The 132,802-nt window shown below is 34.3% G+C and overlaps 8 protein-coding genes across 18 annotated transcripts; 5 read left to right on the top strand and 3 right to left on the bottom strand.

Annotated features, from left to right (window-relative positions):
- Nucleotides 1–18,120: 18,120 nt before the first annotated feature.
- LOC119639883 (myosin-G heavy chain) lies at nt 18,121–24,075 on the top strand. 5 transcript variants are annotated; one of them, XM_038037572.1, is made up of 4 exons: nt 18,121–18,159; nt 18,877–19,776; nt 22,246–22,413; nt 22,849–24,075. In XM_038037572.1, exons 2-4 carry the CDS (start codon nt 18,962–18,964, stop codon nt 23,897–23,899), a joined length of 2,034 nt encoding a protein of 677 aa, XP_037893500.1. In that variant the 5' UTR covers nt 18,121–18,159; nt 18,877–18,961; the 3' UTR covers nt 23,900–24,075. The 5 variants fall into 5 exon arrangements, with proteins under 5 accessions (XP_037893500.1, XP_037893499.1, XP_037893502.1 ...); XM_038037571.1 differs by having other exon boundaries at nt 18,135–18,159; nt 18,784–19,776; XM_038037574.1 differs by lacking the exon at nt 18,121–18,159 and adding an exon at nt 18,303–18,321.
- Nucleotides 24,076–32,959: 8,884 nt separating this feature from the next.
- On the bottom strand, nt 32,960–36,348 carry LOC119639988 (Bardet-Biedl syndrome 5 protein homolog). Its single transcript, XM_038037747.1, has 5 exons — nt 36,193–36,348; nt 35,990–36,138; nt 35,725–35,920; nt 35,417–35,654; nt 32,960–33,439 (listed from the first exon to the last, which is right to left on the bottom strand). The coding sequence occupies exons 1-5, from the start codon at nt 36,258–36,260 to the stop codon at nt 32,960–32,962; spliced, it is 1,131 nt and encodes a 376-aa protein (XP_037893675.1). The 5' UTR covers nt 36,261–36,348.
- A 3,916-nt stretch (nt 36,349–40,264) lies between these two features.
- LOC119639897 (mannose-1-phosphate guanyltransferase beta) lies at nt 40,265–42,577 on the bottom strand. The gene is made up of 3 exons (XM_038037602.1): nt 42,327–42,577; nt 41,700–42,234; nt 40,265–41,129 (listed from the first exon to the last, which is right to left on the bottom strand). The coding sequence occupies exons 1-3, from the start codon at nt 42,501–42,503 to the stop codon at nt 40,729–40,731; spliced, it is 1,113 nt and encodes a 370-aa protein (XP_037893530.1). The 5' UTR covers nt 42,504–42,577; the 3' UTR covers nt 40,265–40,728.
- Nucleotides 42,578–43,153: 576 nt separating this feature from the next.
- LOC119639887 (E3 ubiquitin-protein ligase TRIP12) lies at nt 43,154–108,794 on the top strand. Of its 6 annotated transcripts, none has more exons than XM_038037586.1 (13): nt 43,154–44,015; nt 74,248–74,525; nt 74,876–75,271; nt 81,140–82,852; nt 89,592–91,529; nt 92,524–92,661; nt 101,159–105,018; nt 105,070–105,409; nt 105,472–106,277; nt 106,344–107,033; nt 107,102–107,290; nt 107,367–107,568; nt 108,229–108,794. In XM_038037586.1, the coding sequence occupies exons 3-13, from the start codon at nt 74,926–74,928 to the stop codon at nt 108,684–108,686; spliced, it is 10,680 nt and encodes a 3,559-aa protein (XP_037893514.1). In that variant the 5' UTR covers nt 43,154–44,015; nt 74,248–74,525; nt 74,876–74,925; the 3' UTR covers nt 108,687–108,794. The 6 variants fall into 6 exon arrangements, with proteins under 6 accessions (XP_037893514.1, XP_037893513.1, XP_037893515.1 ...); XM_038037585.1 differs by lacking the exon at nt 43,154–44,015 and adding an exon at nt 57,571–57,611; XM_038037587.1 differs by lacking the exon at nt 43,154–44,015 and adding an exon at nt 71,602–71,901.
- On the top strand, nt 46,097–51,069 carry LOC119639888 (checkpoint protein HUS1). 2 transcript variants are annotated; one of them, XM_038037591.1, is made up of 2 exons: nt 46,097–46,306; nt 48,853–51,069. In XM_038037591.1, exon 2 carries the CDS (start codon nt 48,961–48,963, stop codon nt 49,807–49,809), a length of 849 nt encoding a protein of 282 aa, XP_037893519.1. In that variant the 5' UTR covers nt 46,097–46,306; nt 48,853–48,960; the 3' UTR covers nt 49,810–51,069. The 2 variants fall into 2 exon arrangements, with proteins under 2 accessions (XP_037893519.1, XP_037893520.1); XM_038037592.1 differs by lacking the exon at nt 46,097–46,306 and adding an exon at nt 46,319–46,816.
- A 4,940-nt stretch (nt 108,795–113,734) lies between the features above and the next one.
- Nucleotides 113,735–118,554, top strand: LOC119639964 (zinc finger protein 2). The gene is made up of 3 exons (XM_038037713.1): nt 113,735–115,007; nt 115,083–115,280; nt 116,009–118,554. Exons 1-3 carry the CDS (start codon nt 113,819–113,821, stop codon nt 116,608–116,610), a joined length of 1,989 nt encoding a protein of 662 aa, XP_037893641.1. The 5' UTR covers nt 113,735–113,818; the 3' UTR covers nt 116,611–118,554.
- Nucleotides 118,555–121,004: 2,450 nt separating this feature from the next.
- On the top strand, nt 121,005–127,215 carry LOC119639977 (coiled-coil domain-containing protein 39). Its single transcript, XM_038037733.1, has 8 exons — nt 121,005–121,241; nt 121,315–121,462; nt 121,588–122,159; nt 123,796–124,125; nt 124,196–124,297; nt 124,399–125,197; nt 126,484–126,649; nt 126,730–127,215. The coding sequence occupies exons 1-8, from the start codon at nt 121,005–121,007 to the stop codon at nt 127,205–127,207; spliced, it is 2,832 nt and encodes a 943-aa protein (XP_037893661.1). The 3' UTR covers nt 127,208–127,215.
- Nucleotides 127,216–127,281: 66 nt separating this feature from the next.
- On the bottom strand, nt 127,282–129,261 carry LOC119639976 (RNA polymerase II-associated factor 1 homolog). Its single transcript, XM_038037732.1, has 2 exons — nt 129,065–129,261; nt 127,282–128,984 (listed from the first exon to the last, which is right to left on the bottom strand). The coding sequence occupies exons 1-2, from the start codon at nt 129,130–129,132 to the stop codon at nt 127,349–127,351; spliced, it is 1,704 nt and encodes a 567-aa protein (XP_037893660.1). The 5' UTR covers nt 129,133–129,261; the 3' UTR covers nt 127,282–127,348.
- Nucleotides 129,262–132,802: the final 3,541 nt, after the last annotated feature.

The following is a 132,802-nucleotide window of genomic DNA, read 5'->3' as shown; positions in this document are numbered from 1 at the left end:
TTGCAGTGCAGGGAATGATAAGTTTGTAAGTGACACACGGAAGCGCTGTAGATAGACCCATCTTTTATTATACCGATCGATTCAAAACCATTTTCTAAACCAATCTAAGCCTGTCTGTCCGCCTGATGTCTGCCCAGGTAAATTTTTGTGCAAGCTACAAGTCGCAATGTCTAAGATATTTTGATGCAATTTGGTACACTAACGTTTTTTGGCCTAAGGACAAACGCCGTTGAAAGTACTTTACATCGGCCCACTTTTTCGACCACATCCCCTATAATGCCTCACTCTGAAAAGTCGTTCCAGGGAAAAAAATTGAAATTTTCAAAAATTTCTTGGCATAAGTAGTTAAGCAGCAGCATTTCGGAATCCGAAATTGTTATGGATCGGCTGTGGCAATTTTTCAACACCCTCATATAACGTATATAGAAGTTCAGATGACAAAAAGTTCCAATTTTCAATGCTTTATAATGAAAATCACAATCACAGTAGTAATTGAAGATAAAAAAATTAATGGCCCCACTTCTTGCCATTTCGATCTACTTTTTTGATGCTGCCCTATATATAGATTTCACGAAAATTGGTCTTTTGTAGAGTAGAAAAATCTGTACTGTAATGATGAAACTTAACCCCCACAGTAGTAGTTTAAGATAAAAAATTCAATGTACCAAATTTGGACCATAATAGCAATTTAATATAAAAATTAGCATTGCTGAATTTTGAACACATACCAGAAACCATTCTTACGGAAAGTAACCCTTTATTTGCAAAGAGATCTAAATTTTAATATACAGTCCCCCATAATAGTAAGTTCCTATAAAAATAGGATATAATTTTTGTGTTCTACAGCAAAAATAAAAATTGTCTTAGACAATGTGGTGGAGAGTATTTAATAGTCGACCTAGCTCCAATATAATGTATCCACTTGTTATTTCTTTAATGACCAATCACTTAGGGTATGTTTCCTGGAAGTCTAAAAAGGGAATAGTTAGAAAGAAGGGGTAGAAGAGAGACAAATATCTGGCCAAATACGCTTAGTTCGTCTTCCTTCAACACTAGAATTTTCAACCTTGTACATATATCTCTTTCTACCAAAGCCAAACCCAATATTATAGTGTATCAAAATTTTATTTTCTTTCCAACACCCTTATAAGGCACAAATACAAGCCTCAAAAACCCTATGAAATATATGAATTCTTGGCCAACTTCGAACTGGAATGCATCTAAACATCTCCGTCTGTCTCTCTGTCCGTGTGCCCAACAGTGTTGTATCTGTGGTAAACATTTCCAACTGGTGGTGATTTAAACTTTTCCAAGGACACGCCTAGAGACAAAAACTTCAATTTTGAAAATAGAAAAAGTCAGCCGCGCCCACTCCATATTGTAGAGCATGAAAATTTAATCCAGTATTCCTTTTTGATCTTTTTGAGGATAACGGTGATCGGTATAAAAGATTCGATTACGACCGAATATAATATTCTTCCTTGTACGGTTTAACCTCTTTTTTCCTCATCTTTTCTCTCCATTTCTATTTTAACGATGTATTTTCATTCCGCTTACTAAGAATACTAGATAAAGCTTTTCGAAAAATATTAAATCAACTCAGAGTTACGGGGCAACGTTTATAATCGCTAAAGATATTTCCGTACCTTCCAAACGCAAACAAAATTTAAAAAAAAAAGAAGCAGTGATTAGTTATCAACTTTGATTCCACTGTTTTCGTTGCTAAAGGAACATATGGTCACCTTAACTCAACTCTATGGGTCTTCTTTATTCTCTTCCTGACTTTCTCCCTCTCTCCATCTCTTTTTTGCAATATATATAGCGAGACAAGCGGTAATGGAAAACAAAGCACAAAAAATTTTACTTAAATTTGTTTCTCCTATAAATACAAGTTTCAGATCTACTCAAGCTTGCTTGGCTTTTTCAACGCGATAGGTACCTTGTATTTTCCTTAATTAAATTCATAATTATTACACAATAAATTACATAAGTTAAATGTTTGAAGAAACGATTAATAAAATATGTTCTTCAAAATTGCAAAACCCCTTCCAAGCTCTGACTAGTCATTTGTCTGCAGTACTAACTTAACACTAGATAAAATAGATAAACGTACGTGTTATTCCTGCTTATGCCCTTACATCATTTCTGGTACAAGGGTATCTTATGTTTTTGAGGATGCATGTAACATACAGAAGGACAGGAAATAGACCCATCTTTCATTATGCCGGTCGATTCAAACTCTTTACCTTTTAGGCTTCGAACCATGGTTTTTCTTACTTCTATTCTATGATCTTTGCTTTCGCTCATCTTCTTGCAACCCTTGTCCTTTAATTTAAAGCTCTATCCATTTGTATTTCGTTTTACATCGTTAGCGAAGTTTCATACGGAATGTACCCCAAAAAAAAAACTAGAAGAACTAACGCTATTGACAATAGTTTACTTTCAAATCGATCTAAGCTTGTCTGTCCGTCCATCTGTTTTATTTTCTTGCCTTCAATCTACAATTCAATCGCAATTTTTGAAATATTTTGATGAAATTTTTTACACTGACATGGTTTGATGCAAGAACAATTGCTATTGCAAATGGTTCGGATCTGTCTACTTTTTTGGCCATTATCCACCTAAAGCCTACCTTTAGAAAAATCGTTGCATGGAAAAGATTGCAATTTTCAAAATTTTCAATAAAACTCACTGAGCAATAGTACTTCGACATTCTAAGTTAGTATGAAAAACCTGGTTCAGCTGGAAGAAAGTTTTGAACCTTTTCTCATATAACCTTTCCAATGAAAACTGAATCTTGATATACAACAACGTCGAACTTTTAAATATTTTAGGGTGAAAATTAGTTCATAAAAACAAATTGAGGCGGAACTTAAGCTTGCCGAATTGGAATCACTTAGACCTATTTTTTGGATACAAAGGTGTTCAGGGAACGTAAACCCCTGTATGCTAAAAAAGACAAATTTTTAATTGTTTCGTGCTGAAAATTTGCTCACGATAGTAATTAAAGAAAATAATTAAGAGTTCCCACTTTAAGCCACATGGGTCTATTTCGTGACCCCATTCTATGTAAAGTATCTCATGAGTACTAAGCCTTTCGGTAAGGGCGCTGAAAATTAATTACATAGAAGCGTTTCAGTAAAAAAAAAAAATGAACGGTAGGGAATTTGGACTCAACAGGTCTATTTCTTAGACCACAAGAAAATATAGTGGTTGTCTTGAAAATATTAATTCATAGTCGCATTTCAGCAAAAAAATGAACGGTCGAGAGTTTGGATTACAAAGGCCTATATTTGTTTTTTTTATTTTTTTGATTTCAACATATGTAGGTGCTACCTAACCTTCCGAAATGCGGTCTTTCATGAAAATAATGCCTAATTTTTGGTATATTGCTACCAAAAGGAGCGAATAACTGTTCGAGGCGAAGTAGCCTAGGGTATCTAAAGGTCGGCCATGCCGGACTATAAGTTCTTACTTATGCTAAATGAAACTTTTTTTTGTTTGCATTTCCGACGATTCTGAATTTCTTATATAAACCAACGATTTATTCCGAATATGATATTTAATATTTTGTTTTTTTATTTTTATTTTTTTTTATTAACATGTATATAATTTTTGTAGTAAAACAAAAATCCCGAAACCTAAAGCTAAGCAATTATTTGTAATTAGGATTAAAACAAAAAAAAAAAAACAAAAAAACAAAACAAAAAATTAGAAAAAGTAGAGCGAAAAAGTGGTAAACGCAGCACGAGTGAAAACTTAATTTAGCGCAAATAATATGTTTAGCAAACTCGATGGGTGATCGCGCTGACGCATGAATAGAACAAAAAGTGAATAAGCGAAAAAAAACAAAAAGTCCAAAATGCAAAATGCAAATTATAAAAAATAAAATAAAATAATAATCGTAAGAATGTGAAGACTACTGTACAATCAATCATCATTTTACATTGGGCTCCGGAAGGAAACTCACAAGGTGGTAGACGTGTAAGAACCGTTAATGAGTACTCGTACTGTGATATTAAGGCACGAGTGACAGTTGACACCGCATTGACAGCAGTAAGCCATTTTGAATACAATTTTTTTGTTGTTTTCTTTTCCCTCAAAAAATTTATTATAATTTTATTGTTGCTATGTAATTGAAAAAAAAAGAAGTAAAATAAAAATAAAAAGGTTAAACTAATACCAACAAAATAAATTTGAAATTCGGAATTCAACCGCTTTTTCATATTTACATTTTTTTTTTTTTGGATTAAAATCACTTCAGCGCATTGCCCCGCATACTACGTAATCGCCAAATAGTTTACATAGTGAAAAGAAATTGATGACAAGAGTTGTGGTTGGTTAAGTGGATGGATGTGTTTGCGTGTGTGTGTGTGTGTGTGTGTGTGTGTGTGCAAGTACAGAAGAGAACATGTGCTTCGGTTACGGCGCGTGCTGCGGTGCCACAATAGGTGGCCTATATAGCACCGAAAGTACGCACTCCAATAATCATGTACAACCAGCCGCAATTCTATTGATATCCAACCGTGTTGCGCTTCTGGTGAAAACCAAAAATAAACTTATGCAACCAACTAAAAAAAAAATTTTTGCATTTTTTTTTTTTTTTGGTCTGACATGACTTTACGCAGCTCAAGAATTTATTAAAATCAAAAATTTTTAAAATTCTACACAACTCGCTTATAGTGTTAGATTTGTAATAGTATTGTGATTTTTCTTCCGGAGAAATAATAAAACAAAGAAAACGAGAGTGAATGAGAGAGAGAGAGAGTGAGTGAGAGAAAAAGGATGTCAAATGCATTGGATTTATGTTATTACGTTATTAAGGTCAAATGATGTAAGGATTCGTGTTTTTTTTTTTTTTTTTTTTGTTTTTGATCAACGCATGTCATAGCCTAACAGAAGATGGATGCAAAAAACGCCCCCTGGAGATTAATAATGTTCATGCACTTATATCACGAATCAAACTCTCTTATCAAGCCAATGAGTTGGATTAATTTGAATTAAGTGTAAGAGAGGACTTACACTCAGTTGAGATCTAACTTTTTATGCATCATATCCAAGATAATGCAAAACTCTATTCATTGATCATCCATTATTCATATAGCAGATATATATGTCCACATGTTCATATATGTTTTGTATATAAACATACAAAGCATGGATTTAAAGGTTGCCGGATTATATGCTCGCCTGTGTAATGAAAACTATACCTCGCTTAAGATTTGGATTCACGATCGTGGATTGTATATATTTTTTCGTTTTACTTCCTACACAACTTTTGGCACAAGGGTACAGTAATTTCTGCAGTATTTCGGCGGATAAGTGCAGCGCCCAAGAGACCCACTTTTTAAGTTCAGCTAAGCTTGTCTGTCCGTCTGTCCTCCTGTTCGCCTGTTTGTTTTTTTTCTCTTGTTCAACCTACGTGTCAAATTTGGTACAGTTACGTGTTTTCAGCCCAAGAATGAAAGCTATTGATATAACATTTTTATGCGTCACGTCGCCTGTGTATGTTAAGTGTCTGGGGTCTAAACTTGTCCTTTCTTATGTTGCATCAACAGGCTGCAATTTTTGTGATATTATGATGAAAATTGATACACTAATGTAAACTGAACATGATTCGGATCGGACCACTTTCCCGACCTACGTCAATTCTGTGACAAGGATGCATAAAGTTTGTGCGGACATATGCAACACCTCGAGAGACTTGAAATAGTCCGAACTTTCACCATACCGATCGATTCGGAAACGCTTTTAGAAGCTTGTCAATCCATCCGGCCGTCCTGTTTTCTTGCGTTCAATCCATAGACAGCATATTTTAAGATATTTTAATGCAATTTGGTACAATGATGTGAAATGAGACCGATTCAGATTGAATCACACCACTTGTGGCACAGGGCTACATTAAATATGTGAATATGTATTAAACCGATCGTTTAAGAATCACTTGCTGAGTTGATTTAAGCCTCTCTGACCGTCCGTTAAAACCAACTGTTCGCTATTTTTAGAATCTCTTGATGAAATGTGGTACACTGATGTATTTTGGTCTAAGGACGATTTCTTTAATCATTTTCCATATACCGCCTTATTTTAAGAACTTGCAATGTAGATGAGTATAGAGTAATGTAAGGTGTTCAATGACTTTGACACTCAGCCACTCAGCGAATTGCTCCTATATCTGTAAAACGCGATTATGGCGAAGAAGGCTTATAAGCATAGAAACAAAGAAGGAAGGAGGGAATAACTTTAGTGTGGGTTTAACTTGAAAGTGGAAAAATCTATAAGTGTTGGAAAGACCATTGCTAGTAAGTTGTCCGAAGGGCGGGCATTGCGGAGGGCAACTCCTGGCCAACTAGGTAAGAACGATGAGAAAACCGGAGAGTCCAGTTACTACGCTTGATTGGTGGACAAATCGTCTTTTTCTCTTCTTGCCCTGAATGTATGTATACGTAAGCATAACATAGTCCACATTTTGCCGACGCCCTCCCCGGGGAGGGAGAATTTCGGACGCGGTTCCGTTACCAACTGTGGAACTGTGCTTCTCGCTCTATGCGAAATCGAGAATCCCCAGGCAAAATTTACAGGCTTCCAGTCGCATACACGTACGGTACTCTAATTCTGTTCGATACATTAGTAAATAGTAACAGTAAATGAGATTTGTCCTACTTTTTGGACATAATAGTAAGCGCTATAAAGAATTTTGAATGAATGAAGAATTTTTTGCACTGCTTAAAAAAAATCTTGCATCCATAACCGTATCTTTCAGCACTTCCAAGTGCGTATACTGTCCAACGAATATCATTTTGTAAGAGGAGATTTTCTTTCATCACCTCACCCCCCTCCTAAGCGACAGTCCTGGTTTTTGGCGGAGTTAAAATTTACCCTATTTGCCCGGCCCAGTTTAATCGAAATCTTGCAAAAATATTTATATATATCAGATATATTTGTGAGGTCTTGATAAAATTTGTCACCCATCATACATTTATCTATAGATCGGTCGGGAGAACGAGTGATTCAAGTTGCTGTGATCTGCAAATAAATAAACAGGGAGTAGATCTCAGGCATATGGGATAGTCAATGAACATCAAAAAGCCCAGGAAGAGAGAAGAAAAAAGAAACCTGACGCTTCTTGCTGGAAGTAGGCTCATCCTACGTCAAATGCAATCAGCTTGGGGTTAAAAGATTATATTATCTATATGCCGTAAAATGCCTTAGGTATATCCAGCGTAACGATCGAAATGGGAAGTAACTCAGTTTTACTTTTAGTAAGAGAGGACCTATCACATATATCTTACACATCGTCAGTTAAGGAGTTAAAATGTTTTTAATTCCAAAGGCACCGAAAGTTCTTCTTGGACCAAAAAAAAAAAAAAGAAGATCAATACACCAAATTTCTTCAAAAAAGTTCAAAAATTGCTATCTATAAGCTGAATACAAACATAAGCGGACCGATATTGGATAGACGGCCGAGCTAAGTTTAAATCAATTCAGAAAATGATTTTGAATGGATCGTCATAATAAAACGTGGGTTTAATTGAACGCCTTGTAGGTGTTATATACATCTGCAGAAACTTAACAACATATTTTGGTACCACAAGTGACGTAGGGTATAAAAAATTTAATATACATATATATCAATATATATTATGATATATGATACACATTGTACAGGCAATGAGTGCAAATATATGAATTGAATGCAACTTCGCTGCATGTTGCAGTTAAGCCGGAGGGTATAAATATATTCTCGACTTACTTGCAACTAGAACAATGAACAATAATTCTATAACCATAACGGCGAGCTAAGAAGGCAACCTGAAAAAAAACATTAAAAAAAATTGTAATAAAAAAAGTGAGTTAAAAAAGAAGAAGAAAAACAAAAAATAAGATAATTATATTCGTTTGTAACCGACCCATGTAAAAGACCCATCACCGTTATACGAAAAAAGGCTACAAAAAACTAAGAGAACTAATGTTTCATTCACTGTAATATGGTAGGGACGCAACTGGTTCTTTATATTTTTGGAACAAAAGTTTTTGTCGCCTATGCATGCGGGAAGTGTTGTAGGCGTGTCCTTTGAAAAGTTTAGGCCACGTCCAAATTCTTAATATTTGCGAACCGGACAATGTTTATCATAGATACTAGAGAGATGCATAGACGGACAGATGGACATTTTTAGATGCATTCCACATTTGAAACTAGCCAAGGATTTATATACGTTATGCAGTTTTTCAAGCTTTTTTTGTGCGCGTTACAAACTAAAATTAAAGTTTTAATACACTATAACATTCGGGTAGGCGTGGTTATCCTTATACATCTACCACATCATTGCCCATAGAATATACGTTCAATTTTTCATCTACTAAGTAATGAAAAAAAAATCAATTTTTTATTCCTTTTAAAAGACAAAAGTGTTGTCAGCTCACGTGGTACTGTGGACTTGTACTTTGACCAATTTGCCCTATTTTCAATAGGAGCCTGCATGCAGGAACTTCCAATGTTTCTACGAAATTTCAAGGCGATAGCTTTATTTTTGCGGCCAGGAAACTCTTTATAATACTCATTCGGACAGACGGACATGTTTATATCGATTCAGAATTTGGTATTGATCAATAATATATACATTTTGTGGGATCTTGTCTTTGCTTTTCGCACGTCGTACAGGATTTAACAAAACGAATGTACCTCTGCAACCTTCGGTGATGGATATAAAAAAAGAAAACAAATGATTTTTCCATAAACTATTTGTTACTTTCCTATCATTTATTTTTTTAAAATTCTCATAGCCAATCATTAATAGCCTTCATTAGGCATAGACGCTCTTTCCAACATAATAAAAAAGTTTTTGGCTATTAGTTCAATTAATCATTAATGATAGAAAGAGAAAGAGAGAGAGAGAGAAATTCTTTTAAAAATCATAAACGACTTTACCGCAAAAATCAATTTAAACGACTTTTCTTTCACACAAAATGATTTATGATTTTTTTTGTTTTTTTTTTTTTTGAATAGATTTCACTTTTCAACACAAACTTATTCACGCAATACAAATTTCCATCGCTATGCTTAAAATTGAAAATATTATCTAAAGTTCATTAAAATTCTAATACAATTAATCTAAGAAAAGGTGTGAAAGAAAGAAGCAAAGCAAACAATGATTTTGTTTTCATATTTTCATAATGATTCCACTCTAACATATTACCTGTCCATCTGGCCAATAATAAAAGGAACAAATGTCCATAAGTTAGAAAATATTTAAACCAGGTTTCATTGTTATATTAGATGTTTATACTCATCATCGAAGAATGAAGACTTGATCAAAACATTTGCAACGCCCAGAAGGAAACCTTGGAGATATCGCAAAGTACATACTGTAAAGATGATTTTATCTGTTTTCAAATTGTTTACTTGGTGTCAGAAAAGATTCCTTACAAACTTGTCTTCATATCTGATCAGAATGTTGTTGTGGAAAACTTTCCTATACTGGTTCGTATATAGGATTTGAATTTAATATGGACTTGTATGGCAATTATCCGTATATCAGTTCGAAAGGGCTAAACTGTCTTTCTATCTGAGGGGTAATATTATACGCGAAAGTGTAGTATAGTATCCATTTATCCCAATCATGTGTTTGTTGCAAAGGTTGAAAAATTTTCGTCAAGAAGTCTGTGATTTCTTTCGAGTGTCATAGTGATGAGGGCTTGAGAACTTTTGTTCGATATTTAGTAAAAGGCAGATTTCTTTTTTATTAATTCATTGTTGAACTCTGTTCCTCTGTCCGATTTTAACGTTTTGAATTGGCCATGTTTAGCTATTACTTCTTCTCTCAATATTTTTGGCCAATGGATTTTGCGCCTTTATCTTCAATGGGATGGGCGATTATATATATTTTGTTAATTCGCATTGCATTGTTAAAATGTATCGGAAATTATTAGAAGATTTTATTAGTCCTACCTACCTACTGTACCTATATATAGCATTTCAAAAGATGTGAACAGTGTTGTATCCATTATTGTCAGAGATTACTTTGTACATTTGATTTGTTTTTTTATTGCGCAAACAGGCAGATGGTCAGACGAACAGGCAGATATGTTTAGGTGTATTTGAAATATGAAATTTGCCAAGAATTTGTATATTTTATGGGGTTTCTTGAAGCTTGTTTCTGCGCTTTATAAAGGTATCGAAAAAACAATTAAAAGTTTGTTGCACTATAATATTGGGTAGGTGGGGTCAATTTTTTCTATTTTTGAACATGAATGCTACCATAAAATAAACTTTCAAATTTTTGTACATTTATTTGCTGTGGTTTATGAGCAATGAGAAGAAAACAAACTTTCCATTCCTTTGGATAAACAGAGGTGTTCTCAGTTGACATAATGCTATGGGTGTGTGCTTCGCCCGTTTAACCCATTTTCGATACCAACCTGCGTGCAACAGCTTTCAATGTTTGTGGCAAACTTGCAGTCGATACGAGGCCAGGAGAATATTTACAATACATATTATGCAAACGGACAATCATGCAGACGGATAGACGGACATACTTAAATTCATTTAGAACTTGATGCCGATAGTAAATATGTATATACTTGGTGGAGTCGCTGATGCTTCCCTCTTGGGCGTTGCGAAAGTTTTGGCAAAATGACTCGTCCTTCGGCGGTGGATATGAAATTATGAAAACTAAAATATTTTCAGAGATTTGCTTTAAAAAGATATCGTCACAATCCCTTATTAAAATTTAATCATAATTTCAAAGTAAATGACATGAGAATATTGATAATAATAATAATAATAATAATGCAAACACACACATACAACAATAACCCACAAATGTAATTTTCGGAGAAATACATTAACAAGGATATGATTTCATTTGATTGTCCGATACAACATCAATATGCCTATGGAAATATACTCCTATGCCTGATGTGCTGACCACAAATTCAAATTATTTGATATCAAAACCATTTTTGCAATAAATGATAATGAAAATGATGATAATTAATAATGGTTGAAATGAAATGCGCACACAACCATTCTGACGGAAAACCGCAACCATACTCTCTATCAATCATTGGGCATAAATATCTGTTTAATTATTATTACGGTTTCTGTTCAACTTGATAAGAGCGGGACGGAACAGCGAGACCTGAAAATAATAAAAAAACTAATTGAAAAGTTCGTAGAGATAAAAATTTGCTTCTAACAAGACTCAAAATGGATTTGCATTTTTTTTTTAATGAGCATAAGATGCTCTTATTAATTACTTAAGTGATTTTCTCAAATCGTATCACAATCTGCTTGCCAAGGTCTGCTAAAAGCTCCATACATATATACAACTTTACTGACATCTTTATAGACAGCAAAAGTGCTTGCAAAATGCTTGTTAATAACTCTTCCGATAAATATCTCTTATCGGAGAGTCATAGATATATGATGAAAGAATTTTTTGAGCAGAAAATTTCTCAACTCCGTTGAACTCCATTTTCATATCCTCCACTATTTGTTAAGCAAGATGTATTAAATTTGTGCGTATGTATGTAGCACTTAGAAATGCTTAAGAAAAATCTCATTTCATTATATCAATTAATTTAAAAACCGGTTTGTCCTTCTGTCCGTGCGTCCGATATCTTTCCATGTAACTTCCTGTTCATTTTTACAAGTCGCAATTTTTTTCCGATATTTTGACGACCTTTGGTTCATCAGTGTATATTGGGCCAAAGACTTGGCCCATTAAAAATGGGCTAAATGGGACTACTCTTTCGACCTTAATTTGAAAAGTCATTATGTGAAAAATTTGCATCGGATGGGGCAATTACTTGAACCCATTCTCACAAAAGCGTTTCCGAAACCAAAAGCTGAATCTTCATATGATAAGTAGAACTCATTTTTAAGATTTAATGGGTGAAAATATAGGCCAGGTCTAATTTGTTCGATACCACCGCAAACGAGGATTCCTTTAATATGCGTACCTTCACGAAAAGTATGCCTTTGCCTGGAAATAATGTGTAACTTTTGGTGCATAATTACGGGTGAATTACAGTATTAGGCCCGCATATAATATTCTTACTTGTTTATTTTTATACCCTACACCACCTGTCGTACATGTGGATGTATGCAAAACCCAAAAGGACTTGAGATCGATCGAGATAGATCTACATTTTATTTACTCAGTATTATTTTCTGAATCGATCTAAACTTGTCCGTCCGTATCTATCACCGCATATAATTGTTCTCATGCAAAATAAGTCTTAGATGGTGAAAATGTTCAGTTTATCATATGTATTTTATGATAAAAATTATTTTTTAAAAGCAATTTAATCTAAAACTTAACCGCATCAAATTTGGATCAAGTAAGTCAGTTCTTTGGATAATACCACTTGAAAGGATTCTCATGAAAAATAAATAACGGGTAACCGGATAGGTAAGAATCGTGACTGAGTAAGAAACCGAGAGTCATGGCCCACGGATTCAAGTCTCAGTTCGGTAGAGTTTACTTTGGTCATAGCTATGGCAAGTGCTTAGACAGTAAAGCCATAACTCTTGTCGATTGGCCATACATCCACTGGGCTGCGGTCACACTTATTCTCCTTTACCTATTTCTTCCTTGCGGCCACTCCTATTCTCCTTTACCCATTTCTTTCTTTCTTTCTCTTTCCCCACATCTTTCTGACCGTCACCGGCTTACATGAATAGGGGACATCCCCACTGTGTGTACGATTGATCATACCCTTACTGACAACTATCTAAGCTTTACTATTTCGCCATGAAAACTAGTTCACAATAGCAATTTGTTACAGCAGTAACCATAGGAAATTTGAATCCCCTAAGCGACATCTTATTGAAGGTTTCCATTGAAAATAAAGCCTTGATATGGCGACAAAGTTTAGTTGACAGCTTTTTTGTAACCAAACAACGATAAAGAGTAATAAAAGAGTAATCTTAAAAAAAGAATATTAAATTTGCTAAATTTGGATAAGGTCAACAAAGGTTTCCGTTTCCATCCGATATAAGGGTTTCCAAGAATAGTGCATCTTCATATGACAACAAAATATAGCTTTTGATGTATTATCAGAAAAATCATTAAATATTGTCATTAGACGAAGTATTGTAGAGTATTTAATGGTCGGCCTTGTCCGACCATAAGACAAAATTATCACCGATTTTCAGAGATTCTCTAGAACAAGTCACAATAATACTTGAAAGTTGTGTATCTGAACAGTACGCGTTACGCCTTTACCATAGCTGTGATCACATAGCATTCGTCATTAAAGTAATGCTCTGAGTATTGAAACCAAGTATGCCGTTTTGAAGATCGATGAAACAAACCTAATTGTTCAAATTGCTTTTTATATTGCTCCTGTCCTCGCTGTACGTTACAAGTGTTGATAAAAACTTGTTCAGTTTCATCAAAAAAAATGAACGGAGACGTCGTCTTCAAGATTGAACATCTTTCACCTGAAAATGGACCTCCAACGTCTAAGCACGTTTATTAAAACACTTGGTGGTGAAAACGTTTAGTATAGTAGTACATGAATATAGTGATCCATAAAATCCCCTCCTTGAACTTTTCAACTACCAGAATATAAGATTCAGCTCAGATTGAAAAATAATGTTAAATTCGCTATTGGATTTGTAATGTGTAGTACCTGCTCCCTAAAGCTAATCCACTGGTCGAGAGAGATGTCTCGCATCATAGACTTTTTTTTTGTAATTTTCACTAAACCGTATATCTGATCGATCTGTGGAAGGAATTCGTAACTTTCTCTCCTTTTGCTAGTCTTTCCGTTCTTTGCCATTAGTCTCTTCTTTCTACCATTGCTGCAGGCATTGATTCTTGCATTCTTTTGATAATGATATAGATTTGATAAAAAATCACATATCAGAGAATCCAATACGTATTTCTTACGTGTTTTTGTTGCTGTTGTTGTTCTTGTTGTTGTTGTTGTTTATCTACGTGCGTTGATATCCCGACCGAGATACCGTGACAGACCATATACACAAACTGCACTGACAAAGTTTAGAGAAAAAGATGGCGCCCGCTGTGTAGAAAATTGATCGAAGGATTCCCTGCCGTTTGAACTATGATGCGATATGTCATCATATATCGCATGAGCTGCTTGATGTTCGTTCATTTGTTAGTTACGCTATGGCCATAAGCTTTCGTATGTGAAGGTGGATATAAGCATTGTGCGGTTACACTGTTACTATATGACTGCTCATGTGGTTACTATTGGCAGTTGCAATGTCGATATTTGGCCATCCTTGTAATGCTAACATTTTATTAGCGCCATGTGTGTACTACTTGCACCGCTACATGCATAAACGTACACTTCATTCCATTTAATTTACTTAAGTTAACCGAATTTTCTTTCTCAAATTTATCTTGTATGTTATTTTACACTTTGCTCGTTAATGATTCCATTAAATATGCGATGTACAAGCACAGTCGGCAATATCGGGAAATATATTCTCTCTTTTTTTTTTACTACAAAAATTTTATTATGGTTTTTAATATATATATTTATTTTAATCTTGAGAAAAAAAGATACAAAATTGGAAATATTTTCTTGAATTGAAAACTTGCAACCGTTCTTTGTATACTAACTTTGTACAAAAACTTTGTAAACAACATATTTTTGCATTGTTAAATTCATTTTAATCTTGAAAACAAAAAAAAGAAACAAAATTGAAAATATTTTCTTTAATTGAAAACTTGCAACCGTGCCTGGTGTGCCAACTCTACAATGCCCTCCACAAACCTGTCATGTCCACACTAATGCCCTCCACAAACCTGTCATATTCACACTAATGCCCTCCACAAACCTGTCATATCCACGCTAATACCTTCCACATGCCTGTCAATTATATACACCTTCAAGCCAATTTCTTATTGTCAAGCGAAAAATGGGTCTTTGAAAAAATTTATTCTCTCACCCACGCTTGCAATAAAACTACCCTTTCCCTGAATCCATGCTTACGTAAGAGTTACACATATTTCGTAGGCTGATGCGGTATATATGTTTCCACTATTTCGGCTAATTTCCTTTTACGCCTTCAATTATTTTCATAAGAACTTTTGTTTACTTTTTATTTGAAAGAGTAAGCAATACAATGTTTTACATTAAAAAGATCATTTTGATCATAACTCATGCAAGTGCGCCGTTTGTGAATGGAATTTGATCATAATTTATGCAAGTGCGCCGTTTGTAGAGGTGACATCTGAGGAACATTAAATAAAATTAACTAAAACTTTTTAGTTGAATCAATCATTGGTTTGGGTTTATATGCCGTAGTAAAATTAAAATTCAAGTTTATTCATCAATAATTATTCATTAACTAATTATTTATAAAATATAAAAAATAAAATTATATATATATATAATTATTATATATATATAATTATTATTATTATATATATATATATATAATTATATATATATATGCTACACTGTCTTTTGTATTAGTATGCATATTTAAAGCAGTTCAGTTCTCTTCTCACTAAGTCTTCTTATTGTGTACGTGAATTTATTCGTCGATGTGAAATTTAACGATTTTAGTCTGACTTAACGATTATTTTGTGGTTCCAAGCTTTGATTTTATATTTCGTTCCCTGTTTCATAAATTATAGCACTTTTTATGGAATGAGCGCATGTTAAGCATAAAATTAAAGCTTTGGCAACCCTTATTTAAAAACATTAACTATAATCGAAATATCTTCTGCTTCTTCTTCTTGATTGCTCATCAAAAACTACAAAAAATGATTTCGTTCGAAATAAGTATTCTTCTCCAGTATTAAGTTTGAAATAAGTATTCTTTTCCGGTATCAAGTTCGAAATTCTTTGTTGAGCGTTAAGGCGAGGGTAGATTTAGGCTCGGATAGACTATTGGTATTTGATTCTTTTATTTACTTATTTATGTTAGCCGTTAGTGTTAATCATAGCATGTCCGCCATATTTGAAATCGAAACATGCGGGGTTTTCTGAGCTTAAGGATGAAAACACAATGAAACCTTGAGTGCTTTTCAAGCGTGGAAATGAAAATTATATAAATTCAAAGCTTTCCAAACTAATGTGTTATGTGGTAACGGATCAAAAAAGTGGTCCGATCAGAGCTTTTTTGATAGTGTTCGTTCTTAGGCTAAGACATGTCAGCGTACCAATTTCCAACAAAATATCCCAAAAGTTCCCGCCTGTAGTTTGAACACGGAAAAACAAGATGAACGGACGGACGGACGAACAAGCTGATCGATTCAGAAGCGATCGGTATAATAAACGGTGGGTCTATTTCAAGTCCATACGGCCGCATAAACATAATAAACCTTTGTGCTATAACTGGTGTAGCGTATAACGAAAACAGACATAAATAAGACGAATAGGGCTTTCGAAGACTTAGAAAAACATCTTTCTTTCAAGACATTTCGACCGTTTTGAGGCGAATTAAATTTATGGGACATTTTCTTTCTTTATGTACGTCTAAGCACAGGGTTTTCATAAAAAGTAATGCAAACAATGAGCATATTCCATATTCCATGTAAATTTCGAATTTTGTGTGGCAAATAATACAAAAATAACAGTTATTGTATTTTCCTTTGAAAAGAATGCTTTTGACATATGTTTGACATTATTGTGAATGAACTTTTTATTTGATTACAATTGCGACTCTGCATTTGGAAGCTTTTGAGAGTAATTAAATAATGCTTTCACAGACTTGAAGAGGATAATGAAAATGTTAACTCGTAAAAACAGAGGTGTTAAGGTATTTTGAATACGAACGCAAGGCGTAACACATGATGGACATGAGGTAGCCTTCATTGGCGGAGTTAAATAAAGCAAAATAATTTCTTAAGTATCTTGAGTTAGAAACCATATTTTAAAATAAAAATACGTAACATTTGCTGCTCGTTTTTCATACCTTATAAAATAATATTGAGTATAAACCAAAATTTCAAAACGAATAACATAAAGAAAACTTAAATTAATGTAAAAGAAACGAATGTTTGATAAATAACTTCCAAATGTAAAGTAATTCTGATTTGTTTCTTCTTTTATGTTTTTTTTTCTTTTTACATATAAAACCATATGATTTATTCATTCTGACATAGTCTTTTAAAAATTCGACAAAGCTGAGGTCCCATCCCGAAAATGAGAATAGCCCATCGTTGTGTTAGCTCCCCGAAAAACCGACATTTCAAATGCAACCCTAAAGTGATTTTTAACATAAATCAAGCAGAAATGAAATGATGAAATGGAACAATATACTTGCTACTATGTTACAATTTTGATTTGATGCCAAATATATTTTTGACAACGCTTTGTCAATGGGACAAACGAAAACAATTTGATAACTAAGCAGTCCATATGAGGAGTTTTCTTGGTTAGAAGATTTTTTACTATGTTTGTCAGACATCCGGATCTCCTAACTTGGAAAAGTGACATTTTTTTCAAAATTCGATATGTATAATAACTAGCTAATTATTTAGAATGCTGAAAAGTGTGTATTTTTCGAATTATGTACATATTGAATTCTATCCAGATGTTTCGTTTCCCGTTTTCTCTTCTTCGCCTATTTGACACTAAAGTGTTTACATTTCTTTCGCTTAATAAATGAACTATCATTCATTCTTTCATAAGAGGTTTGCGCGTAAAATTTCAAGTCACATAAATAAAATTTATTTTATTCTTTTATGTGTTCATTTCTATCTACTTTATATTAGAAAAATTTTTCTTTTGGAAACAATTTAACATTTTTTGTTTTGCTGTTAATGGTTGCATTAAAACGTTCTCACTTAACGTGACATATGATTATAAAAAAAAAAAATCACAATAGTATGACAGCTGAGAGGACAGTTTAGTAAAGAAGAGCAAAGAAAGAAGAAAAAGAAACATAAAACGCAAGGAATATTAAAATAGCAGAAAATCACAGTAGCAGAAAGAAAAAGAAAAAAAAGTTTTTGTTTTACAATATTTAACAACGTTTTGAAAATTCAATGAACTGAAGCGTTATAAAGAGCAACTTAGTAATTAATTTAAGAAAGTTTAATTATATATAAAATATTGAGCAAGCTGATAATGAAATGAATTAACAAGCAACGAAAAAATGTTATTAAAAGAAGAAAAATCTTTCTTTCTTTAATGAAAACAAAGAAGAAGAAGAAGAAGATTAACGTAAGTAATCAAGATATAGTGTACGTCGTTCGTTGTAGTATTAATAGTGTAGTGTAGTGGTAGTAATAAAAGAATACGAACACTATACCAATGAGAAAGAGTATTTCGAGTGGTGTGCAAGGAGTAGTCAAGAAAAGTGCAGTAGGAATAGTATTTATATATGTACGTATTGTGTGTGTTTGTGTGTATGCATGTGCATGTTTTAGATGCAGAAGAAAACACGAACTCTTTTTTTTTTTCCCCTTCCTTTTTTGAAGTGAATGAAAATTTCAAGAATTGATGAAAATAAAACTCATATATAGAAGATAAATGTGTCTTTAGTATTATGAATATTTGAAAAATATCTTTTTAAGAAATAAATTAAGACAAAAAGTGAAAACAAAAAGAAAATAATTTTGCGAAAAACCGGTTCCGGCTTTTTGTGCCGAGAAACTATTGCACTTTAATTGGATGGGGGTAATAAAAGAGTGCGAATGTAAAAAGTGTATGTACATATGTAAGTGCGTATTCATATACAAACCGTGGGAGTCTGTCAATATTTTTGCAAAGAGGACAGCTATTCAAGAAAAGTATGCTTACTTTCTGTAACGAATGAAAAAATTGATCTTTCACAAAATTTTTCAGGTTTACACTAACAAAAAAAAATACACAAATGTAAAAGACAAAATAATAAAAAGGATTGCGCTGACTAATATTGGGTTGGTGTGTTATTTTCAGGGTCAAAAATATGGATCATAACACACTTTACGATTGCAAATAAATCCATATATAAATCCATACGTTTCCTACGTTGGCTAACATCATGTTGGTTGCGACACCAGGACAAACAGCGACCTATGCAACGGGTCCGACTGCTAAAAAGGTAACAACATTGTCATCCTCGGCCAATGCTAATAATTTAGCGGGCACTTCGAAAGCATTAAATTCTGCCGGGACTACGTCGATCAATTCAAGCAGTGCGAATGCGAACAACAATAAAAACCTCAATAACAGTAATTCATCTACTGGTCACAATAACTCTTTTACCTTTAATACTCTTAAAAATGTCTTCATTACAAATTCCAATGTAAGGGAAAACATTCCGACTACAATAACCAAAACGCCAATGGTGGCTGCAGCGAGCAGCATTGATAATTCCTCTTCAGAAGTCATACCTGTAAACAGTAACAGTAGTAAAACTACTGCTTCAAGTTTAATGAAATCTTTAACGGTGCGTTTAAATCGTGGCACCGAAACACTTAAAGCAACCGTACATAAAGCCCTTATAACGGCTACGGCCGTTTCAAGTATAGTAGAACGTAAAACGATTACCGAAGCGATAACAACAAAATTAGCAACAACAACAACAACAACAAACATTACAAATATCGCCTCATTGAAAACTTCAAATGTTATTAATACGTCAGCATCCACCTCAGCAAGCTGTTCGGCAGCCACTTTATTAGCCACAGCACATAAATATCCATCAGCCACATTTCTCAAGTTATACGCTGTACCACCCACCATTATACATCGTTTGCCTAGCGAACGAGAACAAACGAGCAGTACTGATAGTCTCAACAAGGAAATGTGCCATTTTAAACCAATACGTACAGTGCCGACTACACCATGGAAAAGGTATTTGTAGATCAAATTTCACAAAACAAAATTTTATACGTCTTTTAAACCAAACTTTTTATTACTCATTTTTTTAATAAGAATTTCTCTAAACCAAAGCAAATGTTTTTGATGCTCCACACAGAATTTCTAAAAACTGCAGCTTGTTCTTGATCGAAAACGGTTTTACAGTGGCACGGAATTAAATAGCTATGGATGTGGATATATATTTACATCAATATTTGTTACGGATAGAGAGTAACAACTTTTCGTTTACTCTCAAGATATTTGTAGGCAAAAACGGACGTATTTGCCAGGACTTTAGTTAGTCCCAGCAAAACCATTCAGATCGATATCTGCTTTAAATTATTCGTATCGTGGGGAGGATGGCCCTCAACTTTCAATCTTGCTTTTGGCAATTGTCAGCTTTTAACTAGTTTTACAGTTTCCTCTTCTTCTTCTTCTTCTTTCATTCAGCAAGTCAACAACAGTGAAAACCGAGTTCTTTGTTTGACCCTTTTATCAGTTTCCGGTTTTGGATAGTATATAACAGGCATAAAATCTTGTGCTGTCCAGGTATATATATATATATACCTCTCGAGGAGTTTTACTTACATTTTTTAATCATTTATTTAATTTTCTTTTCTTTTTGACATCTTTTTCCGAACAATTTATTTTAAATTTATGACGACTTTCATCATCTAGATCAACTCGTTATCGAAAACTTATTTGTAGGCATTGCATATATAAAAAATTCAAGCATACAAATTTTTATAATTGGGTTTTGTTCAAAAAGAAAATTTAAAAGTCATAGAAGAAAGAAAGTAAACAGTTATGACATTTTTTACTAGACCAAAGTGATATTCATAACTTTTCAATACCTTCTCAGGATGACTAGTAATATCTGCTTATAGGTCTGTTTGCTAAAAAAAAAACGATCATCCTGTCAGAGAAAAACAAAGTTGATTTCAAAAGTTTTTTTTAATTGGATTCGAAAATCATCTAAATCGATCCAAAGATTCATCCACTTTAAACTGGAGGCCGGTTTATGAAACCCTTCTAATATATATATACATATATATGTATATAACTTTTCAACACCTTCCTTAAAAGAATTATCGGATTTCTAAAATGCCAGCAACTCAACCAGGATGAATATCAATAGGTCTGTTTTGCTAAAAAGGCCTCATCTCAATCCTATTTTGCGTTTAGAAAAAGAAAGTCGATATCAAATTTTTTCTTTTTTAGTTCGTTGCATAGGAATTTATTTCATAAAGACATAGTTTAACTTTATTTTTATTAAAGCTTTTCTTTGGGCAAACCTGTTGAGACCCGTTTTTATGTTTTCAAAGGCATAGTTTTCTCTGCTTCGTCGAATGCTGCTTGAAAATGTTTTCGGACACCTAATTTTAAAAGGCGCGTAGAGCCATTATTATTATCATTAATTGCGTGGGCAATCCTTACCCCGACCTAGAAAATCTGTTGTACCCGCATATCCTTAGCTCTTTAGTTTTGGTATTCATTTGAATCTCTTCACCTTCTATGGTATAAAGCACTATATCGTGCCCGGTGTTATGAAGTGCTCGCTAAACATACCCTGTCTAATTCGGCGGACAGTGTCACATTCACATAGAATATGATATGTCGCTGTCCGCTGTATGAATTTGAAGTACATATACCTGATATACATAATAAGGTCTTCACACTTAATGAATGCATTTTCGGCGAACTGTTTGATCGAATCTATAAAGCAAACAAGCTACAAGTGCAAGTAAATGTAGTCGACTCTAGCCGAATACAAAGCTATTGAAATATATATAAATATCTGCAAAATGCTGCCAAATCATATGAAAATATGAGTGAGATGTGTTGTAGATTAGGTACAGTACGACAAGTGAAGCTTATTTCGATCAAATGAATTTCGATTTTGTCGATTTGTAATCAATAATGATTCCCTAGCTAATCAGGGATATTACAAACTTCATGTTGGATGAGCTTCTCTCTTATCGTATAAATCGACTTTCTTTTTATATAATTTGCGACTTTCTTATCATATAATATATTGCGACTACCAACTAAGCGTTCGCGGGACGGTTCCCTACCTAATGGTGAATCACCTATAATACTTTTTGCCTTTCTTGTATTATAACCTAACGTTCTTTCTTATAATATATAACCTAACGTTCTTCACGAAGACGCGTTGAGATGAAAATAATTTCATTTATAAATGTCCGTTAATACGCAAGAATTGCGACTACCAAGCCAGTCTTTTGCGCGTTCCACGAATACAGGACAATCTCTGAGTGAATGGTCCATATTAAAAACGAAAACCAATCTTGGGAGGGAAAAGTTAAAATAAAAAAGAAAAGAAACTTAATATAAAACGGACATTCGAATCGGAATAGGTTGGGAAGGAATGTAAATATAAACGTTGAAGCACCTAAAAATACTTTTATATAAGTTTTATTTGTATTTTTCTTCACATTTCAGCGGTAGCAAATCTCGTGGCGTTTCGTTACGTTTTCCCAAAGCAAATGTAGCAACAAATCCAGAATTTAGTAAAAAATCGAACTGTGATGTTATTAATAGGAAGGAGGATAAAAATCGGGATATGAATCATGACAGAAATCCTAATGAGAATCTCAAACCAAAGCCCAGGTAAACTAATCCCACATATATATATATATAAAAGAAGAGAAAAACAAAATCAAGCTACCTAAAGGAGCAACTGTGTGCGTTGCTTAAGCAATTGTCAAGTGCGTCAAGTTCTTTTTTTTTTTTTTATTTTTTTTTATTTTTTTATTTTATCCGGACACATTCGAACGTAGTAGTCTGTGAGATATCTGTCCAATGATTTAAAGAGTTTGAACGGTTTTCGTTTTTCAAAAAAATTCTAAATTCATTAATTTTTGTTGAAAGTGTCCTTTTTTCTTTTATTTTTTTAATTTTTGATATATATGTATATAACCGTTTTTATGATTGATTTGGGGAACGAGTAAAATATTTACAGAACAGTTCAGCGAAAGCAAAAGTAATTTTCAGTATCATGATAATAATGATGATTATTGATTGATGTGTTAAATATTTTTATAGCTCATCCACCTTATTGTTGACCCGTCTATTAGCTACACCCAATCATCAGTCGGCCTTTGTTTGTTTGGTGGCACAAATGGAACAATTAACCAAAAAGCGTACTAACTTGGATAACCATAGCCCACAGAATAACGTGAAAAATGTTAGTGATTTACGTAAGACACCAACAGATTTTAAACGTCCAAGAGATGTGCCATCAAGGGTGACTAGAATTCAAAAAAGGCGTTCGAATTCGATTTTTACGAATGCAAATGTGATGAACGAAATGTTAATAAATAAATTTAAGCATAGGCCAGCAACGGCAGAAGTCGCGAAAGAATCTATTAAGAGTCCACATAATGCACGCATACATAATACACGTACTTTAAGTCGAAGACGGGGTGGTAGTAGCGGAATTTCAAATATGATCACTAATGCTGATACTTCCGCCGCCATTGCGGCTGCTACAGCCGCTCTAAATAATGCCGGCATTAAAACGAGAACTACGGTTAAGATTACACCAAGTGCGTCGAGAGCAGCAGCTAAGGATGTGAACGCCACTACCACAACAGCTACGCTTAGCATTATACAAAAACCTAAACCGAAAATACTTGATCTTGTTAAATTGGCGCAACACTCTCGATTTCAATCTAAACCTCCTCCAGTCGCGACCGCTAAGCATATAAAGAGTGCAACAGTAAGTCCATCTGATTCACAAACATCGTCTAAGAGACGCCGAACACGTAAACGAAAATCATTAAATGATGATCCCGAGCCTGTCACGGCGGTTAAAATAAAAGTAATGCCTACAAGGAGCAATGCAGGAGTGAAAACTAATGCACGTAGAAATACAAGCGTCGCTAAAGTTTCAAAAGATCGTAGTGCGAAAAATGTCAAAGCGAATAGTGATGTAATGTTTAAAAAGTTAAAAGAGAAAGAAGCAGAAAGGAGAGCAGTTATCGGGAAAACGAATCCTATACAAAAAAAATCAGTTACTAGCCAGCGCCCATCGCCACCACTCACAAGGTCACGTCTGAAGGAAATGCAACTAACCGAAGCAAAAAGAACGTAAATCGCATTTCCCGTCAATCCCTCCGGCAGCTTCCTATGTCCTGTGTTTTTATATATATATATATATATATATATATATATATGTATATATGTATGCATATGTATATATATGTACTTTGCCTTTCTCCTCATGCGTTTTAAGTAAACACAGACAAAATGATTTAAATTCTAAGAACGGGGAAAACTTGTATCTTAATATCCTACAATCGCCTAATAAGGCTTAGAAAAGTTTAAAAATTCAAAAAATAATGTCAAGAACTTTTTCTATATGTATATATATATATGTATATACGTATATTTATATGTATATATATATATATTATTTTTTTTATTTATATATATTTTTTATCCAAATTTTCCCAATTACGTTAACAAATTCCAATAAACGTAAAGCCTATATCCTTATCAAAAATGACATATTCAAAGGGAAACGTTTTAATTGCATCAGATAACAACTTTTCTTTTCACTTATTAATTACTTTATGGATAATGAAAACAATTTTTGGCAATCGTCATATACAGAGGAGGAGATGCAGCTTTTTTACACGTATTTCGAGTCTAACATCTTTGCGTGGAAGGTGTTATATATAAGTTACCCATAAATTAGGTCCACATCTCTTTTTGTTTGCTATTGTTTCTAAATTGTTGTTTAATTCCAGTGACCGAGTTTGTTCATTTCATTGTAAGCATACTCATCTCGACGGTGATCGCCTCTACAAAGCTAAATTCTCCGAATTAATTTAATTAAGAATTTTTTTTTCTCCATTTTGTGATTTTTAAATCGTTTTACATACGTCATCCTAATGAAGTTTACGACCAAATTCCATATGCCATGTTCGGTATTATATTTTCTCTCGCATATGAGTCAAGCATATATGAGAGAAAGTTGAAACTTGAACCGATGAACCCAATGCATTTGTATGCATTGACATTCCGGAAACAATAAAAGTTTTCATTACTTTTTTGGGTATTGAAGAAAAAACTATAATTTTCAATGTTTCCTCATTTCCAACTGCTGGGAACTCTTGTAAGTTTGCAAGAACCCATAAGGAGCTATCTGCCTTTCGTTAGGAAGAATAGCATAAGCGAAAGCTTTAGTCGAACATCGCTTAACTAATTTTTTTACGAATACTTCTGTGTCCTTTTCCTCACTTGTCTTCACTGTCGTCGGTCCAATAATATTTTAAGTCGATCCTATTTGCCATTCAGCGACTACCGGTATTGTACTTAATCTCAGTGTTGCCCAATCAATTGTCTTAAAAACCATTTTTCTTTCTCCGTCAATACTGATGTTAATCAAGTCAATTAAACTCTGAGACCAATTTCGCAATTATAAAAATCAAGCATAATCTCACCACTGAAAGATCTATAGTTTTATAAGCGCTTCGGCGAAAGTTCTTTGACAATCTCGATCATGTCGAACAAATCAAAACCTTATGAAACTCTGACGGCCCTTTCGCAATTAAAAAAATTGGACATAACCTCAACCTTAATCAAGCAATTGTTTAATAAACCGTTTGTCTTTTCCAGCCATTATTGATGTTGATCAAGTCAAGGTTTAATTAAAGAGCGAGACCGATTTTGCAATTCCAGCAGTTGGACATAACCTCAATATTAAACAATTAGTTAGTTCGGAAGCAGTTTGCTGAAATTCATCACCAATCGCCATTGATATCGATTTAACCAAACTCAACTTGATCCAAACGAGTATTTGTGACACATATCAAAATTTGACATAATTTCAGTATTAAATGATTCCACTGTTTCAAAGCATTTACAGCAAATTCTGGTTTGAATTTTGCTAGAAACTTTCATTGTGGAAAGCGATATTCTTTAGATCTCCTGTGGCGATTGTCTACTGAAGAAAACTGCACAAGTATTTCGATTGCAACAGTTCACTATGTTTCGTCCTTACAGAGGGGTATCTAAGACAGACAATATATCGCCTTTTCATCCATCTCATGCGTTCGTCCCTTTTCATGTCTTTTTTTATTGCTGGGACTGCTACGATTGTCCACAAAATTCGTATAGAACACTGAAACTTGTCCTTTATTTGTAATTGAATGCACCATAAGAAGCTTGAAATTGAACATTGTATGTCTGCAACGAGAATAAAAGCCGAACTTATATCCCCTTATATAGAGATATATGTAAAAATGCACAGAGACTTTTAACAATTCAGTGCTAAAGTAGTCGTAATTAGATCATGAACATGTCTGTTAAAATCGAGAAATTTAGAACACCTCTTAATATCTGGAAAATTGGTTCCAATACACAGAATACTTAGGCACATACTATAGAGTATGCATCGACTGTCGTGTTGAATATTCAGTCCATGAAGACCACAACTTCGTTAGGTGATTTTCGAAAAATTTTCCCAAACAAACGATATGCGTTTTTGAGTACAATGCACTATGCAATAATTGTCAATATTGTGTTAGCATATTGGTTATCGTATTAAAGATTCCAGTCCACGACGAGTTCAATTTTTTTACATGATTTTCGAAAAAGTGGCTCCCATCGGCCAGTTAACATGCGGGTTCTTAGTTACTTTTCTTTTCGATTTTTGAAATTTCACTTGTGTACCATTATAATTTTCGTGCGAGATAGGCGTGGTTCGAGTTAGACTCCGATAAATGAATTTTAGTTTCTTAGCTGTGTGGGTATCGAGGTCTTTTATTTATTTTAGGAAAAGTTGGAAAGTTTAATTGAAAATACGCGATTTAGTTACGCATTCTCTCTGTTCAATAAAAGCTTGCATTATTTTCAAACAAAATTTATGTATATTAAGTTCGTTAGGTCTTTATGAAATAATTATGAAATTTGAGATTTTGATCTTAAAAAGAATAGAAACGTTTTTAATTCCTGATATAGATTTGCATTATAATGAATATAATTTTCATGGAATAGGTAGATTATAAGAATTACGGTGAAACTCTTTTTTTCTTTTTTTTTTTTTTATTGTTTAGGCGAAATTGTCGTTATTTTATAATTCATTTTATATATAATCTGCTATAAGTGAATTAAATGCATTTCATTTTTTAACTAAATTTTTTATTTCATTTTCATTGTCACTTTATATAATGTGTGAATAATGTGTGCTAAAACCAATTAATTATCCAAGTTTAAATTTAAACTAAACAAAAAGAATTTTTTTCAAAATATTTCCAAAAGAAAACATTTAGTAAACACTTTCCTATCGACTTTAAGGCAACATTTTTCTAAAGAAATTTTCATTTAAAAACACTGACGAGTTTTTTAACCAAAAAGAAAAAAAACTTGATCTGCCCTTCTTTAATATGAAATATCAGTAATTATATTCAAGAAAGTTCCCTTCACCTTTATCCGAATTCCCGTTTTCCTTACCATTCGTTATTTATAGTTTATCAATATAATACTTTCTCACTTTTAGACTGGATTGTCACATATTGGATATATTTATGACCCGAAGCATTAAAGTTGAAGATGTATAATTTTTTTTTTTTTTTTTTTTTATTGAGAAACTTTATCCAGATCTACGCCTAATACTTTTTTTGCACGATGAATACGTTCCTTGGGAAATCGTGCAAAAAAACACATTCTACATTTGATAAGTTTGGAAATATTTTCCATAACTTTAAAAATCGTGTAAGATGAAGAAACTCTAAATATTTTCCCTAAAAACCGTGCAAAAAAAGTTACATTGAAATTTATATTACTTGCTTAGAAAACAAAAACAATTCATTTTCATTACAGAGGGAAGATTAAAACTAGTAAAAAATTCAGTTCACTGGTATAATTAATCCGACTGAGTAGATGGGTGGATAAAAACCGTGACTTCCAAGCCAAATTTCGATGATGCAGCGTCCCTAAACAGTCAGTTGTCAAAGTGTTTTTCTTTCCCTTCTTTTTTGTTGGTTGTTAACAATTTGCCGCACACATGGCGACAAACTCAAATCATGCTTAGATTTTGGGATCCGCTATAGTAAGAGCACAGTCCTCCGCTTTAGAAAATTGTGTAGAAAATCGCATCATATTGTCTTTCTGGCTTTTAAAATATTAGGTAACTCTTTTTCTATTTGCGAGTAACATTTTCGAAAGTGAAAGATAAAAATAAAGATAAACAATTTTTTTTTAAAAAAAACAATTTTTTTTTAAAAAAAAAAAGAAAAAAAATTGTTTGTAGCAATATTTCGTCTACAACCTGAATATGCTTAGGTGATTTTATATATGACACATTCCCCAAAGGGAATAATCGCACCGTTGGCTTTATTCTTGCTCTTATAGAGAAAATAATTTCACAATAAATGCACTCAAGGGAATATTTGATCCGTTGGCTTCACTCTTGCTCACATGGGGTAAATCATTTAGAAGATACTTCCTGACAGGCAGACGCCAAATTTATCTGATTTATTCGTCATTAATTATCAATTAATCGCTTATCGCCTATTGTGTCCACGTCTGGTTTATAACAACTCTGGTTTTTCTCAATTAAATTTTTATTTAATTTATAAGTAATAAAGAATGGGGAAGAGAAGCATTTGCATGCATGCAAGATCATGTATTGGTTTTTAATAAAATTATTTTAGGTTTTCCATATATGTATATACAATTGTAAAATCGTGATTGCGTTGTATTGACTCGATCTGGCAATCTAATGCTAAGAGATTTTCGTTTTAAGCAATTTGCGTAACTTCTTTTTCATTTTTAACCGATCGAGTTTTACGTTATTAGACGATCTTTGTCGCCTTTTTCTCACGCTTTCTATCTTTAATCCATTTGTGGCCTTAATCAAATATCTTTTATCCTTAATTAGAATTCATTTTTATATTTATCTTATACACGTTCATGCCTTAGAATTTTCACCGGATCGGTTCACTTTTCCCGCTACTACCCACATAAAACCTTTTTTCAGAAAATTCCTTGAATGGAAAAGATTGCAATTTTCAAAATTATTCAATAAAACTCGCTGAGCAATAGTACTTCGACATTCTAAATTGATATGAAAAAGTTGGTTTATCTGCAGCAAAGTTTTGAACCTCTTCTCATATAAACATTCCTACGAAAACTGAATCTTAAATAATGAAAAGGTCTAATTTTTTAATATCTTAGCAAGGAAGTTAGTTCATAAAAATGAATTGACACGGAATTTAACCTTGCCGAATTGGAACCACTTAGGTCTATTTTTTGACTACCACCTGATATACGGTTTTCAGGAAATCTAAACTCTTTTTTACCAAGGAGGCCAAAGAGAGTTTAATGCTTTATGATGAAAATTTTTTTATGATAATATTTGGACATCAAAATTCGGTGAACCACATGGGTCTGTTTCTTGGAGCCCTCACTTCATTATTCCTCTTCCCTCTCCCCCCTCGCCTTCTTGTCTTATGGTTTTCTTTTTTGTCTTTATCTTATATATCTTTTACCTTTACTCAAATTTTTCGCCATCTTTTATTCACGTTCTTCCCCTTCTTCCGTGTTCATTTCAGTTCTTTTCCCATTTGTCCGTGCCCTCCCCCCCTATCTTATGTTCTATCTTTTGTCTTTCTCTCACACAATTTTTTTTTATATACAAAGTTTCTTGCCATCTTTTATTCAAGTTGATTTTAGGCCCATTCTTCTGTCTAGCTCTTTTCCGTGCATCCTTCTTCACCTTGGTTTCACGTTTTTGTTTATCTCACATAACTTTGACTTTTACACAACTTTTTGACTTTTATGTCCTGTTCGTCTTCTCCTATCCACTTTTTATCCGCTTATTATTTATCACACTTCTTTCTACTCATCTTCTCCTTCGCCACAATCTCCCAGGTTTACCTGGTGTTACGACCTTATTCAAAGTAATATTACAGAATCATCACAAGTCATCAGGCATTTCTTTCTAAGGCCTAGTCTTCGTGGCTTGTTTTTGTAACGAAAGACGACTATTTCGACATCCAATATGTCACTACATAAAGCTATGACAGGAAAACTTATTGCCATTTCTTTTATGACTAGTGATCGGTCACAACGCTAAAATATGACGGTTAATATCGTGTTGTTTACGAAGTTTGAGGTCATCCTTGAATTTCCTTTACTGTAATACAGTGTACTTGAGTTACAGTAGTTATAGTAGTAGCAGTGTTAGTAGATAGTCTTTAAAATGTTTTATTGCACACATTATTTTTGCTAAGATTTATAAAATGTTTCCTTATATCTATTATGAAAATAAACGAAACTTTAATTATTTATAAATGTTTTTTTTTTCCTTTTCTTTTATAGTCAGATAATTTAAATTTTTAAGAGTTACTTACTGTACTGTTTATGTTTTTCGGAAAACAGAAGGAAAGAAAAAAAAAAAAAAACAAATTCATGCATTAATTAATTCACAGACAAGAAACATCTTCAAAATATGTTTACAAAGTATCTTACAATTATAAACAATTTCTTTTTTTAAATATTTTATATAAGAAAAAAAATTAGTTATATTGTTTTTATTATATTTTCGAGCCACTTTTAACAAACAAACCCCAAACAAATACATTGTTATAATTTTTTTTTTAAATATATATATTTTTTTGTGTTGATTAGATTAGTTTTTTTTTATCATAAGATTAAAGTAAATAAAAATATTCTATAATTTATTTAATAAAAATGATTATTACTTTTTAAATGTAAAGCAAAAGCAAAAAAAAAAAAAAGGAAATAATTAATAATAATAAATAAATAAAAAATCGTGTGTTGTGATATGATTATAAAGAATTTTGTAGAAGAAAAAGTTGAAGTAAATAACAAGTAAAGCAATAAGAAAAAAATTTTTTTTCTTTTTTGTGAATTATTTTTAATTACTTAAATTTTACATAATTTAAATTGATTTCAATATGTATGCTCATATGCCCACCACCTAAAATTTTACCATGATCGTTAGTAATTATACTTCAACTTTATTTTCTTAAAATGATTATAAAGTCTTCAAGCAGATAAGCCATTTTTGCACAAGTCGTTTCAAAATGTTAATTTTTTTTTTTATTTTTCAATGCTACGACTTTCTTAAAAAGAACTTTAGCTTATAGTCAACAAAAACAAGGATTGAAGAAAGCGATTTAAACCTCACGTTCAGTTCGATTTCAAAGATTTTTTTTCGCTCTAAAAAACCCCAATGGAAAACTGTAAACCCGGTTCATAGTATAAAAATCAAGTTTAGACATAGCATAAATATTGATCAGTTAACCGTTTGGAAAGCAATTTCCATAATTTAATTGCAGATATAATCGCAGTTTTAATAAACTATGAACAGTATTTGTAACGATTAAAAACGTTGGACTTAACCTCAATATTTAGGAATCGAATATTTTTCAGAGCGTTTTGTAAAATTTTAAGTTTAGTCTCATTTAGAAATTTCATATCCAATCATTAGTAGAACCGGTCAAGAGAAGCTTTTACTTGGCTTTGTTCAGTATTTTCCCAAACGTCGAACTTAACCTCAATTTTTAGAAATCAACTATTTCGAGCGCGGCTGGGCCAATCTCGCGGTCGCAATCATCAGTATAGCCAATGAAGACTAACTTTCATTCGGCTTTTGGCAGTATTTTTAACGATTACAAACGTTGGACTTAACCTCAATATTGAGAAATCAACTGTTCCGGGAACGTTGTGCGAAATTTCATAGCCACTCATTAGTAGAACCGATGAAGACAAGCGTTTACTTTGGACGGTATTTTTCCGGATTCCAAATGTGAAACTTTACCTCAATTATTTAATTGCTACAAGAATCAATCAATTCAAACTCTTACCCAAATCAGGCCGGTAGTACTGACAACTACAAACGTCAGACTTAGTGTTTGGAAATCAATCTTTGGCCAATAATTGTGACGACCACAAACGTTACACTTGACCTTAATATATGAAAACCAAAACGTTTGGCGAAATTGTTTCGAAAGGAAATTTCGGTCTCAGTCCCTACTGAAGTCAATGAAATACAAGCTTTAATCGGTTTTAGTCGACATGTGATATTTTTCGGTAAGGAAATCCGACTTAAACCTTAAAATTGAGCAATAAATTGATCAAACTTTTGTTTTGGAAACGATTCATTCGAAATTTCTGGCTGAGTCACTAATCAAATTAACGGAATGCATGCTTCAATCGATTCCAGTTGGTAATCGATATTTTTAAATAAGGAGATCGAACTCAATCTTATCATTGACCATTAACTTAATCAAGATGTAGTTTCGAAAGCGATACTTTCGTAATTTCGTTCTCAGTCACTACTGAAGTTGAGAAACCTTAAGCCTTAACCGGCTTCACTCGCCATTTGATATTTGAAAATCGTTTGATCGGCCGTAACCTTAACGTTGAGTACTAAATTTTTTTAAGACTTTAGAGACTTAAGAATTTAATCGTAGATTCAATATTTTTCCCGCTTATAATTTCTTACATTCAGAAATATGGATATGCATAAATATATATAATATATATTATTTAATATTCCGAGAACATGTATATACATGAATATTTATTTTACCCGATCATCGTCTGTTACTAAAAATATGTATATTTTTGTTTTTTTTTTTTTTGTCTTAAATGGGCGTGATTCGTCTCCCAGACGTAATGTCTACATAGCCAGGCGGAACAGGCAAAAAAATTCGCTAAAAATTTCAAATCTTCTTCTTTCTTATATCAGACACAAATGCATCATTAATACATAAGGTGGTGGATTTAAGGTTCGCCTTAAGGCGTTTTCATTTTTTTTTTTTTTTTTTGTAAAAACTATTTTAATGAATTTTTTTAAAAGAAAAGATTTACGAAATAATAACGAAAATATTGTGAAAACGGAAGAGTATTATAATTAAGAAACACAAAATGAACGATGGAATCGAATAGAAATAATATAGTAAATTAGAGTTGTAGTTTACAAGCTTTAACTCTACTATAGCCGAACTATAAAAATTTAATTCGATAAAAGAAACAAAAAAAAAAAAGAAAATAGAAAAAAAAAGGAAAAAAAAGAGAACTCAAGAATATAAGCAAAATTTTTGATTAATAATATATAAATAAATTATGTAATTAATTAATTAATTTTAAATGAAAAGAAATAATTATTTTCTCATCATTCTTCTTCGACTATTAGCATCTGCTTTGGTAAAACATCCCATAAATCTTTCAATTTATAACCATCACGTATACGTTCCATGGCGAAGCCCAACTCCTTGCAATAAACCGGTTCACGTGGCGGTTTCTCGTCTTCCGTCGCTATCAAATTACCCTCAGCCAAATAATTATTTAATTTTGAATTGATTTCTTTTTCTTGACGTTCATCAATTTCTTCATATTCTTCAATTTTGAAAGAATTTTTCTCCTCCGAATCTTTCATTGATTGATTTGCCTTCTGCCTCTTATTATCGTTTTCATCGAAAGTTATACCAAAATCGGGATTCTTAGTATAGACTTTGTGCAGCGATGCAAGTTCTTTAAATACTTCTACTAAACGTTCATATGGATCTATACGAAATCCTAATATATAACGGCCAGCCGTTTCGGCAGTTTGTATAACCAATACTCGACCATACTTGGACTCGCGTATGCGTAACTTTTTATGTAAGTGGAAAAGAAAAAACATAAAAAAAAGAAAGTTAAATTATCTTAAATGGAATTCGAAACTCTTCAATTAAAATATATAACATAATATATATCAAAAACATATCACGTATGTAGGTATGTATGTGTATTACCATTCGAGTAAAAACATTATAGACCACCACCTATGCCAACCTATATTTAATTATGTAAAGACTTTGCAAAATGAGAATTGATATGAGAAGGGCCCGAAAGGGTGGTCCAATTCGAACCACGTTCAGTAGTGTCCGTCCTTAAGTCAGCGCATCTTTATGTAGCAAAGTTCATTAAAATATTTCAAAAACTGCGACCTGTACGTCGAACAAAAGAAGCAAGACGGACGGACGGACAGAGGGGCAAACAAGCTAAAATGAAAGTAAGCCGATCTAAGCTTTTGTGCCTGCTTGTCCGTCTTTTGTTGTGTTCAGAAAGCAACTATGAATCGATCGGTGCAATAAAAGGTGGGCCTGTGTGTGTATATAAACTCGCATGAACTTAATACCCATCACCGAAGTGTGAGGCCCATATTCATTTCGTTGAAATGTTCAGAACATCCAGAAGGAAGCATCAGAGACCCCGCAAATTACATATATTTTTTATCAACATTAAATTCTGAATCGATCAGTCAACCGGTTGATAATATCCGTTGCGAACATTCTCCCGTTCGCAAAAATGAAGATATCGCCCACAAATTTACAAAAGAATTTGAAAAGGACCAAAGCCGGGCCTACAATGTCCAAGCAAAAAAAAATTGTTTCCGTGTTTTGTACTCGTTAGCCATCAACTATAACACATACCGACATAAAATTTCAACTTTTATTGTAGAAAATAGAAAAATCACGTATGTTCCCTCAACATAATAGGGAATGAAAATTTCATTTTGCTTTACTAGTTTTTAAGATAACGGTGATGGGTATAAAAAATTCAATCACAATCGAGTCTAATTTTCTTATTTGTTTCATTCACATACCCTATACTACTTATGGTGCAAGGGTTTGCGCGAATGCAATGTAAAACCCAGAAGGACTTCAACTAGACTCAAATTTTATTATGGCAATCGATTCAGAAACCTGTCTGTCCGGTTTTGTCTTTTTCAGGGTAACAATGATAAATATAAAAAATGTTGTCCCACATTCTTCCAATGATTCCTTTCCTTGGAGAGTCTGCGAGGATATCGGGGTTCGCCTGTGTGCAGACTTCCTCACCAATGTAGTCAGCTACTCAGGGGGTCTAGTATATAACAAGTAGGTTGTCGAAAATCTAACGATAGCGTAGTGCAATGGGTGCCTGTTGTAGCCGGGTTGATTACTTCTCCTAATACAATAGGGGTGCCTTCCCTGGAACTATGGAAACCATGGAGATCAGGTTGCCCATTCACATAGTCACAAGTATCCTGCTTAGACGGGTAGAAGTGACAGCATTGGTTGAACTACAGATCGATGCTTGCAAAGATTTTTCCGAAGGATGCTTGCATATTGACATGCCATGTGGAAGCTTCGGTGAAAACTAGAATGTACGATGAAATTTTGAACGCAGCAGGTTAACCAATTGATTGCTTGCGGCTCTTCATGGCGCACTCATGGAGGCTGCAGTTGTCCCCAAATGCGGTGGCATTAAATAATTAAAGGTGCTTGGTAGGCCTCTCCCAGTCAAGAGGGGCCTCACCTTAACTTTCGTTCTAGTACCTAGTGCTTAGAATAGGCCCTCTCTCTTCCAGGATTGTTTTGCAAGGCTGAGAGGTGCCCAATATATTATTATATTGTCAATGGTTCTGGAGAACTCGTCTGATTAACGCTCCACGCCAAGTGCCAGACGTTAGACATCGATATAATATATTATTTCAACGCGTGAATAAATTGGTTTTGTCTTTTTCGCTTTTTTTTTTGCGAACTTTCATATAACTGTTTAACCAATTCGTATCGAATCGAGAAATCAAAAATTACATACTTACATTTTCGATTTGTATATACGGCAAAGTGATATTGAAAGTGTTATTAGCATCCGCATACCAGACGATCCGTATATTCGTTATTACAAACGTACCTAAATTGCCCTGATCACTGGATAGATTCCATACACCCTGTACCTTAGTTATAACTTGTTCACGCGGTAAAATAATTAATTGCCCTGCTTGTAAAATAGCGCCACGTAATTTCAAGTCTCGATATAAATATGAACGCTGGTATGAACTAAAGTGAAGTGAACAATTTTTTTTGGTTCATTTAATTATCAAGAAACGAAAGTAAAAGTAAAACTTACTGATAAATATCGAAGACACTCTGATATATTGGCGTATCTTTACGTTCTGGATTACGAGAAATGTCGGTAAATAAAAACTCAAAACGTGTACTCCCCTTCAAAGCTAAAATATACAAAGCCAGGGCACTATCATGATAGTTTCTATTGTTCGTTACTAAACGTGTATTAATATTAATAATCCGTGAATAACCAATCGCTGTAAATATCAAGTCAAATCAAATATTCATTTCCTTCTCTCAAAAAAAAAAAAAAAAAAAAAACTTACATAAGTTGATTTTTTTATAAATCAATGTATGCCAAATTAAACGTAGATTTGTGGCCAATAGACGTCCACTAACACCAGCGTTACCTTTCGAATCTTCAATAAAATTTATCGTAGATAGAATTTGTTCACCGTTACGTAAATTTTTTTGTCTATAAAAAAAAAAAAAATGAAAATTTATTTCTAATTTTTAAAATCTTACTAACACACAGGGCGTGTCAAATCTGATTTCCTTATCTTCCCATAGAAAATTGATAAATTCTGAGGAATCCATGGTTGGGAGAGAAATAATTCTTATATGACATTAAAAAATCGAATATCGCCCAAAAGTTTTTTGTATGCCATCGTGAAAAACCAGCGATAACCAAACATTTCTGCAAAGTGTGTTACTCGATATTCTCTACCCTCACTTTCTACTTTCGAAAAAAATCTACTCCTCCACATCCACCTTCTCCTCCTCCTCCTCCTCCTCTTACGACTAACCATAAACTCTGTGAAAGCCGAAACCTTTTCAATATTCGAAGACTCGTTTTCAGAGCATCTAACCCTATGCACTTCTTGAAAGACTTCACAAAAGTCACTTGGCTAACCATCTAATCCTTTTTTAAAAAAAAAAAAGAGTTGTTAGTCTTAGATGGTAGTGCTTATGCATTTGCGGCAAAAGGACTTAAGATGGATTCACCTTTCATTATACCGAACAGAAAATGATTGTGAAAGACCATCTTCATGCATTCTTATGTTCAAGCTACAGGTCGCAATTTTTGAGATATTTTGTTGAAATTTCGTACGCTATTAAAATTGGATCGGATCACCTTTTCGACCAGTCGCCGTATAATATCTTTCGCCTTTATTAAGCAATTTGGATAACCATCTAGTCTATCTTTTAAAAATAGGAGTTGTCTTTTCAGTGACTGCGAAGTGTAACTTTGACATCGAAATTTCCGAGATTCATATCAATATAACTTTTTGAAACAAGCCAAGGATTAGGAAACCATCTTGACAAAAAATGTAAACTGAAATGTCACCTTTTAAGCATATGTTCGTTGGAGACAACCAGGTGCATATTGCCGGATATATAGGTATCAACACCATCCCGCGGAGAATTTTCAATATGACCTAATATTTAGAATTTCGCGGGTAATTGTATTTCGTTATTCGGATAGGGCAATTTTTTGAACGTTTTGCCATATAGCCCTTCCCACGAAAACTAAAACTTTATATAGGAAAAGGCTTAATTTCTAATACTTCTTGGTGAAAATTCGCTCAAAATGATAATTTAGGAATATTACCGCATTTGGGCCACGTAGATCTATTTCTTGGATCCCAACGCATACAAGGATTCTAATAAAAAATAAGGCTATATATACCAAAAAGGTTGAATTTTTAATACTTTATGATGAAATTTGTTCCTTAGTAAATTAAGCATAGAGAATTTGGACCATATAGCTATAGTATATAACAGTACTAGGACAGTACTGTAGGGAGTCTAATGAAAGCTAGGCTTTCTATCGCAACAGACTGTAATTTGTGGTCTCGTATGAGTGAAGCATCGGTAAAATCTTTGACATGCAAAGTAGGATTGCTAAATTTTGAACAGGTTAGTTGACATTTTGAGTACCCTCCATTATGAGGCCTTCCGTAAGAATTTTACAGTTATATAAATATAATATACAATTTTTGGTGTATTATTAAAAAAATGAGTGAATGACTGCATTAAATATAGCGGTGTAGGGTATCAAATAGCCGACTTTGACCGACTATAGTGCACCTACATGTCTTTTTTTGTTTAGTCCCAGGAGTTTATTTCTTCTATTCTATTATAATAACGATAAATACTATGGCCAGCGGCGGATCTCAACCATTCTTGAGGGACGGAAATATCGTCTTAAGCCATGAGCCAAATTTCGAGAAGTTCACAATAGGTTGCTTTATTTCCTATAACAAATGGAAAACTCAACATTAAAATAAACTCAAGATTTCAAGGTTTTGTAACTCCTTTTGCTTTGTCGAAAATCTGTTTGGAACGGCATAGCAAAGAACTTCTTAACTTGCATTCATGTTGGAGGTATAACGGTATTATAAATTGGACAATTATCCCAAGGTATGTGGTAAATTTTAAAAAGGTATCACCAATAAACCGTGATTACTTTCGAGGGCGTGGCTGATACTACGTACATGAATTTGTTTCCATCCAATTTTTTCCACATTTTTCTTTAAATTTCACGCTGAGTTCACAACTACTCAAAGATAAACGTAACTCAAAATACTGTTCAGCGTTTTTGAGAATTTTGTTCCACTTACCCGCCGACTTAAGGACTACAAATTGGGAACCCATTTTTATTTTAGCCAAACCTTGTTTTAGCCAAAGTGGTGTTGCTAAGTTACATCCAAAGCTGCCATTAGTTTTAAGAGATATTGGAAAAACTTGTCGTAGTTACCTGATTTGACAAACGATTACGAAAGAGCCTTGAGTCTATACCACACTTCTGGGAACATTTAAAAACACCATTGTTGGACACGACCCATTGTTAAATACTCGACATCACTTCGTTCCGTACAGTTATTCATACAACGACTTTTCGAAACAAGCAAGAACAATATAGTTAGATAACGCCGACTATTGCATGCCCTGCACTACTTCGCATAGTACAATTATTCACTGGTTTTGATTTTAATGCACCAAAAGCACATTACATTATTTTCAAGCAACGCTACAATTTTCATGAAACCCCGCATGTTAGATGGTGCATATAGTACTTTTTGCATGAATGTGCTTACGATTACCATTTGTTCGCATCGATGAAATATGTATTTGTCGGGCAGCGCTTCATGTCTTACGAATATTTACGAAAGTGGTTCGATGAGTAGTTTCACTAAAGGGGTCAGTCAGTTTTTTTTGATATGGTCTCCATAGATCGTTGGCGGTGAGCTGGGAAAAATGTATAGGTAGTACTTTGAATTAAGTTTTTTTTATCATTTTCATAAAGTAGAGATGCATTTTCTATACAAAACTTCATATGTATGCAACTGGTAGACCAGAAGCGGGGAAATTGAATATGTTCATGTTCTCAAACGCTAATAATTTCTGCCCAAAATCGTTCAAGCGAGCTTTGTTATAGCCGAGGAATGACGACCTCACCTAATGAACGAAAAAGGAGTAAACTATCTGGACCCTCTTTAGAGTTTGAAGAATTGTCTTTATTAATCACATATCATCTGAGGGAGGTGTGGATGTGTGCATTACTTTGAATAATTTGCTTTTAATGTTCTGCGTTTCTTCGTGCCGCACTTAATTGCACGATGATTTTTAAATGACACTTTAGAGCTTACCTGTATAAACCAGCTCGACCTTCTTCTTTCCAGACAAGTTATTTAAGCTATGTTTGATTTCAGGAATTAAAAAATGTAAAATTTGCCTGTGATATCAAACGAAAGTGAAACGCACGTCGGATGATTGCCGCGAAGATTTACGAATAAATCACAAAACTTGCGTCACTCAATAGAATTAAGTCAAATTTTTAAAAATCGTCACTGCGTAAAGAAGGTCACAAAAGCAATTTTGAAATACATTTTCTTTGAAGCAGCATAGCAGCAAATGGAAGTTGTGCGGGAATAACGTTCGAGCAAAAGGCCGTAGTGTATGTATTATAAGTGCGGAGATTAAACGAATTGTATAGCAACCATTGCTTAGATAGCAATCAGAGTTGCTCTCAGAGCTTTTATTATTATTATTACTATTATTATTTTAGACTAATGAAATAAATTCTTAGACTAAAAACAAAAAGACAATGAGCACTAGCAGCACAGGCTATCGGCTCTAATTTAAATAAATGGATATTAGATAATGAGCTTAGTAGTATTAATAAAGTAATATATATAGTATTGATATTCGGTTCTGAAGCTGATTGTAGAATGTCCAAAGGGTTAGTCGTTCCAAATGCAATACTTCTAGCCAAGGAAAAGTTAAGGCAGTCGCAGAGAATGTGCTTCATAGTGAGAGTTTGTCCACAACTGCAGCTTCAGTTTGCGAGGTAACGGTTATACGAGAGGAGATTCAAAAAATTGCCCCAACCACCAATTTAAAATGCCTGCTACTATTACTAAGTCACTTTTGCTGAGATGTTTTATAACGATTTTTCAGAATTGGACGTTAAATGGTAAGAGAATGATCGAAAAAGTGGACCTATGCGAACCACTTTTAACAGCTTTTATCAAAATATTTCAAAAATTCGGACCTGCAGATTGAGCACAAGAAAACATTACTGGCGGACGGGCGGACAGGCAAGCTTACAATGAATTCAGAAAATGACCAAAGTGTAGGACATAAAAATAGATAAAACAAATTTTTTACTGAAGCCATTTTTAAGGTTAGTCCCGTATATTTTATAATGAAAGCTTACACAGATAATTTTAATGGTTTTTTAAGGCTAAAGGATTCCTCACGCCCCTTTATTTATATTTACAAACTTATTTTCTTCTTAATCCAGAACAAATAAAATCTAATAAAAGTTGTCCAAAAAGGATTTCTTATAATAATACATTTTTATAAAATAATGGAAATGTTTATTCCATAAAATCCAGATATCAAAAGGAAAACAAAATCGCAACGATAAGAAATGTAAAAATTGTAATTGCAACGCTTCATTGCAAGGATAATACTAGCAGGCATATCTTTTTTCCTTTCCAATTTTAAAGGAAATTGAATAGAACCTTTGCTGCATAAGCCCTACGAATAATTTGATTTACATAATAATTTGTGGTTCTGGTACGCTGGCAGCTATGCTTTTGTGAGGCAATACTTGGCCGCCGTTAATATAGATTTCATCTTTAACAATGACATCCTCGCCCAATACGGTGATGCCTTCTAAGCGCACCCAACGTCCTACAACACAACGCCAACCAACAATGCATGAATCTAGCCACGAATGCGATTTAATAATGGCTCCTTTCAAAATTGTTGAACGTTTAATGCACACACCGTCTTCGATAACGACATCAGGACCGATTGTGACATTAGGTCCTATGCGACAACCGTTGCCAATTTTAGCACTTGGATCAACTAGAACATTACCAACAATCCCAGGACCCGAATGTAGTTTAGATGATTGTTTTTGACGTAACGAAGTCAAATAAAGACACATACCTAGGATTAGAATAAAAACAATTACAATTACAATAAAGAAATTTTTTTTGATTATTTCGTCGTCTATGGTGTATACGAAATGGTACGAATGCCAAAAATTACGAAATACTTTTCCCTGTCTTAAACGTAATAAGCCTGGTGCATTAAACGGAAATTGAAACGTTTGCAATATTCTCGTAAATTATTTCTCGGAAAAAGTTATTTACATTTAGAACATATTGAAGGAAGAGATGTGCGCCATCGCATTGCCGAAAAGGCAAAAATGCGTTCCAAACTTTCCAGAAAGCTTTACCATGTAAAAAAAAGGCAAACATAAGGGCAAACGTATGTGTGTTGGAATTGATTTGTCACATAGATTTTATCGTATGATGATTAACCGACAGGATAGATGGACTTTACCCTCAACATAATAATAAGAAATTTTGTATTTTGAAATTAACTCTCCGATCGACTTTAAACTCAACTATAATCCAAACGATTAACCGAAGGAACGTGGACTTGCGAAATCAACTCTAAATTCGCCAAGCATTTACGCACAGACACAGTATAAGCTTATAGTTTTATACATACCTGTTAGGAAATCTTTTGGTTGACCAATGTCCATCCAAAAACCAGCCAGTTCCATGGCAAATAATTGATTTTGTTCAGCCATAACGGGGAAAATTTCCTTTTCAATAGATGTTGGCCTCACCTCGATACGTTCCAATATGGAAGGATTGAATATATAAATGCCTGCATTAATTTTATTACTGACAAATTCTTGTGGTTTTTCTATAAAACTTTTTATACAGCCTGTTTCATCATAAAGGACTACGCCGTATTTTGATGGTTCTTCCACCTTAGTTACGACGATAGTGCCTTCTTTACCATGCGCCCGATGATATTGTTCTAATTGTTTAAAAGGAAAATCGCAAATAACATCGGAATTTAATACAAAAAATGGTTCAGAACTAGCATTAAGTATATTCTTGGCCAAAGCTAATGGTCCGGCCGTGCCAAGCGGTTCAGTCTCATGTGAGAATATAAGTTCTACACCAAGTTTTTCAGCTTCTATTTTAAGTTCTTTTTCCATTTGTTCGGCTCGATAAGAAACGGCTAAAATTACCTAAAAAAATGATTTGAAAATTCATAATCTTCCTTTATACATACATATATGCATATATATATATATATATATATATATGTATATACACTTACTTGACTACAACCAGCATTCACTAAAGCCTCTAGCTGATGCAACAATATAGGTTTATTAGCAAATTCCACCAATGGCTTTGGTGTACTCAATGTTAAAGGCCGCAATCTTGTACCATAACCACCCACTAATATCAGAGCTCTTGTACCGGTTATGGTATTTGCATTGGAACCGCACATCTTTCAATTTCTTTCTAAAGAAAACACTTTTCAACTTGTGACACGTCACACTTTTCGTTTTTTAGTTTTTTCGCGATTTCCCGTAGTAGTTTTGTAAAAGAAAAAAAAACTGATAAGAATCTCTTTTTGTTTATTTTTTTTTTACCAATCAGGTGTTATTTTTCCTGGAATTATTATAAAAATTCCTCTTAAAATGTTCTTCTCTCTTTCTCTTTAGTTTTAAAGTATTTTCCGTTTTTTTTTTTTTGTTTTGTCTTTTCGTTTTGATTTTGCAAGTATTTTGTTTATTAATTTTTTTATATTCTAATTTTATATAAAAATTTGCAATTTCTTCGCGCAATGTTTATTTTATAAATAACCTTTCATGCACATCTACTATTTTAATTCTCTCCATACCAGCCAAACGTTAAAATATTTGCAAAATAATGAGATGAAACACTTGTTTTTTTTTGTACTCATAAGCAAAAACACGACACGAAGCACTATAAATCAGCTGTGCTTTTAAAGATTTTCGAGAAATGTGAAGTTTTCAAGATGAGAGACATTCGTTCGTGTAACTATTCAAGAGCCATCCAACAAAAAAATAAATAAATAAACGGGAAATAATAAGATCTAAGGAAATGCGCGGAGTGCATTGCTTGTCGAAGCCTTTTCAAAAATAAAATAACGGCCATATAATTATTAAAAATATATTGCTTTCAATGAAAGTCAAGCGAAGGTGAAAATAGTTGAAATAATTTCACCGAAATCATTTTTTTTTCTTTAAAAAATTATGAGAAAGAAATAATCAGAAACACATGGACGAGTACTATATATTTTCAAATATATAAAAATTAGTAATTCTTGTAAAAGCCAAATGTCGGCCACTACTACTTCTATTTCGAAAAAGTCGAAAAAGTGTAAATAATGAAACTTGTCATTAATGATTTGATGGCCCAGGCTTACTTATTGAGTAGAATTAAAAATAGGAGTGTAAAAGCGAAGTGAAAGGTGAAAAAGTTTTTGCACACAAATAGGATAATTAAAATTTTTATGTTAAAAAAAAGGGCACGCGCCTGAATTAGTTTTCCTCTATACTTTTCCTTTTACGTCTTCTAAACTTTGAAATATGAAGAACCTCATTTTCCTAACTTCTTGAACCTGCCGCCCTAAAAAGAAAGTTTACACTCCTAGGAAATTGCTCTATTTCCTGAAGAAGCATTTTCGATTGCCTTAATACAAAGACAAATGTTGACAATGGCAGTAGTTTTATTGTAGTGCTTATTCAAGACGAGTATCAATAATAAGGAGAAAAGATGGAGAGAGAAGGAGTGGTAATTATCATGCGACATATAACAAAATAAAACCTACGTGAGCTTATAGCTATAGGTCCATTGTCCATTGTCATGCTGATACTGCTGTGAAAAATTTAAACATTTATCCTATCCAGTTATTTTGAGAGACGAAAGTATTTGTTTATTATTACTAAAATCTATTTGCCATAATGTTGGCCTTAGACGCTGGTGTAAGCAGGTAAGTGTCAATAAATTATTTTTTTCCTTTTATTGGATGAAAATCCTTATTCGCCGACTTTGCTATTTATTTAGTCATTAATGAGAATAATGCTGAGTTATGCTAAAATCATTTCGATTTTTTATTCTTATTATTTCTTATTACTACTTGGATAGCTACATTTTGCATTTGCGGGCTTGTTCGTTTTGTTTATTTATTATTAGAGCCGTATCTTAACACTAAACACAGAGATGTTAAAGTATGCAATAGTCCAATAAAAAGACGCTCCATAAAAACGTCTTAAGTCTTTAATCTTGAAATTTATTTCTATAATGATAACAATGGATGCTTACCTAATCAAATTGACGTGTTACACTGAACGAAATGAATTCATTTGTTTCGTGCATTAGTACAGTGATATTATATTGTAAATAAATAGAACATGAACATTAGAACATTACATTGCATACCTTCAGCAAAATGATATGATTTGAAAAACTGTCCATATGATTATATTTTGTTTACATAAATATTAATAAAGCGAAAAAGCTCTTTGAAATTTAATTTTGTCTGAGTGAAATATAGTTTATGTAAAGTTCGCAATAATTAATAATACAACATTTATAATTAATCGGTAATTTTCAATGTTGCAATGAAGTCGTTTTAATAAAAATGCAGATTATCACTTTAAAATGCGGGGGCTTGAAGTATTAATCATATGTATCGTAGGATTCTTTTTCGTTTTCACGAAAACATAATTATTTTGCACATCAGTATTAGCTAGCAATACACATGGAGTGAATGTTTTGTAGAAGTAGAGTAAAAGCGATAGCATTGCCGATTAGTTTTTCAATTTCCTCTTTAATTTGTTCCTAATGTATTTAAAAGGGGCCAAAATTTTCTATGATGTCCTGTAAAGTGAAGGACGTCTAATTTTTTTTTCCGAGTTTCGTTTATCTGGTTTTTTTATGCAAATAATTACTTTAAAAGTGTATTGATAGAAAATCTTGGTTATTAATAGCGCTAATATTTCTCTTACAAATATATTAAGCAGGTTTTAAGATGCGTCTATCTATAATTTCTCTTTCAATACACAATTTTTTTTCAATGTTTATAGCTGCTGGTTTTCAATGAAATTGCCTCATGCCGAATGTCAAAAGGGTTTTAAATTCAATATGTATACATTATACATTTAATCAATTAAACAATTTCTAATAGGTCTTGATGTTTGCTACAATTCGTGTCCATAAGAGTGGGGCCTCGTAAGATCCTCTTTTATGCAGGAAATTCGTTAGGTGCCTAATTTCAATATCTTCTTCTTAACCAATAAATTCAAATTAAATGCCAAATCATCTTCTGTGCGTGCCTACGCATTGCTTTCATTATGCTCCTTTTAAACGTCATAGTGTAATAAGCAAGAAAATAAGTTCTGTATTTGCAAGAGAAGTTGAAAAAAAAAATTTTGAAAAATTAAAACTATCGCGCCGTAGATTGGACAATAATTGCATGGGGACTGGCACAATCAACTGTCATTTTCGTTTTCGGGTTGAAAACTACTAAGTGGTAAACACAATGAGCAGCCATGCTACCATATAGTTTTATGGTAAAATGTAAACAAAATCAGATGGCTCAAAAATAAAGACAAAAAAATTTAACAAAATTAAAAAATAGCAAATTTTGTTCACCTTTATAATCTTCTTATGGTCCATCTCTAGTCGACATCCCTAAAAAAAAATGTAATCTGTTTAAACTTTATAACACTGCTGACAAGCTTTTTATACATTAATTGATCCATAATTTGGATCAATAGAATAAATCTATAGCTTTTTTCGCATTTCTTATAAAATAAAGAAAGGTATAAACCAAAACTGCAAATCGGATAATATATATATAACATAAATTAGACAAATAACCTTACAATTTAGAAAAAACGACCATAAGTTCTTGTGAATTTTTTTCTTTCTGTTTTATATAACGTTCTGTAGAAAGTCGTCAAAGTTGGAGACTCAACACGAAAATAGGAATAACGACGCTTTGTGTTAGCTCTCCGTATGACTGGTTACAGACGGGAAACATTGTCGTAAAATTAAGATTATCTTAATAATAATCTCCCGACGGGTGGTAACACTAGCTTAAGTATAAGTGTGGTAACACTGTTTCGTGTTCGAAGTTGGGATGTGAATTTTTTTTTGTGTGTATCGTCTGCCTTTTAGAAAAATATTGTATAATTATGGAATATTTTGAGTAATTTGTGTGTAAAAACTGCAATATTTTAAAAATAGGAAAAATTCACAAATATTGAAAGAGAAAAGGTGAGTTACAAAATTAATTGACAAAGTACTTGAAATTGAAATTATGTGTAATTCGTGTGGAAAAAAGTTCGACCGTCTTCCTGGTAATTTGCAGAAAAAAAAATTTTTTTCTTTTCTCTATTATTAGGGTCTGTCTCCAATATGGTTGATTGGATATAATATGGAGCATATAGAAAATTTGAAATTGTCTTCTTCAACAATTGTAAAAATAAAGAGTTGTGGAGAATAGGCACAGCCGTCTCATAATTTAGTGAAGGCTAGTTTTCAAACACAAAGGCATTTATATACAAAAACAAAAAATGAAACTTGCAAGAATTTTGAAATGATTTTATATATATATGCGTGTGTGTGTGTGTGTGTATGCGTATTATGTTTGCATGTATCCAAAAGGAAAAGATCGCGACTTGGGGAAACGTGGCTTAGCTCGTACTTTATTGATTTTCCAGTTTTATATTTCAAAATTATATTAAAAAATCGTATATTTTGCTTACAAATGACACAAAATATAACGTAATGAGTTAATTGTGCGTAGGAATTTCAATTGCAGGGATTTTCAGTGCACATGTATCAAAGATTTTTTCTCTGGAACTTTCTCAAATTTTGTTTTATAGCGATTATTTATATTATATTTGATTATCAAGCATCTAAACAAAAGAAAGCTTTACGATATCTAGTTTCCGGCTGGATTTTTGATTAAGAAAAAAAAGAGCATTCATTTTATATTGGTGTACAAGTGTAGAAGGCTAACAGCTGCTAGAAAATTCTTCAAAAATATCTCATGTTTTTGTAATAAACAGTTGACAGTTTTGGAAGTTTCTCAACAAATCAATGACTATTGAATAAACTTTACCTGTGGCTCAAGTTATACATTAGCACACACAATATATATATATATATATATATATATATATATACAATACACAATATATATACGCATATATATATTGTATATATGTATATTGTGTGTATATAACATATATTTTAGCTTTTGTATAATCATGCGAGTAGACGGAAATAAGTGGTTATGATTTCATCCCCTCAAGAATACATAACATAATAATCTAGCGACCGCGAAATGCTGTGCTCTTCAGTCCAGAAATACGCAACAGACGATCTACAGAGCTTAAGTAAGATTTTAAAGTTCCTTTTCATTTACACACCGCGAAGTTTTTCAGGTAATCTGGTCAATCGGGTTCGCATATACACTCCATATTTATTGTGAAAGCCAGATATTTCTAGCTTTAAAAAAAGCAAATTAAAATAATCACATGATATAACAAAAATTATTCTTTCGAACCGCACTTAAAGAAGAAAATGGTTGATGAGCGTTGTGCCGTCAATAAAATCTTCCATTATATTTGTATTTGGGCCGTAGTCCCAGCTTTTATTAAAAAAAATATATATATACTAAATCGACTAAGCCGTTTGATCTGCACAGCCGTAAGCATTCCATGATAGGGATAGTGAAAGGACGAGACGTATTAAACACTCCGGTCGAAAACTTTTATATTATGCAAGATGAAATTATTATAATTTTTTTAACTTGTTTCTAACATCACTAAATCGTTCAAATTTATAACATTTGTAATTATCAAAATATTTGAAAGCACTGCAAATGCCTTTTTTAATAGAATTTTTGCTATTAAAGATGGCAACATCGTAACCTAGTTTAGCGCACGGTTTTTTAATAATAATTCTCTTGATATTCGTACTAAACTTCATTAATAATAAAATAGAAAGAATTATTTTATTTTCAATTTTAGGCCGAATAAGTTTAAATTAAAACGCAAACTCTCCTAAACTTCAATTGAATAATTAAATACTAAGGGGGCCTAGTCAAGCGGTCCTGTAGGTTTTGCACAAAAAACGTATTGGATCGAAGGGAAGAAAAGTTAGGATATATTTTTCTCAAAACTTCGTATAGGAGACGATGGTAAAGTGAATGTGGATGAATGTATCTCAAGATTCGTTTACAGCTAAATGATGCTATTCTACCACTTGTTCGGCTTTAAATTTTTTTTTTGAATTCGCAGGGTCTGGTTTATTTATGTATACATTAGTGCCTGTTGTGAACGCATTTGTGTTTCATTCTGTTTTGTTTGTGTGCTTGTGTATGGCTATGAGAAGGATGCTGCTCTCCGTTTCTACTATATATAGATATTAAAAAAGCAAAAAAGCAACAAAAAAAAAAAAATGCCGTTGTATATATACATAAATTTTCGTAAAACATTTATAAGAAGGGAGTTTATACGACTGACTGTAGTGACTTGTTAAAGTAGTCTACTATTCGGTATCGCAAATAAATCAAATCCATTGAGCCCTTGAATTATGTTCAACATAACCATTATGTGTGTACATACAGTGAAGTCGTTCTCAGTCTACCTTTAAATCAACTTATTCTTAGCTTTTTTTTGTTGTCTTAACGGACACAAAAGGAAAAAGGAAATATATAAAAAAAAAAAAATAAATAAATAAATAAAGAAAAGACTCAACTTTCCTCTTCTTTTCGGTTTTATTTGGTTTTTTTTTTTTTTTTGGTGTTTTAGTGTTCGTTTCGCTTGTTATAACTTGATTCCTTTTGAGACGAGAAATATAGTAAATAAAAACAAAAGACAACAGAGCTGAAGATCAAGGAACCCTCTTCACATCCTACAATGAAGTTTTGTGCTAAAATCGACGATGGCCAGTACATGAGAGAATTTCAAAATATTGTCTTAACTTTAGCGAAACTAACCAAGGAGTGCGTTATTATTATTAAAAAAGATAAAGTGCATTTTATTGCCAATGAAGAATCAGGCGCAGCAGCACCTCTGGTATGGGTGGAAATTGATGCGAAACTCTATTTTACTAATTATATTATGGAAGGTCATAGCGATGATAATGGCTGTACCATTGTGCTAGCAGTATCACCGATTCATTTTAGCCGAGCTCTTAGCTCATTCAAATTGAATGCTCGAAATTGTAAATTCAAACTAATTCATCTTCAGTTCCCCTGTCTACGAACTGAAACGGAAGTGTTATCGCAAAGTTCCGGAGAACCTCGACAAATTGTTCATGATGTTCCCGTAACATTGATACCGCGTAACGAATGGGATTATTACGACTTGCCGCAAATACCTCGAGCTAAATTGATAGTGAAAGTACGTTCGAATAACTTACTACGTGGCCTCATCGATAAATTGAAAAATATTTCACCTACTTTAATATTCGCAGCCAATTCTTTGGGGGATTTGAATCTGGTGGCTAAAAATGAAATGGCCACGATAACTACATGTTTTAAAAACTTGGAAGTACAGACTCTAGATGATGAAAGTCAACAAGGAGAAAATATTAAAGTTGAATGCTCGGTTGATTGCAAGAAAACCTCGTTATTTTTTACGGCTTTGCAAGTGCCCACTTCGGAATTATCCTGCGGTATAGATGACGATCGTCTCATTCATATGGAGATAAATGTCCGCGGAGGTGTTTCCGTACATTCCATATTGCCAAGCGTTTGCGTTTGAAAATCATACATTATACAACATCGATCTGGCGAAATGTACGAAATGATTTTTAAAAAGAGCAAAGAAAAATAAAAAAAAATTGTTTTATATCAAAAGTAAAGAAAATAAATAGGAAAATTGTTGTACAAAAAACTTGTGAGAATCCTTCCGTTTCTATGACTCGAGGTTGAGCCAACCTAGCATTTAATCACTTCTGATCTGTACTGTAGAGACTGAACATAACCTCACTGTTAGAAATTGAGTTTGCTTTAAGGCTCAGAGGAACAATACCTCTCTTAGACTCAAAATTATATCCAACATACCCGCTTAATACTCATCAATAATATGTTTTGATAAAAGAAAGATATTTCAATAGGCGTGGTCGATTTTTTTCATTATTGCACTGATGGTGACGGATCATCCATACCATATAAAGGCAAATTTTTATGCATGTATCTGCTGTGATTTATAAGTAACAGATGAAGAATGAAATTTTTTCTATTTCTGAAAACTGAGTTGGTCTAAGATCATCTTGGGCTGTGGTCATGTTCTTTGATCCGTTAGGGTCGATCTCAAGACCAGCCTTCATAAAAAAGCTTGAAATCTCTATGCCACATTTGGACTGGATCGCTGAAATTCTTATTTTGCGCCCAATAGAATGTTTAACACGGACGGACAGAAAGAGAGATTTAAATCAGTTTGGAATTTACATACTATGCTTCCTTCTGGTTGTTGCAAACATTTTGACAAAATGAATATATTCTGTACCCCTCATCCTTTCGGGATGCGTACAGAAAAACAAAACAAATGGTTATGTGAAGAATTTCAAATCTTTATGTCAAATTTGAATCCGATCGGCGTAATATTGCGATCTGCAGACTGTCTATCACAGACGGACGGACAGGCTTAAAATTTATACACATAAAATTGAGCTCTGGTACTTTCTTCTGGATGTTGTAAACATTTCGATAGAATCTCATTCATCTCTTTCATCCTACGATGATGGATATAAAAAAAAAATGTATCGCTTTTTTTTCAGAATCTGAAGAATCAAAGCCAGGAAACAATTATTTGTAGTCCCAAGTCCAAGTTAAACTCAAGAACTTAAAGTCAAGAAGTCTTGAAATCGTTTTTATAAAACTTTGCGGTAGAGCCTTGCATTTTAAGTAACTGACCATTAAAGATAGATTGTCTCCACATATGCGATGTGATGGAAGTTTTAAATGAAGAATTAAACAAGAGCATTAGTGATAATAAGTATTTAAAAAAGCATTAAAAATTTGTTAGTGGATTGGAGAAAACTATGAAAAGATTTAATAATGGCATCATTTGTACACTCGCCAGACTTTCGTTTGTTGCCCTCTTTTTTTTTTTTTTAGAAACTGGTTATGTGATATAATGTACAATGAATTGTGATGGAGCTGCTGTAACTCAACATGTGGCTGACATTTGTCGATAAAAACTGGTTTTTTTGTTATGAGCCAAGGATTCAAGAACATCAATGCAAGCAGAAAACAAAAAAAAAAAAAAAAACAAAAAAAGATTAGACAGAACAACAACTAAAATAGACGGAAATGATTTTCCAGACATTAATTAATCTCTCACTTTTTGTAGGAAAATAGATGTACAACATAACGAGACGTAGATGACAGCCCATGTTTTGATTTTTGTTTAATCCCTTCATCATAAAGGGATGCACGTATAATTTTGCTTTACTATCTGGGGAGGGGGTTTTTCATTTCTTTTTTTTTTTCTTCTTTTTTATTATTTTGTTATCGATATTCTTTTGATATCGATCGGTCGAGGATTTGTGTGGTGCACTCTTTTGTTGTAATTTCAAAAGATATAAAAGTCAGATAATATCATATTCGAAGTGGTGTTGTTACCTGCATATGTGTGTGTGTATGTTCAGTAGTCGACTTTCATATAAATTTTAAAAAGTAGGTATAGTGTCCTAATTTATGCTCAGTAATGTAAGTCATGTAAGCATTTACATTGTCATGTTGCCGTGGCCTCTTTCTCTGGTTTATATGCGGCTGCATGCCTTTGTGTATGTGTGTTTTAAAACGTTTTCTCATTACTTGGTACTGTTTATTATATGTTGTTGTTGTTTTTGTTGTGTTGTTATATATAGTGTTGGCGTTGTTACCTCTTTGTTTTTGTTGTTTTGATTTTTATTATAAATAGAAAATTTTTTTTCTTTCTTCAAATTCATTGTATAAAAAAAAAAAAGAAGAATATTTTTACATACACCACAGGGGTTATGCTAGATATGTCAAATGTAATCCGCAATTTGCCGCAAAGACATTAATGTGAATAGCAAAATCGAGTCGGACGACATTTCCTCGAGTTGCATCATTTTGCAACTCCCATGTTTTTGATCAACAATAATGGCTATTTCCTTCGAGACATGAAGATCCTTTGAAATGTCTATTGAAATCACAATTACAACCTAAAATTTTTTTTTCTTCTCTTGCACTTTAATTGAGTAATGTAGCTTGCGGCCATCACCACCTTCCCCATTTCTTTGTCTTTCTTTTCTTCTTCTTTGGCTTTCACAGAGTGAGACATCCACTAACTGGTTGGTCATATTAAACAAAAATATGAGATATATAGGATAGGCGGTTCATGTCCCTTCAGTTAAAGCGTTTGGTTGCATCCACGGTTCAAATGATCCGAATTGCAGCAACAAAATGTGTCTCCGAATTCAACTTAGCCAAGTAAAATCGGCATTCATCAATACATGATTATAACTTGTCTCTATGGTAGAGCACACTTCTGACAACACCGAATCTATAACACTTTAGCTGTTATCTTTGTATTGCGTAGAAAAACCGTGAAGTCAATCATAAATGGGTATACTGGAACAGGGAATGGTTTCCTTCTATTTCCAAAAAAAAGACAGGGTAACGAAGAATAAAATTTCAAAGTGCTACCTTTAGTCTATAAGTTATCCCGTTCAAGTGGGTAGTACACAGATTTTAGAAGATTCCAAAAGGTTTAGTTCCAAAAGAACAGCGGAATGACGTGACTGGCGATAAGTAATGGATGCGTTACCCACAAGATTAAAAGCGAAAGTAATCACGAAGTAAATTAGACGAAAGATAAAAATTGACGAAAAGTATAAATAATTATGATGGCCACATTTGCCAGTGACTGAGTGTTGAGTGTAGCTTATAATGAGTTGCCTCAACAAAGTGGAAGCTTCACTACCAACACTGCCGCAAAATGAATAGATTATCATCGAAAATATGGCATTTTTCAACCCAGGGAGCTTCGGTGGTATTTGCAGCGCTGAACTGGAATTTATGAGTTTTGCTGCTGTATTTGTTAGATGTGATAGGTGTGTCCTCTTTAGCATTAGTTTCAATTGATAGTTTAGTGTGTGTTCGGACGGGGCTTCTTAAGGGTTTTTACAGGGGGAGTTGTCCTTTCCACACGGAACTCATACTCTAGTTAAATGTCTTAACACAGTTCCTTTTCCTTTCAAGAAGGAAGAAGCCAATTATTAAAATTTATCTTTACAATTTCCTTATAAGCTAAAGATGCATCCGCGAGCCATCAAAACCAAAAACGGTTTTTAGTATGTACATTTAGGTGTTGCTGCCGTATCACGTAAACATGTGACTTCAAATGTCAAACAATAAATCTCTTATTAATATTCAACATGAATCAAATGTCGCGTAGAAAGTAAGTCACATTTGTCATATTAGTCAGAGGTTCATAAATGCGATTTGCTGGAAACTCACAAGCAACCCCTTACAAACAAACGCTCGACGCCGTGATATAGCTGTTGCGAGTTATTAGGGCGAGTCATAAGTAATTTCCGTTTTTTGTTTGCATTGAATAATAAAATTATATTAATTTAACAGTTGATTGTGAGGTATTTAATCTCTTGTTGATTAGAGTACATTGACTTTAAAATATCGTCAAGATCGGCAGGACGTACCGTCGTATCTTGAGAACGGAATTTTACAAAGCAATTTCTAACTGCCCGATCTGTTATCAGTCCTTGATCGTATACGCTGCATATTTTTTCAACTGTCGCCTTAGCGCTATTGCCTTGTTTAAATTCGCAAAGCATTACATTTCAATTATGCAATTTTTGATTCTCCATTCCAGAGGTTAAGAAAAACAGTTGATTGTAAAATGCACCACATAAAACATTTCACAGAAGACTAACTGACTCCTCATATATATTAGGCGAACACAAGAACTCGTTTGTTTCTGTGACTTATAGTGGTTAAAAACAAGCAATAGATTTTATTTATCTACATTGGGAGTTTTTTACGACTCGACCTAATACTTAAGAGTTAAGCTGTTTGCACCAAATTATCTAGAAATCTAGGAAATCATTCGTCTGGTGTTTACTCCTGCGCAGTGATTGCGAGATATACTGATGTGCATTACACTTGCATTTACAGTGCAAGATATGTATCAGGATATCATTGCGTCACATCATACGGATCACTCTTTATTCTCTTTCGATCAGACAAAGCCGAATTTTTTCAAAATAAGTCGGTTACGAACACTCTTTTTTTTGAAGCAAATATAATCGCTGCTATTTGAAAATCTATCGTTATTCTTTATGATCGCGTATGTCCGCTAGCACTAATCTTACTCTGATTGACCCTTTTACCTCTTCACAATCTTGGGAATAAATTTCTTCTCTATGGTCTTTGGCTAATAGGTTGATTGAGCTTATCATTATGCGGGTAATCCTAATTTTCGTATTGAGTTTGCCTTTCTCATAAAAATATTTTAAAACATTTTCCTCTTTTACCAATGCAATTTTCTGCTTGGTAAAAGTTGAAATGTGACTAGGGATCTGGGATTATATGAAAAAGCCAATCTTTCATATTCATGTCTAGCTAATAGAGTGATTCTGTCAACACAACGACAGTGAATTCGCCTAAGAACTCTTAGACAAACAAATCATTTTATGGCAAAACTTTGCCGTAATTACATTTTACATTCGTGAAAATCTCTTGATTTAACCCGTTTGAAACTCTTGCCTTTTTCATGTTCTCTTCTCTAAAAGTGATCCATCCAGTGAAGCATAATTACTTTTCAATTTTTCGTACTTTTATTAATACTTAATTTGCGACATAATAGCTCCGATTAAGACGGTCTTTTCATAGTGCTTTGATATATTGAATTCTCTCTTTTTGGGGAAAAACTGAAACAAAATTTGAAAAAAATTAATATTGACTTGTTGGAGCTTAAACTTAGGTTGACTTTTTCAATAACTATAGTTTAAATAATGATTAAAATCTAACTTATTTCCGTTGTGTTTTGTGGACACAATTGCGAATCGTAAAGTTTGTTATGGTAACACCTTTAAAAAAACATATGGTTGTAGGAAATTTTGCAAAATTGTAAATCCTAATATAAATTAAATTTTTGGAATAATATTAACTAACTATCCACGAAGTGTTATGTTGATCATGTTAGGTCCAACATGTCAAGTCTTTACATATCCGAAAGCGCTCGCACAGGTGTTTTCTAAAAAAATAAATGATAAATTTTGATTATGGTAACACCTTTAAAAAAACATGGTTTTAAGAGATTTTGCTAAGTTAGACGTCCTCATATAAAAATTAAATGTTTAGAAATATGTTAACTATCTGCAAAGACAATATTAAGTCGAACATTAGGTCCAAAATGTCAATTCTTTATTTACACGAAAGCGCTGGCACTGGTCTTTTATAAATGCAAAAAGAAAACATTAAAAAAATTTTTTTATTTCATTTACTCTTTTGTCAAATTTGAAATCTATTTTTCTTCATAATGATTAGAAGAGAAATAAGAAAAAAATTGAGGAGTTAAATGCGGTTTCACTTTTTCATCACTTGTCAAAAGTGTGAAAACAAAAAACACATGACTAAACTTTTACCAATACGTAAAATAGACTGCACTTTAACCGAATAAATGCCCGTTAACCTTCTCGTGTCTTTTAGTGAATAACGATTTCGGAAAATTGGAGGAAAATCCAAGCATATATTATTATGTGCAATGACCGAATAGCTTCTTATAATGAGATTTTATACTACGTTTGCAAAAGATTTAAGGCATTTATTGTGACTTACGATAGTATCCGGTCGAGGGTGGTCGACGAAAACAGGTCGTGAACCTGTATATGAATGTCTTTCTAAAAATCCCATCCGTTGCTGCACGCACACACAACACACCCATTTGTTGTTATTCAAGTATACTTTGTTCTAGAGAACATATTTTTTTTTTTTACAAGTTCTCAAAACGCTGAAAAAAAAGGAAAAAAGAGTCGTTAAAAGAGTCTTTAAAGTAAACTCTAAATGGATTGAAATTTTTGCTTAATCAGGATATATAGTAATTTTTTTTTTTGTTTGTTACTCTTATACTATCTGTTCTTTTAATTCCTTCTTTAAACAAAGTTTATATATTTCTGCTTTTCTTTTTTACCTGTGGGGTTCGTAATAAAATGCCAGTTTATTCCTGTACGTTTTCTCAGTTTATTTATTTATTTATATTTTTTTTCTTCTTTTAATTGGTGTTTTTGTTTAGTTTTATTGTTGCTTGTTTCTCTTCCTCTCTCTCTCTCTCTCTCTCTTTATTTGTTTTCATAACTTTGAGAAAAAAGAGAGCAAGAGCGCAAGAGAGAAAGAGAAAAGTAGCGATTGAATTCAGTGCATGAACAAAATGGTTTTTGCTCCACAGTTTGGAAAAATCATTAAAGCTGAACTGAACTTTGCTAAAGCAGCAGCAGCACCGAATCGTTTGCTAGTAGTAATATGTAGAGCGTGTGTGTGTGTGTGTGAAAGTTATTAAAAAATTTTTGATAAAATTTCCAAAGGAAAAAATTCACAAAACATTTGTATATTAAATCTGTGAAAACTGTCCAGTAATTATTCTACAAATTATATCAGACTTCGCAAAAAAAGCAAGTAGAAATATAAAGAGGAGAAACAGACAAAAATGAACAAAAAAAAAGAAAAAATATATGAATATGAGAAGAACAATGTAAGAATAGTAGAACATATTTATAAGACCCAAGTTTCTTTCCTTTAAATTTCGATACCAGTCTCTCTGACCTTTTTCTAAAAATCTGTGCTGCAACCCTTTTGCACGGTATATAAATATAGATATACATATATATGTATACAAGTATATATATATATATTCTTAACGATACAAGTTTTATTTATAATGTATAACAAATCTTAGCACAATTCTTATATATATACTCGTAAATATATGAATAGATATATGGTTAGTAAATATATGAATAGATGTATGGGTATGTAAGTATGACGTTTTGTATATATTAATATATTCTAGTATATAAAAAAAAAAAAAGCGATAAAGCAATTGAAAGTACAGTAATTTCTCATTTAATGTCGTTCCGATACAACAACATTTTAAAATAAAAAACAAAATTTCCGATTACAAGCAATAAACACTATCGCATTGAAAGACATATTACTGTACACATATGTATTGTTATCATTATCATATACACGTTTGTCATATGAAAATATGAATTCTTAGCAATTACGCACACATTTACGCAAGAGTCAATCACAACAAAGAAAACAGCTGTAATCAAAATGTAAAAGGAAATCATTTCTCCTCTCTTTTCAACGCAAAAAGTATCCACTTCTTAATTTGATCAGCTGATCAAAAAAAAAATTGTTTTTCCTCATCTTGTTCTTTTACTAGCTTTTATTATCTCTCATTCGGACGTTTTCTTATATATTTTTATTTCCATTCCTTTTCATTACAGGTAATGGAAACGCAATGAAATGTAAATAATTTTTTTTTTTTTTGAGCACAAATAAAAAAAGGTAAGAGAGAAGAAAATGAATTGAAATGAGAAAAAAATGAACGAATCAGCAATAGATTTATTTTGTAAAATTGAGAAAACAAGAATAAAATCAAATCAATGCAATTGAGCGAATACAAAAAAAGACGATATTTGGATGGTTTGACTTGGAAGAAAGAATGCATTTAATGCAGAGAAGTTGAAAAACAGCGGAACAAATATTAATTAGGAAAAAGAGTAAATATTTTGTGTTAAGCGATAAATACAACTAATTATTTTTGTGGATAAAATATCTAAAAAAAATATCGCCATGCAGTAAATATTAATTCATATATAAATGTGTGTGGGGAAAAATTTCCCAGTACACAAACGTATTTAGACTATGCATACGAGTGCAATTAAAATATGTGCAATAGTCGATATTCCGAAGTAAAACTATTTAATCTCAGTTGGTTTTTCGTGCATGAATTTCAAAACTCATGGAGATTTTTTTTAAGAAAATGTTTATAAAGGAAGTGACTTATTCGCAATACATATACGAGGAAGTTTTAATTATACCTCAGATTAGTGCTAGTTTTTTAAATAACTGTTTCTTCTTCTTTTTTGTTTTCGCTTGTTTTTCAATAGTTGTTTCTTACACACTTTTTTTTGTTTTTATTTTTTGTACGTGTTAAACATGCTCTTTGAAACAAGTAAGAAAGTTTTAATAAACCTTTGAACGAATTTTTGATACGTACTACTTCATTTTAAATTTATTTGCCTGCGTATTTCGACTATTTTAAAGCTCTAGAGGCTTGAATGTATATTAAGCTATCCATACAGTATAGGATCTCTTCAATTTTAGATGTGGAAAAGAGGATAAACTATATAATCACTACAAACTATCTTTGTAGAGTAATCGCTCATTTTAGGTGTATAAGGCAGACCAGGTAGATTGGTTTTGTAAATATAGCTAAATGGAAAGCTAAGCGATGGAATTCAACTGCACCTTGCCTATACTCACCATCTTTGTGCAATTTTACATACACTATATATATAGGCCCAACTCTTTTTTTGCACGTTGGGTATGTTACTTAGAAAATCGTATAAAAGATATCCGCGGCATATTGTAAATTTGAGGATATGTTCCATGACTTTAAAAACTGGTGTAAGGTAAAAAATTTTAAATATTCCATATTGCAAAAACAAAAATTGAAATTAATGTACAGTGAAAATTGAATACCTAAATACTACGTACAAAACTTTAAATTGAAATTGAGAAAAAAAATCAACTCATCGATAGTTGGTCCCCACAAACTTGAAGTTGCGTGCACGCTTGCCGATCTAGATAAGTGATAATCAAGAGGTGCTGAATACAATGGAGGTGTAAAAGTTTCCATTCGAGCTAAAACAGTGTCTTCTGGAAGACTCTTACAAGAAGTGGCCAAAAAATGGCATTTTCAGGCAATTCGTGTCGCCATTTTTAAAGCGTTGAATATGAAACCGACAATTGGTATATGACGGAGCAGTATCACCATAAGCCTCTGAATGTGTTTGATGGGCTTCCGCAGCAAAATCTGTTAAAAGGATAGGAGTAGGATCTAAGAATGAATTCTTGGAGGAGGATCTAAGAATGAATTCTGGGAGAAGGATCTAAGAATGAATTCTGGGTCAGAGTATTTATTGAAAATCATAAAAATCAAGTTGTATCTTCATTAACGATCTAAAATAATTGCAATAATTTACTAGAGATATAATCTCGTTTCAAGGCAATCTGGCGACGGGTGTTAGATGTTAGACGATATATAGTTCAATTTGAATAAAATTTCTTTCGTATTAAAGTATACTTAGCTCTATATTAAATTTATAGAAATTCTGAGCGCAGTATATGAAGACGACCATAGCAAGTGCCTAAGGAAAAGAAACGAAAAAAATGTTAGAAAAGGACAATACTGAACGAACTGAATAAGACGGCAATTTATAGAATATGGTGTAAGAATTCTTTGCTTCTGATTAATTTTATAAATGTTTGATAAAATTGTAAAATAATTTCAAAAAAAAGTTTATTATTTTTGCTCTAATTTTATAATTCTCAACCAAAATAACTATACACATATACATCCTCTCTTTGCTTTTTTGTTTTTCCTTCAAATGAATTCTCCACGGAAAGTTTTACTCATTTGTCTGCGATATGTTGTTTTTGTTATGAGGTGAATTGTTCGCTCTTGAATTTCATGTTCGACTATAATATCAGCATTCGTGTTGTTTAGTCTTGTTTTAGTCTTGTATGTGGAAACATTGAAAAATAGAAAAAAAGCAAAGATAAAAAGTGGAAAATAAAAAAAAAAAGAAGTTTTTAAAGGGAATTGGAATACATACCCAAGTGCTATCGTGCTGTGTTGCTCAATCAAATCGTATTCAAAGAGAAAAAAAATAAAAGTTAAAGTAAATCAGTATATATATTTATATATATATATATATATATATATGTATGAAACGTTCATGGAAAACACTAGAAAAATGTAAAACAAAATCTTATTTAAATATATATGTATATTTTTTTTTTTTAGGGAAGGTTTTCCTCCCCCTCTATAAATAATTTTTTCAACTGTATTCCGTTTTTCATTATAAAGAAAGTACTATTTTTATTAATACTAACTGCTACTTACGTTAGATGTTCAAATACTTTTTCTTTTGCTTCTTTTACAAATCAATTACTTCATGCACTTAGGCAAGCGAGTCATATGTAATGTTTTTTTCATATTGGGCTTTTTAAGTATTTCATGACATTTCGAAATCTCGGGTGGGGGGAAATTTTATTATTATTATGTCGGATGATATAATACCAGAAGAGTTTTGTAAAAAAAAAGAAGTGTCGTGTTGGTGCTTTTTAATTTTAATTATTTTACATTTTTTTCAAAATGTTAGGCAAACGCGAAAAAGAAATCTCTTTGCAATTGTTTATTATTATTTAAAATTGAGTAGAAGAAGAGTAAAAGGAAAAGAATTTCTTTTGCCCCTAAGGTTTCTTTCGATTTGTTCTTCGTGTATATTTTACATTTACTTGCTCATATTACTACGGTTTGTGTTAAAATTCAATAGAATTGTCGTTGTATGGTAAGAAGGTAACCTCCATTGTTTCTTCTTCTTTTTTGTTTCTCTCCCTAATTCTCTTTTCTTATGTTCGTGTTGACTTTTAGTTAAAGTGCAGAAATGCTTCATATGCATAATATGCAGCCCCGATATTAACAAATTTGTATATTAATTTCATCGTTCCTTTTGTAACAATCATCGACGAAAGCATTTGTTGACATTACATACATACTTTTTTTCTTATTCTTCCTGATGCTCGCTTTAATAAAATTGGATTAAATGAAATTTCAAGTGACAATACAAATATATATATATATACAAATATATATATGATATATATATATATCAATATTAGAGAGAGAACTCGGCTTGAGATTTAAAGAATGCGGCCGTGTGAACATTTAAAATTTCCTTTAATATGCAAATTCTTCCTAGTTGCTTATATGACTGACGATATTAGTGATGCTATTGTTACATACATTGCGAACAGCAGTAAATTTCATGTGCAAAGCGGAATCGTTAAAAAAATTTTACATGCGCGACAATGAATTTCATTAGTCGTAGACAATGAAAGAAATGGCAAATAATAAGGGATGGGAGGGTATGAGTCTGTGATCTAAAATGCTGGTTGTGTAGTAAATGCGTGTGCAGGGGTCAAAGGGTTTTATTTTCTCCAAACTTTTTGTATACAATAATTTATAAAAGCCCCCTTGTATCAAAAATACGAAAGCCATTAGAAAAGCAGGCTAAGTTTTTTGAGGCGATTTGTAGTCAACCCTCAGCAAATGGCCATTCGTAAAGTAAATTTTCAATCTATCGTTGTTAATAATCCTATCAAGCTTAACCGACCATTCTTTAATAGATTGCTGAAAAAATCATGCCATTCGGTTCAATATTTGCGCAATGTCCTGGATATTACCGCCTAGTTTAATGCAAGACATATAATAAGTCCTACCCTGTCTTGGATAAGGGTTTAAGTATTCGTAGTATAAATTAATTCGTTCTATTTTTGTGGTAAAAATTGCATTTATTTTAGAGCAAAAGAATGCAATGGTAATGTCTGGATATCCTCACTCTTTGTTCGAGTATTATTTTTAGAGCTACTCCTAAGTGCCACTTGAAGAGGATCAGAGGTCGTAGATGCGTACGCACGTACCATTGCTGAGCTAGCTAATTCACAAGTTACGGGGGGTTTTAAATTTTTATCCCATGGAAATTCCACGGACGATTACATCAAAAAGAATTACACATGCCTTACCCTTATGAGAACACACAGACGGATGAACACTTACCGAACGGGCAGATCATAAGCCATGGGTCATTCTGTACTCTATCCTACCACCTATGGTCTTCTTCAGCGCATGATTTCATCAATGTCATCTTAGCATAAATCATCTCTCCACCCGACATTCTGCAGGGTTGTATTTGTAGCAATTATTACAAACAGATAAAACCAGTAGTACAAAAATCGAACAACTGATTAATAAAAGTACTGGTTATCACTGGCTACTACTTTTTCCCACCTTTCAGGCAATTTTCGAATTGCATCTTCAAAAAATGCCTAATCTTTTCAGGACACCCCCAACAGAAATTATGCTTGGTTGTGTCGTAAGAAAGGAAGAACCCTTGGAACAAATAATTAAACTATCGATTGATATCCGTCTTAATTGGAGGGAGTTATGTGCGATAATAAGAGTTACGAACAATAGAACCTTCTAGGTTAAGGTTGGAAAGTTTTCCTAAATGAGGTTTGCTACATGAAGGCGATTTTTTTCATACTTAAAACTCACGATATATTTGTCACATAATCAAAACGCCAAGAATTAATGTTTAGATGCTTAGTTTATCGTAAATACTATTTGAATGCATCCGTTTATTACATTATAATGGACTGGCCGCTCAGTTAACTGGACTTCATCTGCTAAGAAGAAAAAAATTTGATGCGCGTGGAAAGTGATGCCTTTCAAACTAAAATAAGGGAAATTGATTAAGAAGAAAAATAATCGAAATACCTGATGAGGTGGGGGGGAAGGAGGCGGCTTCACTTCGACATCCCAAGTGATTGCAGCTTTAAATAGGACGTTTTGAAGTAGCCTCTGTATATTTTTGGTATTAAGCATTCGTGTTATCGTTTAACTTTCCACAGGCGCTGCTTGGTAACATTAATTCTGAAATATCGCTGTTGTGTTCCTCTCGAAAATGTTGTAGAGGCCTTTTTTGCCCAAAACCCTGTACGGAAATATGTAACAAATGGACCAATAAATAAAATTAAATTTATTTCACTGTCACGCAGAAAGCGAAAGCTTTTCAGTGACATATTCGGCATCAAAGTTAGAATTCAATAACTAATCACCATATAATTCAGGCATGGGCAAGCCTCGACCCGTTCCGCCATATCAAGTTTTTCAAATAATTTAATTTGGTCGCACATAGCAATTATGCAAATGGATTGTATCTGTCTTTACTACCGGCTTAGCTGCGCAGCTGTTAATGCGAAATGTAATTGAAGGCTGATTTTACTTTGTTCATTAGGCCTTATAATGAGCGATTTAAAAAGAAGGAAAACTGATGCAGATTTTCCCGCCGTATGGCCGCTTTTATAATAGGTGCAAAGCATTAAATCGTTGGATTTAATATTTCTCTACATATAATAACAATTTTCCATTCAGACGCCAATCTTGGAAAGCTCAAAATCGCATTTTCGGCAATCATTACCTTTGTTCTTCGATTTGCAAAAGAAATCTGTTGCCGAAGTCCACCAAATATATTTAGAAGCTTATGATGGTGCTACTCCACTATATCCCAAATGGCGATTTTGATTTTAAAATCGTGACATGATTTGATTGAACATGCCATTTTCTGGCCACTTGTTGCAGGAGTTGTTAATTATATAATGTGTTGCCGCTCGGAAGCTCGGTGGGTCGAGAATTGGATCGCTGGCAAACCAATATAAGTTCGTTCGACACGATAAGGCCAGATGTTCTGTTGATGGAAACTATTTTGATTAATAAATGTTGTATCAATTTTTCGTAATAAATGCCTTCAAGTGAAAAATGATCTAAATACATGCAAGCACCTAATAATAATAATAGTTGAATCTTCTCCTTGCTCCCGCCGTGATATGAAAATTAAAATTGGGCCGTTGATGGAAAAACTTACCAATACGTGATTTAATTAACACAATTTAATTGGTTGTTAATTAAAATAAACTAAGGTTAAAGAATAATATTGTACGAATAAGACCATGAAGTCTCTTTCGGCGTAAGAGTAACATAATAAAAGTAGAATTAAAGGAACTCCAATGTATTGACACAATAAAAAAAATTGAATAAAAAAAACATAATCTATTCAGAATTACAGAAAATCCTGAGAGTCGACATAAACCTATTTACATTGACAATAGGCAGCGAAATGCCACAACTTTACAGCATTAAATTGATCCACTAGAGCGCTGCGTCTACTATGTTCATTTTTAGGCAGAAAAGACGTCTTCAATTGAGGAATGTACAAAATAGATTTAAAACATTCTGTGTTCTTTGCCTTATGAAAATATGAAAAGAAAGAAAATTTAATCATTTGTAACTTAATGTGGGCATGGTCGATTTTTTCCGTTTTTACATATAAAGAGCAGACTGTTTCGTTATGTAAATGTGGAAATTATCAGTCTTTTAGCTTCCACAATTTCTGAGCAATGAGCCGGAACCCATAAATTTTGGTTAAGAAACACGGAGCAGCGTTGAGTTTACGCTTCACTGCGGGCTTCTGCCCTGGCCAATGTAGCATCATTTTCAATTACAACCTGCATGCAAAAACTCCCAAAGTTTCTACCAAATTTGAAGTCGATATCTTCAGGGAGAGTGCCAACAACAAACACCAGACAGACGGACAGACATGATTTAATCAATTCAAAATTTCACGATGATTAAGAATATATATATGTATATATATCATAAGGTCACTTTTGTAAGGTTTCCTTTATGAAAAAAAGCAAAATGCGCTTACCCACCCCCCCGCCCACTCTTTCATGGATGCGTATAATAACACGGTCTTCATAATCTTAATCGATTTTCCATGTTTCCTTTCGTTTTTCATATGTTGTTGTGGATTATATTAATTTACATAAGTCCATCTAACACTTTTCAAACAATTATCCGCTAAAGAGGTTTTGCAACATGAATAATAACTGCATGAGCCAGTTCTTAAATGAATTTTTACTATTTACACGGCTCTTGACGAAGTTTGCCACTATTAAAATCGGTTTTTTTTTTTGAATTAGTTTTCTCTCTTAGATGCTTGCCTATATAGCACGTTACACGAAAACCAAAAAAAAAAAAAAAAAAATTGAATTTAATTTTTAGTTAAGTTTACCTGAAAGCCAGCGTGCATTGTCATCGTTAGAGGTAATGTGGTAAAAGGATGTTAATTACGTGCAACTAAAAGGCACTTAAGTTTATTGAAAAAAAAAAAGAAAAAGAACGAGTTACGAAACAAGAAATTTACATAAAACATCTTTTTCCCATTTGTGTACTTAGAAAAATGAGTAAATTTTCTTAAGAAATCCTCTGACAACACGAGCGAGAGAACTGACTGCTGCTGGTATATGATTATGAAAAGGATAAAATTGCTGAACAACCCGCATGCGAGCGATACAGATTCGCAAATGATTGCTTAACCAATCTTCAATTGGTAGAGCTGGGCACGTTTAAAATTACCATAGCAGCTTAGCATTTTAAGTGAACATTAATTTAAAAGCGCTGCGTGTCAATTGGGGGGTAGTTGCGAAATTTCTTATTTACCAAAGTAACGAACGCAAAACAACTCGTAACTTCGTCGTAATAATGCACGTTTTTTCTTCTTTTTTTTTTTACCCCACGTTCACGTTTTATAAACTTAATTGAAGAAATTCTTATAAATAATAATGCTCTTGAATAAAATGCACATGAATTGTGTTATTAAAGCTATAACATAAAATTATTTGTTCCATAAAGTTTTTCAAATCCGACAATTGAATTTGAAAATTGAATTGCAAGGTAACTAAGCAAAAATCTTATATATACAGAAGCGGAGAGTAGTGAGTGGGATTATGAAATGAATAGGAAAAATGAGTTTTTTAGGTTATGGAAAATAAAAAATATCCTCTTATTATTGCAAACTGTATCGCGATCTAAGAGATCTATTGCATTCGCTCGTGCCCTTAACAGTCCAGTTTTGGGAATGTTATGAAACCCGCCGTAATTTACTTCGGAGCACCATACCGTGTCCAGCGTTATAAAATGCTCGGCAAACAGTGTCTGATTCTGCAGATGGCGTCTCAGTCATCCCTTGGCATAATTTGCCTGGATCAGTATTGAAGATACTGATATCTGATTGAATTGTGATCCGTGTAGAAGCTTGTGAATAAGCGCACGTAGCTCCTTCTTAGTTCCAGTAGTTGTACGCTATAACGAAACATTTACGGATATTTTTGCTTGCCGTTACCCTGCACATTGCTTCCAACGGCAATCTGATGTTCTCCCTGTCCATTGTGCTGCCAGTCTGTTAGTCTGATTTCTTGGTACGCCACAGAAAGGTTCCGCACCAAATATTGTCCCCCGGGGCCGTCTGTGTGCTAGACAGTGAGCCCTTTCGTTGCTCTCAACCTCCGTATTTTCAGGCACTCATAATAGGTGCACTTGCCTAGCGTACGCGTGCTTGGCTAGCTCATTTAATGTTCGAAGGCACTCTCAGACGACCTGGATGTTGATTGTCGGAGTAAATGCAAATTTGCTGTCTCCCGCATTGCCTTCTCAGGTATTCGCGGGCAGGTGCGGTGATTGCATAAGGATCTGCTTGGAATATGGAGGGATAATATCCCATTGGTGGGGCTTTTGAGAACTCGGACCGCATACCGCAGCCCCAGTTTTGTACCGTCGGTTTACCATTTCCTTGCTTCCATTCAAAAGCTGACCTATCCCAACGCGATCTCGCCGGTACAGGACCAGCTTTGCAACGCATTCTTCCGGTATCTTGACAAAAGGTTCGTCCATGAAGTTTTTCAATATCTATAAGCGGCCCCTAAAATTTCCCGGTTTTGGCTTGTTGATGTTTGACAATGAAAGTGCGTCCAGGCAACAAGCCTCTTTTTTCTAAAGAGGCTAAATGGCCAGCAAGGCATTCAAAGCAACGAGGACGGTGACATCCCCTATTAGGATGTGCTCAAAATTCCTTTCCAAGCTGCATAAAGCATGTGGTCCCTGCCTGGGCTTAATTCGACCAAGGAAAGGCTTCTTAGGTCATTATTGAAATAGATGAATAAATTGCGGCAACCATCTCCATCTAAACGGTTAATCCAAAAAACTTCCTCTGTCAGTTCCCTTAAATATTTTTGTTGACTTATTGGTCTTGAAGCGATGAAATTTGTGCGAACACAGGCAAATATAATTTTCTTACTCAAGTTTTAAATTAATTCTCTTTTGTATTCCTTCTTCTTACCTATTAACAAGAAGTAATAAAGAAACGGTGTGTATGTGATTTGAAAAAAAAAATAAAAGCGTCAACCACAATTCCTTTTTACTGAAAAATTCTCTTCACCTTATTTGTAACGCATTACGTCATAAAAATTATGATCTATATAGCGCAATGATGTGTATGCGAATATATGCATTCATTGCTGTTTTTGTATTTCAATGATTTTTTAAACTCCACCACCAAAGAGAATTTCATCAGACTCTAATGAAATCATGATTGACGATTGCTTCAACGCTTGGTTTTAAACATTTTTACTTTTTTCTTTTTTTTTTTTTGTATGCAATATAATGAAAATGAAATTTAATTATGACTAAATGGATGCATGTTGCACTTTTGAGTTCGTTGTTTATTCCTTTTGCTTAGTAAGCAAAATACATTATATGCGAATCTTGAATATTCCGTTTTACGGACGTTTATAATAATATTTTAGTTAACAAAGTCATTAATATACACATTAGGTCTACTGGAAAGTCCCGTGTGCTTCGGAATACGATCCGCTAAAAAACGTCTGTATTTAAGATGCTAGTATGTGAATGCAGTCCGAAAAAAGGTAATTGATATACATATGTTAGGTATATCGGGAAGTCCCCTCTGTTTTTAAATCCTATGGTGCGAAATGGAGCCATAAATATATATGTGTTAGGTCTACTTGAAAGCTCGGCCGGTTTTTAAAAACTTAGTTTCCGAAAACGGTCCGAAAAAAGTCATTATATACATAACAGGTCTACTCGAAAGTTCTACACATTTTCAAAATCTTTGTTTCCAAAAATAGTCCAAAAAGTTGAGCTGCGCCAAGCCTTTACTCAATTTCTAATATTGTCAAAAAATTCTTCGGCACTAGTATGATTTTGACAGTATCTACTGTCGTCGATCAAAAATGATCGCCAAAGGGGACTGGCTTATCAGAAAATTTTTCGAACCATCTTCGGTTCCATGTTCTATGAGAGACCCTATCTTCACCAAAGGTTCTCAAAAATTTTCTACAGGCTTCTGTAACATTTTCTTCCTTCTTGGAATATGTACAAAATTCAACAGCTTAAATGAACGGCCATGAGTTACACGATAGTGCGCCTCGCTTAATACCAATGCAAGTCATCTTCTTCGTTTTAGTTCATTTAGTGGGTCGATTCAGTGATAAAAGGAGGAGAGGGTCATGTACGCGTGAAATGAACACGCGCATACCTGTTTAAACTTGACAGAGAGACAACTCTCTGGTAGATCTATTATATAATATATAAATTATATATTGAAGTTTACGCTATTATTCCGAAAATTATTTCAATTATTCAAAAAGCTATAACAGTGAGACGGCTGCTGCGTATTGTGCTTCAATAACCTTTTTTTTTTGTTTCATTCATTCGAGCTCTCTGTTAGGTTACGAAGATCATAACGCAAGTGAAATTAACAGCTTAAGAAAGGCAAAAGCATTTAAATGATACTGGACGTGACTATGAAATAATAAAATTTAACACGTTTGCTTTTTATGGGGTATGAAAAGAAACATTAGAAAAGTAGTAAAGAAAAGTGGTGTATAAAAAAAAAAACAAAAAAAAAAAAATCGGAAATTGACGGCAACAAAAGAATTCTACATAAAAGCATGAATTTGCTTGAAATCACTCAAATTGTTTGTGTTTGCTTTTTGTTTCTTTTTAACCACCACTAAACGATGCGGATTATATTCATTTCATTAAAACGTTTGGAACAAGCAAAAGGAAACTTTACAGATTCCATCACATGTGCCTGTGCATGTTCTTTGTCAGCATCGAATTCAGAAACCAGTTGTTTGCATATGTTGTTTGTCAGCATCGAATTCAGAAAACAGTTTACCGTGTCTGTCTATGGCAAACATTTTCCTGACCGCAAAACTGAAGATATTAGGTGTTCACAAAAATTTTAATCACTTTTTTATTTGAAAAAGTCATTTATTATGAAAAATTTGGACAACATAGATTAATCAAAATAGTTTCCATTATTTTCTACAATATTCTACAATAATTTTGGCAACATGGCGATGTCATGTCAAAACAACTTGGTAGCAATCCACCTATCGACGCATTTTGCCACTTCTTCAAATTTGCTGAACAAGTGGTAATCAAAAGAAGCCATGTCTGATGAATATGTTGGGTGCAGCAGAACTTCCCAGCACTTTGCAACAGTGCATCCTGGACAACTCTTGCTGCAAGTGGCCAAAAAATAGTATTTTCAGTCGAAAAATTTCGAAAAATTGAAACCAAGACCGATAATTGGAATATCGTGGAACAGCATCATCATAAGTCTCTGGACGTGTTTGGTGGACTTCGGCAGAAGATTTCTTGAAATAAACAACAAAAGTAATAAATTTCGAAAGATGATTAACGTCGGCTTTTAAATGGAAAACTGTTATTTTATGTAGAGGAAGACCATCGAATTCAACTGTTAAGTAGACTGGTATTTCCCATTATCTGACCATATGTACTTGTAGAAGTCGCTGATCAAAATTTTTGCAAACACCTAATGTTTGCTTTAAATTTGGCGGAAACGCGGGAGGCCGACCCGATTAAAGAACATGCTTTACAGCATAAAAAAAAATGACAAAGACCACAATTCTCTGGGCTTCTTTTTTACTCATCATTCGATAAGCTTTAGTAGACACCCGATTAAAATTCCCAAAAATGTTAACAATCAGCCCATACCTTATTATTATTATTATTTTTTTTTAGTTTTCTTTAAGGTCAAGGTGTTGGCTATAAAAAATTCGAACACAGACGAATACATTATGTTCCTAATCGTTTTTTGCCTCGCATAATCGCCTTAAAACGCGTTAACATTTCATATGAAAGCAGTCAATACATCTCTAAAGTCGTTTGATTTTGTATGAGTGGGTATAAACTTGGCAAAAAGTCGCACAAGTTTCTTTTCTCTCTTAACAACGGAAACGACTGAAACCCATTTCATGAGAAACACAAATTGTCCTCGAAAAAAATGAAAAAATGGCGAAAACGAATTTTTATTTTTGCCCTAAATTTTTATACACCGTCACAATAATAGTAGTAATATTCAAAGCAATATTGCGTTCCACTTGCGTTAAACGACCTTGAACTCGTTCCATCGTTGAGGGAAATAAGTAATTAGTGTTATTATTATTATTGTATGTACCTAAGACTCTATTTTTCTTTTCTTTTTTTTTTTTGCTGCGATGTGAGGAAAGGTTATTAGTAAATGTTGGAAATTTTCCTTAAAATAATTCATGGCAATAACAACAATAAAAAGAAAAGAAGCAGTTTTAATTTACTTTGCTCACTTAAGCATATCCATCTATTGTATTGAAAGATTTGCTTTACGTTTCAAAAGTTAATGTCAATCATTTTATTACTGTTGTTTTGTTGTTGTTTTTCCCCCCCTCTGTGGTAACACCATGACAGATTTATATGCACACACATTGATGCATAATTACAGATGACGAAGTAAACAGATGTTTCATTTTTTTTATTGATTTGCATGGAAAACGTCGTGGTTTTTCTTACAAAAACCGCTTCGGTCACGTTTTGTTTCCATTTATTTTTTATATGCAATTTCAATATTTGCAAAAGTAAAGGTTGATAGCTCGCTCAGCTTAGCTCAGTTGCAAAAATTTTGCATCAATAAATTTTTGTTTATTTAAAAATTATTTATGTGTTTATATTTGCTTGCTTTAAATAAAGCGTAATATTTTCTCAATTTCTAGGTAGATTTTCTCTTTTTCTTTGCTTGCGCTGTTATTTTTTTTTTTTTTATTTGCGTAGGTAGGTATAAAATATAAATTTTTATATCTTTTCTGGCTTAGTGTTCTCGTCAATCAGTGCCTTTATATGAAATTAATTTATATGAACGTGAATAGGCAATGCAGTGAGGTTAACTCTCCTTCCCTATGTGGCTTACTTGGCATTGTGATGGCCATATGATCTGATGATGATGATGAGTATGATGATGGCTCTGACGAATACGAAAATCAAAGAAAAAATCTTAAAATAAACAAGAAAATATAAACAAACTATTAAAAGCTACTAACAGCTGATTTCAACATGTTCTTCACTCTCTTTGCGTCTCTCTCTCTCTCTCTCTCTCTCACCCAATTTTGTCTTTTTTCTTTATTGTTGCTTGTCTGCGCTCCTTTTTGTTTTTTTTTGTTTTGTCAGTCTCACTTGTGCTGCTCTCTCTTTGTCGATTTTTAATGCTTTTTAGTGTTTTGCGAATTATTTTCTCAATAAGTTCTCTTTCCCTCTTCTGACTTTTTGTTTCTTACTCAGAAGCGACTGACTAGGAATTTCGATTATGTATTCTACACATATGATGAGTTCACTGGGTGTTCTGAGTGTTGTTTAGTGAGTTAAAGGAAAAAATGGTTTCTGCTGTGATCGCAATCATTGGTTTTTTTAATTTTTTAAAAACAAAAAAGCGATAAACATTTAAAAAGAAAAACCCTTATAAAAACAGATAATACTTGTTCGAACAATTATTGCAATGCATATATAAAAACAAAAATTATTAAAAGTTAGCCTTTAAGTGTGATACCCATATATCAAAGAAATCTTCTATAATCGGCTTGGTTCGAATGCTTTTTGACACTTACGATAGAAGAAAACTCTTTAAAATGATATATAGACTAAACCATTACAGAAATGTGTAAATGTTTAAATGTTAACGGGAGAGTATATTTTAGATTGTGCGCTGTTGAAGAAGAACAAAACTAACAGAAAAAACCTTTGGTCTATTGTGTAGGTATTTCTACTTAGTTAAGACTTGCTGGGAATATTACATGCGACGATTAGAGAGAAACAGAACGGCCAGCTTGATTTGTGTTTAGGAAAGTGCTAATGTATGGAATTGTGCAAGAGGAGAAGAGGCACACTTCTGTCCTGGTGATTTCTTTTCACTGCAAGATAAGGACTTGGATGTATCCAGCAATTGATTAAAAGAATTAAATGAATGGTTGGGGAATATTATACGTTGGCGCTAGATAAAAATCGGCAAGGCGCTTGGTTGATTCCAGGATTGAAATTGTATTTTAAAACATAACTAACTAACACCACGGAAATGATGATTGACAACGAGCGCTTAAGCAGGGTGGTGTAACAGTAGGATAAGAAAATATTTGATTTGATTTTTTTTTGAAGATCACTTTGGCAGGAAATATTGTGGCCACAATCTAACAATGAGTAAAGAAAAGTTATGGCTAGTTCTCTGATAACTGTTACGAACCTTCCTAACACTACCTGAGGAAGGAAATAAGTTTTTATTTAATAAGCCACATTCATGGCCAGAAAAGGAAAACAAAACGGGAGGAAAACGAGTGGAAAAATGGAGACGAAAGCCATTCTGTTTGAGTGACAATTCCACGACAACAGAATAATCCTATTAAAGAACTTGGCAGATAAATAAATCCCTTGCTTTGCTGGAATACTTGCCTTTGTGATACGTGGTCATAAGCAGAGCAGCAGCGCTTGCCGACTTGCTTTTAAGGGAAAAAATGAAAAAAGTCTACCCATTGGCAACAATGGAAAAGAAGCATAAAATTTGAACGCAAAAAAAAAAAAAAACTGCACGTAAAACGTATATTACTAACGTGAAATTGAAGACGTTGCAGACAAAAACATAAATTTCTTGTGCCTTATACGGTCATTGATATTTTTTTCATTTTTCAATTTTTCTTTTATTTTTCATTCGCCATGTAAACAAAGTCATATATTTACTGGTCGAATTTAATCACTTAATAATATGAGTGCAACGTAAACGTCTGTGATTTCAAGCGAAATGGTTTGACGAATTCGTTCTTAACATAAATAAAATATGTTTTTCCTACTTGCCCTAATAAATGTGCGTAGGGACACTGCAAGGCGTAACTCCATTTGTCCAAAGCAAATACTATGACGGCATATAAGAACATACAAATCCCTTTCATAAAATGTTCGTTGGCTTTAAACAGCATATACGCGGTGTCTCTGTATAATCCGTATTTTAATTTACTGGAAATTACCGTAGGCGAAAGCAAATTCAACGCTGTAAAATTGTAAACAAGTCGAAGACTTGAAAATAACAAACTCGATAGTTTTCATGTAACAAACGGATTAACGAATTAGTTTATCTACATCCTGCGATGGGGTAGTACAATCCCCAATACATTTGACTTTGACGATATGAGGGGTTACGAGATGCCTGCAACGAAGAAATTATTATTAAATGCACATATGCACATATTTGATGATTTGGCAGGCAGTTATGGGTATGCGTGTTAGGGTAAGCAAGTGTTAGGCGAAGGCAGAAGATATGGCACCTTTTGAAACATTTTTAATAATATTTGCTTCGCTGTGTATTTTCCACTATAAGTTTGTTATCGTTCTCTTGATTTCATGGGCAATTTTTTGTTTCTTTTTTCTTTGGCTTGAGGTTAAAAAAGTATTAAATACACAAAGAGAATAAAATGAGTGAAAAAATGAGAGCACATTCGTATTTTGATATACAAACACCAATACACGTGCGCAAATTCCGTCCAATTGAGTTTTTAATTATAAATCTTGGACGATTGTTTGGCTGGCGGGTCGCTTGCTTGGTTCGTTCGTTAGTTTAGTCGCCTCTTCATATTCGCTCGGTATGTATCTAATCAGGATAGACTAGTTTTAGTTTCCTTCGTTTCGCTGTTTTTTTTTTTTCTTATGAAACATCATTATTGTCGTCATCATCGTCATATATTGAAAAATGTTAAACTAACAAAAGGAAATGAAAGAAAAATGAATTGAAATTAAAAAGAGAAAAACTTCCAATTTTTTTAATTTCTTCTTGCGATCTAGAGTTTTCATAAATTTGTTGCCTTTGTTTTTACAATCAAATCTGTCGTTTAATTCCCACGCAGTTTTTCGACATGACATTGTTTTTTTGACAAAAATAATTTTTGTGTTTATTTTACCTTTTTTCGAATAAATCTTTCTTTTGGTTTTTTTTTTGTTGTTTTTCTTTATTATAAAAAAATATTAAAAATTTCGTGTTAAAGAAGAAAAAGAATTCGCTACGAAATTGTCGACAATTTTATTTAACAATACTTTTTTTTTTTACTTGGCAATTTTCAGATATAAACAATTAGCTCCTTTGCGGGCTAAAGAAAGAACAAAAAGAGAAAAGCGAAAAATCAAAGCAGAGTAAACTTTGTTGCTGAAAATTTAAAAAAAAAAGAAAAAAAAAACAAACTAAAAATATTGTGTGTGAGTGAAGCATAAGAATAAAAAAAAAAAAAAATTCAAATATTCACGTTATTCTCACAATCGCCACCGCTACCACCACAACTACACATCCCCACCACTAAATACCATCACTAGTACGTCGTATGGTTGCACTTATATGCAAAAAAGTGAGTAAAAAGAAAAGAAAAAATCTTTGTGAAAAGAAAATAAAGTATTGAAAGAAAAAAAAAAAGTGACGACATAAATAAAAAAGAAATAAATTAAAATAAAATAGAATAAATAAACATAAATATAATAGAAAATTGTTCAATCCTTCCTGCGTTTATATATATTTATAATTTTGTGTATGCATGTGTACTCGCATTTTGAAACTAAAATTTGAGAAAAAAAAAATACATATATATTTATCAGAAGAAGATTAATTTATTATAATATATATATATATATGTATGTATATGTATATATATATATAAAAATATAAAATTCTTTTTCAACTCATTTAACGGTTTTAATAAAGTGTTGCGAGGGCATGTTTAGTGGGGTTGAATGTGCGGTTAAGTGTCGTCTATGGCCGAATCCGTTCGTAGTAAATTGCTCTCTGCAGTGACGGAGGGGCAGCACGACGGAAGCACAAAACCAACAACAACAACGCCACCTATACCAACATCTAATCGTAATCGTAATCGGCAGCAGAAGATAAATAACTATAATAATACTAACGTTTCTTCAAGTAATAAAAACGCACCGGTCCGCAACAAAACACCCACTAAACGTAACAGCAAATCGCAACTACAACAACAACAACAATTAAATCAAGAACAATCGAAGTCGATCAATTCGCGTCAACGAAAACGTGGCTACAATCAGGTACAGCAAGGATCACAGCAATCCCAAAAGACTGTAAGAGAAACCCGTAAGTACAGCTTTCTTGTTTAAAAATAAACTTTGTGGTGGTCACCACTCCACCACATACGTATAATGTAACTTTAAAATTTCTATATATGTATCTTTGAAGTGTAAAAATGCATGATATGTCCCAGTTAGGAAATGAATCGTTCACGACGATAAAAACTTTCGTTAAGGAATTTTACGAAACATTTCCCGGACAGCACACCCTTCACTTATAGCCGCTTGCAACTTTTTTTTTTTTGTGTTTTCTTTTCTCCTACCATTGGCTGAAATTATAATTCATTCTCGTTACAAGGCTCGAAAGTATGCATATGCTTAACATAATGTGCCCGCTCGAAAGATTTTTTTTGCAATTTTCGAAAAATCTTGTGCAATATGTTTATATGGTTGTGATTAAGATTGAGACTTAGTTTGATTCTATATGTCAATACAAAAGCTTGTTGGTGGTTTCCCGAAGAAAGATACAATCGCGACAACGCTAGATTGTCGAGAAGATATCGAGAGATGCCGAGAGATTTTGATTTTGAAGATAAAAGGATAGATCAAGTTTATTTCATTTAACTAATATGGTTCTGATTGGGTTTAGAATGTTTTACTGTACCAAATGCCCTCCTATCTCTCATTGGATTACAAAGCGTAGCTCTCACAAAGCGTATTTCTCAATTTTTGCTAACTCCTAACGTACATGGTACGGAGCTAGGGACACATAGGGGATAACATATCGGCCAAATAGCTTTCAAAGCTTTGGTAGAACATATGTAAAGTGATTTTGTTCGTAAAATCGATGACCACTTGTTGTGTTACACTATGTAAACCAAATGTAGGTACTGGGTGCTGGTAATAAACGTGGGCGTATAAAGGATGGGCATATTCTGATTTTGTTCTTAAAATCGTTTATCACTTGTTTTGTGTAGGGTACTAATAATCCTTGAAATCTTGGTTTTGTTAATTAAAAATCTTTGAATGGTTGTTTTTTATAGTTTTGTGGCTTTCTACACTTTTCACAAGCTGATCTGAGGCATACCCCTCCACTGTAACACGCAAATTTTTTGATGCTCCTCTAACAATTACCACCGATCAGGGTAAGCAATTGACATCAGAATTATTTGATGAACTTGCAAAATTTGCAAGCAGCCACAAAATTACGAAAACACTATACACAAATTTTATGATTGAAAAAATCGAGGTTCCCAAAGTTTATTAGTACCCTACGCTTATTCGCCCTCCGTAAGAGTTCAATGTTAAGAGTTTGAAGGGTGATTTGCTTGTATCGTTTATTAGTGTAGGATGAAGTAACGTTTTCTGTTGCGGCTGGTTTATCTCATAAGATCCCTTCATGTCAGTGGCATTATAGTTTTTATAACCATCACTGAAAGATCAGGGGTACATTCATTCTCTTAAAACGTTTGGAACGTCTAGAAGGATGCATCAGAGATCCCGCAAAATATATTCTTGATCAGCATTAAATTCCAAATCGATTTATCAAGCATGTCCGTCTGTCCGTCTACGTAATGTTTGCTGAAAACATTCTTCTGACCACAAAAATTAAACCTTCAAATTTGGCAGAAACATTGGAAGTTTTTGCACGCAGTTTGGCATTGAGAATGGGCCAAATCGGTCGGAGGTCTTTGACACAGTAGTGCGTAAACTGAAAACAAGTCTGTTTTTCAAACTATAGCAGGTAAAGAAAAATTTGAACGAATACTCTATGCTACTACATGCTGTTGTACATATACAAAAAGGAGGGAAAATATAGTCGGCCTACCCAATGTTATAGTGCATTGAAGCTTGAATTTTTTTTCAGTATCTTTATAAAGCACAGAAATAAGCTTCAAAACCTCCATAAAGTTAATAAATTCTTCGCAAGTTTCAAATTTGGGCGGCACTTGTATGTCTGTCTGTCTGCGTAATTGTCTAGTGTTTTAAGCAAATATTCTGCCGTTAGGGAAATCGGGCTTATCGCCTGCAGAAGAATTTGGGAGGGACCTAAACCTACTTTAAAAAGCTTAAAAAAAGACGTTTTATTTTTCCCTATTTGTACAGAAACCGACCAAGGGAATAATTCAGAAGTGGTTGTTTGTTTTTTTTTTTAATGAATATGTCCAAAATAAATATATATTAGTTTGGGGAAAAATAAATCCATTATTTCTATATAAACTTCAGGACTTTATTTAACATGCTTCGGATTGTCCGATTTGGGTCAAATATGTACCGTTTTGTTGTATGATTTGTTGCCATTTTAAAGGTAACTTCAAAATGCCTCTCTCATAGAAGTCCTGGTCTCTATTTGCAAAAAACTCTAGAAGTCGATTTTCACAGTCCTCCCTAGATTCCAATTTTTTATCATTAAAGAAATTTTGCAATGCAAGAAAAAGATGATAATCGCTTAGTGCCAAGTCCAGACTGTATGACGGATGCATTAAAACTTCCCAACCAAGCTCCCGAAGTTTCTGGCGAGTCACTGTAGATGTGTGTGGCCTAGCATTGTCCTAGTGGAACACGACACCTCTCCTGTTGGCCAATTCTGCCCGTTTCTGGTCAATCGCTATCTTCAAACGGTCCAGTTGTTGACAGTAGAGATCAGAATGTAGCGTTTGGCCATATGGAAGCAACTCATAATAAATAATCATCTCCCAATCCCACCAAATGCATAGCAAAACCTTCCTGGCCGTTTGTGGTGCTTCATCGCTCTTTGACCACGATCGTTTTTTCGTTATCGTATGTGATCCATTTCTCATCTCCAGTCACCATCCGTTTAAGAAATGGGTCTATCTCATTCCGTTTGGCCAAGGCTTCGCAGATGGAAATTCGATCCATCATGTTTTTTTCTGTTAATTGGTGTGGCACCCAAACATCGAGCTTCTTTTTGAATCCAGCTTTGTGTAAATGGTTTAAAACTGTTTTATGGTCGATTTTTAGCTCCTGGGCGATGTTACGTCCGCTAACATGCCGGTCAACTTCGATCATTTCTCCGATTTTATCGACATTTTCGACGACCGGCCTACCTGTGCGAGGTGCATCAAAAATCAAAAATTCCTGAACGGAATCTACGAAACCAAAATTGCACATAATTGGCTGTTACAGTATCGGAATTATAAACACTATTCACAATTTTAGCCGCCTGGCTTGCATTTTCGCCTTTGTCAAAGAAAAACTGTAAAATGTACCGAATTTTCTCTTTGTTCACTTCCATTTTTAACACGCTCTAACTCACAACTGAATGCACCAAACAAAAAACAGCAAAAGAATTTTTTTTACTGCGAAATGTCACCTTTTCAACGGGCATAAATCTGAAATTGTTTGATCGATACTTTACGAGAAATCTATCAGTGCAGCCATCTACCGAAAAAATAATGGATTTCTTTTTCCCCAAACTAATATATATAAATTTGCCAGGTGGGTGAATTATCAGGTTCAAGGGAAAATACTATAATACACTTAATGGATCGTAACTTTTAGTATTACACTGAGCTTGTTAATCAAATTTGAGAAATATGATATTTTGAATATCGTGTTGATCTTACCTTGACATGGGCTATTTTGCACCCGTCACCAAAGGCTGAGAGGTATATTCATTTTGTCAAGACGTTTGCAAAGACCAGAACGAGGCCTTAAATACCCAACAAGGTATACATGTATTGCTCATCAAATCTGTATCTATTTGACATTGAAATTGTCTGTCTGACCGTCTCTATAAAGTCTGTTGTAATCATTACTCTGGCTGCAAAGATTGGTGCTATCGTCTTCGATTTTGGGAAAACTAAAAAATTTTTCCATGCAGTGGGTCATGAAAAAGAGCCAAATCGTTCGAAGGATATGTTAACATAAAAAAATAAAAAATTTGTTTTACAATTTTTTCAGTACCTTTATAATGTGCAGAAGCACTCGTCAAACACCCCATAAAGTATATAAAGTCTTAGCCAATTTCAAATTCGGAAGTCGCCTAAGCACGTCCACCTGTTCGTCTTTCCATTTGTCCGTGTGCCAAACTGTGGTTCGCATCTTCCGTTCGCAAAAGAGCAGACAACGCCTGTAAAGCTGCAAAAAAAAATCTGAATATAACTTGAACAGGTCAAGTTACACCCCTACAGGGACAATACGCCTAAGCAGCAAAAACTGTGCACAACTTTGCTTTCCGTATCATTTGCTCGTTGTTCATAAGCTATAAGAGATAGACGATATAAATTTCCACAAAATTATTTTAGAAAAATAGAAAAAAATTAAGCCCCACGCACCCAAGATTCTATTACATTTTCCTTTTTTTTCAATCTTTTATAGGATAACCGTGATGGGTATAAAGTTTTCGACGCTTTCTTACTTGTGTCTATTTTGAAAGAGTTTGTCCTCTTTGACTCTTCTTTTGATTTTACAAAATGGAATGATAGAGATGAACGTAGGAGTAATATCATAGAATTTAAAGTGATTCATTGAATTCTTGAGTTTCTCAATAAGCATTGATTTCCAATATTGGTTTTTAAAGCAATTTTTCCCTAAATAACAAAACAATTTCCTAACTGAGAAACATTGATGGAAGGCTTTGTTAGGGATGATTTTCAGATTTATGGTTAAAAAGCGTTACCATTTAGAAGATTCTTTTGATGCAGAGAAAGGAATAGGAAAGTCACGGAATGCTTTTTCTGGATGTAATGATATGGCACATCGTCACAAGCATATTGAATTTAGTTTGGGTTTATGACATTCGGGATAACATTTTTCTATTTTTCATGCTTGATTATTCCAAACATAATTTAAACTGTTCTTTTTGTTTGTTTAGAGAGCCGCTAAACGTCGATCACAGCTACATTATTAATGAACACGTTGGAGTGATCGCCGTCCTCTTCGCCGTCGCATCTCGGCGTATGAACTTATTGGGCGGTAACATGATATTGCTTAGATATTAAGCACTTGTTCGCTTTGTTTGAAAAACGCTCGTCAAGTCCTCTTTACATTATTTGTTATGGAAGAAACCTACGCTTTCAAAATTGGCAACCATAGTGACCTAGAGGAAGATCTAGAAAATGATCGAGAGAGATCAACAAAGAGATTTAGAGAGGGATCTAGAGAGAGATCTATAGAGAGATAGAATCTCTCTAATGAATTTTTGTTCCGTAAACAAGAAATATCATCGTGGGAATATCATTGTGTGTCCATATGTCCTTGGTGTCTTTTATGTTCCGTAAGCAGGAAAAACTCGCAAGGCGTTGTATTGTGTTGCCTTTCGCTTCGGACAGATTATGTTAGCACTTATTTTATTAGATTAGAAACACTTGTAAAAGTGCCTTTCCGGGATCCATTGAAGATTTACTTTTATTCGACGATCTTTCAAATAATAATTCTCTTGTTATCAGTCACAACTTAATAGTGACGCTTATACGCAAAGCAATCGGATTCTTATGCCCTACGTCCCCTCGTTTTTTCCGGATCGATAGTAAGTCATTAATGCAAAGACGTGTCAATCCGGAAAGGAGGACAGTTTTTTGAATATGGCGAGGACGGTGGCGGTCCTATCCAATGCAGAAGTGGGCCCTCGCCCCGAATTTTGTCCCCTTCGATTATCATTCGATTAGCATTTTTCTTGAATTGGACAGGGAAAGTGCGGAGTTTTTTTTTTTTTTTTTTTTTGGGTGTTGCTCAAAACTCAATCTATGCCCAGTGTGATGCATATCTCGACCCTGAAGAAATTACTTTAGCGTAGTGCTGCCCAAAGTACGTTATCGCAATTGATACAGTTCTGCTTACGACGAATCCTGTATAGAATTTTTCACTGGACTTATTATATATATATATATATACTTGCATATATATATTCTAATTGTTTAATTGTTAAGTTTTGCCATTTTGAAGACTAGTAAAGTATTGTATTTGCTTTCAGCTGCGGCTTTAGAAGATCGAGGACATTCTGAGGATTACATTGCACCTCCGAAAAAACGCCGTTTTCATCCCAATAAAGCTACGGAAGTGTCGGACGAGTCGTCCCTAAATAAAAGTAATAAACATAAGGCAATAGCAACATTATTTCGAGAACAAGGCGATTGCATAGCGCAGAGAACACGTTCTAAGACCATAGCATTTGAAGAACCCAGCACAAGTAGTGGCAGCAAAAATAAATATAATAATAGTAGCGGTACCAGTAGCGGTAGCGGTGGTAACAGTGGTAGTAGTAGCAGCAGCGCTACCAATAATAAACGGATTTACACGAAAAAGCAAAAGTCTCTCGATCTAAATTTAACACCGCATACTAGTGGACCTGTTGTCGCCGTTACAACTAAATCCAGCAAAGGTAATTTGCTAAATTATTATCGTAAGACACGTAAGCTTAGCTATAGTCGTACATCGTCCCCGTCTATCGCAGCTGCTTCGCCAACGCCAACAGCAACACCAACAGATTTATCAATTCCCGCTATAACATCAAAAGCAAAAAGAGAAATTAATCAATTGAGAAAACCAAAAGCCCTTGTTGACCCGGAAAGTTCGGATAATAGCAGTAGTGAGAATCATCAACCAAGACGAAAGCAAGCGAAAACAACAACATCAACAACAAATAATAATTTACCGTTTGAGGAGAAGAGTAGTTATAAATCAAAAACTTCAATTAACGCGAGCAGACGTCATCGAAATTATCGGAAACACAATAACCGAATAAATCAGAATCAATATCCGAATCAAAATCAAAGTCCATCACAATTGACGACGACTTCAACAACACGTAATAATAGTAGCCACATCATCAATAACAGTTTAACGGAATACACAAGCATTGGTGGTGGTGGTGGTGCTAGCGAAGTCAGCGATAAGAGACAATCACAGTCAACTAAGAATTTCTTATCAATTGTGGGAAATAAAGCTAAGTTGAATTCTAAATTAGCAGCTAGAGACGCAGGAGCAACAACAGCAATAGCCGCGACTACTACATCACAAATACCAGCTTTGCCTTTTGGTGTTGCCGATACTGTTTTAAGTTCATTACCATCTTCGTCGTCGAACGCATTAAAAGCGAACGCATCAATTATCAACGATAATCGTTCCAATAAATATCAACGAAAAAGCGCTTCGGGTAATAAATTCAATAACAATTATAATAGCACCACCAGCACCAGCAATTATAACGCAACTATTAACGAAAGTGTAGGCGATACATATTCGTCAGCAACGACAGCAACAGCAACAGCAGCAGGAGTAGGAGCAGCAGGAGTCGTTAATAGCAGTAACAGTAATAGCAGTAGCAGCTGTGCAATTGGTGGTATTATCTCTCAAGACAATAACAATACGCGTTTAATTGCGGAAGAGGCAAATAACGATATTAGCAGCGGTCGTCGTCACTTTAAACGTAACGACGAGTTGGACGGTGGTAACGACGGAGAGGAGGACGATAGGGTTGAAAATCCTGAAGATAGTGAAGCACTTGAAGAAGAGGAAGACGAGAACGTTATTAACGGTAACGAAGATATCGAATTCTTCGACGGCGACGACGACGAAATTGAGGAAGAGGAAGACGAGATCGACGAAGACGACGACGAAGAAATCGAACAGGAAGCCGACGACGATTCCGACGAAGTACCGGATTCAGTTGTTGCTGCTATCGAAGGTAAGTCACCAAAGTAATTTGTATATATATATAAGTAAAAAAAGAAAAGAAAAAAAAAAGTTAAAAAATTTTATTAAGGGAGGGAGGAAAGGAAAGGAGTTTCTCTTCCATTACTCTTTTGGCCCTATTCTCTGTTTTTAAAACCGTATAAGTATAACTAAGCTGTGTGCGGCACAAAATATCATTTTATTTTTATATTTTCATTATTATTATTATTATTGGTACGGAATGTATAACTAATTGTGTTGCTCTCGTTTTGTGTTTGTTTGTAATATTTATTGCTTATCATTTCTTTGTGTGTGTTTTTTTTCTTTTTTTTTTTTTTCAATAAAGCTTTTATTTTACTATCTTCTTTTTTTCCTTAATGTACGCGTTCCAATTTCACTTCGGTTTTTTATTTTTTTAATATATTTTTTAATTTTGAATTTTCTTTCGTATGGCATTGCTCTTCGGATTTTAATATATTCATTGATTTCCCAAATCGAACTGTATAGTAAAAATTGTCTGATGAACACCTTACCTCAAGACTTTTTTGGAATTGAAACTGACAGGAATAGAACAAACCATGTAAAGTCGGTTCAGGCCTGCTTTTTTTTGTCGGCTTATTATAGTCGGACGATGCTCGTCCGTCGCTAGGTTACCTTACTTCGCAATATGTTCTAAAGTAGGATGCTATGTGTGAGAGATGTACCGAAAAATTCCTTGATCCGAAACGAGTTTCAATAAATTACGCTATAGTTGTTGTGATCCAATTCCTTCGTTATCCTTAATTTGATTGCGGAAACGTTCTTTTGAATTAATTTTGATCGTAAAATATTAAAAATTAAGTCTTTTTCAGAAGGGCCTATTATTCATGAGTTATGGCATAAGAAGTGAGGCCTAGAAATAAACAAACCCATGTAGCTTCATCCCAACAAAATAAAAGGCATTTTTGACATATAAGAGTTTACCTTTCGCGAGGATCTTTGTATGCGGTCTTATCCAAGAAATAGATCTGCCTGATCTAAGTTCGCTAAGGTAGATTTCTTTTCTAATATTCATCATGAAATATTGGAAATAGGATTTTTTACTATATAAATTCAGTGTCCTTTTGGAACGGTTATATGATGAGAGTGGATTCAAAAAATTGCCCCATCCTTGGGATTTTTTTTCATACCAATTTAGAATGTTGAAATACTGCTACTCAGTTACTTAGTTGAGAAATTTTGAAAACTAATGTTTTTCTCCCTATAATGACTTTTTAGAAGGGAGCGATGTATTGGGAGCGGTTGAAAAAGTGAACCGATCCAAATCATTGTTAGCAGCGTTTGTCCTTGGGCCAAAGTATGGCTGTGTACCAAATTTTATCAAAATATCTCAAAAATTGCAACCTGCCTTAAACACCATAATGCGCGGATAGAATTTAGACGCACAGACAAGCTTAGATATGAGATTCAGAATCGTTTTCTGAATTGATTTGTATAAGCAAAAGTGGCTCTATCTAAGGCCGTGCTGTCCGGACAAACTTAATATACCTTGTATCACAAGCAGTGTACAGAACAGAATAACGGAATAACTTAACTTGTGACAGTGTTGAGGTATTATGTCCAACGTCTACAATTATTAGCTGAGGCTATGTTTAATCGTCGTTCTTTGATCGATCAAGGTCGTTTTTCATGTTGCCCTAACTTACAAAACGCTGAAATCTTAGCAGACTACTATATATGGTCATGAACTTTTCTCTAATGTCAGGTAATCTGGTGCACATATCAGGCTAACTAATTAAAATTCAATTTTTTGTTTCGTTTCGAAATCGATGCAATAAAATCTTTTTGTCAATTGTGAAATCCTCTTTCTTCACTAATATGGAGCGATCCTACCTACAAAGGAGTACGGAAGAGAGAATAAAAAACAACATATTGTCATATCATTCGTTTATCTCTCTAAAGACCCCAGGTCCAATGTAATTTTGCACTTATCGTGATAATAAAATAACAAAGATTATACCTTCTATTCTCATGTCGTGAGATTTCTTACACGAATAAGAGGCCCCAACTTGGGTTAGCGTGTCAGCTGATTTTTATGTCGCAATACTTCTCTCGACTAGTTCTCGCTGCAAAATATTTAAAAATTGGACCATTTCCTTAAAAAGCTTATGTATAAAAGGTTTACTTTCCGTAGGAACGTTTATATAGGAGATATGTTTCAAAATTGGGAGTTACATCAATAAAATCATGACAGATTTTTTAAAAAACAGGTGAAAACACTATGGTGTGTGCAACGATTCACCGAAAAATATCCTACACCACCCTACGATTATCCGCTTTTTAAGAATGGCGTTGTATGAGAAGTGGTTAGAGAAGTCATCCTTATGCCAAAACACGTCAGTGTATCACATTTCGTCAAAATATGTTAATAATTGCGGTCTATTGGTCTGTTGGACAGAAAAGCAGAAAATCTTAAATCGATTCTGAACCGGTTGCTTTAATGAAAAGTGGGTCTACCTCAACTCTTGGATGTTGCATGCACTTTCCACATGCTTAGTATACGCATGTGCTATTAGCGGCGAAGCTGGAAAATTGGTTCAATCTGAATCGTTTTCATTTCACGCCAGTCTACCAAATTTCATTGAAGTAACTGAAAAGCTGCAATCTGTAGATTGAATGCAATAAAAAAAAGACGGACGTTATGGAGCGAAGGACCTCTGAAAGTGATTCTGTCGGTCGGTTTAGGAAGAGGTGGATCTAACACAAGTCCATCTTGGTAAAGTTTTTGCGTACCTCCGCACAAAGTTTATGAACCTATGTAACGCAAATGACGTAAGCTGAAAAGTGGACCAATCCGAACCATGTTCAATTCACGTCAATGTACCAATTTTCATCAAAACATCTCAAAAATTGCGATCTTTTGGCAGAACAGGTAACGAACGGACGCAGGGGCATGCTTACGTCGCTCAAACTTAACATCGTCTGGTGTGTTTTCCGCTAATCTTTCTTCGTCGGCTGGCAGCTGCATGCCGCGCCATGAACGTGCACTGAGTTTTTCCATATCTCGTAAATTTATTTTCTGTGTAGAGCAATTAGTTGGCATGAACCTAGTATTGGGATTTCCATAATATTGCCCTGCACTTAATCTTGTTAATCCCGAACAAGGTCGTTTCAATAAGCGGTCATTCCAGGTGTGCTACTTTGAGTCTAGCTCTACTTAGGGATGTTTTTGTATTCGATAGATTGCATCATTTGTCCTTGTGATGACTGTGTATGTCCCTTTCCAGTTACTCCCTTTTCCGTAAGGGATTGTACGATGGCACTAAATCTCCTTTTTTAACCCTCAGATCCTATCTCGCTCTCATCCTGTTACTTACGATTTGCAATCTATTTCGAACATGTTGTTTCATGTTATCCAAATTCATCCTCAATATGGCAACATATTCGGTGTCCGTCCGTTATACAATGAGGGCGTCCCGAATTTCAAGTCTACAAGAAGGCTCAGGCCGTCCGGTTTTTTAAAATTGACTAACCATCGCAGAGCAGCATGATCTGTCCTTAAGCGGAATCGTTGCCCATGTAAATACTTGTGAAATTGGAACTTGACGGATTGGATTATTGCCAATAGTTCTCGTCACGTAACACAATAATTTCTCTCGGATTTGGATAAGCGTTTAGTGTAGTATGCTATTACCTTTTCCTTGCCATCAATTTGCTGCGAGAGCACGCTGCCTAAGCCTAAGCTTAATGGGGGCCGCGCATAACAACTCTTTCAATTGCGTGAACGCGTGCTTCTGAGCCTCCTCGCACACGATCGATCGATTTTTCTTCGTAAGGTCATTTGGCTCACTGGTAACCGTAGCAAACCTGAGGACAAACGTACGGTAGTAGGCGCCAAGTCAGGGGAAACTAGGAGCCTCATGCAAATTGTTTGAACGTGGCCATTCTTTAACGGCTTTTTTTTCATCTCTTTTTGTGTGAGCCCCATTCACTGAAATCTTGTGCCCACGATATTTTACTTCTTTCCTAAAGTACATACATTTTTCGATTTCTAGTTGTTTCTTGTGAAGTCCTTTCAGCACGCAGTCCATTAGGTGCCCTAATGTGGCGCATTGCATAATCCAAATGGTATTACGGTAAACTGAAATAAGCCATCGACAGCGGAAGACGCGGTCTTTTTCTTGTTATGCTTATCGACCTCCATCTCCCAGTACCCGCACTTCAAATTTAAGATTAAAAGTCATTGCGAACCTGACAATGCGTTCAAAGTGCCATCCATCTTAGGCAAAGGGTAGCTATCCTTCTTGGTCACTATTGATTTTCCTACAATCTACAAAAATCTAGCAGTTCCACCTTCTTTTAACAAAAACAACTGACGGACACCAGGGGCTATTTGGAAGTTCATTGACTTTCCGCTCCTGCATATCTTCGGCCAAGTTCGCTACTTTTCCTTTTTTTGCTGGTAGAATTCTTCTAGGTCGTTGTCGAATCGGATCAGCTTCGGCAGTGTCAATTGTATGATTCGCAATATTAGTACGGCCACGCGAATTTGTACCGCCGGCAAAGACGGACCTATTTTCCAGTAAAAACTTTTGCTACTTATCTAGATTACTAGTCCATCTTTTTACGAGATTTTCAGGTTCTTGTGATATCTTTGAGCTTGTTCTTGTAATTTCTTGTAAGGTTGCATAGCCTTGCTGCAACGGCAACGTAAGTACGTGTCTCCCGTCTCTCATCGGTTGTACAGGTATCTTCTTTTTTTACAATACTGCCCGTCGGGGATAGACTTCAAATACGCAAGACTCCGCTCCCTTTTTAGTTGCCTCCAAAGTCAGCGCTGCGGGATTTCCTTTTTGTTATCCTTACCATCAGTTGCTGTTACGTTCCTTTCTCTCAGCTACTGTTTGAGTTGTTCCACTCTTAGATCTTTTAATTTCACCATTTCTGTTGGTTTCCACGATCCCACTTCGGACACCAGTTCGTATCACTGGATCGTCGTTTTATTTACACTCAATTTCTTTAAGTGTGGGAATATATAAATATTGCCACTGCTATTGGGGATGACATTGGCTAAACATTAGTCGATCCAATCGAAATCCTACATAAATTATTCCTGATTGAGTCTCGAAAATGTCTTATGCCCCAAGACAACTCGACCGGCGATGGTCAATGTAAATCTAAAGAAAATCAATGAATATAAAATGAAAAGAATACATGATCCAAGCATCACGTCATTATTGCTTTATTTTTTGTCTTTATATATAATTTAAATTTTAGATAAACATTATATTAACAGAAATAAATAATAAACCAATTTCACGTCTGATTTTTAATAATCAAAAAAAAACTAAAGCAAACACAAAAGTAAACTAGAAAAAAAAAACAGTGCTGTCACCTTAAATTTTCTTGAACAACGGGATTTTTTTTAAAAAACCTATTTTTGTAATTCTGACTGAAGTTCTTGTTGCGCTCTTTAGGGAGATGAGATGATTAATTATGAAAGGATTTTTTTTTTTTTTTATGTATGCTATTAAAGGAAAAAAGAGAAGAATATGCTTTGCATTGTCTAATTACCTACGCGCGCAGTAGGTCTTTCCCATAATATGCATAACTAATTGATTCGAGGAGCTTTGTAATTTTTAAAAACCCACGATACTCTACTACTCCTTCACTTAAAAACACTTTCATTTAATTTTAAGCATTTCTTGGCACTTAACAATTTTATTATTATATTACGTTCTTGTTTTTTTTTTTTATTTGTCTTTATTTTATATATATTAATTTTTTGATTGTTTTTGTTAAATGTGTATATAAAGTGTGCGTATGTATATAGTAATATCATTTCCTTTTTTTTTTTTGTTTTCATTATTCATATATAATTTTTATCCTCACCACATATGTATGATTTATAATTAAAAAAAAAAAAAAAAGGAAAATAAAAATTAATTTTTTTGTTTTTTGTTAACCTCATTGCAAACAAAATTTATAATCAATCACAATACAACAAAAAAAAAAGAAATTTTTTTTTTAACAAAAATTGATCAAACGGAGGTGGCAGCTCTGGCAGCGTTGATGTATCGAAAAACAACGTCTTAAAAATATGCGCAAACAAAAAAAAAAAGAAAAACTTGTGTTTACCAACCACTTATATTATATATGACAACAATTAGTGAAAAGAAAAGGAGGACATTTTCCTAATTTTCGTTTACTCGTTTTTTTTTTTTTTTTGTTCTTGAAGAAGAACGAAAATAGCTAACAACAGTTTATAAGATGGTTTAAAACTGTTGTCAAGTTATTATACATAGAGAAAAGATTTTATTTAGTAAAATAAAAAAAAAAAAAAAAAAAGGAAGAAGATTCGCATGTGCAAGATGATGATATTTATGTAGACATGTTCTCTTGTCCTGAACTTTGGCAACTTTTGGGTTGGGAGTTTAGTTATAATCGCATAATCAGTGGTAGATCGATCCGCTTTGGATTAAAAAAAAAAAACAGATCGCCCGTTGTTGAGCTTGAACGAGCAGTAAGCAGTTTAAAATATATTCCCAATACTCTCTGAAACCGTGAGATATTTTGCATATATCTTTCCTGAAAATTCGCAAAAAACACAAAAAAAAAAAAAAACAAATAATATTCACTCTTTTTGAAACCAATCAATGTTGTGTGGAGTCTCAAATTTGAAAAAGAAAGAAAAAAAAAGAAATTGAAAGCATTTTACCACACCACCTGTGTTTTTTCTCTATTTGCTTTTCCTCACATTTTATGAAATCAAGGTAAACACGTAAATCAACAACAACAAGAACATCAACAACAACAGCTACAAGCTCAACGATTCCTTTCTAAGAGACGTCGTTTAAGTCGACGTTCGTCTTTACGAACTCGATCTCAAAATTCAAAGCGTTTGAAAAATCAATACAAATCACCACAACAACAACAACAGCAACACCAGCAATCACAAGATCAGCGTATAAAAGTGGGAAGGGAAATAACTAGCGGACGTTTGATAGGAGGAGAAGCAGGTGGAAGAAGTGGTGGAGGAGGAGGAGGAGCTGCTGATAACTTAAGTGCTAGCAACAGCCAATCAACTAGCGGTATTGCCGTTAGCAATTTTAGTGTCAGCTCTAAGACACAGGCGCAAAGTCAGTGTTCGGAGAAAATTGCTGTTTCACCAAAGTCTACAACAACAACTACGACGACGGGCTACACTAGAGCCCCGAATCTGGGGGCACGACAAACACGCAGCAGTGGTGGCAGCATTAGCACCCAACCTAACACCAACCCGACTGCCAGTAATAATAGTGCCGATTACAATATTGGTGTACCGACGGGCGCGACTAATATTGGTGGTGGAGGAGGAGCAGTAGCTGCAGGTGGAGGCGGAGTTGGATTAGCAGGTGGCATTGTTTTAGGAGGCACTCATAATTTGAATAGCGGTAACGTAGCGGGCCTTAGTCGTGGTGTTATAGTAGCGGCAGGACATCAACAATTACCACCGCAAACGCATCCAGGTCATAATCAACATCATACAGTCATTGCTGCCTCTGCGACGACACACTCTCATTATACACAACAACATACCGCTCATATATTGCAACATCCGGGACAAGCACCGCCTCCCACTCATTATTTACCCCAACAGAATCCGGGCACTACGTATTATACTACTCATCCTCCGACGCATTTACAAGCACAACCACCCCCGCAACAGCAAGTTCATTTCTATCAAACTTACCCGGCTGGTGCCGCGTCATCTACTGCTATTCTTAACTTAAATTTAAATTCTTATCCGGCAACTGGGCAAAGTTCAATTGCCGGAACTCCAATTGTATATCAGGTTCCGTCGCCGGCAACACAGCAAGTGCAACTACCCGGTCAACAAGCACAACAACAACAGCAACAGCAGCAGCATCAAGTTACTCGATATCATCATCCTCAAGTGAGTGGTTTACATCATCAAGTCGGACAAGGTTCAGCGCATTTACAGCAGTCGCATCATTCATCGGTCGAGCTTAGTTTGGGCGCTGGTTTGGTACCCAGCAACGCTCACGACACCGGTGCCGTTTATCACGCCAGTAATTCCGGTCATCACCATTCTTCGCATTCACTTAGACGTAGCTCTAGAGGCAAGACGGGTTCTTGTGTAAGTTCGGTACAGGCCCAACACCACGGCAGTGCGAGCAGCAGTAGCGGTAATAGCAGTAGTGGTGGCACTTCACGTAGTGGTACCGCAACCGCCGCTAATTTACCCGTAGTAGTGGGCCATCAATTGCTCTCCACACCACCCCAACCGCCGTCGGCTACGCATCATTTAACGCATCAGCAACAACTGGGGTCCCACCACCACAATCATCATCCACATCAACATCCGCAGCATCAAGCGCTGGCCACTGCTGGTGGTGCTGTTGTCGTCGCAATATCTGCCCAACAGCAACAGCAGCAGCAACCGCCGCAGCAAAATCATTTATTACCGCATCACGGTGTTGTAACACATCAACATCATTCACACACTCAAATTTTGCCACAGCGCGCTACAATAGTTCAGCCAGGATTTTTGTACAGTTATCGTGCAGCTAGTGGCGCAACAAGCGGTTTGGGCTCAACAGTATTAGGTGCATCAACGTCGTCTAGTGCTGCCACCGCCGTTGTAACAAACGTGCCAGCAGGTACGGGCTCTTTTGTGGCCACGCATCAAAATTCCAATAAAGTCAGTGGTAAGTGTTGACGTTTATTAACACAAAAACACCTCAAAACAATTCACACGCCCACACCTACATGTTTACGTGCGTGAGACTCTCTCTTTCTCTCTCTCTCTCTCTGTCTTTCTCACTCTCTCTATCTCTTTCTCTCGCTCGCGCTGTCTCATATCAGGCCAAGAAAGAGCAAAGAAGTAGAAAGATTTGGTTTCAAATTTGTCTGTTGTTGTTTGTGCAATCATCATATCGAACAAAAACAAAAAAAAAAAAGAAGAAAACAAAAACAAAGTAAAGAGTAAACCTAAACTCTATTTACATAAATGAGTTTATGCCTTAAAGCAGGCTACACGTTTTTCTTTACATATATGTAGCGCAGCGGGTGGTGGTTAGGAAAATTGTATATACTTTAGATCACACATATATTTATATATGTATATATATATATATGAAAGAGGCCACTTTAACATTTAATTTAATTAAATTGAGGAAATATTTTAAAATAATGTATAAAGAACAAAAAAAAATATAAGACAATTATGTGGTTTAAGCTAAAAATGATTATAAACGTTTTGGGTTATGGTAATCTACAGTGCTTCCTTTCTCACGAGTTTTTTTTTTTTTTTTTTTTTTTTTTTTTGTTAAGAAATGAAAATATTATAAAAGTTACATTTTCCAATTTATATTTTCTTTTTATATATAGCCCTAAGAAAACTTGCATGTTTTTTTTTTTTTTGTTATTTTTCTTTGTTTTTTTTTTTTATCGTTTTCAAATATTCCATCCATATTAAAATATAAAAAATATATTCGTTTTTCATGATTCTCATTCTCTCTAACGCTCGTTCATATTTACTCGTAACGTACGTACGTTTGCTCGTTCGCTTGCTCATTTACTCGCTCTCTTGTTCGCTCGCTCGTTCGTTCGTTTGTTCGTTCGTACGTTCGTTCGTTTGTTCGTTCGTTCGTTCGTTCGTTCTTATTACGAAATCGTTCGTTGCTAACTACTCCTCTTCAGCTTCTGCGGATGCATTAAGCTATAATTTAATGGCACAACAAACGCCTAATACGGGACCACCACCACCACCACCGTCATCATCAACCACAGTTACATCCCATACACCTGCTGCTGCAAGTGGGGGACAAACAAATACAGGTAAATTCTTTCTTTTCTCTTTCACTCGCGCAAACAGACATTCACTCTACATAACATACACAATATGCGCGTACTCACAAACACAAAAACACGCACGCACACAATTAAACACACATCCAAACGTATATGCAAACCCAACCATTGAACACACACGCAACCACGTAAACACACATAAACGTACGCAAACATTCCGATCGATTTACATAAAACATACACTACACACAAACACGTTGTGCACATGCTCGACTCGCTGCAGCAAGAAATTGTTGTGAATTTCCTTTAGCTGTCCTGCTTATAGCTAACTTCTTAAAATATTAGCACAAATTTCTTTACTTTGTCTCCCCTCCGCAGACTATGTAAGTTTTTTTTTTTTTTTTTTTTTGTTTATAAACATATTTACATATTTTCACCTCCTCACACGCATTTTCAAAAACAATCTAACAAAAATCATCATCGGGTATTTTTTTTTTTTTTTTAATTGTTTTCTAGCTTTTGTTTGAAAATTTTTTTCTGTATTGGATTGAGAATGAAATTTTTCCCTTTATTCATTTATAATTTTAATGAATCTAAATAAGGTGGCAGCACATATAATTTTTCTTAAATTTTTTTTTTTTTTTTTTTTAATTTTTTTAACTAACCTTTTAGTCGTTAAGAAAAGAAAAAGTCTTAATTGTTTTTAAAATATATATATACTTTTTTAAAAAAGAGTCTTCATTTAATCATTTCATCATTTATTTTGCGACAGTCCCAACGGAGGTGACAGTTCTGTTTGATTATTTTTATTATGATTGTTATTATTATTATTATTTTTTATTTTTGTTTCCTTATTTTATAAAATTGCTGAACTAATACTATATATCGTACGATAATAATACCATTCATTCATTAATAAGTTAGCACATTATATAAATTAAAAAAAAAAAAAAAAGAAGCAGAATACATAGTTAGTTTTTTTGTCTTTCATATAACTTCATCCATAATAACAAACACATTTGTCGGATAAAAAAGGCGAAAGTCATGATGATGGTACCGGGATTTGCCAAAGACGTGCCTAAATGTTTTTTTTTTTTGAATATTATGAAATTCCGTACGAAGAACAATATAGTCGGGAAAGGCCGATCATTAGAAACCCTACACAACTTCGGCTAGTAAAGTTATTCATTTGTTTTGGTAATAACACACAAAAAATTATACATTAGATTCATGCAAAGGCATGCTCTCTATTGGAGGATACCCAGGCATGACGTGATCCAAATTTTGTGAACTTAATTTATCTGTCAAAGATCTTATTATTTTTCGGTTTTCGTCATAAAAAACTAGAAATTACGTTTTCTCTCCATATAAGGACTTACTTGCCATGATAATCCTTGTATATGTTGGGCTCTACAAAATAGACCTATGTGATTTAAATTCTCTACCATTAATTTCTGTGCTAAATTTCTATTATAGACCAATTTTCATCATAATTTATTTAATATTGAATCGTTTCCTGAAGGGGGGATTGCTCTTCATGAGAAATCTTACATGGATGGAGATCCAAAAAATGGTTCCATGTCATTCAAATTTGTGTCAAATTGCGATCATAAAGAAGTTGTCAATTAGGCTTTTTGCCTTCTAAAAGTCCACATTTTCTGAGGATGCTCCCAATGCAGCGGATATTCAAAAAATAGATCTACATGGTCCAAATTCTGCTTCAGTTTGATGTTATGAATTAATCTTCGCCATGAAATATTAAAAAATTGGATCTTTTGTTTACCATATAAAGGCCCAGTTATATGAGAGAGGGTTTCAAAAATTTTTCATAGCAACTTCGTGTCGACATCGATTTTTGTTGAAATATTTTGAAAATTGCAAGTTTTTTCCATTTAAGATCTTTCAAAATGCCATTTTCCAAAAGCGTTCATCGTTAGGTGAAAACCAGTCAGTCTACCAAAATTTCTAAAAATAGGTTGAAATCGATAGACAGGGGCTTAGATCGATTTAAAAAAAGATTCTGAATCGATCGGTATAATAAAAAATAGGTCTACCTTGAGGCCTTCTGGGTGTTAATTACGTCCGCACTAACGTAATATACTCTGTGTATGGTATAACAGAAACAGTAAACCCCATAATTAAACATCATTCATGTAACGTCTTTTCAGAATAAGCCGCCATAGGAGAAGTAATCGAGAAAGTGGTCCGAACCGAAACATATTGAATACCGTTTGTCCTTTGGCCATAACATTTCGGTTGAACACAAGAAAACAGGGCAGTCAGACAAGTTTCGATCGATTCAGAAAACTTCCCGATTTAGAAAATGATTCTGAATCGTTTGGCATAATAAAAAATGCGTCTATCGAAAGTCCTTCTGGATGTTGCGTGCATCCGTGTGAACTTAATATAACTTTGTATCACACAAGCGATGTAATATGAGTATTTTTAATTAGCATGAGATCATTTAATTATGTCCGTCTGTCCGAGCTTTGAAATTATAATTACTAACTAAAAAAATTAAATTTGTTTTTTTTACAATTATTGCCTAGCTCAGTTCAAAAATAAACTCGGTTCTTTGTCTTCGTTGTTCGTTGATCTTTTAAGTTAAAAATTTCTGCGGCTTGTGAGTTTACGTGAGTGATATAGAGTATAAGAAGCGAAGAAAATGAAATTTTAACGCGCTTTAATCATTGGATGGGCTTGGCTGATTTTTTTCTATTTCTGTACGCGTGCTATATAATCATCCATAGAATACATTAAATTTTTATTGTTATAGTTTTTGAGTAATGAGCAAAAATATTTTTGTTTATCTTTTAAAAATGGATTTCTTTCTTAGTTTACATTGTCGTGTAGCCATTTATGTTGCTTCATTTGCCCGATTTATAGACAGTGTAGGGTATATCGAGTAAAGTGTCTCGAAACAATTGATTCAGTCTTTGTTGCCATTAACTAGAAAAATTTTGGGATATGTGTACACACCGATAGAACTAAGTATAGTCATCATACCACAAAATGCAATTGATTCTCTTTTTACGCAGCAGATACATTCCCAAAAAAAACGTGTAAAAAAAGATAAGGTGGCTGAATGGGGAAATCGTTTCGTAAAAAAGCAATTACAATGAATAATATTAAAAAATTCTTGTTAGAGATTACCCAAGAATTTATTTCGTGCCTTACGCATTTTAATTCATTAAATATATTATAAGAAATAACTTATGCCTTGAAAAACCAAACTAATAATAAATAGCTTAAAAAATACATCACGCCCTTACTCCATGCATAATTCTGGAAAACCCTTTCATATACACATATAATCGCCGTAATCAAACTTGTGATTTAGAGAAATATAAAAAAAAAAATAATAATAAAAAAAATTTATAGAATTTTGAAAATCGTGTTAAAAAAAACAATTCATGTAAAAAGGGAACATTTTCTTTTTAACTCGTGTTATAACTCAATTTTCATGTAAAAAAATTATTTTTCCTTTTTAGTTCGTGTATGACATGAAATTTCGTTTAAGAAGAGAATTAGGTTTATTACCATTTCTCTTAATGACGAGTAAATTTGTCCATGACAATTAGTTGATTCAAGATAAACCTAGAAATCGATTACACTTTACTTGAACAGCATACATACCTGGCCGAGTAAAGAGAAAGTTCAAATAGCCGAAACGGAATTTTGAAAATTTTTATTTCAATACGCACAGTGTCGCTTACGTCATTCTGTTCCTACGCATAGCAATTATAAGCAGAAAAGAAATTTATATTCCAATGGAAGCAACTTTTTTAATACCAACCACTACGCACACACACATACACAATTGATCTTTATTTGCAAAAGAGATCGATATATCCGATCCTATTTTATATCGGACATATCGTATATCAAATATATATTTTAAATTTTCCGTTATATGCGGCTTGTGAGCATATTTCGTGGATTATATGAACACATTTTCTGTTTGGTTATGTTTACGTTATTTTTCCGTCACTGTAAATGAATCCTTGCACCAATCAATTGAGTTAATTTTCATGATGAACGAACAATGAACATTTCTAAAAAGAGAAAATTGAAAGTTTTACGCGCTTTGTCTTCTATAAAATTTCGTATTTGTTTATTTATGTACTTATTGTACGTAATATGTAAATAAATATATATGTAATATGTAAATAAATTTACAAGTTATCTGCTGGAAAACTTAGATCATATATTCGCCTGTTGATTGATAACTCTACCACAGTTCAATCACAGTTCAATCCGCGACCATTAAATTGTTAGTGACATTTCTTTGCTTACTCGCCTATAAAATGGGGATCTTTTTTTTCAAATCTTAACCCAGATCTCAACACACGAAAGGTGCAAACAACATGCCAATAATGTTCATACCCATGTATGGTGCGATCTTCGTTATGGTCTGTGTAGCTATATCCAAAATGCGAAATATATCATAACCAAACTATAAATTTGATTTTTTGTGCATCAAGTGTGCCTCTAAGAATACTATCTATTGAAAATGGCACCTATCGATCGTACAAAGATTCAGCGTTCATAGGGGTGCTTATGTGAGATAGAGGATTCAAATAGTTGAGCCAGCTGAAACAAGCTCTTCATATCAGTTTTGAATGTCAAAATACTGTTAATCAATGAGTTTTGTGGGAAATTTTGCAGAACTCTTTCAATAGCTTTAATCCTTGGATCAAAGTATGTCAGTGTAGCAAATTTAATTAAAATATCCGATTCGAAGCTTGTCTACCCGTCTTGTTTTTTTTGTTTTTGTGTTCATTCTAAAGGTCGCAATTTTTGAGATATTTTGATCGAATTTGGTACACCCGAAGTGTTCCGGTTCAAGTCCGAATGCTTTTGAAAATTATATGGATCGGACCACTTTTACGATACACTCCACATAAACGGTATTATTATGTATTCAACGAAGTAGTGTAGGGTATTTAATGCTAGCTATAGTATTTTTATATGTTTAAACTTAATATAATGGGTATTTTATCCCATGTTCCTATTAAAATTTACATTTGAGTTGAGCATTCTTTGGCAAATCATGGAAAAATAGAGAGTTGCACCCTGTATAGAAATTGTTAAAATTCAGAGAGCACACCTGCAATCTAACATGAACTGAGAACATCGCCACTTTGTGGGTTTTTGCTCATTACAACAGATACACGATAAAAATTTCCAATTGTGTCGGTCTGATGTCGGCCCATGTAATTTTGTGTTCAAACCTACAGGTTATCTGCAAGCACTACAACAAGAGAAAAGAAAGCCTTTAAGGAAACAAATCTAAATTTCCCCATCGCTAGATATGAAAAATATTTTATAAGATTAGTGTTAGAATATGAAATAAACTAAAGAAATAGGTTTAATATTTGTTCGTATGATGAAAACAATGAATTTCTTCCAAAATCATAGCAAATTGGCAGGGTTTTTTTTATATATATATATTTATCTCGTTTCTGACAAGGCGTGGTCACATTTCTTATAAGCACTTTACCGACCGACCACAGATCTTCCTTGGCGCCGACTTTGTGAAGGCTTATAGAGCCAAGCAACTAGTGATTGCGGGTCTCAATATTAAATAACAGCTGACTGTGCATTACCAAGCCAACCGCAAGTGTTGACGACAAGAGAGCTAAATCTCAGTCATCGGTAGTATTAAAAATTCCGTGATAAGTAAAAACAGCTAGAAGTGAAAACAATGCATCCAAACTTCCTCTTGGGGAATTATCTATACCAAATTTTGAAAAGACAATGACAATGGTCGACAGTCCTTCTGATAGCCTATAATCAATCAATCATTCAAATTATTAATATTTTACCCTTTGCACTCTGAGTGTTTTTTTACCCAAAAGTGCAACAACTCCGTGACATTTTTGCGTTGGAGCATCTGCAAGATGAAATTCTGTTGTACTAAAAAAAAATAAGATCTGTTGCTATAAATTTATTTATTTAATTAATGTAGTTTGTGATAATAGAAATACAATTTGATATTTGTATTTTGTAATTCAACTTAGTTATGATATTTAAGAAAACTGATCAGCGCGACCTACACCACCCATTGAATGTGTGTAGTCGAACACTACGTTAGGTTTACTAACTATTACTTCTGACCCACCTCGAATATATCTCTTGGTAGATGTCATTCCAGTATTATTCCAAGTACTCAATAAAGTAACAACCCTTTTATGCTTCCAAGCTAACAGTGTTATATATTTCCTTTTCTTTTAGCAGCAGTTGTTCTATTTAAAAATTTTGGTTTTGTTTATAGTAGCAGGAACACCTTTTCTGTTGATTTGAATAGTACCAGTTAGGTGGCATTTCATTTGCATTAATTCCTTAGCTAAAGGTAAGCTGGTGTAATACCTGTCCGTGTACAGGTGGCATCCCTCTGCGGTGTAGTTATTTAATCTATTATTTATTGAAAAAGATGTAACGGAATTCTTGTTCTTATTGGTAAATCAGAACTAACAAGATTTTCAGAAGTTATAATGCCGGAATAGGGAAGCCGTTTCTGAATCTGCTACCACAAAAATTTTTATACCCCATTTTGTAGGTTTGTTAGGATTATACATGATGAAAGCAACTATTCTCCCTTTGAATTGAACTAAATTTCCTACAAAAAATTCAATATCAATTTCATTATCACTTTCGTTTTCTCTGATCTCGAAGCTTTCCCAATAATCTCCTGCTTGCATGTGGGTTAATCTATCTATTATAAAATAAAATTCAAAATTCGCTAGTCATTGAATCGAAACTACGCAGTAGCTGCACCGATAGAGTTAGTGCAACGAAAGCATATGGCGCAATAGCGGCGCCTACGGAGTTAGTGCACTGACAGCACTGGCGCAATAGCGGCGCCTACGGAGTGCAAGGAGTTAAGAAATCTTCACAAAAAAGCTTGATTTGTCTTAGCGAATTTCGTTTTGCCTAGCCTAAGTCCGCATTGAGGTTGACAATCACAAGATTAAGTTCCTAAGATGAGGAATTCTGAAATTGAACTGCAACTGATTTTTTTAATTTTCTTGTACACTACTTTCTCAAAAAAGAAAGACCAGTTCATATTTTTTCCTTTTTAATTCCTAAACCTATCTTTGCCGTCTTCGAAATAACCCTCTTAGATGCAATACACCAATGTTTTTTTCCAATCCTTATAATAAAACTCGTTATAGTCGATTTCCGGAATGGCCTTCAGAAGCTTTCTTTGATTCAGCTCTCTTCAATCTCTTCAATGAAGTCCCCGGACCGATCTTTTCGAGTTTATGGAATAAGGGTTAAATCAGGTGAATACTGTAGTTGTCGAACAGTATGGACTAACAACCAATACAGAGTTCTCGGTACCATTCGAAATTTGACATATTTCAGGTCCAAAATATCTTTTCAAATTTTGTTGACCGATACGTTTGAATTGCCAACAGCATTAGCAAAGTCCCTAATTTTTCTTAATCGATTCGACACAATTGTTGTAGTAGATTTTCGGAATGGCCTTTAACGGCTTTCTTCGCTTCAGCGTGTATCTCTTCAATCGAGTCAAAACGGTGTCCTCTGACCATGCTTTTCGAGTTTAAAGAAAAACCAGAAATTACATGGGGTTAAATCAGGTGAATACTGTGGTTGTGAAACAATATGATTTGATTTTGAAGCAGAGTAGTCTCGAAGATCCAAGTTAAGACTTGTCTTTCCTCAGAATTCCTTTCTGTGTTTGCGCACTGCTTCACACAAACGATGCATAATATTGCTGATTAACAGTTTGGCTGGGCGAAAGGAACGCGTAGTGGACAACATCACGATAATCGAGGGAAACTATTAACATCACCTTCAGTTTTGATCGACTTTCCTTTCTTGGCTAACCTTTTGCACGATATTCGCTGGATTGATTGGTTTTTCCAGATCGTATGCGTAGGTCCAAGTCTTATATCTAGTCATAATGCCTTTCACCTGACCGATACTCAGAAATCATTTCCCCACTGGTGTCTGTGACAGTGCTAATGGTTTAGGCAAAAAAAAAAAAAAAAAAAATTCCTGATATTCGATATGTTCGCGCATAATTGGAATATTGTGGACTTAATTTTTAGGCGCAATCTTACGTGATATATGACTTTGGCTTACGGTTTTAACCTTCGATTTGGTTGACTTTGGTGTATAATTCTCCGTTGAAATCAAAAGATAGTAAATGGCATTACGCACAGAGAATTACTCTAAGACTGCACGATGTAGCGTGAAAGGTGGCGTACATTTTATTCATACTCATTGTATGTATGTCGCATAAAATTGCATAAAATTTAAATATGGCAGAAATTTATTTGTAAGAAATATGTATATTTTTCAAAATTTTTTTCTTTAAAGGCTTTCATGATTTTTTTTTTTTTACCACAATTTATACACGATTCCCCCCAACATTTTGTAATCTAAATGTTTTATATTCATTTTAATATTGAAGGAAAGAAAAAAAAAAAAAGAATTACTTTTCATAATTATATATGCATATATATATATATTTTTTTTTTTTTAAATTTAGCATCCTTAGCTGTTGCTAACGTTTTACGTGGCACGACGTCTTCGAACAGCAATACAGTTAGTGCATCAACTGTAGCTAGCTCCTCTGTACCGGCAACAGCGAACGGTAGTGCAAGCGGTAGCAATACAACGACGACAACGACGACGAGCAATACGGCAAATTCGAATTCGCATGGCGACTCGGAGAGCGATGACAGCGAAGTGGGACGTTTACAGGCTTTATTGGAAGCCCGAGGCTTGCCGCCTCATTTATTCGGTGCCTTGGGACCTCGTATGACACATATCTTGCATCGAACGATTGGTAATGGCAGCTCGTCGAAAGCGCAGCAATTATTACAAGGTTTACAATCGCATGACGAAAGTCAACAACTGCAAGCAGCCATTGAAATGTGCCAAATGCTTGTCATGGGCAACGAGGACACTTTGGCTGGTTTCCCCATAAAACAAGTGGTGCCAGCTTTAATTACATTGTTGCGTATGGAGCATAATTTCGATATTATGAATAATGCTTGCCGTGCGTTGGCTTATATGTTGGAAGCTTTGCCTCGTTCGTCGGGAACAGTAGTCGAAGCCGTTCCGGTTTTCTTAGAAAAATTACAAGTTATTCAATGCATGGACGTGGCTGAACAAAGTTTAAGCGCTCTGGAGATATTGTCACGTCGCCATAATAAAGCCATATTACAGGCTAATGGTATATCGGCCTGCCTCACATATCTAGATTTTTTTTCAATTAACGCTCAACGAGCCGCTTTAGCCATTACAGCAAATTGCTGCTTAAATTTACATCCTGAAGAATTTCATTTTGTATCGGAAAGTTTACCTCTCTTAGCCCGCCTCTTGGCTCAGCAAGATAAAAAATGCGTAGAAAGTGTTTGTTCAGCTTTTTGCCGTTTGGTCGAGAGCTTCCAGTATGATCCAAAGCGTTTGCAGGAAATAGCGAGTAAAGATTTATTAAAGAATTGTCAACAGCTCCTGGTGGTTACACCGGCTCTTCTCAATTCGGGTACTTTTACGGCTGTAGTACGTATGCTTAGCTTGATGTGTGCCAATTGCCCCGATTTGGCTATATCTTTGTTAAAGAGTGACATAGCCGCCACACTGTTGTATTTGCTGACCGGAAACGCCGAATTATCGTCGATTTCGATCGCTAATCATGTAGAACTCGTATCGCGATCACCTTCGGAATTATATGAAATTACCTGCCTGATAGGGGAATTAATGCCGCGTCTGCCTACAGACGGCATTTTTGTGGTTGACGCTTTACTCGATCGTCCCACCATCAACACTCAGGATCAAGTGCAATGGCAATGGCGTGACGATCGCGGCACTTGGCATAATTATTCAACCATAGATTCGCGCATGATTGAAGCAGCCCATTTAAATTCAGAGGATGAATTTAGTTTAAGTACATTGGGCCGTACATATACTGTGGATTTTCACTCAATGCAGCAAATAAATGAAGACACAGGCACTGCAAGACAAGTTCAACGCAAAGTGAATCCTAACTACGTGCCGCCTCCACCGCCACCCGCCAATACACTTTCAAATAATACCGGTCAGGATTTGACAACTTCTGCCGTAGCTACAGCCATTACCGCCTTGAGTACAACAGTAGCAGCTGCCGCCACAGCCGGTATAGCGCCTCCCAGCGGGATATCGCAAAAACGTCGTCCCTCTGTTGATTCCCGCATTGCTTGCTTGAAGGAAGAACGTGGTTTAGCAGCTGAATTTATTAAGAACTTGTTTAATGTTCTGTATGAAGTTTACAGTTCGTCGGCTGGTCCCAATGTTCGCTACAAGTGCCTAAGAGCTTTGTTGCGTATGGTTTATTATGCTTCACCGGAGCTGCTAAGCGACGTACTGAAATACCAATTGGTTTCCAGTCATATAGCAGGGATGCTGGGCAGCAATGATTTGCGTATTGTAGTGGGGGCTCTTCAAATGGCTGAAATACTCATGCAAAAATTGCCTGACGTTTTTGGTATGCACTTTCGGCGTGAAGGCGTTATATATCAAATCACGCAGCTTACCGATCCCAATCATCCTATTTGTGCCAATCCTTCACCTAAACCGTTGGCTGCGAATATGAGTGCCAATGGTTCTCAAAGTGCACCTGCCTCAGCGTCTAGTCTGCAAATGAATCCCTTCTTTATAGATAACGCAATTGCGGTAGGTCAGCAAGGAGGTAACAGCTCTTCAGCCTCTGCTACGCCTAACACATCAAAAACTGGATCACATAGCCATCAACAGCATCCTTATACCATGAAGAGCTTTTCACATGCTATGAATGCTTTAACAGCAGCTGCTACCAGCGGTGGGGGAAATAATCAGAGCAGTAATCAAAAAGTTGGTGCTATGCCCACGTCAATGGCTCTGAACATAAATGCAGCAAGTGGATCGGCTTCCACGTCATCTGATGTGCATTTTCAATACAGCAGTTCCGCTCCGGCCCATACGCAAATGACACCACAACAGCAGCAGCATCACACGAGCCATCATCATCATCATTCGCAAGGACAGCAACAAAGCTATTTTGTTTACACTGGAAATGCAAATCAAACGGTACCACCCCCGCCTACAGTGGGAAGCGGATCTGAACAACAATATGCAGCATTTAATCAACTATCACCACCTCCGCCTTTAACGTCACAGTATTCACAAGGCGGCGGGCAGAATTCAAATGGTCCACCACCACATTATCAAACTATAGGTATGGCATCAGCAAGTTCATCTGCACCTCCACCTACATCTACTTCGGCGCTGCAACATAAAATGAGCGACATGCTTAAACGTAAGGTACCACCGAAAAGGAAATCTCAGTCGAGCAGTCGTTCGAAAACGCGACAGGATGATGGTAGTGGGTCTTCAGCAGCAGCAACTGGAGCAGCGGCTGCAACCACTTCTACCTCGGCAATGCACGATTTACTCAGTAGAGCTACCGGACTAGGAGGAGGATGCGGTAGTGGTAACAGTAGCAATGCAGCGGGTCGTAATACGCCTAGCAGTTCAAAATCACGGTTTAGTGGCGGTAGCGGAGGTACTGGAAGCGGCACTCATCACAGTTCGACATCTGGAACAACAAAGACTACATCCTTTTTAGCCTCGCTCAACCCGGCCCGTTGGGGACGCCAAGGATCTCAGCACAATTCATCTACGGGTAGTGGGTTCGCTAAAGATGCTCACAGCAGTAACAGTTCGGTCCCACAAAATCCCAGCGGTTCAGGGTCAAGCGCCAGCCATAATATGGGTGGCAGCAGTTTAGCAGCCCAACATTTAAGCAAAAGTATTTCTCAAGCTAATCTGATAGCAGCGGGTAATCGTGAAAAGGCACGGCAATGGGTGCGGGAACAAGCTATAAACTTTATTAAACGTTATGCCTCCCAAGACAGTTGCAAAATTGCGGGAAGTGTAGAGGGCTCACGCAATAGTGCCAACGTGTTGCAAAGCCTCACCTCCGTCATTGATAAACTCTGCGGCAGTCCTACGAACTGTTTAGACGCATTGATAGAACTAAAGACAATTCTCTTAGAAAGCGACATCTCGCCCTTTGAAGTCAACCATTCGGGGCTAATTAAGGCTATGCTAAATTATATGACCGCCGAAGAAGGTGTGGTAGAGCGAGAGGTGCGTTTGCGCAGTTTTATGCACGTTTTCGCTGGTCTTCCTTTAGAGCCCATGAGTAAAGTCAGCAATTTGCCTCAAATAGATCCTGCAGCGTTTTCCGCATTTGTTTCCAAACTTAATGCTTGCGTTACGCAATTGGAGCAATTCCCTGTGAAAGTGCATGATTTTCCGGCTGGTCCTGGTGGGGGACGTTCCAACACAAGTGCTTTGAAGTTCTTCAATACGCATCAGTTGAAGGTGAGTGGAACGTTCAGTCAAGAATTCCAATGTTCATTGATTTTTTTTCAGTGCAACTTACAACGTCATCCTGATTGCAATAATTTACGTCAATGGAAAGGAGGCACAGTTAAAATCGACCCTCTTGCAATGGTACAGGCTATTGAACGTTATTTAGTGATACGCGGTTATGGTGGAATACGCGGCGATTCCGACGATGACTCTGAAGAGGATATGGATGACAATGTTGCCGCAGTTGTCATGTCACAGAGCGGATTTAAACACAAATTGCAATTTTTAATCGGAGATCATGTTTTGCCCTATAATATGACTGTTTATCAAGCCGTCAAACAATATTCTCCTATGGCTAACGATCAATCGGAAACCGATACTGATACTGAAACGCCATTAGGTAAAGATAAAAAATTTGGTAAAAAATAATATAATAATGATAATTTTAATGTTTTAATATAGGCAATGCTAGTGTGTGGGTCCAACAGCATACCATATACTATCGTCCCGTCGAAGAGGATATATCTGTGGGCAGTTCAAGCAGTGGCATTAATTGTAAATCTAACCTCACTAGCACCGCACCTAGCTCATCGTCATCATCAGCCCCAACGACCAGTAATTCTGGGGCTTCTAGCTCATCTTCATCATCAATGCCTAAGAAGAGTAGTAAATCATCATCGAAATTGTTGCGCAAGAAAACAGAGTTGTGGCACGAAGGCATAGCCCCTCCCGTGATTTCAGCTTTGAAGCCATTCCTTGCTAAAACACTGCCTGCTGATGTAGTTACTTCGGTTCAAGATGCATCACTTGATGCCCTCTGCATGCTACGAATTATTAATGCTCTTAATCGTTATTGGGAGCACTTATATGGCTGTGTCCAACGCCAACCTATCGTAAATCAAGCTGAATTTATACATTCAAAAATCACGGCCAAAGCTAACCGTCAACTACAAGATCCACTCGTTATTATGACTGGCAATTTACCGCAGTGGCTGCCACAAATCGGAATGGCCTGTCCTTTCTTATTTCCTTTCGAAACGCGACACTTGCTATTCTATGCTACTAGTTTCGATAGAGACCGAGCTTTGCAACGTTTGTTAGATGCTACTCCCGACTTAAATTCAGCCGAATCATCGGAGAGAGTAGCACCACGTCTAGATCGCCGTAAACGGGCCATCTCCCGTCAAGATATTCTAAAACAAGCGGAACATGTCATGCAAGAGTTTGGCCACTCAAGAGCCCTGCTCGAAATTCAATACGAAAACGAGGTGAGTTTTAAAAAAAAAAAAGTTCAATTACAAGTGAGTCTAAAAGATTATATTGCTTAATTTTAGGTTGGTACTGGGTTAGGACCCACGCTGGAATTTTATGCTTTAGTGTCGGCCGAATTACAGCGTTGCGATTTAAGTCTCTGGAATGGAGGTGATAGCTACAAGCAAAATTCAGCAACTATAGCAGATGTAGTCAAATCGACATCAGCTACTCTGCATATAGATGAGCCGCAATCTTCCGTTGTGGGTGACAATCAGGCTAGTAACACCACCACAAATACAACGAACCATACGACAGTCAGTCCACCTACCAGCGCTACATCAGGCACTGCTACACGTAGCAATAGTCGTAGCAACCGAGTTGATAATGGAGGCGGAGTCGGTTCTGTACGTCAGAATCAAAATTTATCAAATGCCAATAACCACCAGCAACAGGAACAGCAACATTTGTCTCAGCAACTCTTAGCTGATGAAATTTTTGACATGTTGATTGAACAACAAGGTGGAGATCATCAGCAGCAACAACAATCGACGGGTGGTCCCTCTATGCCTTTATTAGAGAGCAACACACCAATCCAACATAGTCCAATAGCTATTTCGCCAACACCTTCAATAACATATGTTAATTCTATCTACGGTTTGTTTCCTTTACCCATAGGTAAATCGTCGAAATTACCACAAGTCTCTCGAGTCAAGTCGAAATTCAAATTTCTGGGCAAATTTATGGCCAAAGCTGTTATGGATAGTCGTATGGTACTATTTTAAAAACTTTGACAGTATTGAATATATATAACCACAATTTTGATTTTTTTTTTTATTAGTTGGATTTACCCTTCTCCATACCCTTCTATCGTTGGCTACTAAGCGAAGAATCTTATGTAGGCTTATCTGATTTGGCTCGTGTAGCACCGGAAGTACAATCCACCTTAGTACGTTTACAAGATGTCGTGCATCAACGTGATACAATTTTAATCGACAACGGCTTGGATGCTATGGAAAAGACTGAAAAAGTAAATTACATAGCATTTCTCAATTTTTCAGTGAAATATGGTAAATGCTGTGTTTTTGTTCTCTTTACAAAATTAGGTTGAATCATTAGATCTCGATGGATGCCCAATATCCGACCTAGGTCTAGACTTCGTTTTACCCGGTCATGCTAATATTGAATTGTGCCGAGGTGGACGAGATACTACAGTAACCATACATAACCTACATCAGTACATTAGTCTCGTCACCTACTGGTTCCTGGTGGAAGGTGTTCAAAAGCAATTTGAAGCTCTAAGAGAAGGTAAGAAATCTTATTAAAAATCGACTATATAGTTGCCGGAACACTTTCGTTCCGATGTCCATTATCAAGAGAACACAATAATTGAATAAGTAACACCTTCATAATAAAAATAGTCTTCTTTGTTCCATAGAGACACTAGTGTGGAACCTTGCATAAAACTCTGCAAAAAGTAATCCGTTAATTAGTGCACTCACGTTAAAATATTTATTTTGCGCTTCTTATAAATTATCTTTAGTTCGGGTGTAGCACTCTAAGGTGAGGGGGAAATAAGGAGAAAGAAGGAAGCTTTTTTATAAACCAATAAAACGACGTATTCTTGATGGATATGAGATTTCGGTTTGAGTTATCGTCGTCCGTCCATCTGTCTTTAGTTTTTGGAACGCTTATGGTACGGGCGTTTAGTTTATAGGCATAAATCGAGTTTTAAAAAGGAAGCCGTCCATAATAGAGCGAAAAGCTTAACTTACCAGAATATAATGATATATAGCCGATGCTAAATATGCTCCTAACAGAGCAAAGTAGCAAATCATGGTTTGGTAGAACGCAGATAGCAATGAACCCTCCCAAGTGAATTTTTCAATTGAAAGAAAACTTGAATTGAAAATTTTTAATCTTAATAATTGAATTAAAAATTGCATTGTATTTCGTGTTCTTTAATAGGATTCGATTCAATATTTCCTGTACAACGTTTACGTATGTTTTATCCGGAAGAATTGGAGAATGTCTTCTGCGGTAGTGGAAATAATTGTTATCAACGATGGGATGTAAAAATGTTGCAAGAAAGTTGCCGGACCGATCATGGTTTCACACAAGATTCTCAGGCCATTAAATATCTGTACGATATTCTCTCAACCTATACGCGAGATGAGCAACGTTTATTTTTGCAATTTGTTACGGGATCGCCACGTTTACCGACCGGTGGCTTTAAAGCTCTTAGTCCTGCGCTGACCATTGTACGCAAAACACTGGATAACAATCAAAATCCGAATGATTACTTGCCTTCAGTAATGACATGCGTTAATTATTTAAAACTACCTGACTATTCAAGTCGCGAGGTAATGCGTCTTAAATTAAAAGTCGCTGCCAATGAGGGTAGCATGTCGTTCCATTTATCATAAACAAGAAAAAGGGGGATAGTAGTAATTCTAACACAGATATACGCACATATTTAAAAAATCCTTTTTTTCTTTTTTTGGTTGATTTTTTTGTATTGCAAAGAAAAAAACTTGAGAAAAGAAAGAAAATCATTTTCAATACGAATGAAAAAAAAAAAACAAAACAAAAACAAAGAATATATACGTATATATAAATATGCAATCATATGAAATAGATAAAAAAAAAAATGTCGTTTGTGTTTAATTCTTAAGGCATAAAAAAAGCAAAAAGAGAAAGCTTAAAAGACATGACATAAGTAAATGTTGATTAAAAGCAAGAACACACACATACGCAATTAAAATTATTAAAGGAAAAATGAAAGGCATACGAAAGCATTTGCTAAACAACAACTTACTAAAAATAAACTAATAAATAAACGCATATAACATTGTATGCTTGCAGGAGGTAACATAATCAACTACAACAACCTTTGCTTATTACTTATTATTCTTAGAATCAATGAAGGATTCACCTATAACATAGTGATAAATGTAAAAAAAAAAAAAACAATTTTTTTAAGAGCGCAATTTTTTTTTTTTTTTGTTTCTCCATAAATGTGTGCTAATAAATTTATAAGTATCTAGTAAAGGTTTAGAAAAAAAAAAAAAGCTACGAAGAGAGAAAGGAAAACCAATAAGAAAAACAGAAGAGGCAGAAAAGCATAGAACCGTATGAGTATATTAAACTAAAAAAAAAAAAACGTAATGATTATTTAGGTGAAGCTGCAGCTACTTTTTCTCTTTTGAGACAACACACAAAGTTTTGCATGGCGAGGTTTTCCTGTGCAACTATTAAGTTTTTTTAAAAATCGTTTAAATGCTTTTACCACTGTTAGTGTCTTTTGTTTTCTTTTTTGTTTTTAGGTTTAATATATATAAATGTATAAATGTATTTTTTTTTTTTTTTTATAATTTCGTCATTCGAGTTTTCAAAAGATTTAATTTTTATTGTAATTTTTCTTCTTTTGTAATATGTTGATATAAGCTTTAATTTTGCTTAATTTCCAAATTAAAAAAAAAAAGAAAGTAAAGGTTTTCTTTAAGGCACCACCACGACCTAGATTGTATGGTAGTAGAGTAGTTATTATATATATTAACTATAAAATAAAGAGTAGAAGGTAATGAAAATCTTACAAAAAAAAAATTCAAAATTAATATAAACGTATATATATATATATATATATGTATATATATGTATGTGTGTATACATATATATATATATATAATATGAGAATGTGTTTAAAAAACTTCGTTTTAGTTTACAAATAGTAAATGCTTAACAACAATAACTGTAGGGGGTAGTAGATTAAATAATAATATTAAACTAAAGAAAAAAAAGAGAAAACAATTTAATTTTTCAGCTCATTTCAACACATACGCTCCACAATTTGCAATAATTTCTAAGCTTAATTAAATGTTTAATAACAAAAAAAAAAAAGTAATGAAAAACAAAATTTTTGCATAACTTTTTCATAGCTACTACATATACATAAAATACATACATACATGCGTACATACATATATAAACAACAATACACGTAAACCTATATATAAATATATACATAAATTATTCATATAGGTATATTCTCTCGTATAAATGTGTGAATTATTTTAAAAAAATAAAAAATATACATAAATAAATAAGTTGTCAGAAAATATACTAAATTTATTATAAATAAAGAAATATAAAGAAAAAAAAAGAAAACATTAAAGAACAGTAAATAAATGAAAACAAAATTAAATAAAAATTTAAACCCTATACTTGTCGGTTCCATTCACATTTGAAAAAAAAGGATCCAAAAAGGCCCATATTTCTACCTAACTTAACGCAACGGCACTTTTCAACCCACGTTTTTCAACTTCTTCATCAAATATTTCAATTGAGGATTTATTGTTTTATATATAAATAGAGCCGATAGCCTGTGTTGCTAGTGCTCAATGTCCTTTTTTTAGTCTAAGAATTCATTTCATTAGTCTAAAATTAAAATAATAATAATAATAATATATATAAATATGTAGCGAACAGTGAAGTATGGCTATAAATGTAATTGTACTTCGTTAGAAAATATCGAGGAATTTTTCTCCAGCGAATTTTCATTACGTTATTGCTACAAAACAAAAAGTCTTGAAATAATTCAACCCCAAACTAATCGCATCATTCAGACTATAAGACCATGCCACCGGGCCGCTCTGCACCCTCCTAAAACAAAAAAAAAATTAAAAATTTATATAAAACTAATAATAATCGTCTAACGAGAAAAATATCTTGGCATATAAGTCTACACTTCCCCTCCCCTCTTCTCATCAAAAAAATTAATACTGAGAATAATTAAAATCAGAAAACATCAACCGACAAAAATTTCTCAATGATTTTTCCACAAATCAGTGAAGTCTGAACGCCCGCGAGTGCCTGCCACGTACTTCCGACTCGCCTAACAAAAACATACTTGTGAAAAAAACTGTTAAATTTAACAAAATATATCGATATGATAGCATACAATTTCCAATGTTGCCACATCGACTACCAGTATGATAGAAAGCACAGTAAAGCATGTTTTTATCACCGCGGTTTTACTTTCACATTTCATTATATGAAAAACTTTTTGGCTTGTTTTTTCATTGGAAACGCTAAAACGACGGAAAACAATTTCAATGTACGCGTCATACAAGGCTAAATCGACATTTGTCCCTTATTGTTAAAATTTAGCAAAAATATAATCAGATGTAGGTTTAAATCGATTTAAAACGTGCAAGTAGGGTGAAGGCCTTAAAAAGAAGTACTTTCAACAATAACAATGGTACTGAAAAGAAAACAAAGAGTAAAAAAAGCAGGAGCACGTAAATAGAAGATTATTAGAAAAATTGTTTAGAAGAAAATTTTATTTTTTCTACTTAATATGAAAGATGACACGGTTGCAAAAATACGCATTAGAAAAGAAAATGTACAGAGAACAAAAAAAAAAAAAACGGAAAATATATTGGTATTTAGGATTAACGCGCAATTTTTTCTTATTCATCTTTACAATTCTTATTCTTTTATCGATGAGGGAATCGAAGAATGGTTTTTCTAACTAAAAAAATGTTGTAGGCAGGTAAGTACTTAAAACTGATTGTTACTTAATAAAAGGTGAAACTATTGTTGAAGTGATTTTATTCTTTATATATTTTTGGTTTATAAATATATATGATCACACATAACACAAGAGCATATATAGCATTTATGATTCGAGGACAAACATTAAATGGCGATTCGCAGTTTATGTCCTCGCATGTCCTATTTGTGCGATCTTTTTCTTGTCGTGCGCTAGTCTTTATACTGCGGTATTTGTTGTCAAACAATCGATAGGAAGTATAACTGCAGGTATCCTAAAAGAAACTGCTTAGTTGCTTAACGATAAAATGGGGATGGTTGTAAGAGTTGTCGATTATATACACTGGATCAAAATCACAAGAAAACGTCCTGCGAAGGGCGATGTAGTAAAAAATATTAAGTCGCTTGGATTGGACTACGACGAAAGGTCATCCAAAGTATTCCGTTTGAGTAGACGAGTAGACCAAGGATCTCGATCAAAAACTCCGTGATTCTGACTTTAAATTTCAAGTTTTTCAATAAAGCAGATGCCAGATCCTAGTGCTTTAAGACTTCAATATGTCTTCTTTGCGATTAATGTAAACTAGTAAGGGCACTATAGTGAGTCACGGTCCATCATTAAATATCCTATACCGTCGTATAGTTTATTCATGTAAGATTTGTCAAACCATACCTGCGATCTGTTGAGTGAACACGAAAAAACGAGACGAATAGACGGGCAGACAAACTTAACTCAAAAAGCGATTATGAATTGATCGGTATAATGAAAGCTGGCTCTATCACAAGTCTTTTTGGGTGTCCCACACATTCGCACAAACCTAATATACTTTTGTACCACAAGTGGCGTAGGCTAACAAAGTGCCACATGCCAGTGTTTCAAATTTCGTCAAACTATTTTAAAAATTGCTGACCGTAGTTTAAAACGGAGACGTACAGATGGATATAAAAGCTTTGATCGATTTAGGAAGTGATTTTGAATTGATCGGTATACTAAAAGATGGGTCTATTTCAAATTCATCCGGGTGTCCGCGCAAAATTGATGTACCTCGGCACCGCAAGTATGGTAGAATATAAAAGCGAAGAGTTTCACATTCAAATAAAATAAACTAAAATCTGCCTGCGATCGATCTAGGAAGAATATCCATGAATGTGTAATATCTTTACACATTTTATCTAATGATGTGAAGAACCGAAAAGAAGGAAAATTTTAATTTTGCTCGATATGAACCGAGTTTGAATCGATAAAAATGTTAATGAATTTAAGACGAAAGGTTAGGTTATGTTGCACTTACTTTCAAAAAGATGGAATAAGACGTGAGCAGCCGATCAACAATATACATATATATAAATATATACACATATGTATATCATTTATGAGATTTTCGTTGCTATAAACTTTTGATGAATCTAATATATTCTCTACGGTGGTGGATCGCAGCATCGCACTCATTGCTAATATTTACTGAACTGAATGTGTGAATGTGTGTGTGCCTGCCCGCGCTTGTGTGCGTATATGTGAATGGGAATTTTTCATTTTTATTCCATCTTTTTTCAAAAATATATATTTTTAGAAAATGAAAAAAAAAAAAAATAAAAAAAAATAAAATAAACACGAAACAAATAATTTACACAAAATGCGTTCATTTCGTTCGCGTACAAGTGACCGCAAAGAATATCAACACAAAAATTTGCTTAAAAGCTCTAGAGCTCTACAGCAAAAAAAAAAAAAAGTGCAATTAAACTTTTGAATACATTAAAGGGATTGTTTCAAAATAAATAACTACAATATAATTAACAAAAAAAAGAAAACAAAATAGTTATGTTTAAGAGAAGACATATTTAATAAAAAAAAAAAAAAACAACAATACTTCTAAAGTTTATATAATCTTGAAAAGTGTAAAGAAAATATAAAAAGTGAAAAAAAGTTTTTAAAAAAATTGATTTGATTTTTATTTATTTATTTTTTTTTTAAATATTTCAAAATTGAAAACATATCTACAAGAAAATGTGTTCAATGTCACTGCTATGTCCATTATGTGCTCAAACAAATTTCTCAAGTATAGATGCATTGCGTTGCAGTCTAATTAAAGCGGCAAATGGCCCGTTATCTTGTCCCATTTGTCATGAGTTGTTTTTAGGTTTAGATAAATTGACGATACACCTTTTTAGTCATACAACGAATCTTATAAATAATATAGCATTGCAGGAGGAGACGCCCACCTCAATCAATAAAATAGCAAATGCGACGCTTGGGCATTCTTCGTCGTCGTTTGCCTTAAGAAAAGAAAACGAAGAAAAGCAATTAGATCTTGAGTTGAATTATAAAAATATTCCCCAGTCATTGTCGTCAGCTGCTGTGGTAAAACAACGATCACAACAGAAAAATGAACAAGAACATCGAGCAGAAGACGAAGAAGAAGAAGAAGAAGAATTAATGACCGGATTAAATACTGATGAAAATCTGGCTACATGCGATATTTGTGAATTTACGTTTCGTAATCAAAATTTAAGAGACATGCATATTAAGTTAGTCCATCAAAACTTACCACCACAATACGCAACATTACAATCATCTTGTAATATAAATAATACCGAAAATGATATTAACAGTGAGCAATTAAATGGTGGACTTGATTTTAAATGTCATTTATGTGCAAAGACTTTTAAAATGAAAGGTTCTCTAAGGGTTCATTTAAAAGTGGTGCATTTAGTGGGTCTACCATATGGCAATTCGACGAATAAATTAAATATCTGTGATCGTATACGTTTAAAAGCGATTAATATAACCCAAACGAAATTCAATAACAGTAATAAGCAATCAAGTGCCTCGATCTTAATAAGAACTCCTCCTAGCAATACTTCGAATTTTAATCATAACCGATATCAAGGTGAAAACGCTTCAATTGTCTTCAAACCATTTCCCAATTTACAGCTTGCTCAGAATATTTCATCCATTTGTCCAAGGGATAACTCTCTCGAGTCAGAATCTGAGAGTAGAGTTAACAGCAACCCTGACTCCGATAGTATAATGGCGCTTACTCAAAATCACGAGAGCAAAGAATTGCAATCAAAATCGAACAATTGTAATAACAGCCTATCAAGTTTGGAAAATCCGAAAATTTGGGATTGCGAAGTATGCTCGAAAAGTTTCACTACAAAATATTTTCTTAAAAAACATAAACGCCTACATACCGGTAATAAGAACCTATGATATTTAATCTATAAAACAAAAATGCTATAAAGTCGACGTTTTAAAATAATCCCTTTAGGTGAGATGCCCTACACTTGTGAGATATGTGCTCGCACCTTTACCTTCCAGCAATCTTATCATAAACATTTATTATATCATAGTGATGAGAAGCCACATGTCTGCCATACGTGTGGTCGAGCGTTTAAAGAATTGTCAACATTACACAATCATGAGCGGATTCACAGCGGGGAGAAACCATTTAAATGTGAAGTATGCGGTAAGCTAGCATTGAAACAGAAGAAAAAAAAATTGCGACGTTTATGCATAAATCTGTAATGAAACTAGAAGCAAATGTGTTATGTTGGTTTTTTTTTTTGTTAAGTTTTATTCACTTTTTTACCAACATTGAGGTTATGTCCGGAACTTTGTTATATTCGAATTTTTCTCAATATTAAGATTATGTCCGACTTTTTTGTTCATTTTGAGGTTATTTTTTGTCAATATTGATATTATGTCCGACTTTTTTTTGATAATAGTAGGGTTATATTAAATTTTTTGTCGATACTGGAGTTATGTCTGATTCTTTGTCAATATTGAGGTTATGTTCCGATTTTTTGTCAATATTGGGTTTATGTCCGATATTGGGGCTATATTCGACTTTTTACTAGTACTTAAGTTATGTCCTACTCTTTGTCAATAGGGGTTATGGCTGATTTTTTGTCAATATCGAGGTTATGTCCGACTTTTTTGTCAATAGTGAATGAAATTTGTCATTGAATTCGAATGTTTTGTTAATACTAAGGTCATGTACGACTTTTTGCTCAGCATGGGGATAACCACTGGTATGTGTATGCCTTAAAGATGTCTCTCGAAAAATTCCCCGAAGAACTATATACATCAGCGTTGATCTTGAAGGATCAAAATTTCATTACGGAATAATACTTAGAATCAATAAGATGGAGTGTAAGTGGCTTAAAATAAAAAATATTCTTTCTTTCTGTTTAGGAAAATGTTTCCGTCAACGAGTTTCATTTCTGGTACATACACGAATTCATACCGGAGTAATGCCCTACAAATGTGAATTATGCCAGAAGAGCTTCCGTTATAAAGTGTCCCAACGCACGCATAAATGTCAATCATCAAACGAAGACGGGAACAAAATTGCGACTACATTAGATGATATATCAGAGAATTTTATTAAAGCATTTTTAGAGGAAAATTCTTCTGTTGCTACATCATCACAACGTATTACCATAAACAATACAATATTTAAAGACGGAGGCGAAACCGCCCATTTCAACCATTTGCAAAATTCACCTACAAGTGCTGAAATAACGGAAATCATTGAAAAACGTCAAGACGTTTTACTTCCAATCAAAATTATTGATGAAATGGTTGCAGAATCCTGTCAGAAACTAGGTATTACGGCTAACGAAAATTGCAAAAGCGTTTCCGATGACAATAGTATTTCGCTATCTCCAACGCAACAATTACAGAATATGCGTTTATACTCACCGCAACTGATAGCTTCGGATTTAAATGCTTTTGAAAGCGATTTGACCAGATTTTTATTAGATAGCTCTGAGAATGGTGCAAGCGTCTTGTGAAAATCTCCGCTAAGATATGGATAGAGCGTACACATCTTGGCCTTTTGGAATGTACAGCGGCTGCATCATTTCGTTCTTACCATAGGATGTGCGTTCATTTTCGTAGATTTGTTTGCGATAATTGAAAAAAGATACCGACTACACTTTAGTCAAAGTCTAGTGTACCGTTAGACGTGTTCAAAGAACATTTCTTCTCTTGGGAATAAGCCCGAATTTACTCTTTTTCTTGAGTATCGTAAAAATGGAAGTGCTTCACAGAGAGAGGCTATGAAATATCACGACTGAAACGATTGATAATCAGAAAAAGCATCGCATGGCGCACTTAGCAGTTGGGGTAGCATATGCGAATTCCATATATCCAGACTAATGCGATATACATCCGAGCGATGCCATGCCAGAAAATCAACCTAGAACGTCTGCTCGTACAAGAAGATCATCTTCGTTTAATAATCGACTTGATGGCAACAGTTGTTGTTGGTGGCATTTCTGGGACATTCTGGTCATCTTGCCCTTAAAGGTCTCTTTAATTAAATTAGCTTCAGTTATGGTTTTGTATGAATTGGAGCAGATCAGAGCATTTTACGCGTAGTTAAGGCCATTGTGCAGAAAGGCTGTATCCATTTTTATACCCTACACCACTTATGATGCAAAGATATATTAAGTTTTTACAAGGCAGAAGTATTTAATCGGCTGATCCCCACTGACTTTCGGAATCGCGATAAGCTTGTCTGAACGATATTGAAATTGATTTGGATTAAACCATTTCTTCAACTTCTGCTGTATAAGGCCTTATTTTGAATATTCGTTATATTCGTTTCAGGCGGAGTGGAGTAGGGTTTCTAACAACGGTAGGCCAAGCTTCACTATAAGTTTTTTTATTTGTTTTCGCTTCGAATTATCGAAGCATATTCATTTTTGATCGCCTGCCATGTTTCAATACACCGTAACACGCCCCGCAAGCCATCCTTATGGCACATAAGTCCAAGTATTCAAAGCAAGGAAAATTTGCGTTAATTTTGCATCGATGAGATCTTGTACTTCCAAATTTCAAATGGTAGGCATACTCTGCCTTAGGTCTTGGTCAATACTTTCTCAATACCTAGTCTATCTGTCCTTCCCATTCATTTTTTTACATTCTAAAAAAGTTTCGGGCGAATAAGCCATATTTGGCAAGCCAATTACCCACTTTTTCTTGACTTGGCTTCTTCGCTTAGATAGTATAGAAAAAAGGAAGTTAGCATACCTTATAGCATATAAAAGATGTTTATGAGAGAACCTACAGAGAAGTTCTTACTAACAAGAAAACTCCCTAAATTTATTGTGCATACGTAGATAAATTTTCTTTCGATTTCACATAAATTTCCTGATCAAACTATCAACTGATTAGATTTTTTTCAAAAAGAATTTCACCTTTTCTCATATATTTGAAGAAGACCGCAATATAAGAATAATTTGTAAAAAATATAAACGCGAGTGAGTCTCTTTCGTGGAAGCAGCAGTAAGCTTCGAGCCGCGGCTTGATCTGTATCTTCACCTTTACACACACAAACGATTAACAGATAAAATATCGTATTAGGACACTGCCCACCATTAAGCACTCCACATCACACCGCTTCATACGGTTACTTTCCAATCTATGGCCTTATATAGGAAGTGGTAGACAAAGTATTCCAATCCGAATCATTTCCAATTTGTCTTCGAAATTGTCCGTTTGTCTTTGGTTTAAATTGCATTAAAATATCTCGTAAGATGAACAGAGAAAAACAAGATGAATGATTGGACAGATGGACAAACAAGCTTAGATCGATTCAAAATCACTTTATAATAAAAGATAATTCTAGCAGAAATTTTTGCAGCTGTTTGCACACATTCAAGCAAACTTATTATTATACTCTTATACCGCGAGATTGAAAATCAAAATTGTATTGAGAGAGACAGAGAAAATAATAATAATTATTATATTACGAATTAAATGTGAGAAAAGAATTGTAAAATAAACTGAATGAAATGTTAAAAAATAAGCTTTAAAATATTAATCATTGTCTAGTAATAAGCTAAAGATTATATTTTCTCTTGATTTCAATTAAATATTACAGTATTCAAATAAACTTATTGCAAACGACATAACCTCACTCTGTCGCTTACTACTTAATATTTGTGCACAAATTATTGAGTGTTGTCTATAAATTTCGTTCTTGACTACTATTTATATTAATTTTTATCTATAGGTTATAAACGCTGTTTGCTTTCAATATGACGAGTGACGTTTATAAGCTGAAAGGGAATGCGTTTATTGCGGCCTGAAATATGCTCATCAGTTCGGCTACACAAAATTTATTCCTTGATAAAGTAACCGATGACAATCTGATGAAATCAATTTCCGGTAATCTTGAAACAGCGAGAGGTGATGTAGCGACGTCTTCTTACGTGAGTCTTCTTACAGAAATCTTAAAGACATGAAGCTATAGTCTGAATGAGCCACCTTTCAGAGCACAAAACCCGAACAATATGACTGCGAAGGTGAATACACAAGTATTTGGGCAAGAAGACTTGTAGGGACGTAGAATTTTTCCTTCGATGTTAAATTTTACCTTATCGTCTGTTTAGCTATGCTAGTGTAACACTTAGTGAGTAAGCCAAGGTTTTTATAAGAAAATTTTCTTATTGGGATGGTAGCTACTCTTCTACGTTTATTCAGATTAGAATTTGTGTGCCTAACTAGGTCCTTCTTTACAATACCAGTTAATAACTCTTAGCACTTCTAAAACTCCCTTCAGTTTTTTTATGGATTCACACGTTAACTTTTACAAGAGTATCGTCCTCCAAGGACGGAGGTGAGCGCACGTCTGATCTGGTCAAGTTGAAATCTAAATCCAAAAGAAGGACAAAACATTGAGGATAGCTTTCGTCGAATCTTCGGTGTTGTCAGCCCGTTACTCGATCTCATTCGGAATCGTATGTTTCACTTTCGAACGAGATCAGCCATCGACGTTCCGTACGTCAGAGTCAAATCTTAAAGTGCTTCACCTGCCTTCTTAACTTACAGTGTAGAACGAAAACGAGACTCGTCTTTGGTCCTTGCAGACTGCAACAAAAATGAAAGAAAGATAGCAAACAATTTAGTAACACCAAAAGAAATGCCAGTCGAGTTAGCTGCTGACATAAAAGGAAGCATTAAAGTTTTCAGAGCTATTAAAATAGAAAATTGGAAAAAAGAAAAAATGTTGTTCACTTCTTTAAACTTTTATTGTTATTTCGCTTAAGGAAAATTTCTTAGTTTTTGTTAAATGTCGTTAAGAATATTTTTTTTTCAGCATTTTTTCGACTTTGATGAGCATTCAATATTAAGCTTATCAATCGTCCATCCAGGCTGTTCACATTTCTTATCCCTCTGTGCATAATTCTTTCTGACTCAGGGCATTTTCTATCAAAAAAAAAAAGAAAGAAATTTGACAACCGCAGTGACAGGATATATAACCTTAAACGTTAATAAATCAAATACTTCAGAGTCATATCCGGAGGCTTTTATGTGGATCTCATTATCAAAACTTTGTGGTGAACCGAATATAACGTATGAAAATCGTGAAATTTTTATTATTGTCATTATTATCACAATTAGTTCAGCCAGGGAATAAATTCTAGCACTTAAATCTTAAAGCCCTAGCATCTAAGGCTATCGGCTTTATTATGAAAAGTCTGGCGCACTTGAGTTTTGAACCTACGATCATTTAGTTCTTAGTTTCGAAATATTATTATTATTACTATAATTTGTTTGGGTCAAAGAAATAAATTCTAGGGCTAAAAGTGGGATGAGCATTACCAACTAAGACTATGAACTCCTTTATATACCCCACACCACTTGTGACATGACAGCCTATTAAGTTAGAACCACCTTTTCCTATGCTGATTGATTCAACCTAACCTACTTGTCTGTCCGCCTGTCCATTTCGATTTCTTGTGTGTGTTCAACCTACAAGTCGCTATTTTTGTGTTATTTTTGTGTCGGACATTAAATAGTGTAATGAAAATGTAACTTCCAAGACTAAAAGCAGATAAGCACTAGCAACTAGCAATACTACTACTCTCTTTTTTTGTTCAAGTAATGTAGTCGCTAAGAAACAATCTGATATAACTTTTCAAAAACTTCACCATGGAGACTATTTAAAAAGTCTCTCTCTCTCTCTCTCTCTCTCTCTCTCTCTCTCTCTCTCTCTCTCTCTCTCTGACTTAAATATATAAAAAACTCTTATATATATAATATAAAAAAAAAAAAAAAAAAAAAAAAGGAGGAAATTTTTAAAAAGAATATATTTTTTCGTTTTTTCACAGCAATAAAATAAAAATAAATTAATAAAGAAGAAGAAGAGGAATTTTTGTTTTATGCATTTTGAAAAATGGCTCTCGAAAAAATGAATGAGACGCTGCTGAAAAAAGCCATGACCGCAATGGGCTGGAATATCTCATCGAAGGTTCCGATGGCCAATGAAGAAAATCGAAGCATCTTAGAAGAGATTTGGGAATTATCTAAATCAAAAGATGACGTCATCGATAAAGATCAAAACATTTCGGAACGTTATGAGAAATTGCAACAACATGCAAAAAATGCCGAAATGACAATCAATCATAATTTGGTGAGACAGATAAAGCAATTGAAAATTTTATATTCATATATGTGCGTAAAATGATGGAAAAATTTTCTTTTAGAAATTATTGGAAGCCTATCAAAGAGAGACCCGTACGGAAGCTCATCTCTATAAATTAGCACAACGCACGCATTCCAAGTTGAAAGAGGATTTAAAGAGCGTCTCGAAAGAATGGAATAATTATAAAAATTTTGTCGACACCACCGAAAGTAGGCAGAGATTTTGAGGCATATTAGCCATACATATATATATTTAAAATAATTAAAATTTCTCTCTCTCTCTCTCTCTATATATATATATATATATGTCTATATATTTTTATATTTTTCCGTAGAGGAAATGTGTAAACGAAAGCATAACATTGATGATGCAACTAATCGCATTAAATGGGCGAAAACGGCACTTATCGAATGGCGTCAAGCAATGGAGGATGGCAATCGTGGTTATCAATTAATTGATATGTATTATAAGGATGATCAGAAACAAGCTAAATTGCAAAATCAAAGGCGTCAAAAAATAACCAGCGAAATGGAAGTCTGTCGGAATAAATTAATCAATTTATATAATGAGCAAAAAACGTTAGAATGCAATCTCGAGTGCACAGCGAATTTATACCGAACCGCACACTCGGAACGACGACAAATGGTTAACATTTGGAAATTGGCGGTTACTCAAATGGTTCAACGTGAAAAAAATATACGTCATATCGAAATAAAATTGCTCGAAAAGCGTGAACTAGCCGCAGAGAAAGGTCGAGAGCTGAAATCGAGCGAAGATCGTTTAAATGGAATCATTGCAAATAATCGTACAGTTGAAATGAATATTGAGGAATTGAATACCGAAGCTTCACAGATTAAAGAGCAAATACAAATGTTGTCGGATATGGTGATTTTGAAAACGAATGAGGTAAAATTGAGATCTATTAGTTCAAAATCTCCAGATATATAATCATTTTATTTTTGATGACAATTCTTCCGCATTTTCAACTTCACTTCTTCTTTTAGCTTTTCTTTGCGAACAGTTTCTTTTCGCTTGATTTCGATCGATTGATCGTTTGGCACTTCCAACCTTTCGCAAATATCTGTAAAAGTCAAGTTTGATCTCAATAGAATACTAAGCCGAATACTAAGTTTTCAGTATGATTGACACCTTTAATGCCTGTTTGCCTAGAGCAGTTGAAGTAGTTTTGCTCGATTTGATGATTATTGACGATTGCGTGCAGCTAAAAGCCAGTTACTTTCTTTTTTCATACCAATCTTTCTGTTACCTTTCCCGATCAGCAACGTGCTCGCACCGGCAGGAGGTATCCCTTACCTAATTAATAATCCCATGAAATTAAAATTGTTCGCCAGTTAAAGAAATAAGCATAAATTAGATGAATGGGTCTCGCATACATGCTTCATAGTTCTCAAGATGTTTCGTTTTGAAGGAAAATTATAGAGAACTAGCCGAAGAGATAAATCGTTTCTCTTGCTATGTATTTCAAGTTTAAGATTTAGTTAATTGCCGCTACGAAGAGAGCTCATCATGGAAAGACTAACTTATGACTAACCAGTCATTAAGATCATGTCCCCTATTACTATAATACGATATGTGAGGAAAAGGAAAGAGAGAGGGAAACGTACGCAATCTGGACGGTATGTGCGCAATCGCTGAGTGGTATGTGTGAACTAATTCACTATAGCTAAGATGAAAGAAATCTCTACTGGATTGAGATTTGAACCGGCGAACACAGACTTGATAATCGCTTTTCTTGCCTGCTCACGACAGTTAGTATGCGGGAATGGAAAACAGGCTTTGTGATAAGACTTAAGCCTAAGGGAGACGTCTACACTAACCTTCAATCTAATGTCTGCGTTTCAAGATCGTGTTTTTCAATGATCGCATCTTTTATCTGCATTTTTAAGCAAGTTAAGCAGACTCGGAATATCAAAATATCGATCGAAGATCTCCTAAGGATCTCTTAAATGGAAAGAGATAACCAGAAGCGATATTTATTTATTTTTTTTTTTATTACCAACATTACTAATCATTCAGGGGATATCCCCTATTTCTATAATACGCGTAGTAAAGAAAAGGAAAGAGATAAGGAAGCGGTCGAAATCTGTCGGATGCGTGCGCAATAGCTATGATCATAGAAAAGTTTTACTGCATTGGGATTTGAGAACCCGCAATCACAGTGTTAATAATCGCAATTTTTGTCTACTCACGGTAGCTACTATGCGGATGCGAAAAAAGCGTCTTGTGAGCAACTTGTACTCCCTCTAATGTTCAGTCTAACGTCTCAAGTTTTAAGACTTTAAAATTTCTATAAGCTAAGATTGCGTCCCCAAGTGTTTTTATAAACAATCACATCTCTTATCTGCCCTGACTCCTACATAAGCAATTTAAGTTTTTAAAGTATCAGAGCTCATTAGACTCGCAATATCATATAGGGATCTTCTTAAGAAAGCATATCGAGTCTTGATGGAGATATGTTTCAATATCACTGGCAACTTTTGTAAAGCAAACATACATACACATATACATTTTGTGATTTCAGGTGGATATCTTGCAAAAAGAATTGCAAGGTTTAGCTCATCGTGTTGAGCAGCAACGCATTGAGAATCGTCGTAATATACAATTGCAAACTGATCGGTTAACGCAAATAAAAGAACTTAATGGATTGGTAGAGACGTTAACTAAAAGGTTGAAGGATAAACAAAATCAAAATTTATCGGCTGCACAACGTTTGCAACAGTTGGAAGATTTAATGGATGCGGAAGAGAAAATAGCAAATCAAGTTGGTAAAGAAAACGAACGAATTAATGGCATTTCGTATCGTGGTATGTTGCAACTGAAAACTTTCCAGGATGACGCGCAAACATTATTGGTATGTAATTGAAATTAAAAAAAAATACTTTTGTTTAGAAGATTTTTATAAGAAACATTATATACCGTAGACGGCTGCTGATGCTTACCGCAGCGGAGCGGTGGCCATGAAGCGGAATATCGATAATTATGAAAAACAATTGAAACATCAGACCCAAGTCCATTATGACATGGTAACGTTACAAAGTTTATTACCTAATATGCAGTGAATTTTATTTAGTGACTATTCTTCTTTTTCGTCTTGTTCTTCTTCTTTGATTTTTATATAATAAAGGCTTTTAAGGTTTTGCAATTAGAGCATAAGGTAATGACATTGAAAGGCGGTTTGATCGATCCTGAACTTGAAGTGAAAAATAAAGACTATCTGAAAGAATTAGAAGAACAACATAACAAGTTAGTTAAAGTCCTTCAAGCGACTCAGATGCAAAACAAAAAACTTGATAATGATATGCGAAAATTAACTGTAATTTATAATAACGATACCGCCGAATTGGATAAAATAAATTTCAAAATCAAGGAGGCCCAAGTCTATTGCGAGGGCAGTTTAAAACTTCTCAAGGATATCACGCGTCGCAATCAAGGTTACATTGTCGATTTAAGCATATTCAAAATGCGCACCAATGAATTCGAAATTGAAATAAATCATTGCGATGATAATACGTATAATCTATCTAAGCATCGTATGCATTTGAATCGCACCATTAACGATCGCATCGTGGAAATTAAAAGTCAAATTGATTTGCTTAAATTAAAACGCAAGCATTTAAACGAAGAGTTAAGCACTTTACGTGCAGATATCGGCGAGAGGACTAAGCATCTAGAAGCGGTAAAAGCTCGATTTGAATTAACTTCGAAATTGTTGGGTGTCAATTCGGATGGTACATTAATAACTGCTACGCAGTTAAGAGTGGAAACTGCCCAAGAGAAGCAAATGCTTCTGGATGAAGGTAATGTCCTTAACGAAAATGTTTTAAAAGCTGAAGAAGAGATAAAGGCATTAGGCAATACTTTGGCCTTATTTAATAATGCCAACGATGACTTTCGCAAAGATGTACGCACACATCCCGGTGGCGGTACGTATATAATTATTAATAAGAATAACATCAAATACATTATAAACATTATATACATCCACACTTTATATATACATATTTACAAATACATACATATTCATTGCATATCTATGTTTATACGTATATATCTACACATTCGTGCATATATATATGCGTGTGTATATCTACAAACACATACATATAAATATATTTATATATATATATATACATATACAGTAAAAGCTCCTCATTCGTGGTTTTACTATTCGCGGTTTAAAGAAATGCGACCCAGTTCCCATATGCGCGGCTATAAATTCCTTTATTCTCGGATTTTTTGCAACTGGTTCCAGAATTGTTTTGTTTCTGAAGTTGAAACTTATTCAAAAAAACAGAATTTAGACTTTAAAGCACTTTTAGTTTTGGACACTGCACCATCTTATCCTCGCGAACTTGAAGCTATGCATCCAAATATAAAAGTGACATTTTTACCTCCCAACACGACGGCTTTGCTTCAACCTATGGACCAAGGCATAATCCAGGCCTTTAAGCTCTACTACATTAGACGAATCTTCGAAATCATATCGGATAATACGGAATATAATCCCGATATGAATGTTATGGAATGCTGGAAGAAATTTGATCGTAAACATAAAAGAATCATTGGAAGAACTGAGAAGCTACACATATCGAAGTCAGGCTGCGAAAAAACTGTGGCCTGCTCTGACTGCGGGAAATGACGAAGAATCTGTGCAAGTTCAAACGTTGAATGCAAACATAGCCGAAATCGCGAATGGAATAGGACGAGACAGGTTCGAACAGATAGAATCAAATTACATTCAGGAATTGATTGAATCGCAAGATGAAGATTTGACTGAAATCGACTTGAAGGAAATGTTAAATTCATCGCCCATTGAAGAAGAGGCTTCAACAAGCACTGGAAACGTGACATCTAATTTGAAAAGTCTTATTGAAGGGTTAAGAACAGCAAATGAACGTTGATCCGTCTATGGAACGAAGTCTAATTTTTAGAGAAAGAGAAACTTACAAAATTCTTCAAACCATTGCCTAAGCCTTAAGATAATTGATCAAAATGTTCAAAAACTTCAATTAAATTGATTTTTTTTATTTTGTCACCTAGGAACGTATCCCCTATAATCCCTTATAAATTATTATTCCGTATTCACGGTTTCTCTATTCGCGGCATTTTTATGGAACGTATCCCCCGCGAATAAGGAGCTCTTACTGTATATATCTACAAATACATTGCATACATACATATATATATTTAAACCTTTTACCCACTTCAGAAGAGGCGAATAACGAGTTCAAAGAAATGCGTAAGAATTATTGCGCTACTTTGCAAAAAGTAAAAATTTTACAGCGAAAATACATTAAATTGCATAACTATAACGAAATCTCTTCAAAAGAAAAAAACGGATTGGAGAAAACCCTAGAAATGGAACATAATAAGAGGTTCAGATTTTTCGTTAATTTAAAAAAAAAATATATATATATATACATATATATATATTTGTAATTGTATTATCTTTTAGAATGGAAAATATTGATTTTTTAACGCGATTGCGAAAAGAGCTGGATGAACAAAAGATAAAAATGCATCGAGCAGATCACGAACTAAAGCAGGCCCTAAAAGCTATTAAACAACAGAATATTAGCAATGAGTTACTCGAACTATATGAACATGATATTGATTTGAAAGAATTGGAAAAACGCAATATGAACGTTTTGAATCAATTAGGCGATATCGCTGATAATGATTATGAATTGGGTCCCAAAATAGCGCGCGCAATCGCTGATCGCGGTATGAAGTTACCGCATTTATTACATAAAACTCGTAGTGGCATATCCTGGCGCAGTGATATTTCTGGATGTGATGGTTTATCGTTATCCTCTAAGATTGTCGATTTACCTGATACTTCGCGTTCGTCCATGTCGGAAGAATCTCAAATGAAATCTTCAACTTCTGCTAAATTAAGTGTAGTATCGTTGGATTTCCCCGGCGAGAAGTGAAATTTATTTTTTATATTAAATTTTGTTTTATTTAGAACATTAATGGTACTATATCGATTTTGTGAGCTTTTGCTTTGTTTTTTTTTTTTTTAAATCCTTTTTGGGGAGAAAATTAAAAATTCCATTTATTCAAATAACAAATTAATCGTCTTCTGAACCACTCGAAGAGGCAGAGCCACTTCCTGAGCCGCTTGGGCTGCGGCTTCGTGATCGTGTTGCGGAACGTGAACCAGATCCGCTGCGAGAGCGCGACCGAGAAACGCTTTTCGAGTGAGAACGTGAACGTGATGTTCTTGAAGCTGTGGGTGAACGTGAACCAGACTTTTCGGAAGCGCCTGCATTACTGGCCGGACTCGCCGAACGTGAACGACTTTTCGAAGGTGAGCGAGAGCGGGAACGTGAAACAGATTTCGAGCGCGAACGACTGCGACTGGGACTGTGGCTGCGTGAGCCCGATTTCGAACGGGACCGTGATCTGGAAGACGCCCTGGAATCGCCCGAAGCCGATCCAGATCTTGAATCAGATCCCGATCTTGAACCTGAACGAGAGCGTGAACGGGATTGCGATTTGGCATGAGACTTGGAACGAGAACGCGACTTTCGATCTCTAGATTTTTCTTCTACATCCGACGGCTTAGGTTTATCGTTATCGTCCTCTTGTAACTCTTGTGGTTGCTCTTCTTCCACCCCATCCCCATCAACTACCATTTCTTCCTCTTCTTCATCTTCATCACCGGCTGGTTCCAACTGCCGTTCCCGATAACGTTGCATGCGATGTTCATTGGCGTCCAATGGGCGATGCTTTACTACTAATTTCGTATTGCTTGGCTGTTGACCAACTTTCATACGCCTTTTATTCAGACGTACTCGAGTCTCAAGCTCATTATAGAATACGCCATCAGGACGCATTACGAAGAAATAGTTTTCTTCATAACCCTTGGAAGCTTTACTCTTTACATTCCAATTATATTCGCGAGCAATCTTATATTCATATTCTTCATCGTCTTTATAGAGCATCTGCTCAGCAAAATCTGAACGTCTCTTTTCCAAAGTGACTTCCGTTGGTAAAAAGTAAGCAACAAATTGTTCTCCACTCTCATCCATAACACCGCGAATCATTGCTTGAGACATTTCTTCCAACTGTGCGGGTACATTTTTGCCCACTGTTGCCGGATCACTGTCGAAAATGACCTGAGCGCAAGGATACTTCCAATTGTTGAAATCTGGATATACTGACAAGACTTCTACGGGCACCACATTCGGCTTAGAATAATGTTTACTAATTTCATTCTTCGTATCGCTAAAGGTTTTCTCAATCGCCTTAATTTGAGCTTCGCGATCTAAATACAAAGTTTCCTCACGTAGAGATTTTTTCACATTATAACCCACTTTGGCCTCAATGTTCTCAAGATTCTGAGGCTGAAAGCGAGTCTGCTCGGTGGAAATGTATTCAGATTTGCGCAACCAAGAAACACTGCGCGAATGTTGCCTAGATCGAACTGAATCATGAGGTGTATGAACGTCTTCTTCCAACAATTTCTCATCAGCTGGATCCAATTGAGCATACGGATCAGCTTGATATAAATCACGATTAATCAAATCGATGGTCACACCTAAATCGTGTTCAGTTAATACTTCGTATTTATAATTTCGCTCCAGTGAAGTCGGATTATATTGGACGAAACGATGACTATCGAATGGATATTGCAAAAATTTCAAATCGGATGGTATATCCGGCAAATTATTGCCATATTTAATCCGGCATATTAGATCAGATCTGAAATAGTTTGTAATAGAATTTATAAGATTAAAAAATCGAACAAAACCGGGAGCAAAAAAATAGTAGAAAGTACTTACTTCTTCTCTGCAGGCCTTTGCGCCCTTTTGTCAGCTGGAATTGCGGCACTATTAATTGTTGGCGGCATTCTATGATTTATAACAAACCGCTTGAGTGTTTTGATGAATTATCCGTTTTTTTGCAGCCAAAGTTTTGCGAATTATCTAAAGAAAGTTTAAAAATTTCAATTTAAAGGCACTCAAAACAACAACAATAAAATAGTTGAAAAATGAAAGCGAATACTTATGCGTTCCGACAAATAACAGGGTGACAAAGTCGAATTTTTTCTATGAATATTATGACATCTCTGTACTTATTTGGAACGGAACAGATTAAAAACGAGAAGAATGATGTTTTTTTCCAAGGCAACCCTTAATTCGATTTTATGAAATAGAACTTTTACATTATCGGATATAGATTTGCTTTTCGATTGTTTTTCTTGTTTAAAAATATTAAAAAAGCCATAATGTGAACGTGCATTACGGTAAGTTAATATACATATTGTCAGTAAAAAGTAGTTGAGGGAAGACAACGATTATGTCGCATAAGTAAATATCTAATTTCTTGTATTCATTAATGAATCAGTTATATATTATTTCCCCTTTAGTTTCATAAATATTATTAATTGATTTATTCGCATGACAAATACGAAAATTTTCATTCATATGCGCGTTTTTGTTATAATTGGTTTTTTTCTGCTTTCTTCTTTGAAAGTTAAAAACCATAAGACATAGGCTCTGATAGCGAAAACCTGATTAATTCAAATTCGAATTTATGCCATGTTACAAGGCAAAAAAAATAAAAGTATTCAATTCTGCCTACTCCAAAAAATATAAGAGAATAACAAGGGTTGTATTGAAATGTAGGTAAACAAGTAAACCATACTATACTTCAATCCTAATAAATGTAATCACAATTCTTATAAAGAATAATCAATGTTGCTAGTTTGTTGTTGCTAGTTTTCTATTGCGGACGATGAGTATAACACATTTGTTTTAAAGCTAATATACATTTACTTAACAATCTTTCAAGAATTCATAGCAACAGCTGCCGTTATATGCAAATCGAAGCCACGCGACTTTCACGTGTGCTTTACAATTGCTGCAATTAGTCAACAGGTTAACTAAGCAATTAAAGGCTCCGCAGTGTTTCTTATGTAAAATCGGTTTACAGATGTCTATGAGTTACATTCCAACTAGTGACAAATGAGTTTCACAAAGAAATTTGTTTATTTGGATAATTAATTGCCGTATAAACGAAAATTTTTTTGTCTTGATGAAAACTTTCATTTGGCCTTGAGTTTTTTTTTTTTTAAAGTTCAGGTGGAATAATTTTATTGCCGATTTCGGAACACCGAAAGAGGCATAATTATTGATTCGGATACAGTGCGAATATCCTATTTTTACTGTGAATAACCTGCATGTCAATGGTGAGGTTATGTCCGATCCCAGCAATCTCTATGTGCTGCTCGGAATCAATAAAAGGTTTATTTTTACCGATAGTCAACAGTAACCGTTCGGCTAGAGTCGCGATTGGATCATCAACATAAAAAATTTTCAATTTCGCTAACGATGCTTCTGAGAGTCTTTTCACATACACTTTATTTTATTGGAATAATTAAAGTCATAAAAGCTTTCCTGAAATGTCTGCCCAAAATTTAACTCGGCTAATGTACGGACGCAGGCATGCGAAGCAAGTGCGAGCGGAGATAGTGACTACTAGTAGTACTTGTCGAAATATGGCTGTAGTTTCAATGTTTTCTCGGATTGTACAAATATTTTTGATCAAATATGAAAATGATAATGGTTTCACTTTATATACGTAATGGTCATAATAAGAAAGTCACTTTTAACTTTATAAAGTATGTGCACTACTTGGAAGCTTCTGAGTTACTTTCATTTTTTAATAGATGATAGCAGAAGTCTGAAGAAGGATTTCTCAATCTTAGAGTAAAGATGCGGCAGTCGATAATGAGAATTATTGTAAAAGTGTTTGTATTGTTTCTCCCCCTTGCCCTGTTAAAACTGGTGAAAGGCCGGATTTTCTTTTATTGCAACAAACTTTTTCACTGAAAGGTTAGAACATTTACATTGATCAATGAAGAATATTTAATCAAGCTTCGTTGCAGAAAAAGGTTTTGTTTAATGTTTTCCTTTCCAGTTGCAGGAAAAAAGATATAAAATAATTGCCGCTCTTTAAATTGGTGGCCGGTCTTTTTCTATATAACATTGAGACTGCACACTTTGCAATCTATTATACTCAGCTAGCTTGCTGAGACAGTGTATATCCCAGTTAACTTAACTATGGTAACAGCGATCCTATCCTAAAATTGTTGAAACAATATAGTCAGAACTACAACTTAATCGAGTTTGACGTCAATGCAATTAAGGCGAAGAGTATTTAACACTCGAACACATACTCGTATCAGTTACAACCGAATACGATTTGCCTATTGCTTTTATATTATTGTTAGCAATTAAAGTTTGCAGTTATCCGTTTCCCTTAGGCTAAATCATTATTCGAGGATCGGATCTAAAAACATTGTATTTGCTCTCATCAGGAAATATAACTTAGTTCCATCAAAAATTGGTCTTAAAACCGGTTTTTCTGGCAAATTATAGTCTTCGTTTCCTATTACATTCTCGCTTTGCATTAAGAGTACCCCTTATTGTGGATGCTGACACTTCCTTTCCGTATTCCGTGGCCTTCATCTGCAACAATTTTGAGAGCATTTAATCGGGGTTTATTCTTCGCACAAGCGCCTGTCCCATCTTATTAGTAAGTCTATTTGGTTTGCCCGTTTGCTTAATTAAATGGATCCTCTCTTCATTTACGAAGGTCGAATTTTTTCCTTTGCGTCCTCCTTCGCTGTTCTGTAGTAGTTTATTTAATCACTTATGATAGATATCATCAGCCAAATTAATCGAAAGTGTCATGATACCGTCTTCAATTTGAAGCTCGGACAGAGAAGTCCAGCTCTGCAAATACAAGGCCACTATAAAAATGATCATGATCCAGACAAAAAGAATAAGTTGTTAATAGAACTTAAATTATTTTAATAAAAAATTTTACCTAAATGAACAATTGCTTCATTGCCATCACCATCGACAGCATAGCCTTTAAATTTACTGTGCATGACTTCGCAATGCAGTTGTAGTATTAAGCGAAAATTTTTTCCCAATGCAATTAAATTCGATTTCTTTTATAACCTTAAATTAATGAGAACTAGACTTAGTACCACGTTTGATGAAGCGATGTTCTGTGGCGTCTCTGTGAATCATTTCATAGTATCTTAAAGTGCGATGTAGACTACCTAACTAATTAACGTCATGTCATCACAAAAGGATTATTTTCAGGCTTCGAGGTAAGTTTGTTTTTGCAATTGAAACTGAATTAACCTTGTAATGCACTATAATGGTGTTTGGTTCTAAACAGCGTGCTATGAGACCATTTGAAACCATTTCCTTGTCAATACCTATCCTGAATTCGTTTGCCCTTCCGAGGTAAAAAAACATAGTTTATGAACTTTTCATACCATAATGAATGTTAATTTGTTGAAACTCTCTGCGGGCTCTTGTGCAATTACATCTGTATCTAGCTCTGCCGGTCAAGTGAACCAATTGACGGTGACTTGAATTGGTACGAAACGGTTTTTTCAAAATTTTGGAATATTTCAAGGCGATTAGCAGTTATATCCGTTGACTTACTTTATTTAATGGTATACTGATGTCCGAACACTACATGTTGAATTAATATGA

Source organism: Glossina fuscipes, unplaced genomic scaffold (assembly GCF_014805625.2).
Source record: "Glossina fuscipes isolate IAEA_lab_2018 unplaced genomic scaffold, Yale_Gfus_2 114, whole genome shotgun sequence".
In the NCBI taxonomy this organism is placed as follows: domain Eukaryota; kingdom Metazoa; phylum Arthropoda; class Insecta; order Diptera; family Glossinidae; genus Glossina; species Glossina fuscipes.
This window is presented reverse-complemented; position numbering and strand designations above follow the sequence as displayed.

Coding starts and splice junctions, on each gene's coding strand:
- LOC119639883 (XM_038037572.1), top strand. CDS start 18,962: ATGTTGGTTGCGACACCAGGACAAACAGCGACCTATGCAACGGGTCCG. Junction 19,777..22,245: donor CCGACTACACCATGGAAAAG/GTATTTGTAGAT, acceptor TTCACATTTCAG/CGGTAGCAAATCTCGTGGCG. Junction 22,414..22,848: donor AATCTCAAACCAAAGCCCAG/GTAAACTAATCC, acceptor ATATTTTTATAG/CTCATCCACCTTATTGTTGA.
- LOC119639988 (XM_038037747.1), bottom strand. CDS start 36,260: ATGGATTCCTCAGAATTTATCAATTTTCTATGGGAAGATAAGGAAATC. Junction 35,921..35,989: donor TTATAAAAAAATCAACTTAT/GTAAGTTTTTTT, acceptor TGATATTTACAG/CGATTGGTTATTCACGGATT. Junction 33,440..35,416: donor CGTATATACAAATCGAAAAT/GTAAGTATGTAA, acceptor TTACATAAAAAG/TTACGCATACGCGAGTCCAA.
- LOC119639897 (XM_038037602.1), bottom strand. CDS start 42,503: ATGTGCGGTTCCAATGCAAATACCATAACCGGTACAAGAGCTCTGATA. Junction 42,235..42,326: donor TGAATGCTGGTTGTAGTCAA/GTAAGTGTATAT, acceptor TCATTTTTTTAG/GTAATTTTAGCCGTTTCTTA. Junction 41,130..41,699: donor ACCAAAAGATTTCCTAACAG/GTATGTATAAAA, acceptor TTCTAATCCTAG/GTATGTGTCTTTATTTGACT.
- LOC119639888 (XM_038037591.1), top strand. CDS start 48,961: ATGAAGTTTTGTGCTAAAATCGACGATGGCCAGTACATGAGAGAATTT.
- LOC119639887 (XM_038037586.1), top strand. CDS start 74,926: ATGGCCGAATCCGTTCGTAGTAAATTGCTCTCTGCAGTGACGGAGGGG. Junction 106,278..106,343: donor AAATTCAATACGAAAACGAG/GTGAGTTTTAAA, acceptor GCTTAATTTTAG/GTTGGTACTGGGTTAGGACC. Junction 107,569..108,228: donor ATTTGAAGCTCTAAGAGAAG/GTAAGAAATCTT, acceptor GTTCTTTAATAG/GATTCGATTCAATATTTCCT.
- LOC119639964 (XM_038037713.1), top strand. CDS start 113,819: ATGTGTTCAATGTCACTGCTATGTCCATTATGTGCTCAAACAAATTTC. Junction 115,008..115,082: donor ACATAAACGCCTACATACCG/GTAATAAGAACC, acceptor TAATCCCTTTAG/GTGAGATGCCCTACACTTGT. Junction 115,281..116,008: donor ATTTAAATGTGAAGTATGCG/GTAAGCTAGCAT, acceptor CTTTCTGTTTAG/GAAAATGTTTCCGTCAACGA.
- LOC119639977 (XM_038037733.1), top strand. CDS start 121,005: ATGGCTCTCGAAAAAATGAATGAGACGCTGCTGAAAAAAGCCATGACC. Junction 121,463..121,587: donor TTTTGTCGACACCACCGAAA/GTAGGCAGAGAT, acceptor ATTTTTCCGTAG/AGGAAATGTGTAAACGAAAG. Junction 124,126..124,195: donor ATGACGCGCAAACATTATTG/GTATGTAATTGA, acceptor TATATACCGTAG/ACGGCTGCTGATGCTTACCG.
- LOC119639976 (XM_038037732.1), bottom strand. CDS start 129,132: ATGCCGCCAACAATTAATAGTGCCGCAATTCCAGCTGACAAAAGGGCG. Junction 128,985..129,064: donor CAAAGGCCTGCAGAGAAGAA/GTAAGTACTTTC, acceptor AAACTATTTCAG/ATCTGATCTAATATGCCGGA.